Here is a 121,896-nt window from a genome sequence, read left to right as displayed (position 1 = left end):
GAATCAGGAAGTGTCCGGTTCGAATTTCACCTCTGCCGTGTACTCACAGCATAGTCTTGCCCCCTTTCAGCTTCAGCAGTTGTTGGGGGTCAGAACCTGCAACCTGGAGGATAGCAAGAGGATAGTAATACTGACTTTACCTCCCAGGGTTGTCGCCAGGATGCCAGTGAGATTACGCATGAGAGCAGCATGCAGATTCCGATTCTGGGCTTCCGGTTGATGGAGCTCCTTATAAAAGCATGTACATTTTGGTGCCGGTGGCTTTCCTGTGAAGTTTGCGCACACACCTGGCATTAAAATATTTCTCTCGCTGTGTCATTTTCTGAAACCTCCCTCGGAGGGAGTCCCTGGGCTGTGCCAGTTTCAGCTGTGTGGGGTGGCTGCTCTGGCATTTGTCGAGTCAAGTTTTCCACATCTCCAGCAAGCTTGAATCAGGGCCACTTCCTGCCTGGCTGCCCTCTTGCAACACCCCAGGCAGGCTGTTGCTAGGAGATGGGGCCTGGGAAGGAGTAAACAGCCACCCGCCCAGTTCCCTACACTCCAGCCTCCATGTGCGCAAGGGCTCTGACACCACCTGGAGGTGATCCTGCCTCTGTCCTGTGAATTAAGGACAACAGAGACAAATGCTTCTTTAATTGCCAGAAGGATTTGCTCAGGCAGCTGTCAATGGCCGGGCAATGAAAATAATGTGGTTTATGCAGCATGGCAGCCAAAGGCTGGGGGGTCTGCTTTTCTCCCACCTGTTGGGTTGTCAAAAAGAAGCAGCAGGGAGAAGAGTCAAGGAAATGGGCATATCCCTGGCGTAGGCAAGGAGGTAGGGCCTTCTCAGTGGTGGGGCCTCTGCTCTGCCCAAAGCAGGCCATCTGGTTGTGTTGCACTTTCAGCTCAGCTCAGCTCTTCCACCAGGCCCTGCCCCTCCAGGGGGGAGTGGGGTGTGTGTATATTTGCTGTGGTGCTGAAATGTTCCTGTTTTAGATGTTTAATCTTTGTAAATGTTTGGGTACTTAATTCCATCCATTCTTAGCAGCCTTTTCTAAGAAGGTAAGAGAAAGGGGAGGGGGAAGCAGAACAAAGTGGCACAGTGTCAGGGTGTGAGACAGCGAGGGAAACGGCCAGCCAGTCCCTTCTCCAGGATACTCCATTCTGTTCCCCCTCCAACTATCTGTCAAACTGAGCATCCTTAGACGTCATTTAGCTGTTTTACAGGGGGCGTGTTTTATGAATATCGGCTGCTCTGGGGCCAAGAAATGGGGTGGAGGAGCATCTCTCATCCCTTGAGAGCTTTTTTAGCACAGCCCAGGTGATGGAAGACCCACCAGAGCTTTCCAGTGTTATGCCCAAGGACAGATGCAATGCTGTGGCTATTGAGCATGCTCAGACTTTCTGAGCTGGGCTGAACTTTCTTGGCACAGGTGACACACTTATTTCTTGTCCTGCAAATGTCAGGGTGCCTGCTGGCACCTCTCGTGTTCAAAGGGGCTCTCTTCCCATCAGCCCTTACCTCTCCCCCCCCCCCGCCGCCAAAGCTCACTGCTGGCAGAGGTGGGCCCTGCCTTTGCAGCTGGGCAGGCTTGGCAGAGGGTGCCAGCCTTTGCTTGCCAGGACAAGAGAGCAGGGAGGAGCTGGCAGGTGGCAGCCCTGAGGGAGAAGTGTGGGGGTGTGTGAGGCTCGGGGCATCAGAGCTGGAGGAAGAGGCCAGTTCTGCAGCTGGCACCACCTCTAGAGGGCTCCAAGGGGCGGGGGGGGGGAGGCTCTTGTAAGAGGGTCTTCTCCCCCTGCCTCAGCCTGGGAGGTTAAGCTTCTTGCCCATTTCCTTCCCCCCTCCCCAGATGGGGAGAGAAGAGCCCCTGGAGTGACCTGGAAGGTTTCTGCAAGAAGAGGTTGGGGCAGAAGCAGCCTAAGAGAAAACTGCAGCCACTGCTTTTAAAATAATACAACCTCTCACTGCATGTTTGTGCTTGTGGGCTTACACTGGTGGTAGCCCCTTGCTCTTCAGGGTCAGAATCTCCCCTCAGTTAGCTCCAGTTTAACTCCCCACCCCACCCCAGTGATGAGCCCCACTCCCCCCCACCTCAATAATGGATCGCAGCAGACTCCCTCTGCTGCCGCCAGGGCTTCTCTTGGTTAAAGTTTTGCCTCTTCTCCCCTTCCCTGTCTGCATTTCAGAAACAAAGAGGGAGGGAGGGAGGGAGCAGGGTATCACCCCCACCCATCCTTCTAATAAAGGGGAGTGGGGGCGTTTCAACCCCAGGGAACGCAAGATGTGGAAGACCCACATCCCTGTCCTGCCCCACCTGAGCAGCTGCTAGTCAGAGCAGCCAACCCTTCCCTGCCCTAGAAAGAAGGTTGCTTTGATGAGAGATTTGTGAAAACAGCACTCAAACCATGTCTGGGTTTTCCTTTCTTTTTTTAAGAGACAAGACAGCAGGGGAGGAGGTTGTTCAGAACACACAAAACAGGCTGTGTCATCCTTGCCATTGTCACTACGTGTGAGTAAATGGCCCTCCCTGTGGAGTGACTGTCGGCCACCAGGGGGCGCAGCGGCTCCACCAGGCTGCCAGTGGAAGAGGATCAGGGTGAGCCCAAGTACCTTCCGGGGCAAAGACACCCGCCACCCTGACCCCCCCCCTTGGCCTGAGAGATCCCCAAAGAGCTACGGATGGAGAGGGGTGGGCAAGCTTGTGGCATCCCTTTCAAGAAAGGGATAGGGGAACATTCATCAAGCTTGCCTCCCTGGAGCTCAGTCTAGCCCCCCCCCCCCCCCCGCCAGCCTATTTATTGCTTTGCAAAGCAGGAGCTGCTCCCTCCCCAGGCAGAGAGGAGAGCAAGCTCCACACACACACACACACACACACACACACACACACACACACCCGGCTCCCAGCAACCCTGCAAAATTCAGTGCCAGCTTCACATCAGACCAGCCCTTCAGTGGGCAGCAAGGGGGAGGGCCCCAGCTCCTCCGCCACTAGATCCAGGCCAGCTGGATGTGCCCCCCAATCTTCCTTGCTCCTTCAGTGGCGCAGAGGCAGCCCTTGCCCTGCAGCAAGTAGCCATGAGGCACGTCCGGAGCAGAACGAAGAGGTCCGTGGCTGTTGCCCAGGTCAGTCTGCAGAGTCCCATTGGGCTCCCCTCCTCTCCTCGCCCCGTCAGGCTGGAGGACGGACTGGCGTCTGGAGGCAGGGGAAAGAGGCTTGCTTCTGGGTTCCAGGAATGGCAGAGGAGGGCGGCAGGAGAGCACCTGTGTCCTGCACTGGCGCAAGCTGCAGTTGGGGGCAGTGGAGGGGCTCTGCTTTTGCAGACCAGTCAGCGCCCCTGCAGCACCAGAGTCCCGTGAACAAGCAGTGAGGGAGCGGAAGAGGCGTGAGGCTGTGTGTGGCAGCCGTTGAGGACTCAGGTGAGGCCCATGCTGGCCCAGCCGCTGCTTCTGCCTGTCTCTCTGGAGGCTGCTGTGGGGCTGGGCAGAGGAGGACAAGGCAGGAGCTGCGAGGGGGGCACAAGCAGCACCACCAGTGAGTGGGAGGAGATGCTGCTGCCTTTGCCCATGGAGGCTCCCAGCCCAGTCCGGCTAAGAGAAGCCACCTCCTAGACGAAGGCCTCCTGGCTGGGTGTGCCATTGATCTTGAGGAAGAGCTTGGCATCTTCGCTCTTCTGCTGCTTCTCGCGCTCCAGCCGCCGGCGGAAAAAGATCAGGTAGAGCGGGAGGCAGAAACCCAGCATGCTCGCCCCCAGGAGCCCCACGTTGACCTGCAGGAGGACAGAAGAGGCCGGCAGTGTCAGCAGGAGGAGGAGGAGGAGGGCAGAGGAAAGGCTGAAGCTCAGCCCAAGATGGCCAGCAGACGCCCTGCAGCAGGCGGGGGGGGGTGAGGGGTTCCAGCTGTCCAGCACCCACCTTTGCCCCGAGATCCTTGAGGTGCCTTTGTACAGGGAGCAGGAGGAGGGTGTGGCGATGGCAGCAAAGGAGCTGCTCCAGGGCAGCAACAGAGTGTTGGTTCTCGCAGCTCAGCCTGCCTGGAGCCTGATCTGTTTGCACAGGGGCTTCGGAGGGGCTGTGGCTCAGTGGGAGAGCCCAGGGAGTGCTGGGAACAGGAATGGCCCCAAAGCCCTGCTGCCAGCCAGTGCTGGCAGTACTGAGCCAGAGGGCCAGCTTGGTTAGACTCTATGAGGCAGTAGCCCCCATGGTCGGATTACCCAACACTCAGTGGTGAGGATGATGAGGAATGTCACTTTGAAGCACCTGCCTCCCCCAGCTTGAACTGGAGGGGAGAGCCTGCTGCAAGCAAAGCGTACTCTCCAGCTTACTCTCCCTGCCCCCAGGATGGGGGGGAAGCAGCTGAGGGATGTGAGGCCCCCTCCCTGGGTGTTAATAAAATAATAATAATAATAATAATAATAAATTATTATTATTATTATTATTATTATTATTATTATTATTATTATTATTATTATTATTTTATACCCCAGCCACTCTGGGCGGCTTCTAACAGAACACTAAAATAAAAATAACCTATTTAACATTAAAAGCTTCCCTAAACAGGGCTGCCTTCAGATGCCTTCTAAAAGTTTGGTATTTAATTTTCTCTTTGACATCTGGTGGGAGGGCTTTCCACAGGGTGGGCGCCACCACCAAGAAGGCCCTCTGCCTGGTTCCCTGTAACTTGGCTTCTCGTAGCGAGGGAACCGCCAGAAGGCCCTCAGCGCTGGACCTCAGTGTCCGGGCAGAACGATGGAGCCGTTTACCTGTGCAACCTGGGTATGTTTACACAACAAGGCCAGGTGTTGGATGGAGGGCAGGATCTGACCTCCTGCTCAGATCTGGGCTGGGGTGGGGGGAAGAGCTGGAGGAGATTCCATGTGGCCAGGATTTTGCCCCCACCCCACTTGGGATTATCTGCTTGGGTATCATTCGCTGGCGAACAAGCCAAGATCTTCTTGGGGACAGAACACTGCCCCTGGCCCTGCAGCAGCCTAGGAGCGTGGGGGCTCTGCTCTCTTGAAAACCCTTTTTTTGGGGGGGTGGATTTTTTTAGGGCATTGTGTGGAAGTGGCTCCTCCCCAGGCTGGCTGGTTGCCACAAGAGCTCTGCAAACTCCTGCTGCTGGCCAGCAGCACCCACTGGGGTCTCCCCACAGTAGCTCCAGTTGTAAGGGAAGGAGGGAAGGGGTCTGTGCTAGCCCCAAACCCAGGAAAAAACAGAAGCTGGAAATGCCAAGCAGTTGCTGAACTGTTTCTTTCCCCGGGAAGACACAGCGCCCACAGGAAGGAGTCCTCTGCTTCTGCCAGCCTCCCTCCGGCAGCACTGCTCTGCTGCGCTCCGCAACCCATGTTCCCCCATCATGATTTGGAAACAGACCAGCGGCTGCCAGCCAGCCCTCAGCTGCTCCCAGGCAGGTGTCAGGTGCTCTGCTGTCTAAACAGAAAACAACGTGGCCTCTGGGAGCCCAGCCAGAGGATCCAAGCAGCCTCGTCCACTTCCCAAACAGGCCCTGGAACGCCTTCCAGAGTGGGAGCTGCAGCAAAGAGCCCAGGGTGCCATGGAAAAGCCTGCATGGCAGAAGCGGTAGACTTGGTCCCATGACCTTCTGCTCCAAAGGAGGAGGAGGAGGAGGCAGCCCCTGTCAAAGGCTCTGTCGTTCCTGCACTGCCAGAGGCAGTAAATGCTGGGTGCCGGCTGGGGTGAACCCCAAGAGGGGAGAGTTGCTGCTGCCCTCCGAACCCTGCCTGCTTGGGGGCTTTCTCTCTTATTGACACCTGGGTGCCAAGAATTACTGTGGCCACGGGTTTCCTGCTTTTACAAGAGCCCTGCCAACCAGAGGGAGACAGAGGCAGCCAGAATGGGCCACCACCGAAAAGGCTTCACCCACCCACCCACCCACCCGGTGCGGTTTTCTCCCAAACCAAAGGCAGCTTCTTGCTTGAAGTCTGTGCAGAGGAACGGCCAAGCGAGGGTCTCCTTTGCCTCCCCTCCAACTGCTTGTGCCCGCTTAAAGATCAGCCCCACCAGCCCTGGTGTGATTTTCCCACAGGAGAGGGTGAGGAGTGCCTGTGGCTGAGAAAAGCCCCTGGGTGGGGGCATCAGTGCTGAGCAGAGAAACAGCTGGAGGGGGGAAGAGCTATCCCAGCCCCTTGCCTGCTCAGGAAAGCCCCCCAAGGCTGCTTTTGGAATTAAAGGGTTGTCTCCAACTCAGCTCTACTCCGACTAAACTCATCAAAATGGAGAGTGCCACAGAGGCCAGGTCTATTGATTTAAATGGGTCTCCTGAGTAAGATGCAGCCGACTGATTGTCCCTTGCCATTTCCTCTGCACAAAAGCCAAACGCTGGGAGCTCTGCTGCGCCAGCCGCCCAACCACTTACCCAGAGAGGGTCTCCTTCCAAGGGCCCCATCATGGCCAGGAAGAGGGGCTGCTGCAGGAGGGCAAAGAGGGCGCTGACCAGAGACTGCAGCCCTGTCAAGCTGCCAAATTGCGTGGAGGGGTACCTGCAGGAGAGGAGGGAGAAAGGGGGCAGTCATGTTTCTACACTCACAGCCTGGCCACGTGGGGCTCCTCCCTGAGCCCAGCCCCACAGCCCATTACTCTCTGGGAGCAAAGGCCCTTGGAGACTTTTCTAACAGCCCATCAGAATCTGAGCAGGAGGCCATTCCAGTCCAGCGGCCAGCCAGGTGCTTCCAGCAAGCCCTGAAAGCAGGGTGTGGAGGCAGAAGCCCCCCTCCTGCCTTGTCATTTTCCTCCCCTGCTGGAGGCAGTGAATGCCCCTGGGTGCCAGTCACCAGGAGCCACACATGGGGAGGGGGCTGCTGCCCTCAGGCCCCGCCAGTGTGACCTTCCCTTTGGAGCATCTAGCTACAAAACAGGGTGCTGGACTGGATGAGCCCCTGTGGCCAGATTCAGCACCAGGGCTCTGCTGATGTTCTTCACCGCTGGCATTCAGGGGCACGGAGGCTCCAAGCAGAAAGGCCCCACGTGGCAGACACAGCAAGCAGCCATAAAGCAGGATCTCCCCAAAGCCCTGCCGCTCCCTGGCAATTCATGCTCCTGTCGTTCTTCATTCCAGACTCTCCAGCAGCAGCTTGGGCAATTCTGCCCTGTGCAGAGCACAGCTGGAGCAGCCACAGGGCAGGATGCAGAAGGGGAACTCTGCAGTTTCCCTCCTCTACCTTCAAAGTCTTCAGCAGAAGATTATTTTCCCCCTTGCCAAGGAAAAAGGAGGACTAGATGTTTGTGTTTCGAAGAAGGGAAAGCCTACAATCCTCAGGAGTCTGGTTTCCACATCATCAAATCCCACAAAAGGCTAAATGCACAAGCTTAACTGATCAAATTTAGCTGCCCCGAAGGGATGCTTCTGGGTAACGTGCTCCAAGCTTCCCTAAAGCGGGTGGGAGAGGAAGCTAAAATATATATGGCATTTGTGCCCTGAGTCCAGACCTTGGGCCAGATCACTTGCACCCCAGACTAGAGTGCCCTTGCCCAGAAACGACTGCTTTGGACCACAGGCCCCTGGATTTCAAGTCTCCACACACCCTGAGCTGGAATGTGGGGCACCTCTGAGCAAACAGAGTCCAGGTTGGGCTACAAGCCTTGGCTCCCTTCCCACCGCCTGCCTGGGCACGAAGGAGCCCTAGAGGAGCGGCCCAGCCAAGCCAGGCAGATCAGCATCATTGATTGGAAAGTGTTGAAGGCTGGAGGTTGCCAGGAGAAAACAGGAGCCTGGGAAAGCAGGCCAGCGGGCTTCTCTTCCTCCTCCTCCTCCTCCTCCAGTTGAGCAATGTTGAAAAGCCAAGAACTGGAGCTGGACCAACAACTCCCGCATTGATCATCACGTTCATATACTTCTTTGATTAAAAAACAAACCCAAGGACAAAAACACCCAAGTCAGGTCTAGCTGAGCTGCAGCAGCTGAAACCGGATCTGGTTATGGGTTGAGCATTGCATGCCTGATAGGCAAGACGTGGTTCAGAGGAGAGGACAGCATCCGTGGGCTCCCCCAGAGACTCTGGCCTAGATGGGGCTCTCCAAAGAAGGGGGTGTTGTGGTGGAGAGAATAATAATAATAATAATAATTTATTATTTGTACCCCGCCCATCTGGCTGGGTCTCCCCAGCCACTCTGGGCGGCTTCCATAAAAACCAAAAATACACTAAAATATCACAGATTAAAAACTTCCCTGAACAGGGCTGCCTTAAGAAGCAGAGGGCGGGATCCCTGGGCTGGGCCTGCGATTAGGAAACTGTTTTGCTCCCACCAGGAATGCTGCAACCAGAGCAGAGGGTGACATCAAATGGGTATCAGGTGCAGAGGAGAGGATGAAAGCATGTGCGTCATGTTCAGCACCCTCCTCTTGAGCAACACCCAGAGAAGCAGCCCACAGCCAGCAGCCACAGCTGCTCAGAAGCTAATCCAGGAAGGAGGAAAAACATGACCCAGAAACGGGCTGGAAGGTAGGGCAAGGTGGCCAGGGAAAAGGAGCACCCCCAGCCGGGAACTGGGTGCCTGTAAACAAAGTGGGCGGCAGCAAAGCCCAGGCGGGCGATTGGGCAAACACACATGGCCAGAGGTCGGCTGAGGACTAGACTTACACGGCTGCGTAGAGGCCGCCCACGGCAGAATGGATGAACCCTCTCACGATGGTGTGCAAGATGAAGGAGAGGATCTGGAAAAGGGGGAAAGACACGCAACCCTGAATTCTCACCCCAAGTCACCTTCTGAATGCCCAGCACACTCCTTGCCCATCCCTCCTCCCTCTGGGGAGCCTGCAGGGCTGCCCCCTCCCCTCCACAGGGACCCTCTTCCGTCCACAGAAGCACTGAAGAAGCATCAGGACACTCGAACCCAGAGATGTCCCACCAAGCTGTCAGAAGAGAAAGGACATTTGCACACAACGGGGGACTCCCCCCCCCCCTGGGCCTGACCCAACAGGTCCTTCTGATGGTCTTATGACCAAGCATCTTTCCACTCAGGACATGTGGTCTGCCTACTGGGAGCAGGTGGGGTTGGAGGAGCACCTTGTTCAAACAGGCTGGGAAGTGGGGATCCTGCTCACAGGAGACGCAAGGACCGCTAAGCCAGCAAACAGGTGAGGCCTGGACTGGCCCCCACAGCACCTCCCGGCCCAGTTCCTGCCTCTCCTGTGCTGAGCCTTTGACAACTGCTCTCCCTGCCAGCTACTCACTTGTAAAGGCAGGTTGGGAATGAGGCAGGTGATCCCAAAGCCCACCAGCAGCAGATTGGTAAAAGCGAAAGCACGGGTGGCGTTCTCCACCTTCTGGATCTGCCTGTCTCGGCGCTTCTTCTTGCTGCCCCTGCAGGGAGAGGGAGAGAGGAACGGAGGGGGTCAGAGGGGCTTGCAGGGGCCAGTGGGAGATCTGCAAGGGAGGAAGGAGGCCCAGGTCTCCAGCCTTCGCTGCACAACAAAAGATGGTGTGAGATTCCCAACACCTTGGGAGAGAAGGTGGTACAAAAAAGGGATCGAATAGATCAGCAAATTAGAGGAAGAGAAGCTGCTTTGCAGGCAGAAGGTCCCAGGCATCTGCAAGGAGGGGAATCCCTGGAGAGCCACTGCTGCCAGTTAGTGTAGGCAGTACTGGGGTAAATGGACTGGGGGTCTGGCTGAGTCCAAAGCAGTTTCCTGTGCTCCTGTGTCACGGTCACAGCAGTCGGGGTCTGGGCAGACCCCCAATGCCCCTCAATCCTGCTGCCTGGTGGGGGTCCCTGCTGTGGAGTCTCAATTGCTTGGCAAAGAAAGAGGGGCCACAGGAGCCTGCCCCTCTTTTCACCCACCATGCCACAAGTCCTCAGCCTTTCAGGCCTGAGACCCACCTGAGCGTTTGGGGCAGTTGCATCTAAGTTGTGTTACCAGATACTTGCAGGGTGTCTTGTGCTGCTGCAGACCCACCTCAGACCCTTTGGAGGGGCCCAAAGGCCAGTGTTCTACACACACACACACACACACACACACACAAGCCATGGGGTCATGCCAGCAGTGGGCAGCAGCTGAGCCCCTCCTCCTGGACTGCTGGGAGTCCAGTATCTGCTGGAGGAGTTCAGACGCTCCCCCCTCCTGGGATGCCCTTTTCCCCAGGAGGGCAGCTGGTTGGGTGGCAAGCTGGGCAGAGGAGGTCTAGCCACAAGCCAGCCGCTGGCTCCTGGCAAAAACGAAGGCGGAGGCATCTCTCCACATCAGCCTCCAGGCTCTTGGTCTTTCTAGGTCAGCCGAGGGCTGGGCAGTCTGTGCTTCCAGCCTTGGCCTAGTGACCTCAGACTCCTCCCGTCTGGTTAGACTCCCCTGGGGAGGAAGGAGCTGGGGGCCCCAGACGGAGGATCCACAGGGCAGCGAGTGCCCTTGCAGCCTGCCTTGGCGCTACTCACTGGCTGGGGGCGCTCCCCTCGTCCCCCTCGTCCGCAGCGCCGTCGTCACACTCCTTGAGCTTCCAGTCCATGATGTATCCGATGACGGGGGCCGTCATCAGGCAGAGGAGCTGCAGGACTCCGAAGATGGTGGTGTAAAGGTCCACTGGGAGGGAGAGAGGAAGGGCGGCGTCAGGGCAGGGCCAGGCGAAGGCCTGTGGGGTTTGGGTGGCTGGAAAGGGGAGACTGAGAGGGGAGGGCAGCTGGCCAACAAGCAAAGGAGGGGCACTGTGTGTGGTGCCATTTGGGGCAGGCAAGCAGCTGGGATGCAGCCCTTTAAAATGGAGGGGACACCTGTGGCCATCCAGGTGCGTGCTCCTCCAGCAGCCAGCACGGACAGGGGGATGATGGGAGTTGGAGTTCAGCAGCCTCTGCAGGGCCACAGACGGACCCTTCTCTCCTTTGTGTAACACTCCCAGTCCTGAGCCTGGGCGCCTCCTCGGTGGAGGGCTGGTGAACAGCAAGGCCCAGCCCCCTGAGGAGATGCAGCCACAGCCCCCCAGGCTGGGGGCAAAGGAGTTTGAGGACACCAGAGCAGAGTCAGGAGGGAAGTGGGGGTCTGGAAGTCCAGAGTGAAGGCCGAAAGGCTGCCCCCCCCCCCAGAAGAGCTTGCCAAGCAGCAAAGCCCCAAAAGAGAGGAGGGGTGGGAGGGGGTCAGCCTGGCAGCCGCTCAGCTTCAAGCCCCCCCCCCCGCCCGCCTGGCCACTTGCTCGCTCGGCTGCGCTTCCCTTCCCCTGAGCCTTCCCTGTTGTTTTCATGAAAGCGCCTCTTGATTTATCTGCCTCGCAGATTCCAGATTTAACAAGCCCAAACTGGATCTCGGTGCGCAAGACACAAATGGTTTCGTCCTGTTGTGCAAAAGACAAACAACCAGCTCATGGAAATGGCTCCCTTTCCTGGCTGGCTCCCTTCCAGCCGCTATAAATACGGGCCTTGAGTCAGCGGCGCTGAAGCTCACAACACCCCCTCTCCCCCAGTGACACCCTGTCAGCTGCTGGGCTTCTCCCTTCGCTCTGGGGAGGGCGAGGAAGGGAAGGAGAGCCAGGAAACCCGCCCCCCCAGCCAGCAGCAGCAGCAGCAGCACCACAAGCCGCAGCTGACCAATTTTTTTCTCCTGCAAACCAGAAAGAGTTCTCGGGGCATTCTGAGGAACTGAACTCAGGTACCCCTGAGCCGCAAGACACCCAAGGGTGTCACGGAAACAGGGCCGAAATTAGCCTGGCATTCAGCTGGTGGCTGCCCTCGTGGAGAGGGGCGTCTGCCAGCCTATGCTTGGAGGCACAACCAGGCCAGCTGGACCCAGCCGGCAGCAGCAGGTGCTGGCAACACCTGAAGACCCAGCACAAAGAGGGGTCTGCAAGGAGCACCTCACAGTGTGGCTTCCTGAGCCTCTCCCCCCCCGCCCCCCGCCACAAAACGCCCTAATTTCACCCTGTGCAGGAACCACCCAGTGGCAAAGCCGTCCTGGGTGGCCAAGATGACAAGCGCATGTGAGCGCCACACTCCTCAGTGGAATGGGTGCGATTCCTGACACTGAACTGAGAGTGCTGTGCCTTTGAATGATGGAGCTGTCCCCAAAGAACCCTAGGTTGGCAGAGCATGAATAATAATTATATTATTATTATATAGAATGTGTACTTTGTTGGCAGTGCTGGGAATCACAGTTTTGTGAGTAGCAAACTACAGTTCCCATGACTCTTTGGGGGAAGCCATGACTGTTAATGTGGCATAAATGTACTTTAAACGTATAGAAGGGAGGTGAAACTAGGAACTGTTGGCTTCCAATACTTCTAAAGCCCCAAGGACCTCTTGGGAGGCCACCGACGAGTCAGGCGCCTTTTTATTTGAGAAAGGGGCTTAGAGAATATTTCAAGGCACAGTTCCGTTGGCGTGAGGCTGGCCAGCGGCTGACTCTGTGCAGGCAGGGCAAGCGCTGCTCTTCCCTTGCAAGCTGCTGGGGGAGGGGGGGGAGCTGCACCCACCTGTCTGCAGATCCCCGTCCACCAGGAACTCCAGGATGTTGTTCATGGCGCCCATGTAGAAGATGAGCCTCAGCTGTGTGACGCACATGGTGACCAGGCTGAGCAGCAGGATGGGGCTGAAGACGCTGTGCATGAAGGACGGGGAGGCTGCGGGGGGAGGGGGAGGAAGGAAATAAGGAAGGGGGCTCCTTGGGAGATGCCAGTTGCCCCCTGGGCCACTTGGCCAGCACAAGGTCACCGAGGCAGCTCCTGCTAGCTGGGGCCGCCTGGCCATCCCAAATAACACTCTGCATTCATCCCGCAAATGCGTAGCCCCAGATCACTTGCTGGGGCTGGGAGGAAACAGTCTGTGCAGACATGGCTGGCCAAAGTGTGTGGCCCACACAAGTGGAGGAAGCAATTTCCCCCTGTGCTGTGCGTTTCGTGATACTGCTTTTCATGCTGCTATAAGCTTTAAATTTGGCACAGTTTTTACTAAGATTGTGCTTGTTTTACAGTGGTGCCTCGCAAGACGAAATTAATCCGTTCCGCCTTGTGGTTTTTTCGTCTTGCGAAGCACGGCTATTAGCGGCTTAGTGGCTATTAGCGGCTATTAACGGCTTAGCGGCTTAAAGAAAAAGAAAACAAACTCGCAAGACGGTTCGACTTGCGAAGCAAGCCCATAGGGAAATTCATCTTGCGGAACGACTCAAAAAACGGAAAACTCTTTCGTGTTGCGCATTTTTCGTCTTGTGAGGCATTCGTCTTGCGAGGTCCCACTGTATTTCTGGACACCTTGTTGGGGACCAAGTGAGGCTTGCTGAATATCTGCACAGACAAAGGAAGTGCTCCACCATCAGTAAAGGTGCAGACAACCCTCCCCGTGTCTTTCATGGTTTGGTCAACTCCTGCCAAACCTCTGGAAGAGAGAGAGGGGAACGGCCCTGGGGCTGGGCAGGGGGCCATTTGCTCCCTGGGGGAGGAGGAGGAGGAAGAGTAGACCGTGGCCCTTCCCAGGACGCTCCCAGGCCTTCCTCCGAGGGAGAGCTGAGGGGGCAGCTCACACTGGACTCTGCATCACCAGAAACACACAGCAGTAAGACAAAGTTGCATTTCCACATTGGGGGGGGGGGGGTGGCAGCCCTGGCAGCTCTCTCTCTCTCTCTCTCTCTCTCTCTCTCTCTCTCACACACACACACACACGTGGGGGTCCAGGAAGAGACAACCATAGGACCATCTTGCTGGTTGCCCCACCTGCGCTGTCCGCCTGGCACTTGACTTCCAGGTCGACGGTGGAGAGGCAGAGGTTTTTGCTCTCCTGCAGGGTGGCCTGCTCCTTTGGGTTCTTCATGGAGCCGCCCACACTCAGGCGTCGGCCCACCGTCGTCACCTGCTTGTAGAACTGCTTCCCGGTGATCTTGTGGTCGAATCCCAGCCAGCTGAACTTGATCTTCACCCTGTCCAGTGGGAAGAAAGAGGGCAGAGGAGGGTCGGGACGTCTGCCTGACCTGCTGCCCTACTTGCAGCATCTGGGCTGGGCTGCTGACGGGCACCGGGTTCAAGGGAGCATCTGCCCTGGACGGCCTGCAGGGAGGCGAGGCGTCAGCCACTCCGGGACCACAAACTTCTCATTTGCTGAATCTCACCCCAAAAGAGTGGTGGTTTGGAAATGCCCTGCCTGCGTCCCCAAACACCCACCCCCCCCTGGCTGGCATGAAGCTCTGGAGAGGCCTTGCTCATGTGCGCAACACAACACCCTCAGCATATTTTACTTGCCATGTTTTTCAGGTTGTATCATGGAAGTAATGTGGAAATGGCAAGCTCCTGTTTTGCAGGGGGTGAGCTAGATGGGTCCCTTGCAATGCAACAATTCTACGATTCAATGCACTGTGATGGACGAGGTGAAAAATTCCCAGGAAGGGCCACCACACATCCCAAGGAAAGCCTTGGGAGGGGAGGGTCTCAGAAGAGCAGCCAAGGGTCCCCCCAACACACACAAGAGGACTTACGTGTAGTCCATGTCTTCTGGGCCTGGGAAGGGCTCAAGGGGCCAGTTGAAGAAGCAGTTGAAGAAGACAAGGCCGGCACAGCAGGCCCAGACAACCAGGATGAGGATGAAGGAGACGCCAAAGTCATAGATCACCTGGAGGGGCAAAGGGAGGAAAGGCAGCCATCACCAGCCAGGCCCTTGGGGGGGTCACCAGATGTAGCGACAGCAGCAGGACCCCCTCCTTCCCCACGGGCTGGGGGGGCATCTCAGGTCGAAGGCATTTGCCATGGAAGAGTCAGAATGTCAGAGCAGAAGCACAGAAGATGCTCCATCTATTTTTCTGTCATATAACTCTGCATCTTCTTGCAATGAATTCCGTAAGTCATCACAGTCAACCTCAAAGGGAATGAGACAAATGTATGGGGGGGCTATCAAGAGGTGTTTGATAGTGAAACAGAGCAGCCCCACCAGCCGAGGGGCCCTTTCCCCAATGCCAGAGGTGGGGAACCAAGGGGAGAGTGCTGGGCCTGTTCCCCTGAACTCCTGCTTGGGGCTTTCCCACCCCATGTCAGGCCTTAAGGCCAATCGCACAGCTCGTCCGGCCAACAAAAAGCATCTTCCCACAGCTGGCATTGGGGAGTCTGGGGATTTGGAACGGGATTCTGCACCCGCTGCCCCAAATGTCTTATTTCCGTCCTGCTTCTTCTGTCCATCAGTTTGCAATAGGAGGCCCCTGGTACAATGCCCTCTTTCCTGCAGATTCCTCCGTGGAAAGACAAGCTGGGCATGGCTGCCTATTCTGTCAGCCACAAGTGGGTTAAAAATATGAACTCTGCTTATTCTCCTCCAGTTTATTTGCGTATTTTAAGCAAACCCTTGGTTAAGGGGACCTTCACATTCTCATCGTGGGGCCAGCAGAATTCTAGGAAAGCTCATCTCACTTCACGGTGGCATTGAGGTTTTGGGGGCTCAGTAGCAGGAAGCTGGCAGAATGACTGAAATGCCAAGGCCAGATACTGAGAATTCCCCCACTGCTCTCTCAACAGACGGCATCCCTTTTTTTTGGAGGGGGGGAACAGTCGCTGTAGAGAAGCTGGAGGACCTCCCCCAGAGAGCCCATCCCTGCATTTGGCAAGGGACCCCCCCCCCCCAGCAGCGCCGCTCGCCTGCATCACTGGAAAAGGACCCCACCCGCCTCCGGCAGCAACAAGCTGGAGCTCCCAGCCAACATACCTTGACTCCTGGGAAGGTCACGGCCGACGAGGCGTAAGAGCCAATCATGAGGGCAATGAAGGTGGAGCGAAGGTCGCCAAACATGTTGGGCAGCTGAGAAGGAAGGAAGGAAGGAAGGCAGGAAGAAGGGGAGGGTTAGGGCAGGTGGGCTGTGTGGGGAGGAAAGGAGCCTGTTTACTCGGGAGCAGAAACCAGGGGGGCAGGAGGGGGGGCAGTTGCTGCCAGGCTCATCAAGAGGCTTCCTAGGGTAGCTTTGGGAGGGAGGTCTCCATATCTTGTGGTATCCAATGCTGGAGGCAGATTTGCTTTCCCCCTTTTAAAGAGTTAAAAGCCGCCTGAGAGCCCCGCAACCCCCTGGCATCCCCACACAGTTTGCAGGCTTTCTGGTACCATTTCAAATGCCTGCAAGCCAAGACAGGTGTTCAACCAGCAAGAGGAAGCCTCTCACAAGCCCTTTACAGCCCCCCTCAGAGTTGGAAGAGGTTGCTTGCCAGGGAACAGGAAATTCATTCGTTTATTTAATTTGTACCCCGCATTTCACGTGGAGATCACAGGACGGTTCACAATGTGAAAATACAAAACGAGAGCACAGTGCCCCCAAAAGCAGCCAGCCCTGCAGGGTCTGTCAGAAGCCACACCACCTACAGCCAGCAAGCCTGACTACCATCTCCCACAACTGGGCCAGGAGGTGGCTCAGCGGACAAAGGGCTTTGCAAGGCTTGCTCTCTGCACGCACTCTGCTGCCCTCCACAACCCACCCTGGGGCATCCTCAGGGGCCAGGGCTGTCCCTTGACACGCAAGCTCAGAATATCCACTCAGCACCCTGGCAACATGTGGGGCAAAGACTCTTCCGGGACATCAGGCTTTCTGTTTCAAAGCCTTTTCCCTCCAGGATCCAAGTGAGAAAATGCCACAGCTTGTTTGCCTGCAGAAGGCACTGGGTTCAAAAAAGGCAGCTGCTGTCAGTCACAGCAGAGAGCCCAGAACGAATGGTGCAAATGCGCTGACTCAGCGCAAGGCAGTTTCCCAAGTGTCACAACAACTCTTGCTCTGGGCTCACCCTCGTGGGAAGAAGATTGCAAAGGCCGGGGCAAGTCTGTGTGGAGGCAGCCGAGGGCAGTGCTGACGAAGTCACCCTTCCAGGCTGCCTTGCCTGCCAACAAAACAAGACCTGGATGCGCACGTACGTCTCAGGTCTTGTCCTTCCCCAGCTGTGGCTGAATGTGCTCTGCTGGGTTAGGCTGCGTGCAAGAGGCCCAGCAAGAAGCTGGGGGGGGGAGCATTGTCCAGCCAGCTGCCCCCACTAAGGCTCTGAGGAAATGGCTGGCTGGCCTGGCACTTGACCTCTGGAAGCACACACCAGCCTTCACTCAGAAACACAGTCCAGCCAAATATTACGGTAAATGGGACTATTTTCCTCCATGAACTCCGGTGCCCATTTTGTGCCTCTCTCAGCCCCACCCTGGCCACCCTGCAGCTTCTGCACACCAAAGGCACCAGGCACACTTGCTCCCTCCAGCCCTGAGAGGCTGCAGTGGGAGAAGCATCCCTACGAGGGGCCAACAGGAGAAGGAAGCACCACTTTGGAAACAGAAAAACAGCTCCCGCCCTTGCCCTGTCTGGGCAAACAATGGCCAAGAGAGTAGATCTCTTAGCCTTGCACGGAAAAGAGAAACCAAGTTGTGAAAGGAACTGGCTGGGGGCAGGGGGGGGGGAGAGAGAGTAGTGGGAGACTCAGATCTTCCCTGCTCAGTCAGCCTTCCCCGGCTTCCAGATGTGTTGCACCATGGCTGCCACCTGCCCCCACCGGCTGAAGAGACATTTCACTGGCCGCCCATCTGAAGGGGACACAGGCAGGTGCCAGGGAAGGGGGCAGAGACTATGACATTCTCCATCCTCCCCCAGCTCAAGAGGGCCCCCCCCCAACATGCCCAGAGAGCTCTGGCTGCTTTTTCCAAAGGCTGCCCAGGCTCTTGTTGCAGCTGCCTGTTTACAGGGCTGAGGATATTCCTGCTGTGAGGATCTCTCTAGCAGGAAAGGGGGGGGGTTGGCAGTGATGGGGGGGGGAGCTTCCACCTGGCTCCGTCCCTCCCCCCCCCCCGCCTCTCTAGCTGCAGCGCTTTGGATGCAATGCAGCAGCCGGGTCCTTAAATAACCCCAGAGCAGAGGAGGCGAGCAGCTTACAGATTTGCTCTGCGTTCAGAGAGGGGAGGGGAAGAGGAAGCCGGCTGCAGCCGCATCCCGGACTGCACTGCAGTGCTGTACACCACCCATGGGGGGGGGGAGGCTGAGGTCCACCCCTGCAGGAGGAGAGGTGCTGGGGGGCTCAGGGCTGCCTGGAGGGAAAGCCCCCCAGGTAAAGCCTGCTTGAGCCCCTCCAGCTGCCAGAAGAAGGTCTCTGGGAGGCCATCCTGGGAACCGGAAAGCAGATGGTCTCCTGGGTTTAGGGACCCCCCCCCCAGGTCCCTTCCGCTCAGAGGAAGCCCTGGCTTGGAGGGAGCACACAGCCTGGGTCCAGGCAAAGCCCATTCAGGCTTGGAAAAACTGGCAACTCCCCCCTCAAAAAATACCCCAATATCTCCTCTCCAGACTGCTTCACAGCCAGAGTCAATGGGTGCTGTGGGGGACCAGGAGATTTGGGAACACAGAACCCCCCCCCCCGGCAGCCCGTTCCTGTTCTCAACCCAGTTTGGGGCAGGGGACCGCTTGGGGGTCTGTAACCACATCTTCATTTCCAAGAGACTTTGGTGCAACAAAACCACGGGTGGGAGGGGTGAAGGGAGCCTGAGAATGTGCAAGATTCGGGAGAAGGAAGCCTTCAAGACAAGCGGAAAAAACAGCCCTGGGCACCAGACGCCTCCACTTCCTCAATGAGGCCTCAGTCCTGGCAGATTCATCCGCTCTTCCCATTTTGAGGTCCCTGAAAGGGCTGGAGGGGTGAAGGGGAGGCCAGGCAGGGACTCTGGGGTGGGGGGCATCAGCTGCCAGGTACAGGGAGCCCCTCCTGTCCTCCCAGCGCACTCTCTCTGCACTCACCGTGAGCGAAGTAAAGGTCATGCACATCCCCCCAAAGCCGTTCAGTGCCAGGGACATGAAGATCAGCACCGACAGAGCTGAGGAGGGAAGGAGGGAGGGCAGAGGTCGTCAATGGGGCAGCAGGCCCACCAGCAAAAACCCCAATGGCCTTCTAACTCAGCCCCAGCTTTGGGAGAGGGCCAGATCTGCCAGCCCCCCAGCTCCATCCCACACAGAGTGCTGAGATTCCTTTTGCAATGGGACATTCTTCCAGGGACTGAGCTGGGGTCCTTCCCCCAAAGTGAAGCTTCTAGTAGTCCTTGTGGTTCTAAATGCCTTTTCCTGCAGGTCCATGTAGATGAGCATCTGCCCAGACCAGCAGCAGTTTCTCTGGGGTCTTCCTGATGCCAGCAGCTGCAGTGACCTGGTCCTTCTGTAACCGCAGAGGTGGCTGCCAGGGCTTGAACCAGGGACATTGTCTGCTGCAAAGCCCCCCAATTTGGGGAGGGCTCTCCCCACGGACCTATAGCTCCCTCCCCACAAAGTAGCTTTCAGGCAGGGGCCTACCTGCCCCTTTCACTGGAGATGCCCAGGACTGGACCGGGAAGTGCTGTACCCCTGGGTGGATGTGCCCTTTCTCACATAGCTGGAGAATAAAAACCCCTCACCCAGGACAGCCAATGCCCAGGGAAGATGGGAGCTGTCAGGAGAACTGCAGGCTGCTCGCCCTTGATTCAGGCAGTGCTTTTAACCAGCTTGGCTTCTCAAGTGCCCTGCCACCCAAAGACAGCCAAGGCCACAGAAGGTGGAGTCCAGGTTGGAGGCAGGACTGGGCACAAACCCCACTCGACAGCCCCTGGCCCACAACAACCTCCCCTTCTCCTAGAGACAGGGGTCCCGACCCCTGTCCCCCTCACAACCACCAGGCGACTTACAGTCCGGGTTGCTGGCTCCATAGGCAATCATGACGCAGGAAACAGAAAAACAGGCGCTGCAGTGGAGGAAAAGGCAACTGGTCACAGGCTGGCAGAGCTTATGAGAAGGATTGATGTCTGCCTTGCCATGTCTGTCTTAGCACAGGGACACCTGAAGCCAGAAGATATGGTTTCTCTGCCTTTGTCACTTTTTCTGATTTCCTCCCAATTAATGGAGGCTGAAACAGGAAGACAGGCTTCCCTCTTTGCCCCTCGTTCCCCCTCCCCTCTTCCTCTCCGGTCTACTTTCCAAGACATCCGCGCTGGGTTAGGGCAAATGCCAAACTTGCAGAGCAGGGGGAACCCCACAGGCCAAATGCAAGACAACGGGGGGTGGGGTGGGGAGGGAGTGGTGGTGCTGCCAGCTGAGTCCAGCAACACCTGGAGGACACAAGGTTGGGGGAGGCTGGCCTGTTTGCAGGTCCACCCCCAGGAGAGAAGGACGCTCCCCCTCTGCTGCTGCAGAGATGGGCCAGCTTTTTACCATTGGTTTGCTCCTGTGCTTTTAAGAGCAGTCTGACCTGCAGACATCAGCAGGTGGAGCTTCCCACAGCCTGGGGGTGAGCAGGGCTGCTTCCTCACCTCTGCAGACCAAGCTGCGATGGTGGATCTCCCCACCCCCACCCCAGGCCACTTAGGAATCTCAAGAGATCTGCTCTTTGCCTTTAATCCCACCCCTCAAAAATCTGGAGTCCCAGGTGCTAGGCCAGGCAGTCCTGTTTCCAAATACAGTGGTCCCTCGCAAGACGAATGCGCCTCGGAAGATGAAAAACTCGCAAAACGAAAGGGTTTTTCATTTTTTGAGTTGCTTCGCAAGACGGATTTCCCTATGGGCTTGCTTCACAAGACGAAAACGTCTTGCAAGTTTGTTTCCTTTGTCTTGCAAGTTTGTTTCCTTTTTCTTAAAACCGTGCATTCACTTCAAGGAGCAACTCATAGCACGCGGTGTGGTAGCCTTTTTTGAGGTTTTTGAAGACTTTGGTGATTTTTGAAGCTTTTCCAAAGTCCGTACTTTGCAAGACGAAAAAATCACAAGACGAAAAAACTCACGGAACAAATTACTTTCGTCTTGTGAGGCACCACTGTACCAATTGCTGGAAATCGCGGGAGGGGAGAAGACTCTGGTGCACAAAGGCTGTTTGTGGGACTCTTGCAGGGCAGTGGGTTGGCCCCTGAGAGAGCAAGATGCTGGGCTGGATGGGCCACGGGCCTGATCCTGCAGGCTGCTCTTTATGTTCTCTTTATGAATGTCAGAAGTAGCTGGAACAGGCCAAAGGGGACCCGCCTGGTCACATCCTGTCCTCACAGGGACCATCCAGGCGCCCCCAAGGGAAGCCCCATAACAGGGCTTGAGTGCAACAGAGTCTCCTAGCAACTGGTACTCAGAGGCAGACAGCCTCACCCAGCGAAAGGCAGCCCACAGCCACACTGGCCACTGGCTAGCAGACATTCCTGCCCACATTCCCCTTATCCTCTTCTAAAGCCATCCCAGCTGCTGGCTGTCACTTGCTCCTGCAGTTGGGGGCAAAGCAAAGGCTCAGGAAAGGGCAAACACACACACAAACACACACAAACACACACAAACACACACACACACACACACACAAACAAACAAACCACAAACACCCACAAACACCCACCATGCGCTAAGGACCAGTTCTGCTTTGATTCAGGAAACCTCCAGCTTGGACTCAGCAGGCATGGTCTGATGCCCGGGGGGGGGGGAACCCTCGCAAGACAGCCCCCAGCCTCACCTTCCCAGCAGCCGCAGCTTTCGGGGGCCATACTTGTCCATGACGATGCCCAGAGGCAGAGTGATGGCGCTGAGCAGGAAGGAGCCCACGGTGAAGGCGAGGTTCAGCATCTCATCCTGCTCCTTGCAGATCAGCCAGCCGTTCATGCGCACCTCGGGCTCTGGGGCCGCCAAGGCTGCTGCCACCGTCCGGTTGCCCATCGCCAGGGAGGAGTTGGCGGGGCTGGTGTGCGCCAAGCTGGTGGAGTTCTCTGGAGGGAGACGAGGGAGGTCAGCCCAGGCAGCAGCCGCTGTTGCAAAAGGAAGCTCAGCCTCTCAGGGCCCTTTGGGACTAACAGGGCGGCTGTAGCAGAAAACCTCCAGCGGCCAGAACTGGCTCCATTAGGAGCAGAAAGCCATCCAGTGACCCCCCTAGCTCAATATAGTCTGCACGGACTGGCAGCAAAGGCTCTCCAGGCATATATAGAGGGACCAGAGCTCAGTGGTAGAAAATCTGCTGGGAACAGGAACAAAGGGAGCTAGAGGCCTTATACAAAGTCAGACCCTTGGTCAGTCTAGTTCAGTGCTGCCTACTCTGGCTACAACAGCTCTCCAGGGTTTCAGGCAGGGAATCTTCCCCAACCCCACCTGGGGACTTCAGCGGGGATTGAACCCAGGATTGTCTGCTGCCCCTGAGCTACAGCCCTTCCCCAGGCAAGAGACCCTTCTCTGTCTGTAGCTGTGGGGAGCTGCTGCCGGCCAGTGTGGGAAATACTGAGCAATATGGACAGACTCTGTTCAATCACCCAATCTGGGAAGTGCTGCTGCTGCTGCAGCTGTGAGCTCAGAGAAGCACAACACCCACACACCCCTTGCTCAGAAGCATTTCAAACCCAACAGCTGGCTAATGCCCACCCACCCCTTTCCCCCACCCCAACGAGGGAGGCCTCTATTGCCAATGGCTCTGTGCAAATATTAACTAAACTCGCAGACACGCTCCCTCACCTGGGCACCCGCAGAGCAGCTCAAGCATGCAGGGCCTGGGGGGGGGGAGAAGCAGGAAACAGGTGGAGGGGGAAGGACAGACTCTGCCAAAGGGGGTGGGGTTCAGAGAAAACCACAGCAGCCACTGGCAAGGGAGGGGGGCTGCCAGTTAGAGGCTGCCTGTGACCTGAGCTCCCTCGGCTGCAGCTCAGTCACGCCAGTTACCAGTTGAGCGCAGGACTGGCTTTGCAGGAGCAGCTGCCTCACCACAAACAGGGGACTGTTTGTAGTGGAAACACAGATTCCGGCAGGGGACACTTTGCCATGCCCTTGAGAAGCCCCGGCTCAGGTGACAGGCACTCCTACCTGGCATGGACCTGAGGGCATCGAGGGCACGGAGGATGATCAGCCCAAGGACCTGCCGGCCAAACTGGGCTGGTGGGGACAGCTCTCTGGAGCCAAGGTGGGGGTCTGAACAGGAACACTCCCTACGCAGCAACATTTCGCTGCAGGCCCCATTTGTGGGTTGGCTGCCATTTTTAATCCCACCCAATCCAGTCTGGGCCCTTTGGTGGTCTTTCACTGGTAGTGCCACCTCCGTGCTCAGCCCTGGCTTGTTATCCCTCATTTGTTAGCCCCAGGCCCAACCAGGAATCTCCTTGGGGGTGTCTACTCCTCAGTCCTCTTCCCCTGCAACCCACTTATTTCATACTTTCTGCATAGAAACATAAGGAGAGCCCTGAGCAGCAGTTGGATCAGGCCCCAGGAGGCCCACAGCGCCCAGCCAAGTGCCCCAAACAGCCCCACTCATGGTTCCCAGCAACAGGCATTAGTGGGGTGCATTTACTGCTTCCAAGAGGGGAGGGAGTGCACAGCCATTGTGGCTTAACTGGTTCCCTGTCCCCCAGAGAGGGGTTCCCTCTGCCCCACGGCTGCTCAAGCTCTCCCAGGAGTCCTGGGTGGGTGTGACTCAGGCTACACGCAAGTACAAACCACCACAGACTTCTTTTACATAATGACAACAACAGGTGGAGAAGTTAAGAGCCAAGTTCCAGCGGGTGACTTCAATGAAAAATACACTGGTTGGGGGGGGGGAGGACACACCAGAGTGCCCCCCCATGAACAGCTCCCCACTCTGCATTCTGCAGGCCCCAGGATGTTCAGTCTCCATCATCCTGCAGCTAAGAGGAACTCAGGTAGCAGGTAATGCAGAGGGCTTAGCGCTGAGACTCTGGAAGCCGGGGAAGGCAATAAACCTGAGCTGGCTGGATCAACAAACAGCCTGCCGAGAGTTCGGAGGCAGCTTCCTACTTGCAACTCAAGCTTGTGCCGTTTTCCTCCCCACCCCACAAACAGAATGTCCCCCAGCCGCAATCCAGGCAGGCCAGGCTGCAGCCTCCAGGCAGCCTCTTTGACATTCATTAACCCAGGAAACTGAAGGAGAACAGGGTGATCTCAGCCGTCTGCCCAGGGAGGGAGGGAAGGGCGGAGCGAGAGCAGACACAGGATTTGCACAGAGCAAGACCCTTCTCTCTCCGCCCCCCCCCCCCCAGCCTTCAGCTCCACTCTGGAAGGAAAAGGCAGGCAGAAACAGCAGCAGCAGCAGCAGCAGCCCTAGACACCCAGATAAAAGCAGATAAGGGAAGCAGAGTCAGCAGGGAGAAGATGCTGGCTCAACAGGTTACTAGGGCAACGGGTTAGTGGGGCAACCGATTAAGACTGGGGCAGAGTAGAAGGAGCGGGTGGGCCAGGTTGGGGCGAGGGAGGGTCCCTTCTCTCTAGGTAGAAGCTCCCCTCTGGGGGTGAGGGTGAGAAGCCAGCACCCATTCTGGAGGGTCCAGAGTCCCTCCTGCCAGGGAGGAGGCTGAAGATCTCACAAGGAGCCATGTGCCTTGCAGAACAGCCCCACACCAGAGTCCCAGCCGAGGAATGGGGCTCCCTTTGGCTGTGACCCCACACCTTGACCCTTGCCCTCTGGACTCCACCCCTCCTGCCCTGTGCCTTGGCTGCCTTGACTCAGCAATCTCAGTTTCTCTTTTCTGGCAAAGGGAGCCTGTTTCCTGCCTCTGGGAGCCGAAGCAGAAGCAGCCACAGAGGGCAGGAAACCAGCCCGGAGCAGAGTCATCCCTTGAGGGATCGCCCTGGGCCTCTTGCTCTCCACCAAACCTCTGCCTGGCCCTGAATGGGGCATCTCTTCAGACCCAGTGAAAGATGGACTTGGCATCCAAAGGGCCGTCCTGACCAAGCCGGACGGAGCAACAAAGAGGACACACACACACACACACACAGTGCTGGGCACCTGCAAGAGCCCCAGGAGGCTGCCGGCTTCCAGCAGACTTCTTCAGATGCTGCTTCTGCCTCCTCTTACAACTGTTGCTCCCAAGGACGGAGACCAAGGACGGCCCTGAGATAGCAAAGGCCAGTCTGTTTTTCTGCCCATCAACTCAACTCCGGGTCCAAAAGGAGGCAGGATTGCCCCACTAGCCCAGGACTGGCCTGCCAAATTCATCATCAGAGGCCACCTGCAGGAGTCGTGGCACCACCAGGGGCAGGAGAGAGGCCAGGGCCCAAGCCCAGAAGGGGTGGGGAGGGGAGCAGGCACAGCAAGGTTGTCTTAGGCCTGATGTTCCCTAGACAGGGAGGGGCACAAGACCACTAACTCCAGAGTCCAAAACTACTGAACTCCACCACCCTAAACCGGAAATGTCTCCTCGGTCATTACTGAGCAATAAATGGCAGCACCTTTTTCCAATTGCAACACAAGGCATTTTTTCTGCAGATTAGCAGAAGTCTTCTGATAAGCTTTAAGGCTGTCAGCAAATATGTAAGCAGCCAAGGTGGGGAGGGGGAAGGAGAAGATGCTGTTTTAAACAAATCTCTCCTGGCCAGTAAGGTCTGCTCCAGGCCTTCACGGGAGGGGAGCAGCAACAGAGTCCACCTAGTTGCTCCAGTGTTTGCTTCATTCCCCCCCCCCCCCTCTGCTCGCAGCTGTTAATCTTTGGCAATCATCTAGATCCATTTACAAGCTAATCATTAGATGTTGCAAGGCAAGCGCCTAGAGCAGAGCTTGGGAAGCTAGGAAAAGGCAGCCAGCTGAGAGAGAGGAGATCCCGCTGTGCAACACTGGGGGCCACTCAGTCCTGGGGGTGGGGGTGTAGGGGGGGGCAATTTCCTGGCAGTGACTGGCCCAGTGGGCAAGGGGGCATCACAGCCTACGAGAAGCCCAGGCCCAGGGCGCCAAATCCCTCAAGGGCTTGAGAGGTGGGCTGTGGGAAACGCTAGTGAGTTGCAGCTCTCCTGGCCATTGGCCACGTTTGCTGGGGCTGATGGGAGTTGAAGTTCAGCAGCCTCTGGACTGTAAATCCCTTCAGGAAGGGGGGAAATATGTGGCATGTGGGGATGCTCAGGGGACACTCCTACTACTACTCTAAACCACCCACTCCTGCCTACCTGGGGTGAAAGGAAATCCTTCCAAACTCAGTTTAGAGAGAGGGTCTGCTTCTCCCACTGGTCAACCTGTGGCTCATTCTCCACCCTGCCCCCCCCCCGCCACATCCAGCACAGAGCATGGCACTTGGACACGCACAGACACACCCCTTTCCCAGGCCAGCTTCCAGCCTGGCCTGCAAACGCTGTGTCCAGTTGAGCTGGTTGAGAAGCAGCTCAAGCTGGCCAGGAATGGAAGTTTGTTCCCAAGGCCTGCCTGGCAAATGCAGAGGGAGGAAGCAAGGTCAGCTCTGGCCAGAATCCCAACCTGGTGGCATAAGCGCCTCCCCCAGCAGCACTCCCAGGAGAGCTGGGAAGCCATTTCTCCCTTTACCTGGCGGGGGGCACAAGTAGGAGTAGAAGCCCTCGGACTTGAGCATGATGAGGAGGGAGCCCCAGCCCAGGAGGACGGCAGAGAAGAAGAGGTTTTCCACCACGGCCGTGCAGGCCATCCACCAGCGACGCCGGTGGGCCGTGGCCAGAGTGGGAGCCATGACGACGGTGAAGAGGGCAAAGGCGAGGACGGCAGGAGGCAAGCGGGGCCTTCTTCACGTGGGCTCCTCCAAACTGCAAGAAACAGAAAGCGGTAAATGCTTTGGCCCTGGGAGAGCTCCCAAGGGGTCTGGAGCCACAGGAGCAGGTCCCAATCACACCTCTAAGTGGTGAGAGGAGGAAGACCAAGGAGACACAAGACCCTCAACACACACGCCTGCCCTGACACCATGAATAGTACTAGTAGCCGCTTACAGAGGATGAGGGAGAAGCACCACATTACAAAACATCACGGGGGGGGGGGGGACACAGCATTAAATTCTAGGTCAGGGAATGCAAAGTTCTGTCAAGTTTTAATTGGGCTTTGAAAATTAAGCAGAATCCAGATTCAGCAGAAGGAAGCAACTTTTTGTGTGGTGCGAAATAAACTGAGTTATCCTCCAGCCCCAGTAGCAGAGAAGGGAAGCAGGACCCTGAAAAGTCCTGATCAACCCCCACTTGACTAAGCCATTTCTCTGATGAAAACTCCTGGGGTGGTTTCCTATCCTTTCTTCCACTCTGTCTCCTCTGGTGCCCTTTTCTGCTTCTTTAATATTTGTTTAACTGGATTTATTTTCGATCTGTGTTTTGTTGTGCTGTTGTGAATTCCCCACCCACCCCCTCAGAATTTGGAAGCATTTTAAAAGCAGGGTATACATAGCCAAAATAAAGAGAATAAAAATTCAATCTCTCTCTTACTGGACCCACCCCCCTTGTAAAACCAGCCAGAAATGCTGCAAGAAGCAGCCCCTTGAAGCTCCCTGGGGGGCCCCTGGGAGCAGCCCCCCAGCTCAATTAAGCTCTCCATCCCTGAAGCCTTTTGGTGGAGAGGAGGGGGCACTTGGTGGCAGACACAGGTGCCCCCCCCCGCCCAGGACTGAGGACCAAGGATCTCCATGGGGCTCCATGTCAGGCGATCTGTGGGTGGCTCAGTCCAAGGCCATGATCCGTGTAAGTGACTCCTCACCCTGTACCTGTTGGCGTTTCTCCTTCTCTTGGCTCAGAGGAGGAGGCAACAGCCAAGGCAAGACAGAGGGGACAGAAAATTCCAGTGGCAAGTTATGAATTAAGAAGCCAGACCGTGGGGTCAAAGGGCGTTCGCCCGGGACGGGTGAACTTTTAGCAAAGATATGCAGCGTATTGGAAAAGTGGAAGGGAGCCAAGGAAACTTTAAAAGAACCAGGAATTGCAGGCCTGGAGAGCATTGCTGAAGCGTAGGAGGAGCAAGCCTCACCTGGCAGCTCCTGCAAAAGAGGCCAGGCGCTGCTGGATGTTCTCAAAGTGTCAACAAGCACATCGATAAGGGTCATCCAGCAAACATGATACCCCTGGACTTCCCAAAACATCTCCACAAAGTAAACTCTGCAGTGATAGGATTAAGAGGAAGGTTCCTTTTCCAGATAAACAACGGGAGGGAATAATAAATGGGGAGTTCTCACAATGGAAGGGGGAAGAAAGGGGGGGGGGTGTCCTCCAAGGATCACTGTTATTTAATTATAATTAAAAAGCCAGTTGACTTTTACATGCATTTCAAGACAGTTTACAAACACATCACAGAAACAGGTAAAAATAAGTTTTGAAAGCGGTGCTAAACCAACTTCTGAATACAGGGGTAAAAACAATGGAAAATGAGCCCCTGGAGGCAGGCAAAGATTTTCTTCCACCCAATATGGGGAGTTGTGCTTTTTAACATGCGACCAGGAGTTGGGGTGAACAGAGAGGTGGCCAAGTCTGCTGATGGTACCAAATTATCTAGGGTGGTTAAAAACGAAAGAGGGATTTCCAAGGATTTCCAGAAGGATCTCTCCAAAATGGACTTTCAAATACAAGTGTGGTTTTCTGTGGTGCACGTTTATTGGGTGGGGGGTGAAATTCTGATGGGCCACTATCTGAATGATAATCTTGGTCATTTTAATGCCCTTTTCATCCATTGTTTTTTTTTAATTGTATATATTGCTTGTTTTATGTTGCTATGGCCGTTGGCTAATGCGAATAAAGTTTATCTATCTATCTTCTGATGGGGTATGAACTGGCTGTGGTCATTTAAGAAATATCCAGAGCACCTCTCCACAGCTAATAGAAGCTTGCGGAGCAAAGGAGGTGGGTGGTTTAAAGTGTGGGAAGGGTTAATCAGTGGGGCACTGGGAACCCAAAGCCCAGTCAGCTGAATAGAGCCCCCATCCTAATTCTGAGTAAGTAATGCATGTTGCTTCCTAGATTGTGGGGGGCTCCCATAAGACCATGAAGTTAGGAGTCTAAAATTACCCAATTGTACAGCAAAATGGCCCCAATCCAAATTGCACCCGGAGACAACTATTTAGAAGCAGAGAAAAAGAGCCCTCAGCATGCAGCTGCAGTTAAAAACGGGAAATTATTAGGCAAGACAGAGAGAACTGCCCTTGACTCATGATGCCTTTGCATAAATCTGTGGTGCAGCCGCACAGATCTGGAAGAAAGAAAGAGAGAAAGAAAGAAAATAAATTGCAGAGTTGGAAAAGGTTCATAAGCGTGCCGCCAAATTGATCCAGGGAATGGACAGACTCCCCTATGAGGCAATGCTGCTTTTGGGTCTTTTTAATTTAGAGAAAAGATAAGAAGAGAGATCACAGAGGTGTGCAAGATTATTCCTGGTGTGGAGAGATAAAAGTTTCCCCCCCCGCAGGGGCCACACAATGAAGGCAGAAGAGCAGGAGATTAGGACAATCCAAGAGAAGGGACTTCTTCGCACACAGCACCCAAAAACTCTGGAACTCACCATCACAAGATGCGGCAATAGCTGCCAAGAGAAGATGAATTCGACAGAAACTAGATGTATCGAGCGCAATCAGCCAGGATAACGAAGTAAAGCCTCCATGTGCCAAGGCAGTGGACCTCTGAAGATCACATGCCTGATCAGGGGAAGGCTGCTGCCTTCGCGTCCTGCTTGGGGGGCGCCAGGAAAGGACCCCGATGCCCCCCCCCGCCCAAAGAGATGCTCGCTCGGCAAGGCTCCTCTCTCCTCCCCATTAGCAAACAAGGGGGCGCCCCCCTTCCACCAGGACACCCCCCAAGAGACGCTGCTTAAGGCAGGGCCTCCCCCCCACCGGCTCCCCAGCCTGGGAGTCGAGTCCGGGACGGGGGTCCCACCTCCTCCCTAGGCGAGATGGGGAGAGCGCGGCGAGGGGGCTCCGGGGTCCCGAGGAGGACGGACTCGCGCGGATCCCCCGGAGGAGAGCGACGCGGCGCCCGGCTCGGGGAGGGCCAGCTGGGGCAGCGCCCCTCCGCGTCCCCGGGCGCAGCCGGCCTCCCGCGGCTCGCTCACCTGCCCGCCGCGGCTCCTGCTGCTCCGCCGCTGCTTTCCTGGGCCGGGCAGGCAGCGGCTCCGCGCCTTTTATGCGGCCGGAGGAGCAAAACAAGGCGGGGCGCTGATTGGCGGCGGCGCAGCTAGAAACAGGCCGGGGACCAATCAGGCCGCGCCCGGCCGGCGATGGGGAGCTCGCTCCGCTACTCGCCGCGGGCAGCCCCGCCGGACAAGGGTGCCTCTGGCCATGCGCAGAGTGGCTCTCCCGGCGCGCCGCCCAGGCCCCGGAGGGGGCGCCGGGGGAAGCGGGCCTCGCCGCCAGGCGACCGGCCCTCCGCCCGCCCGCCCGCCCGAGACTCACCTGGCTGCCGGGCCGCGCTGCCGGCGCGGGGGCGCAGGGGCGGCGAGTCGGGGGGCGCGGGGTCCCCTCCCGCCTGCCGGGAGCTCGGGGAGGATGAGGCCGCGAGAGCCGCGCACTTCGCGGAGGAGGAAGAAACGGCGAAGCAGCGCAGCCGCGGCGGGCCGGGACTTGAGCTTGGTCGCCGGAGGCGGCGGCGGAGGGGCCTTTGCCCGGCCTGAGGCGGCTCCCTCCGGCCCTCCCTCGGTCCGAAGGAAAGGACGGCGGGGCTCCCGGGCAGCGTCTCCCTCTTGGCCGCCCTGCCTGGGGAGCCCTGGCCCTCTCCTGCGCTTGGGGGCAGCTGCCACGGCCCTCCCCCCACCCTCCCAGGCAGCACCAGGCCACCCAGGGCGGGATCGCTTTCCTGGTGGTTATTATTATTATTAGGAATGTTATTGCATTTATTACCCACCCTCATCAAAAGAGTGAAATCAGATTCCCACAACAGGAGTCGCAGGGGGCTGGACTGGATGACCCCTGGGGTCCCTTCCAAGCAATGGCGTAGCGTGGGGGGTGCAGGGGGGGCCGGCCGCACCGGGCGCAACATCTGGGGGTTAGGGTTAGGGGGCGCAAATCCACGGGTTAGGGGGTGCAAATTACTTGCCTTGCCCCGGGTGCTGACAACCCACGCTACGCCACTGCTTTCAAGTCTACACTTCTATGAATGCAGGGGGCTGAAAACGCACCGCAGAGGCCAGGGGAAAGAGGGACGCCTTCAGCTGTATGATGGGGTGGGGTCCACCACTTGGGGGCTGCCACAGAGAAGACCCCCTCCCCAACGTCTGAGCCAGCCCTGCCTGACGTCCAGCGTCGTGTGACTGGGTTGCTTTGCTCCCAGGATCAGTCAGCCTTTCTTGCGGGAATGGAAAGCAAAGAATTCCTGTGCCTGGAGGCCAAGAAACGATGCTCTTTGGGTGTCCCCTGGAAAGGCTGCAAAGGTGCGGTCCCTCCTTGCCCCCCCCCAGCCATAGTTTGTGCTTATGCAAGGAGTGGGGGTGGGCCTCTGGGTTTGGTGTCCTCCCTGCCCACCTCCATGCCAAGCTCTGGTTGGCATGAGCCTGAAGGGGCTGCCCTCCAAGCTGCTGGGGTGGCCATTGGAGCTCACGAGGCAGAAAGAGCAGCTCAGCCCACAGCCAAGGGGGCCTGCTTGCTGCAGAACTTCTGGTAGTTTTAGCAGAGATGGGCAACAACCAGGAGAAAAGTGGGAGGAAGTCTTTCAGAGTGGCTGGGACAAGCCAGTCAGATGGGTGGCATATAAATTATTGCCAGAGCCAGAGCCGCACACGGAAACGCCATTTACCTTCCCGCTGGTAAGCGGTCCCTATTTATCTACTTGCACCCGGAGGTGCTTTCGAACTGCTAGGTTGGCAGGCGCTGGGACCGAGCAGCGGGAGCGCACCCCGCCGCAGGGATTCGAACCGCCGACCTTTCGATCGGCAAGTCCTAGGCGTTGAGGCTTTAACCCACAGCGCCACCTGCGTCCCTAAAAAAAAAAAAAAAAAGTATAAACACCAACAATTGGGAAACACTGGCCTGCAAACACTCCAATTGGAGAACAGCCTCTACCAAAGGTGTCACGAGATTTGAAGACTCAAACTCAGGACACAAGGGAGAAACATGCTAAGAGGAAGGCACACTTGGCAAATCCACACCATGATCAACTCCCGCCCGGAAACCACTGTCCCCACTGTGTGGATCCAGAATTGGCCTCCACAGTCACTTACGGACTCATTGTTAAAACCGTGTTTATGGAAGACAATCTTATTTGGCTACGAGGGATTGCCAAAGAAGGCACAGAAGCCAAGGCAGTGGTGCTGTGGACAGGCGGTTCCTCTGGGATGGGAGGCGGTGTCCAGCGTGATCTGGGTGGTGTCACACTCCCTCAGATTAGCAGACTTTGTGGGAGTGGAGGGTGCTATTGGGTGCCTAATCTGAAGCACCCTGCGCCAGGTGAGGCTGGTCTGTTGCCAGTGGCAGCAGCACCCCCTTGTGGCCACAGCTATCCTTGCTCTGTAAATATTTTGGGAGAGTGCTTTACAATCAGAGCAAAATGCAGCAGTGTTTTGTAACTGGGACTGGGCATGATGGCATCTCTCTTACACAATTGTGCTGACTCTTGGACCAGTCATGAGTGCAACTCAAAGTGCCGCTTTTGCATTTCAAAGCACCATCGACATAGGTGGCCAGGATATTTAAATTGATATTGTTGTGCCTGAGGCTCTTTTTGAGACCCCACTTCCCATCCCCCAGGTTTAAGGCAGGCGGTGACTTAAGAAAGGGTCTTCTTATTCTTGCCCCCCACTCCACTTTGCTTTTGCTCTTGGAACCAGCTGAAAAAATGTCTGTTTGTTCACCTCAGTCTTTTAAAACTTGTTAGTTTTACATTTTTATGACTGAAATTTATCACTGCCCAGTTTTACAGTTGGGCTGTGTATTATACTATCCTGCTTTTACATTTGCTTTTGACTTCTTATATGCTGCTGTCAGGGTTCCAGCTGCAGAGCAGCTAATAAATCTCTTTAAGTGGAAATAATATAATACTAATCAATAATAGTAATAATCTGGTTTTGATTCCAGGTACCTCCCCTGCTCATCTTCCTTACAGTGGTTCCATCCAGGCCTGCGGAGCATCCACACCAAAACTGGCGTCATGACGCTCAGAATATTCTCTGTCAGGGAAGCGTAAACATTCCCCACCAGGGAAATCAGGAGAGATCCGGTATTCTCCGTGTATTAAGACATGAAGAAACTTGGCTCAGCTTCATAGAAGTCAGTTCTGGGAGAATTCAGAGTTCAGGAGAATAAAGGATGTCTGTGCAGGGGCTCTTCACAAAGGTAAGCATTTCCTGAGTGACTGAAGATACTGCAGGTGAGCCGGAGGGGCTTCCCAGCCACTTTAGGTGTGTGATAGTGGAGAGCAAGGTCCCAGGGGAGTTTCTAGCAGTTGTTAGCCTGTGAGGAACTCAGGATAAAAACCAGGGATTGGCGCAAAGGGATGTGCATGCACGTGCCACTCCTTTTATCTGTGTTATTTTAAATCGGCCTTTCACCAAATTGACTGCAAGGCTGCTTACCAAGAAAGAAAGTTCAATATTATAAAACCTCTCGGGACTTGGAAAATATTTAAGAGCCTCGGACAGAAGATCTCCAGGTTGATGAACTATATGGAATGGACAGAAATGATTGGCAGAATCCGAGACCAGGGAGAAGAGATGGTGGTAGAAGATTGGGAAAGTCTAAAGTTTGTACATAGAAATATTGTAAAATTAATGAGTGTTTGAAAATTGTTGGAATGAAACTTTATGGCTTTAGCAGAAATGCTATAAGGAGTTAAGTATAAATAAGTATTTTAGTATTAATGGAAATTAAGGTTAAAAATATGTTCAGACATTCATAATGATAAAAATAGAGAAAGATGGAAAGGATTTGCTGAAACAAGTAACAGAAGTGGAATGCAAAAAGGGAGGTGAGAGGAAGTCGATGAAATAAGGGAATGAAAGATAGACTAACGAAATGGTATGCTATATGTTTTTTTAAATTGTTGTTGTTTTGTTTTGTTTAATTTAGTGTTAAGGTTGTGTTTTGTATTGTTCATTGTATTGTTTCTTCTTTTGTTCTTTTTTCTTGTCTGTTGTAAGTTTGAAAAGTAATAAAGATTATTTAAAAAAAAAACAATATTATAAAACCTCACGGCAACCCAATACAACAAAGCCACACAAGGCCTGCAAATTAAAACAGACAAGTAGATATGCAGAAGTTCATTCGAAAGCCGGTACTTGAGAATCAGCTCTTTGGACTCTCCTGGCCCCTTGTTCAAGTTGCCATATGGCAGATTTCTGCCAGATGCAGGAAAGGAGCGTCCGGTGGAGCCACGGGCCCCCTTCCCGGCCCCAGCGATAGACATGGCCTTTTACATGGCTGGCTCTCCTCCAAGTGGCTTCCGTGAAGGTTCTTGGGGGTGGGGTAGGTTCTAGGTGCCTACGGAGAGCTAGACCACCCAGAGACATTCTCATACTTTGGCTCCTGCTCCTCCTTCTCCAGCAAGGGGCCTCCTCTACCTCCTCCAGCCTGGTTGTGGCTGCTGGGTGACTCACTGCTGCCGCTGACGCCACTCTCTCCACCAGCAGAAGCTCCTGGCCCCTTGGGAAAGCCCTGGGCCTCAGCCGCTTCCTCCGGGGTGCTGGCTTCAGCACAGAGCATGGTGGCAGCCTTCTGGCTGGTCCCACCTTGGGGCAGCAGCCTCCCGGCGTTCCCCTCGGAGTCCAGCAGCCCTCTCCTCCGTGGCGGCTTCTGGAGGAGGCCCTCCAGGCTCCTTCTCCTGGGCCGCTGCTGCGCCTCCTCCCTGGGCAGCTGCCTGGCCCTCTGCAGGCTTCCCAGCCGCTGCAGGACAGCTTGCACCGGCCCCTCGCCCCCCGCCTTGCCCACGGTCACGTAGATGGTGGTGACGCTGGGGCCCTTGGTCTGTGCTTTGGAGGCAGCCTCCAGGGCTTCCACTCTTTGGGCCACGTGCCGAGAGCTGTTCCCCCGCTTCCTGTGGCCCCTGGAGCTGCTCCTCTGCGTGGAGGAGGAAGAGGAGCAGGGTCTGTGGCTCCCTTCCTCCCGACCACCGGCCTCCACGTTCTCGTAGCATCCCCCCGGCGAATCGCCCATGGCAGGGAGGCCCTCCTGCCCTGCAGGGTCTGCTGCAGGCTGCTGCAAGGAGGTGGCTCGGGCTGAGCCCCAGGGGGCCTTGGCCTTCCAGGTGGGGTTCAGGGCCTCCGTGGAGCCTCTGGGGCTCTGAGAGATGAACCGGGTGCCTTCTGCGAAGGAGACGGAGGGGCACTTGGCCTTGGCAATGCTGGAGGTGCGGGGGATGGTGAAGGGCTCCGAGTTCAAGGCTGGCTCCTCCGGGGGGAATCCTGGCTGGTGCTCAGCACCGGCTGCTGAAAGAAAGGGGCATGGGCAGTTTATTTTTCTAGAAAAAGAGGTGCTGGAAATCACCGTGTTCTCTTAGAATGGCAATTGCCCCCAGTTGAGAGGAGCTGGGACTGAGTTCCGGTGAGTTTCAGCTGCAAAAAAGCCCTGAGTGTGGGGCTCAGGCAGAGGAGGGGGAGAAGGGCTCAGCTTTTATCCAGATCCCTTGTAAGATCAATGTTTACGTTTGTGTGTGTGCCTTTGCTTTCTGCATGGGAGGGGGGCCTGACCTGGGGGTCAGGGAGGCGATTTAGAGGGGTGGCCCCCTCCCTCAAAAATCCAAATGTCCCCATCTGGGCCAACAAAGGTTTCCCACCCACTGCTGGAGACCATATCACTGTGGCTGAGCGTGTGACTCAGTAGCCGAGGTCTTGGCAACTGAACTGTGCCACACTGTGCCACACTGTGCCCCCCCGCCCCCCCCCACCTCACCAGCCTTCTAGGGAGGCCAATGGGAAGAAGGGAGCAAGACCCACAGCCCTACCTTCCTGGGCAGGGGAGGCTGTGTCCTCCTGGTCGTCTGTGTCGAAGGAGGAGGAGAAGGAGCTGTCCGAAGGCCAGGCGGCTGATGGGGGCTCAATGAAGCTGGGGTTGAAGGGGATCTCGGCATCATGGTGGGAGACTGCCCAAAGCGGGGGGGGGGGGGAGGAGAGAGGGAGAGAGTTGTCAGCTTTGTGCATTGATAATTTTATTGTTTTATCCTTTTAGTAAACCGCTTTGAGGGTTTTCCCTTCTTACAGTCGAGCGGGGTATAAATTTTATGAAATAAATAATAAATTAACGAGAGTTTAGAGCAAGGCACAAACAGGAAGATTCCCAGATCCTGGATCTCTAAATCACAGGCCTTCACTCAGCACCCATCCCTTCTCCTTCCCAGGCTTTGTTGCCCCACAGATCTTGGGGGGTGGGGTACCATTGCTTTGCAGTAGCTCAGCTCAGGCGCACCTGCCCCAGCTCTTAGGACAGCAAGTGGGAGGGAGCTCTCCACTGTCAAGTTACGTGTAACCATAGATTGAAGCTGCCTTCTACTACGTATACACTTGGCTCAGTATTGCCTACACCAGTGCTGTTCACCTTTGGTCCTCCATTGGGACTACAACTCCCATCATCCACAGGTAGCTTAGCCAAGGATGATGTGTTTTGTAGTCCAGCAGCTTCTTGAGACTCCAGACTGAAGAATGCTGGCTGGCAGCTGCTCTCCAGAGTTCAGGCAGGGGATGTTCCCATCATCCTCACCTGGCTACACTGACAGGGATTGAACCTAGGACCTTCTGCATGCAAAGCAGCTGTCCTGTCCCTGAGCCGTGTGACCGTTTCTTACTTCCAAGGGGCACCAGGAGGCCAAGAAGCTGGACAAAGCCTTTCACAAGGCAGCAGCAGCCCCTGGCTACATCTCACCTGTCACGCGTGGGAGCTTGTAGCCCCCCAAGGAGAAGCAGGGCAAGGCGGGGCTGAGGTTGGCCAACGTCCCCAGAACGTGGTGCTTCACGCGGGAGATGGGATCTCCCTCCGCAGCTGCCGGCCTGGGGAGGGAGCAAAGAGATGCCAATTTCACACAAGGAGGGTGTTGGGCATTGTGCAAGTGACAAGCAGGGACAAAGGCCTTACACACACACACACACACACATTTCCTGTGCACAGGTGGGGCCCCCTCTCCTGGTGCTGTGGGACACGGAGCACAGCTGGGGAAAAGACACTCAGCAGCTCCTTTTCCAGCTCCAGGTGTGGTTTCTGACCCAGTTCTTAGTCTCTGAGGTGGTCAGCCTATTTGTGGGCTCTGGCTCACAGGACCCAGATGCTCCTCCAACAGTTTATGATGCGTGGAATACCACCAGCACTTCAGAAATCAGTATGGCAGATCTCGCTGGATCTCTAATGAGAGCAGCGGCTCTCCAGGGATCATACAAGGGCATCTCTCAGCCCTGCTTGGAGGGGCCATTGGAACTGAACCTTCTGCATGCACAGCAGGCACTCTGCACCACTGAACTGTGGGCCTTGTCTTAAAGCACAGGCAGCTGCCTTGTACTCCATCTTCTAGAAGACAAATATTGCCTGCTCTGACTGGCAGCTCTCCAGAATCCCTGGCAGAGAAGGGTCTTTTCGCCGGCCACCTGGACCTTCTAAGCTGGAGGTGCCACGGGGACCCTTTGCATAAGTGCTCTAGGCCTTCCTTTGAAAACAAAGCATGTTTCTAGTCCACATTATTCTAAGTCCAAGGCTGGCTTAACTGTTTCTCAAAACTGCCCCCCCCCCCATTCCACCCACCACCACCCCGGCAATTTCTGTTTCCAAACAGTGTCAGCGCCCCAGGCAGAGGTTGTGTACAGCAGCTGGCACGTGGCTGTTGCTAAACAAAGTGTCGGGGTTCTCCCCACGGCCTTGTATCAGTACCTGGCGTCCATTGAGGTGGACTCAGAGGAGCAGCAGCAGCAGCAGCAACAACAACACATACAGAGGAGGACGAGGAGAATCAAAGGGGTCAGGATTCCTGCTAAGAGGGCTGCCTGGTTCTGTCCTTTTGGGGAGACAGAGAAGTCAGAGAAAGCAAGGGAAGAAGCCCCCACCTCCGAGATGATCACAGAAGCAAGGCCTGGCTGTGCTGGAAAGCAGGGGTGGCATCTATAAAACACTCCACCTTTCCTGCAGGGAGCTCAAAGTGTCACACGTGGTTCTCCTCCACCCTCCCCCTTTTATTTTCACAACAACCCTGTGAGGTTGGCTGAGAGGGGTGGCAACTAGATTAAGGCCACCTCAGTGAGCGTCATGATGGCCGGGTGGGGATTTGAACCCTGGCCTCTCACAGGTCCTCGTCCAACACTCCAAGCCACCCCCACCCCCATCTCTGGCTGCCTTGCTCAGTGGGTGCAGCTGCAGTCCTGCTTTTCTCAAAGCAAGGACATCAGGGGCCATATCCTGGTGCACCATTTGCCAATCCTTTGCATGCAAAATAAATAAGCTAAGCGTGGTCCTGTATAGCTCAGTTGTTAAGAGTGTGGTGCTGAAAACACCAAGGTTACAGGTTGGATCCTGCGTTGCAGGGGGTCGGACAAGGCGATTCTCAGGCTCCCTTCCAACTACGGTTCTGTGATTCTATGTTCTATCTCCCCTATCAGAGGCCAGTTGCTTGTAACTGCAGGTGGGGAGAGTGTCTCTGCCACACTCCGTCCTGCCTTGGGGGTGTCTGATTGGCCCCTTTTGGCCTGGCCCACCAAGATCCTGGCTCTCCCCATGTTCAGTGGCAGAGAGACGTGACATTTTCATGCAAGGCAAAGTGTCAAATTGCCACTGAAAGAAATCCAGAAGTCCCTTTATTATTAAGAGCAACTAAAACATCACCAATTAGTGAGCAGGGTGTTGAACCCCCACCAGAACTCTTCCTCAAGCTGGATTATCAAGCGGGGTGACTTGGTACTGAGGCCGTAATGCCTGCATTGGTCTAAAGGTTGCTTTGGTTATACAGTCCTAGAAGGGGGGTGGTTTAGTAAGGAAGGACGTTCCCTTTTCTGCAAATTTAAACCATTTCCAGGCTTGAGGCATCAGGGTGGCCATTGTGAGAAGAGGGTGCTTATGTTCTTATGGGGCCTCCAGGTCCACTTAAATTCCTGGGTTCTTTAGGGTATTTGGGGACCAAGAAAGCAGGATACTGGTCTTTGATGGCCTGACTCAGCTGCTGCTGCTGCTTCTGTGCTGCCTTTGTGCCCTTAGTGACTTACTCCACTGGCAGTCCCCGGTGACAGGGTGGCACAGGCGCCCCCCACACTGGCAGGGCTCCGAGCAGTTGGAGCCGTGGGACCCTTCAGGGCAGGTCCAGTTGCAGCTGCAAAGGGAGAGAGAGGAGCAGGAAGTCTCCGAGCTGCAGCAGCCGAGGGGGAAGCCCACATCTCTTCCTCCACAAGCCTCCCCCCCCCCACTTTACCTGGTGCCCCAGAACCCAGCCTGGCACATGCAGGCCCCAGAGGCCGGGTCGCAGCTCCCGTTGAAGCAGTCTGGGCAGGCAAACCGGCATCCATCTCCAAATAAGCCCTCTGGGCAGGAGAGCTCACACCTGCAGGGGAGGGCAGCAGGACACCTGACGTGGTGTGCAGAAGGTCCCAGGTTGAGTTTCCAAGGGCATCTAAGGCACCCACCCACAAACTAGTGGTGGCTGATGCCCGTAGGGCGGGAGGCAGGGAGCCGAGCAGTAGGTGGCACCAGAGCCTGTGAAGAAGGAGGGGTGCCCCTCTGAGCAGCTTCCACCACTCTGGCTTGCCCTCCCCCCATGTCGTTGAGCAGGGCCTGCACCAGCCCCATGGAGCCCCTCTCCTTCCCCAGCTGCCCTCCCTACACTCCAGGCAGGTCAGGGCCGCTTCCCACACCCGACCGGCCCCCACCTGCTCCCACCTGGCACCTGTGAGGCCTGCTTCGCAGCTCCGGCATTCACCCGTCTCTGGGTGGCAGCTCTCTCCTCGCCGGCAGCCGGGAGGACAAAGCAGGGCACAGTTCTCCCCATGGTGCCCCGGTGGGCATGGCTGCTTGCAGTGGGTCCCGTTCCAGCCCGGGGCACAGGCCGGGCACGATCCGTCCACGGGAAAGCAGGCCTTGCGGTCCTGGCAGTGGCCGCAGCTGTGGGGAGAGGCAGGATGTGGAAGAGAGGAAGTGGGTGCCCAGGAGAAGGGCTTCCCCAATATAATAATAATAATAATAATAATAATAATAATAATAATAATAATAATAAATTCATTATTTATACCCCACCCATCTGGCTGGGTCTCCCCAGCCACCCTGGGCGGCTTCCAACAAAGTATTAAAATACCGTAATGCATCAAACATCAAAAGCTTCCCTAAATGGGGGTGCCTTCAGATGTCTTCTAAAAGTCTGGTAGTTGTTGTTCTCTTTGACATCTGACGGGAGGGTGTTCCACAGGGCGGGTGCCACCACCAAGAAGGCCCTCTGCCTGGTTCCCTGCAGCTTTGCTTCTCGCAATGAGGGAACAGCCAGAAGGCCCTCGGCGCTGGACCTCTGTGTCTGGGCAGAACAATGGGGGTGGAGATGCTCCTTCAGGTATACTGAACCCTGCCCCCCCCCGCCATGGCTAGTGTTGTGTGGGGCCAGGCTCAGCCCTAGCCACAAACCCCCAGCTTGCACGTATTCATAGAAATATTTATATACCACCGTCTCCCAGAAATATATCATGGCAGCTTTCAGCCAGCTTACCTTTGCATGCACTGAAGCCCGTATTTCCCAGCAGGGCAGGGGTCCTTGCAGCTGTCGCCCTGGTAGCCGGTGTGGCAGGTGCACCGCCCGTCCTGGGGGGCACAGGTCCCGTGCAGGCACTGGCAGCTGGCCTGGCAGGCCGCCCCCCAATGTCCTGAGCGGCATTCGCACCGGCCAGTCTCCTGGGCACAGGGGGAGCCGTGGCAGCTGCAGAGCGAGGAGCACCTCCTGCCCCACCAGCCCCGGTGGCAGAGGCAGCGGCCCGTCACGGGGTCGCAGCGGGAGCCGGAGAGGTTGCAAGGGCACTGGCGCCTGCAGTCGGGCGCCCACCAGCCTGGCTCGCAATGGCAGACCCCGGTGAGGGGGTCACAGCGGCCTCTGGGCCCACACGGGCACACGGACTGGCAGAGGGGGCCCCACCACCCAGGGTGGCAGCGGCACTCTCCGTTGGCCGGGTCGCACTTCCCGTTGGGGTGGCAAGCGCAGCTCTCTTTGCAGTCCGGACCCCAGTACTGGTCAGGGCAGCCTGGAAGGGAAGGGCAGGTGGTGAAGAAGCTGCCTCGCTCAGCATTCCCTGCACTGACTGGAAGCAGCAGCAGCCGCTCTCCAGGGTTTCAGGCCAGGACTCTTCCCTCTGCCATAGAGCTGTGTCTCTCCCCATTAAAATAAACGAGGGTTCTAGTCCTCATGCTTCTGAATCAAGGGTTGACATGGGAACTTGGAAGCTGCCATTGTTTTGTCTAGCTGTGGCTGGATGGTTTCGTGGGAGCCGATTGAAACTAAATCCTTTGAAGACAGAGGTCCTCTGGCTAGGTCGGGATGGCATGGGGATGAGGGACCAACTCCCTTCTCTTGCGGGGGCCCAATTAGTGCCATTGCCTTCTGTTAAGAGTTTGGGTGTAATCCTTGACACCTCCCTTTCCATGGAGGCGCAGGTTACAGCAACAGCCAAGGCGACATTTTTCCACCTTCGCCGCATCAGGCAGTTGGTCCCTTACCTTTCCCGCCCCGACCTGGCCACAGTGATCCATGTGACGGTCACCTCCTGGCTTGACTACTGTAATTTGCTCTACGTGGGGCTGCCCTTGAAGCTGTCAGAATGCTGCAGCGAGGCTCCTCACAGGGTCTCTGCCATGGGAGCATATTCACCCAGTGCTTTTCCAGCTGCACTGGCTCCCGGTGGAGTACAGGGTCAGATTTAAGGTGCTGGTTTTGACCTTTAAAGCCCTTCACGTCCTAGGACCCTCGTACCTACAGGACTGCCTCTCCTGGTATGCCCCACGGAGAGCCTCAAGGTCCATAAACAGCAACACCCTAGTGGTCCTGGGCCCTAAGGAAGTTACATTAGCTTCAACCAGAGCCAGGGCCTTTTCAACACTGGCTCCGGCCTGGTGGAACGCTCTGCCTCATGAGACCAGGGCCCTGCGGGATCTGTTTTCTTTCTGCAGGGCCTGTAAGACAGAGTTGTTCCGCCTGGCCTTTGGCTTGGAGCCAATTTGATTCCCTCCCTCCCCCTCTTTCTTTTTCCTTTTTCCTTTTCTCCTCCTGTAATGAGGCTGCATTTTAATATTTTAATGTTTCAATATTTTAATGTTGTATTTTAATCTTGTTTTTAAGTTGTATTCATTCAACTTGTTTTTATTATTGCTTGTTAGCCGCCCTGAACCCGGCCTTGGCTGGGGAGGGCGGGGTATAAATAAAAATTATTATTACAGCGTGGTACTGCCTGCGTAGTACTAAGGACGCGGGTGGCGCTGAAGGACGCGGGTGGCGCTGTGGGTAAAAGCCTCAGCGCCTAGGGCTTGCCGATCGAAAGGTCGGCGGTTCGAATCCCCGCGGCGGGGTGCGCTCCCGCTGCTCGGTCCCAGCGCCTGCCAACCTAGCAGTTCGAAAGCACCCCCGGGTGCAAGTAGATAAATAGGGACCGCTTACTGGCGGGAAGGTAAACGGCGTTTCCGTGTGCTGCGCTGGCTCGCCAGATGCAGCTTTGTCACGCTGGCCACGTGACCCGGAAGTGTCTCTGGACAGCGCTGGCCCCCGGCCTCTTAAGTGAGATGGGCACACCAACCCCAGAGTCTGTCAAGACTGGCCCGTACGGGCAGGGGTACCTTTACCTTTACCTTTTACTGCCTGCACTTGTCCACTGTGTGGGAGCCCCAGTGGGCAGAAGGCAGGGAGCCTAGCAGTAGGTGGCGCCAGAGAGCCAATGAGAAGCAGAGCCCACGCCTGGGTTGGTTGCCATTCAGAAGGCAGGCAGGTGGGGGTTGGCTGAGGTGGTTGGGGCAGAGCCCCATTTGCCCTCGCGGACCAGGTGGTCCGTCTGTCTGTCTCCCAGCCCCCTCCCACTCTGTCTGCCTGTGCCCCCCCCCACCTCACCCTGAAGCCAGTACTCACGTGCAATGCAGTTGGCCCCAAAGAATCCAGGCCGGCAGCGGCAAACCCCCGGGCGGACACAGACTTCCCCCTCCCGGCAGGCGTCTGCTCCTGTGCAGAGTGCTGGCCGCGGCACGAAGGAGACAGAAGGAGGCGTTCAGACAAGCCCTCATTCTTGGGCAATGAGAACCAAAAGAGAAAGGGAAAGGTGGGCATGCTCACCAGCTGTGCACTCCTGGCCCTCTTGTTTCCATCCTGGGCAGCAGGTGAAGACTGGCGGGTGGCTAGTGGTGGGACAGAAAAACAGACAAACAGCAAACAAAAAGGCACTCTGCTGGGCTGCAGTTGGGAGAGTCATAGCATCATAGAATTGTAGAGCTGGGAGGTGCCCAAAGGAGCATCTTGTCCAACCCCCTACAATGACGGGGGCTCCCACTCTCTGGTTACCCCCCCCCCAGCAGCACCACCCTCCGCTGGCAAAAGTACCCAGGAAGAGTCGCAGTTTGATGGCGCCATCTATTACGCGAAGGAGCGTCTCCACCCCCCTCGTTCAGCCTGGACACTGAGATTCAGCTCCGAGGGCTTCTCGGTGGTGGCACCCACCCTGTGGGACACCCTCCCTTCAGATGTCAAGGAGACTTTTGTAACTGTTAGAAGGCAGCCCTGCCTAGGGAAGCTTTTTAATGTGTGATGTTTTATTATGTTTTCATATAAACGGGAAGCCGCCCATAGTAGCTTGGGCAATCCAGGCAGATGGGCAGGGTACAAATATATTATTATTATTATTATTATTATTATTATTATTATTATTATTAACTCCCACAGCCATTAAGAACAGGCCTGCCTCTCCCCCCCCCAACTTTTTTTTAGAGGGGGTGTCTTTGAAGTTCACTTTTCAGCTTTCTCTGTTTCCAGACTGGTCACTTTGGCCTACTGAGCCCAGTAAGGAAACGGAGCCCGCCTTGAGCCCGTATTGCAGCGGGTGGGACTAGATGACCCTTGGGTGTCCCTCCCGTCTCTACAGTTCCATGATTCTTTATTACAGAGCATGTCACCCAAGGGGGCTCCACTCCCTCCACTTTGAGTTTAGCTATCGATCGGCAGGGGAAACTTTGCAAGAGGTCCCTTGCTGGCTCTGTGGGTGACCCTAAATGCAGGGAGGGGGGCAGCTGTTGTTGACTTCCAGCTCAGTCCCAGCAGGTCAGCAGGGTCAATGGTCAGGGATGAGGATGGGAGCAGAAGCCTCATCATCATCCAGGGAAGGGGGGGGGGCACACAGGCTCACGGCCCCTGAATGAATGTGCCCATAGAGAAGTGGTTTTGTTTCTTCCTCCTTTCGCTTTGAACAGAGCAGTCCCAAACTTAAATAGACTTCAGTATGAATGGCAGGAAACCGAAAACACAATAGTGGGGGTGGGGGAGAGATTCAGAAGTGGAAAATGCGCCTCAAGCAGAGGGCACGGCATGGGGCCCACACACTCTGCCCCCACCCCACAGCTCAGTGACACAGAACATCTTCTCCACATGCAGAACGCCCCAGGCTCAGTTCAGGAAAGGATGGGAGACCCTGTCTGAAACCCCAGAGAGCAGCTGCCAGTCAGTGCAGGCAATAGCAAGCTGGGTCAGCCCAAGGCCGCATCTTGTGTTCCTTTTTAAATCCAGTCCCAAAGAACCACGAGGAACAGAATCTCATATACAAGGGAAGGGTTGTAGCTCAGCCGCAGAGCAGGAGGACGCAGGTCTGAACCCTTAAGGCAGGGGTTGTCAACCTGGTCCCTACCGCCCACTAGTGGGCGTTTCAGGATTCTAGGTGGGCAGTAGGGGGTTCTACGGCACCAGCTGAATCCTCCTTCCATCGAGCACTGGTGGGCGGTAAGGAAATTTTACCATCAAGAAAGATGCATTAGTGGGTGGTAGGTATAAAAAAGGTTGACTACCCCTGCCTTAAGGCATCTAGGGGGCCAGTGATGGGGAAAAGCCAGCGAGTAGCCTGAGACCCTGAGTAGCTGCTGCCAGTCAGAGCTGCCAGTACCAGGCTAGATGGAGCAAAGGTGCAACTTGGTAGATGGCAACTCCCTATACTATGGAGGCAAGGATAGAACCCTTGTTTTGCATGCAGAAGGTCAGTCCCAGGTTCAGGCCCCTCCGTGGCACCTCAGTGCAGTTCAAAAGGATCCCAGGTGGGCAGTGATGGGGGGGGAAGGCCCGTCTCTGCCTGCATCCTGGAGAGCCACAGCCACACGGAGGTCGTGCTAAGCAAGATGGACTGGGACTTGCCTGACTTTCCCAGCCTGGAAGCGAGGGACCCTCCACCACCCTCCACTGGGGGGGGGTGCTCTCCTACCTGCTGGACCTGCAGACGTTTCTCCCACTGGGGTCCAGGTCAGGGTTGCTGCTCCCGTCCCCCAAGCCCAGCGCCTGGAGGCAGAGGAATAGCGGCAGGGCCCAGCGCTCCATCACCCTCCTTAGGGAGTCCCACTAGACTGACTCTCTGCCCAGTCGGTGGGCTGCTGTGGCCACCACTCCTGAGCCGCCTCCTTCCTGCTCTGCTTCTCCCGCCCATTTCCTCCTTGGGTTTTCCTGAGGAAGCAAAGTGGGAGGTGGGTGGAGGGGCGCAGAGGGCAAGGCCAACAGAGGGACAGACACACATGGGCCCCTGGCTATCTTTAGCCAAATGCAAGAGGAAGAGCAAGGGAAGCTGTGGTTGCAGAGGGCGCCTCTTGGGGTCGAGGGAAGGGAGTCATCTCCTTCCCCCAGTGTGTCTGGTGATCCAGAAACCTTCTCAATGATGGCTGCGATTTTTCAGTGGTGCCTCTTTGATAAAGGCCTTCAGAAGGTCCCAGACATCCTCCCAGCTCTCAGAACAGGCTCCAGGAGGGAGCCCCATGGAGGCAGCTAAGGAACTGGCACAACCCAAAGTCCCACAGTGAAGAGGGGAGTCAAGGGCCTTGTAGGGTCTTTCCTGTTCACTCCCTCGCCTTTAGCAGAGCTTTGTGTCAGCAGATTAACAGGAAACACCTTTTTCCTGCTCCGATGGATGCTTTGCACAGAGACAGTCCCCCTGCCGCCGCCACCTTTGCTGCTTGAGGACTCGTGTCCAGCCGGAGTCTGTGTCCCAGGCTTTTCTGCGTTGCAGAGCTAAATCCGGCCCACCCATCACCAACACCTCTTTCCAGGAAAATCTGTGAATTGTAGGTGTTTGGGTTTCTTTTATTTCATGCATTTCTTTATTAAATTTCTATACCACTCTTCACTCGAAGATCACGGGGCAGTTTACAATAGAAAAACTCAAAAATGCACCCCAACACACAGTTTCATAGGTTGTTTAATTAGTCAAAGGCCTGGGAAGAAGAGGAATGTTTTCACTGGGCACCTGACAATCTGTAATGAAGGCACCAGGTGAACCCCCCCTGGGGAGAACATCCCACAAGTGGGGAGCCCCCCCCCCCGGACCTCTTGCAGAGGTGGCACATGAAGGGCCTCAGATGGTGATAGCAGCGTCTGGATTGCTTCCTATGGGGAGAGGTGATCCTTGAGGTATTGTGGCCCTGAGTTGTTTAAGGCTTTATAGGTCAAAAGCAGTGCTTTGAATTGGGCCTGGAAACTGGTTGGCAGCCAATGCAGTCAGTCCAGGTTTGGCACTGTATGCTCAAACCCTCTTGCAACCTAGCCGTTGAATTCGGCACCAGCCAAAGTTTCCAAGCCATTTTCAGAGGCAGCCGCATGTATAATGAGGTGCAGCATTCTAACCTAGAGGATACCAGAGCACAGACCACAGAAGCTAGTCTGCCCCTGTCCAGATAGGGGCACAGTTGGGCCACCAGTCGAAGCTGATGGAAGGCATTCCTCACCACCAAGGCTACTTGAGCCTCAAGCAGCAGCAATGAATCTAAAAGGACCCGCAGGGACTTACGATGGCAGGGTTAAGTGTGCAAGAATGGCAGCCGGCTCCAAGACTCCGGATTCTGTGTGTTGTACTGCGCAAACTACCTGCGGGGTTTGGAGCCCCACTGTAGAACTCAGCTTAGAAAATTGACTTTCATCTTCTTTTAATATAAAGGATGTCTCTAGTCTTGGGGAAGTTTAGTTCTCTTTGGAAGTCCCGAATCCTTCTGAAGGGAGTTGGCGGTGGGAGAATGGTGTGCTGTGCTTATTCTATGAATGGTTGAAGCTGCTCTCAAATCCCAGCCTTTCTTAGGGGAACGGCCAGCTATAGCAATCCACGAATGCTGCTATGTTCTGCTCCACGCTCATTGATTCAACTAGCAGCAGCTGTCAAACTAAATTGGTTTTATTGTATGCACAAAGCCAAAAACACATGCATTTCACGGCTGGTTTCATAATCACTCGGCAACCTTACCCTGCTTTGGCTAAGGTGTGTTGTGCCACCATTGATAGGTAATATCAGATTGGTCAAGCACTCTGCTGCAGTTGACATTTTTGCTGTTTAAATTGACTTCTTGCAATTAGGAAATCAATAGAGAATCATGATGTGGGATGAACAAATGATTAGCAGACGATACCCGCCAGGCAGATCAGGAGGGAGGCTCACTGTCGAATCACCGCCCCACAAACAAATCAGAATTAATTAATAAGAATTCAGCTGCAATTCCTGCATTGCAGGGAGCGGGAATTGAGGAGGCTTTGGGTCCCTTCCAACTCTACAAGGAAATGATTCTAATGGTTAAATAGAGAGTAGGCAGAACGCGTTCTCCATATACGTATGGGGCAAGGAAATCAGAAAGGACACTCTCATCAATAAGTCATTTGGAGGGGCCCTAAATTTGGAGGGAATCCTGGTGACAGAGTGAGGACCCCCCCCCAAAAAAAAAAACCACACACACACTTTCTGTAATGCCCCCACCAGCCCTTCACTCATCTTCTGCATTTCACCAATGGTCTGATGTAGTCTAAGAAGGCAGCTTCCTATATGATATAATTAATTAATTCATTCATTAATTAATTAACCCACCCATCATCCTAAGGTCCCAAGGCAGGCTGCAACAATTAAAACACAATATATTTATATATTTAAAAATACAGTTTAAAACAACTTTTCATCACAGAAATAAGGTGGGTGCTAAAAATATACATTTCCAAAATGTCCAAAGAATCCAAGGGTGGCGAAATGCGCCTGCCGCCCTGTCCAGTGAAGGTGCCAAGCGCACCTCTGCTGGGAGGGAGCCCCACAGCTCAGGGGTCGCTACCCCTGACAGCCACCACCACCCCAAACCTCTGAGGGCCCCCCCTGCACCTGGAGGGAGGGCCCATTCCTAATGCATAGACCTGTTCCTTGACTAATCGAGAACCCAGGTCACCCCTTGTAAAAATATCTGCATGGACTTCCAGCCCACCTCCAGGTTATCACCCTTTGTACCTCCGTCCCCTTCATTCAGATTTGGGTCAGAGGGCAGGCTTTGGGTGGCAAATGGAGAGCAGGCCCTTTTTTCTGGGGGTGCAGGTGGCACCCCAGTTGGCCAATAATAAATCCCCCCCCCCGTTGGGGCTGGCACAAATTTAATAGTTTCTCAGTGCTGGAACGACACCATGGGATTCTCCTGACCTTTAACGGGACGATGTGGCCCCACTCCCCCTGCTGCATGTCTCAGTCTTTTACTGGCTCCTGCTTTATTCGCTTTCAAAGGTTGACATTTTAATTGCAATGTTTGTTAACTACCTTGGGGATCTTCTTGTGCAATATAAACACATCTCTCACAAAAACAAATCACATTCCCCAAACGCGTGCAAATTATACGGAGGGAAGTGCTTTAGGTTTCAAACTGTGCTTCACGGAGTCAGGAAGATTTTGAGGCATAGTTCTAAGGGCACTTTCCTACATGAGATTCCAGGTTAAAGTGTGTTCAAAGCAGCGCTTCCGCCTGCCTTTCATACATCAGTGGCGGGGGGGGGGGGGCAACGGGGAAGACACACTGAAAAGTCCTTGGAGCCCAGGCAAAATCAGCCCCCCAGCAAAGCTGACGCGAAAAGCAGGTTCACATTCCCCCAGCTCTACAAGTCAGCTATATCAGTGCACACACATCTCAAAACGGGGAGCTTGCTTCCCCGGCCAAGCAGAGCACGCTATGCAGGAATAAAAACCTCTGCGCCTCTCCCCTCAGCACCAGCAGACAACTGCCAGAGACACCTCCCAGCGGCTGTGCTGCAGGCCTGGGTTCAAGCAGGACTCTGCAGAGTCCCACGAGAGGAGCCTTCTGCAAGGCTGTCTCCCTCCCTCTCCCAGGCTGGAGCTGTTTCCGCAGGCCAGGCAGCGACCTCTGTGAGCCTGCCTTCTTTGTGGGGTCAGCCCGGACAGGGCGCTGTTGTGGGTTCAGCCAGCAGCGTCTGGCTCAAGGGAAGGGCGAGGGTCCACTTGGGGGGCTGAAGCTGCAGGAGGCCTCCCTCCCTCCCTGCTCCTGCTCCTCCTCCTCCTCCTCAGGACCCACATCTTGAGGGTCAACTATCTCCCAGGCTCCAGGGCAGTCTTCTGGCGAGCTGCTTTTGCTCCTCCCTCGGTACCAGAGGCCAAAACTGCAGGCAGAGAGAGAGAAGAATGAGAATGAGAAACAGAAAGAGAAAGAAAAGTGGAGTTTGGCAGAGGTCGAGAAATGCCCCACAGAAGAACCAGAACATTCGCTTTTGAGTGGAGTTTTTGCATCTTCGATTTGATTTCACTGCTACCATTTACTGGATTATTAGAGTTTGCGATTGCTGGCTGAAATTTTGTGTTTTGTTTTTGTGTGGTTTGTTGTACATGTTAATTTCTATTTTGATGCTGTGAAACCACTCCAAGTTCTCATGCAGAACAAAAAGAAACATGATCTAAATAATAGACTGGTTGGTTGGGTGAGAGTTTGGAGGCAGAAATGGCGGGTGTCCAGCCCATTCCCCCAGCTGAGGTCATACGGGAAGGAGGACGCCGCTCACCCCCCCTAAGAACCATCCCAGGAGCCCCACAGCAGCTGGGTGAGGCCAGAGGGCACCCATCTAGTCCAGTCTCCTCTGCTTGCAAGCTGGACCTGAAGGCAGCAGCTACTCTCCCTGCTTGCAATTCCCAGATTCAGAGGCATTGACTGCTTGTGCATTACAACTAGCAGCCACTGAGAGCCTCACCCTCCAGGGTTACTGTGAGAATCAAAGGGGAGCGGAGAACCATGCATTCCTCATTGTGCTCCTGGAAGCATATATAGGAGGATAAATGTGGGATGTAAAAATAATCTTTGTTTTGTTTTTTTTTTTAAAAAGCAGGTATAAAACTGCTAAGGTTGTAGAAGAAGAAGAGTTTGGATTTGATATCCCGCCTTTCACTCCCTTTAAGGAGTCTCAAAGCGGCTAACATTCTCCTTTCCCTTCCTCCCCCACAACAAACACTCTGTGAGGTGAGTGGGGCTGAGAGACTTCAGGGAAGTGTGACTGGCCCAAGGTCACCCAGCAGCTGCATGTGGAGGAGCAGGGAAGCAAACCCGGTTCACCAGATTACGAGACTACCGCTCTTAACCACTACACCACACTGGCTCTCATGATTAAGCATGATTAAGCCATCCCTAAGCCATGTAGCATGATTAAGCCATCCCTAAGAAGTCAGAACAGCTTTCCCTAACCAGATTCCCTCCAGATGTTTTGGGCTGCATCTACCAGGCAGCATAGCCCCACAGCTGGGGGGTCCAAAACATCTGGAAAGCACCAGGCTTGAAAGGTTTGTAAATGCAAAACCATCCTTTGCAGACTCCTGCCTCTTCTCCAGCCACTGTGATCCTGCTTCACTCAGGCTGATTAAACTGGAGGCTGCCTTCAAATTAAACCTGTTTAATTCTGAATTTAAGACCGCCATCTGCCGCCCAGCGGCTCTCCTCCTCGTCCTTCTCTTGAAGACTCTGCAGGCTTGGACTGGATGGGGCCAGTTTGGTCTCTCTGTGCAAGCTGCCCTGCTGCCCGGCTGCTCTTCCGGAGACGGGTGCCCCTGCCTCTCACTCCAGCCAAAGCAGCCACCCCTCTGCCAACGGGGCTCCACTTACAAGCTCCGGATCTTGGACTCAGGGAGGCGGCCGTCCACACAGTCCGAGCCCGTGGGGGGCGCCGGCCACACACCCTCCTCCTCTTCGTCGCTGGGAAGAGAAAGGTCAGGCCGTCAGGTCTTTTGCCAGTGGGGTCCGAGCACAAACTGGAACTGGAGGTTTGCACAGCCAAAGCAGGTTGAAGAAGCGCTCTGTCGCCCGAGCACAACCGATTCCTGCACTGCAGGGGGTTGGGCTAGATGACCCCTGGGGTCCCCTCCCAACTCTGCATTTCAGTGAAACCAGCAGAAGGACCTCCAGCGCGCACAGAGTGACCCAGGCGCCTCCTGCTTTCAGCCAGGGCAACGGGGTTGTTTTTTAAAGAAGGATGGGATATAAATTTAATTGACGACAATAATAATGTGTACCAATTTGATTCCCTTCCCCTCTTTATTTTTTCCTTTCTCCTTCTGTGTTGGAACTCCTATTTGGGGACTTCCCTGGCTTTTTTCTGGCCCACGTAGGACCAGTCTGGATGGTTAGCCTTGGGGAAGACTTGACGTTTTTATCCCCAAAGAAGTTTTTGACTGAGTTTCCACTGAAATGAGGCTGCATTTTAATGTATTAAAGTTGTATTTTAATCTTGTTTTTGAAGCTGTATTTCAATCAATTGTTTTTATATTTGGTGTTAGCCTCCCTGAGCCCGGTCTTGGCTGGGGAGGGTGGGATATAAATAAATTATTATTATTATTATTATTATTATTATTATTATTATTATTATTATTATTACCACAGAGGCTGGGAGCTTGTGTTACTCTGGTTGATGCTGGACTACAACTCCCATCATCCCTGACCACTGAGCTGCTGGGAGTTGGAGTTCAACAGAAACCGGAGGACCACAGGTGAGCCATCTGTGAGGAAGTGTAGGATAGACTGTCCTGCTCAGCAAGATATTCTCAGTCCCCAAAAGTCAGTCCCAGCCAGGCCTGTCCCAGTGCATCTACAGCGACCCAGGGCCAGGAGCTTCCTCAGCCACTGGCTCTTCCTGCCAGAGTCCCAGGTGGGCCAGACACACGCCGGCCCTGCAGGTATTGCTCAGGCAGAGGCAGCAGGAGACTCACCTGCTCAGGGGCTCCTCTGCTGTGCCCAGCATCTTGGCCCGGATCTTCCTGCGCTGCTTCTTGATGGTGGATTTCACGGCATCCAGGAGGAGGCTGGGAATCCGCTCATCATTCAGCAACTCCCTGCGGGGGTGAAGAGAGGCAGGAGAGTCTCAGGAGAGACTTGGAAGGAAGGAAATGGACTCTTCCCACCAAAGGGAGACAGAAGGGCCTGCACCTCCCTCCCACCCAGGAATCTCCAGGGCTCGGGAGCACAGACGTCGGAAGAGGGAGGATTCGGAACAAGGAAAAGGAAGGACTGCTTTGCATGGCTCATTGTGAAACTGTGGAACTCCCTTCTGCAGGAGGCAGCGATGGCCACCAACCTAGATGACTTTCAAAGGGGATTAGACAAGTTCACAGAGTCTCAGGCCATCCATGGCTACTATCTGCAATGACTGACATTATTGATTGTATTGATTTAACATTCCTGTTGAATTTGTAAGTTGCTTTGAGTCATTTTTACTGCATCTAACAACGTTCCAAACACCTGTGACCTTCCAGATCAGCCTCTCTCAACCTGTAGGTCCCCAGATGTTGTTGAACTACAACTCCCATCACCCCTAGCTAGCAATGCCAGAGCTTAGGGATGATGGGAGTTGTAGTCCAACAACATCTGAGGACTCACAGGTTGAGAACAGCTGTTCCATATGATCTTGAGCTCCCACAGCCAGCAGTCAGGGTTGGTGGGAGTCAAGAAGAGCCCGGCAGCTGGATCAGGCCAAAGAGAGTCCATCTAGCCCAGCCTCCTCTCCTCACAGTGACCAGCCAGATGCCCCCATGGGGAGCCAGCAGCCAGCAGGACCCGAGGGCAACAACACTCTCTCCACTTTGGGTTCCCAGCCACTGGCACCCCATAGACATTTACTGCCTCTGCCCCTGGAAGGAGAACAGAGCCCTGGTGTTTAGAAGCCTTCGATAGCCCTCTCCTGCTCCTCCTCTTTTAAAGGCACCCAAGTCAGTGTCCATCCTTACATCTTTGAAGCCACTTAACTCAGGAGGAAGTTGTGGTTGCACAAGACCTGGTCGGCCACAGCTTCCCCACTTCTTAATTTAAGGTAAAGGTAAAGGGACCCCTGACCATTAGGTCCAGTCGTGGCCGACTCTGGGGTTGCGGTGCTCATCTCGCTTTATTGGCTGAGGGAGCCGGTGTACAGATTCCGGGTCATGTGGCGAACCAGAGCAGTGCACGGAAACGCCGTTTACCTTCCCGCCGGAGCAGTAGCCATTTATCTACTTGCACTTTGATGTGCTTTTGAACTGCTAGGTTGGCAGGAGCAGGGACTGAGCAACGGCAGCTCACCCCGTCGTGGAGATTCGAACCACCGACCTTCAGCAAGTCCTAGGCTCTGTGGTTTAACCCACAGTGCCACCTGCGTCCCTTACTTCTTAACTTACAGGAACCCAACTCTTGGATAAAACTGCACATCCCTCTGCTTAGGGATTCGATCCTCTAAGAGCAACTGGCCAGTAGGACTACTTGGCTTCCCCCTCCCTACACCCAACATAGGATCATAGAAATGGAGAGTTAGGAGGGACCCAAGGGGTCATCCAGTCCAACCCCCTGCAAAGGCAGGAATAAACTGACCGCTGGTAATAGGCCAACTCCTCTTGCACCAGGAACAGGCTGGTCTTGAGCTCATTGCGCTCCTGCAGGATCTGCTGCAGCTCTTCCTTCGAGTAGGACCTCCTGCCCTGGCCGCTGCCAGGAAGCTCAAGGCCAGGCACCGCCTCCTGGTCCTACAAGAAGGTGGGGAGAGGTCAGGACCCCCATCCCACTAGCCCAGCCTCCTGCCTCCCGCAGACCACCCTCTCTGGAGCCCATCGAGGGGGGTCCGCAGAGGGCAGCCATCACCAACTTAGTGCCACCCAGATATTTGGACATCTGGGCTGATGGAGAGCACCAGGTTGCCACAGACTGGCAGAATGCAAGGCTATTACTGTAAACCGCGGTCTGCCAGTATTTTTACAAGTCGATACGTAGTTCTAGGTTACATCCTCTCACCGTGGCGCTAGTCCTCAAGGCCTCTTTTGCTGCCCCCGCAGCCTTGCTCAGCCTCTCCACTTCTTGGCGGGCCTCCAGCAGGGCGCTCTCCAGCTCCTCCTTCCTCTGGAGGGCGCTCTGCAGCTGGGCCTGGACGATGGCCAGCTTGCGGCGAATCTCCTCGTTGACCGTCATGAAGCGGTTCAGCTGCTCCTGCAGCTGAGGACACAGGCACTGTGTTGCCGGGGGTTGGGCTGGATGACCTCAGGGTACCTTCCAACTCTAGGGTGCTATGGCCCATAGTGCCAGCCCCACACTGGGGAGGGGGAAAGGGGCCCTCACATGCAGGACACAGCGCTGCTCTCACGTGCCGCAGGAATGGTGCTGAGCGCCTGCCGGTCCCCTCCAGGCCAGCCCCTGTGCCTGCCCACCCTCACGTCCCCTTACCGCCTCAGTGTCCCGGGCCTTGCAGAGGATCTCGTGGGCCTGGGCACGGATCTCATCCCGCTGCTTGTCCACCACCTCCTTGAGGCGCAGCATCACCTCCTTCTCTCTGCGCTGGGTGCTCTCTGGACAAGGACGAGAGAGCTGAGTGGCGCCCCTGGGCGGACGGTCACAGCACCCACCACCCCCAGCTCTGGCAGGGTCCTTGGTTGCCTTCACTAGCCTCAGACACTCTTCCTGACCTGGCATTTGCCCATGGTATTATTATTATTATTATTATTACTATCATCATCATTATTATTATTGTATGTCCCACCTCTTCCCCAGACTCAAGGCGGCTTCCACAAATGGAAACAACTACACAGATAAAATCCAAAAAGCTAAAATCACACAAAGGATATCCGTTAAAATCAATCAGGCCTTTTGTAAAATTAATATCAGGGAGAATTTTGGCCGATGCAAGTTCTCCCTGCGCTCAGATAACTAGATCTCCAAGAGCAGCCACCACCAAGAAGGTCCCCTCCCCCGTCCCCCCCAAGCACCCCTGTGAAGGTGGTGGGACTGAGACAAGGGCCTCCCCCAAAGATCTCAGAACCCAGGTAGGTTCATATGAGGGAAGAGAGGCTTTCAGGTGTCCCTGCCATCATCCTAGGAAGCTGCCTTAGACCAAGTCAGGCCATCAAGGGAGGCAGCTCCACCAACCTCAGCTGGCCCGTCCATCCATCCCCCACCCAGCCCAGGGCCTGGTCTTGCCTGTCAGCTCCCTCCCCTCCATCCTCAGTCTCCGTGTCCGGAAGGACTCCACAAGGAGGATGGGGACAAAACTGGAAGGACTTGGCTCGGCCTCTCTTTGGGCTTGATAAGGACATCAGAAAATCCTCCTGCATCAGGCCAAAGGGGGCCATAAAAGTCCAGCTTCCTGTGCTCACAGTGGCTGACCAGGTGCTTCCAGTGGGAAACCTGCAATCAGGATTGGAGCACAAGAGCCCTTTTCTGTGGCTTCCAGCAACTCTCTCGGACTGCAGAGGCAGAGTAGAGCCATAGTAGCTGTCAATAGCCCTTTCCTCCTCCTCCTCCATGGATTTTTCTAATCCTCTTTCAAACCATTCAGGTTGGTGGTTGGTCCTCACTGCCTCCTGAAGCAAGGAGTTCCACAGTGTAACTGCACTGTCCTTTCATCCTGTCCTGAATGTTCCCTGAATCTCCCTTCTCCTCGGTCTCGGGGGGGGGGCAGGGACAAAACTGGAATGAGTTGCTTGATAAGAATATTGTGGGGTGGGGGGGTGCCTGCCTCTCCCCAGAGATGCAATGCAGGGCAGTGGATTTAGCTGCAGGCCGGAGTGTTGAGACTGTGCCTCCATCACTACAAAACCTGCCCTGTTTGTAGATCCATCCAGCTGTTACAAAACACCCTAAGCCTCCGTTGACCTCCTTCCAGAGGAAACTGAATCTGGGGAAACGCTGCTCCTGTTGAACTCCGCACTGCTTGGGGGACTGGGGGTGACCGTGGACAGTAAATGGTTGAACAAGTGCGCAACCCTCCCTGCTGCGCTGACACACAGTCCAAGTTGCTGCTTAAAGCACACAGTCCAGCAGCAGCCAAGCCAACGCCTTTAGTGGACCAGCTGAATGTCAAGGGTTTTCTCTTTTTCAAAAACAAGGCAAGGAGAGAGGGAGGGGGGAGGGAGAAAGTGCAGGCTGCAAAGGAGAAGACAGAAGCGCCACTGTGTGAAGAGGGGCAGCCTGTTGCTGTTCCTCTCCTCTGCACCCACCCACTCATCTGGGCCTTGGCTTCAAGTTTCCTGCAGGGACTTCCAGGCTCATTTACCCGGAGGGGAGAGAGCGCCCAGCCTCGGAGTCTAAAGGAAGCCTTTTCAGCCTGGGGGCCACATTCCTTCACAGACAACCTTCCAGGGTCCACAGGCCAGTGGCAGGCAGAGCCAGGGGCAAAAGTGGGCAGAGCAACCCAGATGCAACTCCCACTTCTTGTGAGACACAAGAGTCAGAAGTCTTGTTCCTCCTTAGCAACGTCACAGGCACTAGCCAATAGCCACCCACACCCAGAGATGTAGAGGTCCAGAGTTGCAAATTATAAGATTATTGCATCATAGAAGGGGGCATGGCTATGATTATAATGACAGGATCCTGCACTTCTGAATTTGCCACTACACTACTGCCCACAACTGGCCGGCTAAAGCAGGTGAGGGAAGCCAGCGGGTCTCAAACCTCCATCGTGTCTCAAGACAGACAGATGCCAGCCAGACTGCCCACAACATTCAGACAACTGCATTTCACACATTAAGTAAAGCAGGCCAGATTATGGGAGGGAGGGAGGAAATCGTCATGTAAGAAATGCAACTGAATGCTGAAGAAATGCCTCCCTTTGTCACAGAAAAGTGTGGCATTCCTAGAATCACAGGATCATAAAGGTGGAAAGCACCCCAGGGGTCATCTAGTCCAACCTCCTGCAGTGCAGGAGAGGAAAAACCAGATCTCTCCATCGTCTGCAACCTGTGAATGTGCCCTGCCCAGTTATTTGCACTATAGTCGCTTGCTCTTGCTCTGGGAGGCCCCTCCAGCCTGTCTCCTCGCTCTGGTTTCCTCCACGCCCTGGCAAGCCAAGGGAGGAGAAAGCAAAAGAGAAACAAGGGGCACACGAGGAAGCCCTTAAAGAGGACAAGGTCTTGGGCGGTCCCGGGCAGGCAGCACGCAGCAAGTCATTAACCAGCTGGCAGCACGTCTCCCACAGCCACGTGGGTTACATTTACACCAGTCACGAGGCAGGCGAGTTTCTGCCCCACCCTGGGAGATTCCCCCAGACCAGGCACAACAACCCCACATGCCAGTCCAAGGCACCTGAGCGTGGCTGGTGCAGTCCGTCCCCCCAATCCCGCCTCCCTTGCAACTCACCTTCCTGGGACTGGGTGCCTGCCAGCTGAGCCAAGAGGCGCTGGTTCTCTGCTTCAGCTTGGGCCAGACGGCTCTGCAGGAGGCACACTCTCTCCTGGGCCTCAGCCAGCCGCAGCTCCAGAGCCTGAGGGAGAGGAGGGAGAGGAAGCTGGACCAGGGAAAGCATGTGTGAAAGCATGTGTGGAGAGATGGAGGCAAAGCGCTCTGTGGGCAGCTCACAGCAGCTCATCCTGGGGGCTGTTTGAGAGCAGCCCTCTAGACATTGTGAACTGCACCTCCCATCAGGCACTGCCAGCCGGCAGGTTGGCAAAAGTTGTCCTATTAGCAGTGGCGTAGCGTGGGTTGTCAGCACCCGGGGCAAGGCAAGTAATTTGCGCCCCCTAACCCGCACGCCTGGCACCCCCCCCCACAGTGGGTGGCGACCCGGTGGCTCGGATCGGATTCGCACAGCAGTGAGAGAGAGTGAGTGAGCCAGGTAGGGGCAGAGAGCTGCGAGTGCGAGCCCGCCCCCCCCAGATGTTGCGCCCGGTGCGGCCGGCCCCCCCTGCACCCCCCACGCTACGCCACTGCCTATTAGGAAACCTCTTGGCAACTGGACTCAGGCAGAGCCACTTCAGGCAGAGGACAAGGAGGCAGCTGGGACCCAGCAATCGCCCCCCCCCCCTTCTTCCCAGGGGCACAAAACCAGCCTTGGCCTTCTGAGGATCTAAAACTGGGCGCACACAGAGAGGCCCACGTGGAAAGTCCTGCACACAGCTGCTGAACCGACCTCGGAAGGGAGCAGGCGCCCCCAAGGAACACCCAAAGGTGCCTTTTTAGACGGAGTCTGCCCGCTGGTGCATCCAGCGCAGTAGGGTCTAGGGAAGGTTTGCTATTCCCAGCCGGCGCCCCCCCCCCTCCCCAAGGGGCGCTTTGGCGCCCAGCTACGCTCCCTCCCTCCCTCCCGTTTCCACTCGGACAGTGCCAGGATTGAGCCCTCGAGCGCATCCGGCGCCCGCCGGGCCTCTGAGCGCGTGCAGAGAGCCACCCTCCCACCGCCGAGCTCGGCCTCGCCGCCCACCTGCGCCAAGTCCCGCGTCGGGCCCGCCGACGGCTCGCCGGCCTCCTGCAGCTGGCGGGCCCGGCCCGGCCCCTCGTCCCGCTCCGGCCCGCGGCAAGCCAGCGCTTCGAGGAGCTCCAGCAGACGCACCACCTGCGGCACCAGCCCGGCCACGGCGCCCGGCCCGAAGAGGCCCGAGAGCCGCTGCAGCTCCGAGCCCAGCGCCCCCGCCAACCGGTACACGGGCTCGGCGGCCGCCGGCCCAGGCGCCCTCCGCTCCGGCGGAGACTCCATGGAGCCAGCGAGCCGCGCGGGGCGCCGTCCCCGGAGTCCCAGCCGCCTCGTCTCCTCTCCGGGGCAGCCGCGGCCAACGGGGAGCCGCCGCGCCGCGCCGCTCCGCCTCCTGCCCGCCTCTCCGCCGGGGCGACTGGGGAGCGCAGAGAGCGGCGGGCCAAGGCGGCCTGGCTGGCCCGGGACCTGCCAGCGGACTTTGGGCTACTGTGACGCAGCTCGCCCCCCCCCCCCGGGACTCCCTGCTGAGCCGAGGGAGGGAGGAGCACCCAGGGGGGCTGCTTCGGGGGGGCTTTTTCCTTCGAGGGAAAAGCAGCGCGTGGAGGATTTTTCAGGTGGTGCCAAAATAACGCCGTCCGTTTGTGCCCCTTGAAAGGGAGGCGCAGGCGGCAGAAGTGCCACAGGCTGCTTCCCTAGTTGATTGTTCTTGCGTCAGTCCGCAAACTTTCCCTCCGAGGAGCTGAAGGGGGATCCCCTTTATCCTCACGACAAGCGAGGGAGCCTGAGAAGCGGCGACCTGCTCAAGGTTACCCCGTGAACTTGACGGCTCAGCAGGGGTTTCCAATGCCCTTCGCCCAGGCCCTGCCTGACACTCTAACCATTGCACTGCACTGCTGGGGATTTCCTGGCAAGCTTGTCCTAGCCCAACCGGTGGCAGTTAAGGGTAGGAGGCCAGTGTTTCAGAAGGCAAAAAGCCTGGTTGAGGCCCACCTCCCTGTTTCCCACAGCTGCCAGACTCCCCAAAGGGAAGCTGGCAAGCAGGACTCAGCGAAACAGACACATTATTCCTGATTGCAGCTTCCAGAAACTTGTGGCAGCGGCTGCCTTCAAGTCTTGGCTTGCGGCCAGTTTCATTGCCCAGGGGAGGGTCCGGGCAGCAGGTGGCTTATTGGCAGCCCTGAGCAGAGGACCTACAAGAAGTTTCTGTGTGGCAGCAGCACTCTTCGACCATCTAACCCTGTTCAACATGCTCCGACTGGCAGCAGCTCCTTAGAGGAGTCTTTCGTATCAGCAGGAGGCTTTTAAGTGGAGTTGCTGTTGGGGATTGAACCTTCTGCCTACCAGAGCCCCAATGCTGAGCCTGGGCCACTCCGTATCTGAGCCTAGGAAGCTGCCTTATAAGGAACCAGTCATTGAGCGACTTAGCTCAGTACTGCCAACACAGGCTGGCAGTGGCTCTTGAGGGTTTCAGGTGGGCCAGAGGGACAGTCTCTCAAAGCACTATTGGGAGATACCACTGGGAGACTGACTTTGGGGCCTCCTGCATGTAACACCATCACAGAAATTAGGGCTTCCCCGGCTTGGAGGGCAAAATTTAACCTCCTTGGAGGGCAAAAATTAACCTCCTTGAAAACTTTTCTGGCAATGGGATGTGACTTACATTTCTGCCAACCGCCTTGTGGAAGCAGGGAGGCTATTGAGCGGTCTTTGTTTTTATTATGTATTTGTGTTTTTATATTGTAATTTGTATGTTGTGAACTGTTCTGAGGTCTATGTGTATAGGGCAGAATGCAAATGTAATTAACAACATCCTCTGCTGTTCCCCACCTGCTGAGAGAGACCACACAAAGCTCCCATTTATACAAAATTTTTATTAAACAACTGTAGAACTACACTCCGAAGCAGGCACTATACACACACATACCAACCAATACACACACTTTACACAAGTGTTGTAAAGTGACTTGACTCAGAAACCTTAAAAGGGGCGGGGGAGGGAGATGCTGAACATTAACTGGGCAGGTGAGAAAGGGGGGAAGGTAAAACATGGCAGGCACTGTTGAATGTCAACAGTTCTCAGTCTTGGCCAGCGAGCGTCTGGTTCCCTCGGCCACCCTGGGCCTAGGAGTAGAGGTCCTCTCGGTCAGCAGAGTACACCTCCCCTTCCTGCAGGAGGGCAAAGTTCAGGAAGTGAGAGGGGCGGTGGACCTCATGGTAGAACTCTTTGGGGTTTGCCAACTGCAGCTCGTACTTCATGTTGGGATCGTGACGGACACCTGCAAGGGGGGGGGGGACACAAACACCGCCATCAGTCCCATCTGGTCAGGCCTCCTCTTCTCGCAGGGGCCACCCAGATGCCCCTGTTGGAAGCCAGCAAACAGGATTCGAAAACAAGAGCAACTCTCCCCTCCTGGGGTTTCTAGCAACTGGTGTCTGGAGGCAGAGCACAGACACTGTGGCTTCGTAGCCATCGAAAGCCCCTACCCCCCCACTTCCTTGATTCCCTCTAATCCTCTTTTAAAGCCATCCAAGTGGGTGGCTATCCCTGCCTCCTGGGGGGTGAGTTCCACAGTCTGCGCTGCATGAAGAAGTCCTTCCTTCTGCCCTGAATCTTCTGACATTTAGCTTCAATAGTTCCTGCTTTGGTGCCAGGAATGGATGGTGAGAAAACATCAAGGCGGGCTGAGGCTAGGCCAACATGTGATGGGGAGTTCTGTGGCGCCTCCAGATGCTTTATGGACTCCCAGCAGCCAGGGCTGGCGAGAGCGGGGAGTCCAACAACATATCAAGTGCCACCAATCTCTTGCCCCTGCCCCCAATCCTGGCCTAGGCTGATTCTGCTGCTCAGCAGGAAGGTCAGAAGTAAGGCTGCCCTCCTCCCCTCCGTTTCCTTTCCGAGCAGAACGGCTACATCCTGCTTGGCAGGAAGCGAAGGCGCAGGTGGGGTGGTGGGCACAGCTGGCTGGTTTTCTCAGCAGCCTCATCTCTGACACCAGAACAAGCTGCGGGCGACACAAAAGCTCAGAGCTTAAGGGGACTGGATCAGTCGGGGGGGGGGAGATCCTGGGGAGGGAAGGAGGCGGGTCTTGACCGGAGAGAAGGCTAACCAGGTAGAGCTGCTTCTAGGTCACAGGCCCATCAGCCTGGAGAGAAGAGGAAGAGGCTCATTATGGGATGGGCCATCGCAGCAGAAACCCCTCCGCCTCAACTCACCCATGAAGTTGTAGTTCCAAGAGCCTTGCGCTGGCACCATGAAGAAGCCCAAGAAGCGGTCGGAGAGCAGCATCTGCACCCTCTCGTAGTGAGAGGGCAGGTAGCCCTTGGGGTTGTTCCCTTTGTCGGTGTTCTGCCTGCCCCACTCGTAGCCGCTGGGGGTCAGCTTATAGGCCGTCAAGGTGCAGGAGCCGGGGGTGAAGCTGGGCAGGGGAGAAACCCGGGGTGAAGACAAGGAACAGGGCAAGTTTTGTTCCGCCCTCCTCCTCAGCAGAGCTCAGTTCCCACCCGTGCCCTCCAAGGGGATCCAAGACACACAGCGCCCAAGCACACTGCCCAGGTGCGATAGTGATTGCTCCAGCCTCCAAGCAGGGCCCACAGCCTCTCCTGCCTCTGGGACTCACCTGCAGGTGATGATGATGGTCTTTTCGCCATCCCAAGAGGGGTTCTCGGCCATGACTTTGGCATGGGTTGTGACGTCCTGTGGGGAGAGCTGGGGCGACTCATTTGGCTGCGTGTGGATCCACCCCAGGGGCTCCATCTCCTGAAAAATTGAGAGAAAGTCATCGCTGACTCCTTCCAGGGCTGGCGGCAGGGGGAGGCTTCCCAAAGGGGGTGGGGTGGGGCGCCATTGGCTAACGGACAGAGCGAGCCAGACATCTCCGCAAGGAACGCAGGCAGGCCCAAGCCGCTGTGCCCTGCCATGGGGCTCAGTTGTTCCTCTGCCCCCTCCAGCCCACTGGTGGGTGACCAGAAGCAGCACAAAGATGGTGGCAAAAAGGAGCAGCAAATCCCTGCTGGGATGCGACTAACACCCAAGGTCTGTGTTTTCTATAAAAGACCACAGACCTTATTATTTCAAGCAGCTTTCCTAGCTGGGCAAAAAGGTCTCTGGTTTCAGGATTAAAAATAAACAGATGTTCCCACCTGGGGTTTTTTGGAACTGTTTTCATGGGATGTTCCTAAATCACCTTGGAATGATTCAAAAATTCAATGATAGAACTGTGTTGCTGCTGCATTAATCACTCATGACTTCCTCCCCCAGAGGCACAAGATAAAGGCCCATCACCAAGACACCCAGAGCCGCCTCCCCTGCCGTGTTTGGGGTGCCCAGGCCAGACGCACCTTGAGATACTCGTGTTGGGGCAGCTGGCCAGGAAGGTGGACGGTCTGGTGAGTGCCCCACTGAGGCACCATCACGATGCACCGGATCTCCTTCACCTGGGGGTTGTCTGGAGGGCTCACCCCATACAGGTATCCAGCAATCTGGGAGGAGGAAAAAAGAAAAGGCACACCAGCCTCAGTGAGAGGCTTTGGCAAAGCAGCCCCCAGGAGGCAAAAGGCCCAGGAAGCCCCAGAAAACCAAGTTGGATGAAATAGGTCAGTGGACAGGAAGGGAACGAGGGTTCAAGGCACACGCAGGAAAAAATCAGATCCAGTGATACAGGCGGGGGAATGACTGGCCCTCCAGTGGTTGCTGACCTACAACTCCCATCATCATCATCATCACCCCTGGTCCCTGGCCCTGCTGGCTGCTGGGAGTTGGAGTCCGGCATCATCCGGAGGCCTGCAGATGATCCACACAATGACAGCAAGAAGACCCAAGGGGTAGAGAAGGCTGAGCTGGAATTCAGGGGGCAGCAAAGCTTCACAGTATATGACAAAAATCAGAGCCGTGCCGTCTACGTTGCACTGACATTGTACACAAAACACAACAGGAAGAACAGTTGTGATGTTCTGGAGTGTTAGTTTTCATGAGGAAAAGAGACAACTGAAAGTTGTGTCAATTTTATGACCAACTTCTGGCCTAGTTATAAAGCCTCCCTCCCTCTCTAATTAACTATTTGTCTTTGTCACACACAATTTTGCTGGCTGACACTGTGTTATTCTGGACTCCTCCCTATCCCCAAAGAGAAAATTCCTAGCATTTAAAACATTTTTGCTGAGGTATAATACTGGCAGTGGGTATCAGTGAGATCAGGAGGGGAACAGAACGTGGGCAACAACGCAGTCAGCCGGTTAGTTGGGAGGAGAGGAAAAGAGCCATGGGGCACAGAGAGAGAGCAAAGACCCCCCCAGGGCCCAAGTCCATTACTCCCTCAACTGCCACCACCCCCGCCTTCACCACCACCAGCCAGGGCACCTGAGCACGCAGGTCCGATATGCAGATGAACTTTTTCAGGACATTCTTGGGAAGGATGTAAGTGTAGCCTGTCTCCTTGATGTCATCCGACGAGACGTAGATGTGGTTTGTCCGCAGGTGGAGGTTGGCAGCGGAGATGGCCCTGTTTGGGGGGAGATGAGGAGGAAGAGGAAGGGGGTTACTGGAGGACCCAGACACGCCCCCGCCTCACCCAAGGCCACAGCTGCTGCTGCTGCCACTGCCAGCCCCTTGGCTGCCCACCTGACGCGCCACTCTGTCTTGGAGGAGAAGGTCTGGGTCTCGTAGTTGCTGGTGGTGGAGGTGATGATCTCATCGCCGTGCTTGTTCACGGTCCGTGTCTGGGTGGCCGTCAGCTGCGACTGCTCCTTGGTCTGCTTCTCGATCTCGGCGATCTGCTGGCGCTGCTGCGAAGGGGCAGAGATCTCCATGCCCAGGATGATGTCCCGGATCTCAGACTGCGTCAGGGAGGCCACATTCACGCTGGCAAGAGAGGAGCCAGGAAAGGTGAGATCGGGCAGCCAGAGGCCTGGAGACACTCTCCTACCATGGCACCTGCTAAGGCAGCAGGACAAACCTCCCTCCCTCTGCTTCTTAAAAACTGCGGCTGGTGCGAAGATGGGGGAGAAGGGGGTCAGCTCAGGGAGGTCCAAAGAGGGCAACACCTCAAGGACTGCATCTCTCCACAAGAACTGACATGGACCCTGCGCACATCTTCTGCAGCCATTCCTCGTATGCCCCTGCCCCTCCACGAGAGGCATGTGCTTGTCCCCGCCCCAAAGAAGGAATGCGTCCCTCTGGCTGAAAAGGCCAGGGAGCCTCTTACTTGTTCTTCTTCCCATAGTCGGCCAAGATCAAGTCCTTCAGCTGCACCTCCACTTTGATCCACTCCTCGTCTGTCAGGGTGGGCCAGATGTGGTGAGGCTCCGTGATGGTGGTCTTGTCTGGCTTCAGGATGACCTTGGCCCGGTCGTTGTTCACGTGCAGAGCCCGGAGGATGAGGATCAGGCGGGAGAAGGCCTGCAGGTGAGAGAGAGGGAGACAGGTGAACAGGGATGCCAGTGCGTCTCAAAGGGTGGGCATCTCCGGCTGGATCTTGCTGGGGAGGGATTCCTTCTCTGGGAAGCCTCCAGAGCTTGGCCAGAGGGGGTGCCACCATACTCCAAGCCCCTGGCAGGTGCCAGTTTCTGCTGGAGGGGCTTTCCCACCCAAGCCTCACCGTGTAGGAGGAAATGGTCTTCAGCCAGTCGTCGTAGAGGTTGAAGAGCACCATCTGGGGCTCTGTAGCCTTCAGGATGAGGTCCCCAAACTTCTCCACTTTCAGGCAGGCCTGGAAGGGCAACTGGAGCTCCGAGCCTTTGATGACGATGTTGGGGAAATCCAGCAAGTGCACCTGGGAGGAGGGAGAGAGAAGAGAGGCGGGTCAGGAGAGCAGGGTGGGGCCAGAGGACTCCAGCGCCACCTGGAGGAGAGCAGGTGCCAAGGGAGTCACCCACGTCCCAAGACAAAGACCCCAACCCACCTCCAGAGGGTCCAACATGCCCTTCCGAGTGACGATGATCTGCTTCGGCTGCTCCTCAACGGGCAGGGAGCGGATCAGGGCTGCCACTTCCTCAGCCGTCTTCCACTTGGCCAGCTGGAAAAGGGATGGGGAGGGAGAAAAGGAAGAGAAGGCGCTGAGTAAAGAACCAGCCCTGCCATTGGCTCAATGGCTCCTTTTAAAACTCTGGCGCCAAAGCAGCCAAGCCACAGGCGCATGCACAGGTGGCCGCGGAGCTGGCCCAGGCCCCAACTCCTCACCTGGCCCAACCGTTTCTGCCCCGCCCACACGGAGGTGTGGATGATCTTCAGGAAGAGCTGCCCCGTCCGGGGGTTGAAGATGAAGATGGCCCCATTGATGGGCTTGGTCGTCAGGTTCCCTTCAAAGGTCTGGAAGGGGAAAGAACAAGCCCTTGAGTGTCTAGACCCTCCGTTGCCCTCGCCCCCACCCCGGTTCAAAGCAGGTTACAGCAGCACTGGGAGATCTCTCAGGCCGCGGATAGGCTGCCTCCTCCCCACCCCGCAGGGTCGGTGGTGGCTCTCACTTTGTGGATGGTGACCCTGTAGACGTTGGTGTCGTCGACAAACCAGATGATCTGGTTAGAGAAGAGCTCCCCGTAGTTCTGGGAGGACAGGTAGGGCTCGGTGGGCTCGGAGGAGTAGAGCTGCAGCCCCTTCCGGATCCGCTCTCGCAGGACGTACAGAGCCGGGTTCGCCTTCATGATCTTAGCCATGGCCTGCTGGATCAGGGGCTTGCTCCCGGGGAACCAGTTCCCGTAGGCGCTGGGGAAGCCAAGCAGGGGGAAGGTCAGGGTCACAGGTCAGGGCCAGCCCCTCCCCTCCCTTCCACACAGCTGGCTGCACAGACATTCCCGTTCCTCCAGGGTGGTCGCAGTCACCTATATGGGGACCCATTCTGCGGACCAAAGAAAGCTCGGGGTCTGGTATGGTTGGCTTGCTTATCTACTTTTTGGTAGTCACAGGAGAAGCTTACGGGTGGGGTGCAGGCAACTATAGCTATGCTCGACCTCTGAGTAACAGCAGCTGAAGGGAATCGCAAGAAGGGAGCGTGCTGTTGCCCCTGGTCCTGCTCATGGGCTTCCAATGATAGCATCTGGCTGGCTATTGTGCAAAGATGGAGGAGATGGGCCCCTCTGGGCCTGATCCAGCAGCCAGGCTCTTCTTCTAAAGGATTGCTCAAATTCACGGAAGGGGACAAGGCTACCACTGATTGCTGGAGGCAGCAGACTCCCTCTGCTGCTGCGAGAGGTCTGCTTCTGAATCCCGGTCGCGGGAGCACAAGGTGCAGACTGCGGAGATGCTCAGACCTTGTTTGCGAGCTTCTCCCTAGGGCATCAAGGTGCTGGGCTGTTTATTTTTGCTTTATCTAAACTTCTACCCTGCCCTTTCTCTCAAAGGGGCATATATGAAGCTGAATGTCAGTTTAGTTTTGTAATCTTTAGCGAAAATGAATCCGCCTCCTTTGTCTTTTAGCACTGTTGTGGCTTTTAGTGTTTGATATTTTACTATGTTTTATATATGCTGTAAGCCACCTAGAGTGTCTGGGGAAACCCAGCCAGATGGGTGGGGTATAAATAAAATAATAATTAAAAATTCAAGTCTCTGAGTATTATGGCTACTCCATGAGTTTTTCCTGATCTGAGTTCTGTCCACTGTTGACTGAAGCAGGGTTTGCTCAGGAGTTTGATTCATTTGGGTGAGTTGTGAACTTCTTGTAAGAAGGCTGTGTGGGGTTTCATGGTGTTTATGTACGAGGTGATGCGTTTTCTTTTGACAGGATTTCCCAGCCCCCTCGCCTTTAGCATAATTGCTTTTAAGCCAGGCATTCTGCATGTCTACTTTACAGGGCAACTCCCTGCCAACCCACCTGGGCTACCCTGTGTTTCTCCCTTTCTCCCAAAGGAGATTAGACGGGACCAGTCTGATCCAGCAGGCAGGCTCTTCTTAGGTCCCTATTAAGAGGCGAGCCCCCAAACCCTGCTGGGACCCCAACCTACTTTGCATCCCCTGGAAAACACCCTCCCACCCCCTCACCTGTGCAGGTTGTAGGCCAGGTCGATGGCGATGAGGACGCCGGTGGGAGATGGGTAGATGCTCATGTTGTCCGTGGTGTAGTCCAGGAACTTTGCCCGGGCGTAACGCTCAATGTCGTGGGAGTCGTAGTCGCCCCAGCGCAATTGGATGTCGATCCAGTACTTCTGGGTGGTGGTGCTGTCCATCACGTCCCTGCGCAGGAAGCAGGCATCCGTTGGCATGGCACTCGGCAAGCCCAGGAGCCTTGCCACCACCCCAAGGGGGGTCCCCCTCCCCCTCCTCCGTCCCCTCTGGCCCTCAGTGGGAAGAAGCAGACGGACTCACTTGGAGTCTGCCAACAGGGAGGGGCGGGAGACGTTCCACTTGTAGGAAGCAAAGAGGAGGATGTCTGCGCAGGAGGAGTTCATCTTGTAGGACTTCCTGGGGTGGATCGTCTCCTTCTGCACCGTCTCAATCTCCAGGGCGTCCAGCTCTTGGTCAAACACCTGGGGAGAAGTGGACCACTCAGAACAGCCCTGTGGGCCCAGAAGTCACCACCACTCCCCCAAGAAGGCAGCAGCAACAGAGGGATCCCCCTGAGTCCTGTCTCACCCAGAGGTTTAAGAGGTTTCTGCAAAGCCTACAGACTCATTCACGGTGCCGGAAGGTTCGCTAAACAAACCCTCTTACAGCCTCTGCCCCCCCCCCAATTTGGTGCCTTCCCATTTTCCTTTTGGGGGGCAGAACAGGAGCCAGAGAACCCCCTTAAGAGCAACTTGGAACTGGCTGGAGCAGAGGAGGTGATTTTCCCTCCGCTTGAGGCTCAGAATGTCCCAGCTTCACCCCGACAGCATCTCCAAGGAGGGCAGTGGTGGGGGAGAAAACCCAGTAGCCTGCCACCCCGGAGAGTCTCTGAGTATTATGGCTACTCCATAATACTCACCCCGACAGCATCTCCAAGGAGGGCAGTGGTGGGGGAGAAAACCCACTAGCCTGCCACCCCGGAGAGACGCTGCTGCCAGTCAGAGGGGGCAGCCTGAGCTAGACTGACCAAGGCCAGAGACCAAGCATAGGGCTGCTGCTCCTTCTGCCCCACTTGGCCGCCTCCTCACCTGGCACAAGTCCATGACGATGCTCTCATGGATCTTCTGCCACAGATGGGCCCGGAAGATCTGGATGAGGGAGATCTTCAGCGTGGGGATCTTGCCGTGCATGAAGATGCCTGTCAGGTCCAGCTGCACCTGGAAGCCCACGTATACCTGCAAGGAGAAGGGCAGATGCTCAGAAAAAGGGGGGAAGCGCCACAAAACCTCAGAAGTGGAAAGCTGGGAGGTGCGGAGGAGAGACGGAGTTGATGTCCTCACCAGCTGCCCCTCAAGAGATGACTCAGGAGTAGCCCCCCCCCCAAGCCAGTAGGAGACTCACGTTGGCCCTGTTGATGGTGGGAGACCACCAGAGGGTGAACCTTCTGTTGGGGATCTGGTTGAGACCTGAGCGCTGGGCGTTGGTCAGCTTCTTCCACTTCATGGACTCCTCAAACCCGGAAGCCTTTTCCCTAGAAGCAAAACGCAGGCATGGTGAGGCCTGAGCTCAGGCCTGGAGTCGCGCAAGGGTCTTCTTGACCTCTCTCTTCCACACTCCCGATCCTCCTTACCAAAAGAGACCCTCCCAGGTTGGGAAGTAGGTGCCCTTGAAGAGGGTGTGCTCCAGGATGCCCTCCACCCCGCCCAGCGCCTGGATCATGTCCGTACGGTAGTTGTTCAGGTTCCAGAGCTTCCCGTCGTGGCGCTGGTGGGTCCACCAGAAAGGGTTCTGCTTCAGGACCTGGAAGGGGAAGGGGGAGAACGTTAGAGAAGGAGAAGCATCAGGTGGAGAGGAACAAGAGAAGAGGGCTCAGCACCCCTGGGCAGTTTAGGGAGGGAAGGTTTTGTCGCTTGCCAAGCCACCAGCCCTTCTAGGAGAAAGAGGGAAGGGTTGGTCATGGGCCCCCAGTCCCCACCCAGCCCAGTGGGGCAGGGGAGTTCCCTACTGGAGGTGAAAATAATTGCCAGACTCTGAAAAGCTGGGCTCACCAGATGACATTTATCAGTTTTGTTGAATTAATTAAGCTTAGTAATTTCAATTTCATTTTGAACAAATGTACAATTAATTGTTACTGAATTTTGATGTGTTACCACGGTCCTTGGTTGGGTTGTGCAGACCGCTCTTCTGAACGATGCTTTTTACAGGGCAGGGTGAGAGGGCGCTGGGGACAGGTTTATGGAAGCCAGGGACCCTCCTACCTGGTACTGCTTGAAATCCGTCCTGACCCTCCAGCCCTTGTCGTAGGCCAGGGTGTGGCGGTCCTTCTGGAAGAGGGTGTTGATGCGAGGGATGCCCCTGTCCCACGAGTCCTCCAAATCCTCCAGAGTCAGGCGCCTGGGAGGGAGAGGGGGAGAGACAAGGCTGCAGTTGGCTCCTCACTCTTCTTCTCCTGCCCCACCAGGGAGGGAGGGAGGGAGACAGAGGCACTCTCCTGCCTCTCAAGCGCACCTGTTCTGAGCGATGGCCTCCTGCCTCTTGAGGGCATACTCGGCCCACACCCGCTGGGAGTCAATGAACTCGCTCTCCCATGGCTGGATGTAGCGGTACAAGTTGGGGATCAGCTGGTCCTCCTCATGGCTCATTCCCGAGCGGAAGTGGGTGATGCCCACGTCCGTCTGCTTGGACCACCTGCAGGGAAGAGGGCAGAAGGTGTGGGTGGAGAGAAGTCCCTCCCGGAAGGTCTTTCCGCTCCCACCCCACCCGGCCTCCCAACTCACCTGAGGTCAGACTGGGGGATGAGGACGTGCCCCATGGACAGCATCCCCAAGCCCCCCAGCTCCTTGGGGGTGTAGAAGACGACCGGCGGAAAGCGGCTGGGCATCTTGGAGTTCAGGCCAATCTTGATCCGAGTCTGGATCTTGTTCTCGCACTTCACCAGCAGGTCCAGCAGCTCCTGGGTGTTCACCACGGCCTCCCGGAAGTAGGTCATCAGCCCAATCAGGGCCGTGTTCCACTTGTTCACGATCTGAAAAGCAGAGAGCGGAGAGCCAGGCCTCAGAGACTCTGCAGTGAGACCACACAAACACACCCCAGGCCCAAAGACATGCCCCTCTCCTGACCTTGGTGAAGGTGGTGGAGCCGGAGGCCATCAGGATCTGCCTGACCCGGTTGTGGAACCTCTGCATGGATTCATCGTCCACCCGCAGGAAGCACTGAGCCGTCCGTTCCTTGGTCACCTGAAAGAGTAGCCAGAGCAAGGACTTCAGGAGGGCCCTGCAGTGCTGGATCAGGCCAAAGGACTAAACCTCAGGAAGAACTTTCTGACAGTGGAACTTTCCTTCTTTGGAAGTTTGGGGCCACCAGCCAGGGATTCTTTAGCCGTGCCAGCATCACAGGGGTCAGATTAGGGGGTCCTTTCCAACTCTATAATTCTTTGATTCTACCTAGCACAGCATTCTGTTCTCACACAGACCAACTAGGCACCCTCAAAGGAAAGCCCACAAGCAGCATTCCCTGCACTGGTGATTCACTTCTGTCTCCAACAGTGGAGGGAGAACACAGCCCTGTCTGTGAACTTGTCTAATTCTCTTTGAAAGTAACCAGAAGAGGCCTGCAGCAGGTGGATTAGGCCAAGGGGCCCCCATCATTGCCCAAACTTCCACACAGTGGTGAACCAGATGCCTCAAAGTGAAGCCCAAAAGGGGAACCTAAGCACAATGGCAGCAACTTTCCCCTGCTGTGATTTCCATCAACCAGCATGCAAAAGTAAGCACCACCTCCCATGGACTGACTTGGCCGTGGCCTCTTTGAACCCAAAGGGAACTGCTCCCCGTCCCCAAACACAGCCCGCCCTCTCCCCCCACCTCGTTCTGCAGATTCCAGACGCCGTCCTTGTGTGTGAACTCCTCATAGCTCGTGCGGCACTTGGGCAGGATGCGGCACTCGAACCCGCACATGTTGAAGAGCAGGTTGGGGTTGTCCTTGCTGTAGACGGAGACGAAGCTGTTCTCCCACTGCACCGTGGTGACCGAGCGCGGCAGGCGGTTCTTGATGTCCCAGAAGACGGCCCGGCCCCTGGCAGGAGGGAAGAGGGGTCAATCCCCTGGCCCAGGCAGGCCCCACAACCCACCCACTTTCTGGCCACAGAGCCAGGAGGGCAACCGGCCCCTCCACTTGACCCCGGAGCCAGCCACTCACAGGTTGACGTCGTGCTTCATCAGCCGCATCCGGGCATCTCGGGGCCAACACTTCTTGTTGTTGTAGCCGACGATGTTCTCATTGTTGGGGTCCGGGTGCTCCGTCAGGTAGCGCTGAATCAGGTCCCTTGCCTCATCAGCGGTGAACCTGAGGAAGCAGCAGAGGGCAAAGTCAGGAGGGTCAGAACTCCACACCACCAGGACACATTACCCTTCGGGGCAAAGCTGGACATGGGCAGGCTGTGTGCGGAGGGGGGTCTTTCCAGTTCAGCAATGGGATCGTAGGAAGCTGCCTTGCCCCACCCCATCAGTCCATCCAGATCAGTGTTGCCAACACTGGCTGGTAGCATCTCTACAGGGTTTTAGGCAGGGAGGTTTTCCCAGCCCTTCCTGGAGGCGCCACTAGGAACTGGACCCAGTGTCTTCTGAAAGCCAAGCAGGGGCTCTGTGCCACTCAGCTACGAGGGCCCCTCCTCATCTCATGAGCGTTCCTCCTGGAGCCCCCTATCTGCAGGAGCACCCCCCCCCCTTCTCCTGCTCCCTCCACGGCCCCCAGTACCTGAAGAAGATGTGGATGCGGTCAATGTATCTGCAGAAGAGGCGGATGGGGTGGGCCACCTCGGTGGCAATGTCCTGGAAGCTGAGGAAGTCATTGGGCATCTGCGGGGGGCCGGCCATCTCACTGGCGCGATGCAGGCCAAGCACCAGCAGGTCCATCACCAGGCCGTAGTACTGGACGATGAAGGAGGCAAACTGCAGGCCGCGGATGATGCCGTAGGAGTTGGTGTGGTTCATGTCCTGGGGGAGGAAAGAGAGAGGTCAGCCAGAGGGCTCAGCCGGGGGCACAAGCCCCAGCTAGCCAAGATCAGACTCCACCTGCGTGAAGGGGGCCCTGGGCCCTCAGAGGAAGACGCCCCCAGGCCCCACCTTGTAGTTGATGACCACGTTGTTCTTGGCTGTCATGTAGTCGGCGATGTTGTGGTCAACAATGAGGCGCAGGAGCCTGTTGAGGAGCGTCAGGTCGATCTTTTCGTACATCTTCTCAAAGCGAGACTCCAGCATGACGTTGCACTCGCCCTCGCTGGTCTCCCACACGTCCTGCAGGTTGTTGATGCCTGGAAGGGAAGGGAGGGTGGGAAGAGAAGGAGCCCAGCTGAATCCAGTTCCATCCTGCTAAGGAAGGAAGGGGAGGAAGGAACCCCTGAGGCCAGCTGTGCCCTGCTCAACCCCCCCCCCCTGGAGGAACTGGAGTCAAGGAATAGGCTCAGGGGCTGACAGTTCAACAGCCAAGGCCTTCCTCAGCCCTCTTCCCAATCAGGAAACACCCAACCCTCTCTCAAAGCAGACAGAGGCTGCTCGGAGGGCTGGATCCATGGATGCTTCCCACGGACAAGAGCACCTGCGATGGCATCTACAGGTATGACTGGGAAAGGCAACCCCCCCCCCACTTGAACCCCTGGAGAGCCTCTGCCAGTCACTGCAGACAAAGCTGAGCTAGATGGACCCACAGCCTGATTTAGTACCAGGCAACTTCCTACACAGGACAACCAAGAAGCCCCCCGGCCCAGGCCCCCTCTCCCCACAGGGCTCACCCTGGCACCACTTATAGACGAGCAGCGGAGGGGGCTCCGTGTCTGCTGGCTTGATCCAGGGCGGGAAGAGGCGCCTCTTGTCGGCCTCGTACCACAGGTACTGGTCCAGGTAGGCATCTGTGATCTTCTCCAGGGGCTCCACATCATAGACTGGGACGAGGTGGCTGTAGAGGTCCATGAACTCAATGCCCACCTGGCCAAAGAGGATGAAGAGGAGTCAGCCAGCAGGGGGCGAGGGAAGGGCACCCAAGGACACCACAGCTGGGAACACGTCACTCTGGGGATGCTGAGGCCCCGTAGGCGCTCCCCCCTCCAACAGCCTCACCTCCTTGAAGGCTCGCTGGGTCAGCAAGTGTCGCTTGATACGGGACAAGGCCTCGTGGGGGTTGTCGTAAGCCTGCTCAATGAGGCCCAGCTCCTCCCGCTGGGACTGGTTCAGCCGAGACTTCACACTGCATGGGAGGGAAGTTACATTTCATGGAAGGGTAGGCATTCCTCAATGGCCGCAATTCCTCAGAAAACAGGGTTCCCCAAGGCCACCATAAGAACCTGAGAAGAGCCTGGCTGCTGGATCAGGCTCAACATCCCATTCTGACAGCAGCCACCCAGGTGCCCCAAAGGGAAGCCCCCAAGCAGGACCAAAAGAGCCCCTCTCTCCCCCCTCCTGCAGCTTCCACCAGCAGCTATTCAGCAGTGATGCATAGCCGTTGTGGCTGGTAACCACCAGCATTGGACCAGAGCGCTGTTTGGGCCCCGCAATGTGGCCTGTGCCCTCCCGCCTTCCGGCGGCTCACCTGTAGGCCTCCTTGAGCCTCTCCAGGGCCAGGATGAGCAGCTTGGTGTCGTGCTTGTAGGAGAGAGGGGGGAAGGGGATGGGCGAGAAGCGCCGGCTCTCCAGCCAGTGGACGGTGGTGGTGTAGACGGCCACGGCCTCCTCCGCCGTGATGTAGGGGCCATCCTGTGGGGGAGGCACAGCAGGCACACAGTCAGGCAGGGGTCTCTCCGCCGCGCCGCCCCACAGCCCCCCGCTCCACTCCACCCGGCCCCACCTTCAGGTAGTTGTGCTGCCGCTCCTGCTCTGCCTTCAGGTACAGCCGCGTCAGGCGGCCCAAGTTCTTCTTGCAGACTGTCTTGTCCACGGTGGCTCCGCGCCGGATGCGCTCGCGGTTGTAGTGTGCCGTGTTGGTCCACCAGTCGGCCTTGGCCTTCACGTAGCGCAGGATCATGTTCTCAATGGGGGTGGGCAGCCCTGGCACCTGGCGGGGGGAGGGAGGGAGGGAGAGGTCACTGGGTGGGACAGAACCTTTACTATGCTGCATAAGGTCAAAGATACATGTTCTCCAAGTTCTGGTTTTGTCTATGCTTTTTATTATTCTGTGAAGTTCAAGAAAATACAGATTTCTAAGACAGGAAGGACAGCGGGAAGGCTGCCTGGAGGAGTTGGCATCAGGTGGAAGGAGGGCAGGATCATTGGTCCTGGGTTCAATCCGCAGCAAGTCCTGATACAACCTGGGGAGTTGGGGATGTTTAGCCTGGAGAAGGGGCGACTGAGAGCCCAATATCTCAAGGGCCGTCGCAGGGAAGGTGGAGCAAGCTTATTCTCTGCTGCTCTGGAGCGCAGGACCCAAACCAATGGATTCAAGTTCTGAGAATGGCACACACTCCCTGGAAAGGTGGAGGACTCTCCTTTCTTAAGTTTTTAAAGAGAGGTAAAGAGAGCCACCTGCTGAGGGATTCGCTAGCTGAGATTTCTGCCTTGCAGGGTGTGGGATCCCTTCCAACTCTTTCATTCTCTAACTGGAGGAGAGGCCTGCCTGAAACCCTGGGGAGCCTCTGCCAGTCAGTGTGGACAACAGTGGGCCAGGCAGACCAAGGGTCAGACTCCATTATGCAGCTCCCAATGTCATATATTGGTATTTGGTTGGGGGGCAGCCATGGGTCACAAGGGACTTGCCTTCCAGGGGATGTTGGCTTTCCAGCACCGCCAGGCTTCGCTCAGGTGCTGCAAGATGGTCCTGGCCTTGTTCTGCTTGATCCCCTCGGGCATCATGTCCAGGATGTCGTGCATGACGGCTGCGCGCAGCTCCAGGTCAAAGTGGGACTCCACACGCTGCTTGGTGACAGTCTTGGCCACCCCCTTGGAGTGACGCCCTAAGAAGGGAGGAAGGAAAGGTTGGTCAGGGAAGGAAAGACGAGGCCAGAGAAACAGCTATACAGCAAGGAGGGGTGGGGAACTCTGGAAACGGCCCCCAAAGACTCCCACCCAGATGGCTCAGGAAACCCCAGACAAACCAAGAACCTTGTAAGGCAGAGATGCTACTCAATGTCTCTTAACATTTTTGCAGGGAATGCTCTTTTTCTAGCACAAACACAGGTGTGTTTGGATTTCAATATTGTTGGTATGCTTTCAATTTCTGTCATTTGTAGTTGCATTATTTGGCATCTTCTTAATCTTGGGAGCCTCCTTGGCTGAAAGGCGGCACAAAATCGACAGCAACATAACCCCCCCCCTTCCCTCCCCATCTGCTCACCTTCGAACTGCCTGGCCAGGAGGTTGCCCAGCCAGCGCTCCAGCAGGGGAGTGATGCCTCGCATGAAGAAGAGCCAGACGCGCCAGCCGGGCGCCCAGAAGCCGCAGCCAGGACCCTTCCCCACCGGCCCCTAGGAGAAGGGGGCAGGAAAAGCATATTAAAAAACTGGGGTGGGGGAACCCAGCAGATCAGCATTCCTCCCCCCACTTCCACCTTCCACTCCCAGCTCAGCTGCAACCCGCCATCCGGGCTCCCCGCTGGACTCACCGTGTTGAAGCGGTAATAGATGAGGTGCTTCAGGTCTTTGCACATCCGGATCTGCCTCATCAGCTTGTACTTGTACCTGTACATCCCCGTCAGCTGCCCCACGTGGGCAAAGATGTACTGGAGGCCGTCTGAAAGCTGCGGGCAGAGGGGGGCAGTTGGGGATTAGAGAGAGAGGAGGCCAATGTTACAATGGGGGGGGGGGGCACTTGCACAGCCTCTCTGCAAGTGACATGCATCTCTCTTCAGAACTGAAGAGTCACACTGGGGGGCATATCTAGTTGAGCATCCTCTAATACAGTGGTGCCCCGCAAGACAAACGCCTCGCAAGACGGAAAACCCACTAGACGAAAGGGTTTTCCGTTTTGGAGGCGCTTCGCAAAACGAATTTCCCTATGGGCTTGCTTCGCAAGACGAAAATGTCTTGGGAGTTCCTGCGGGTTTTTTCCCCTCCCCCCCCCCTTTCTAAGCCACTAAGCCACTTATCAGCTGATCCGCTAAGCCGCTAAAAGCCGCTAATAGCGCTAATCCGCTAAGCCGTCAATGGGCTTGCTTTGCAAGACGAAAAAACCGCTAGACAAAGAGAATCGCGGAACGGATTCTTTTCGTCTTGCGAGGCACCACTGTACGCCGAAGGGGAGGGCCCATGAGGGCAACCCTGAACCCAGCTGTGATGGCTGCTAACCTAGATAGGCTGTCAAAGACGACCGGAAAAATTCATGGGGGATAATGGCAATCAATGGCTCCTAGCCAGCATGGCCATGCTCTGCCCCCCCCCCCCGGTCAGAGGCAGCAATGCTTCCGAATGCTGGAAAACGCAGAAGGGGAGGGGACTCTGGTGCTAGGATCCTGATTGTGGATTAAGGGGCGGGCTCCTACAAAGACAGGAAGCTGGACTATTACAGGGCCCCTTTGAACTGATCTTGAAGGCTCTCCTTGAGTTGTTCTGCTACATTCCTTCTTGGCAGCAGAAAAGGGGCTGGGCTGGCAATGACCTACCTGGAAGGCGTCCACGTTGCCCAGCCTGTACTGGACGTGGCTGTCCACCACCAGCTTGGTCAGGCGCAGCACCTCCCGGCAAAGGTGGAAAGCATTGCCAAAGCGGGACTTCTTCCTCTCCTGCAGACAAAGAGGAGGGAGAGGTGTGCTGTGCAGAACCCCCCAACAGCAACTGCACCAAAGAAGCTGCCCAAGGCTCCAGCAGCAGCTGCCAAGCCCCCCTCCCCAAATCAGGCTAGGAGCAGGAGCTGTCTGACAGGGAAGGCCAGCTCCATCTTCCCACGACTCTGACTGGCAGCAGCTACCCACAATCCCTTTCACAGAAGAATGGGACTTGGGAAGGGGCTGTGTTGTGGCCCCTCACTGACTGGAGAAGGTTGTCAGCCCCTGTTGGGGAACAGAGCCGGCACCTTGGTGGTGAGGGTCTTGACAGGCTTCAGGTTGAAGTTGTAGTCAAGGTGGAGATAATTGAGGTTCTTGCGGTGGATCAAGAGGTTGAGCATGTTGTAGCCCTGGCGGCAGACCTGCAGCCCCACCTCCACCCAGTCCAGCTTGGTCGACTGGAAGAACTTGGTGGCCTTGAAGGAGCGGAAGAGATATCTGGAGGGGAGAGAGGGGAAGGCAGGCTGTGTGTCACATCAAGGTGCAGGAAGCTGCCTGGTCCACTAGGCCCAGTTCCCATCACCTCCTGCCCGACACCCTTCCCTCCTCCCCAGGACGCCAGTGGGGCTTCAACAAGGACCCCTAGGCCTGCAAAGCAGATCCTCTGTCACTGAGCTCCAGGGAGGGCCGCTCACCTCTTCTTCTGGGCCTTAGGGGGTCGGTGCTTGAGAGCATTCAGGACGTAGTACTTGAGCAGCTTCTGGTAAGAGACACGGACTTTGACGGGCTGCCCAGCGGGGCAATGCTCTCGGTACCTGGGAGTCAAAGGCAAAAAGTTTTGGAACTCCCTGCCTATTGATATCAGGCCGGCACCTTCTAAAAACATTTCTATTTAAAGAAATCTACCCAGATATTTAGAAGGATGTTATCCTAACTTTTCGAATGTCTATTGCTGTTAATTTTTCTTAATGATTATTTCATTGTTTACCTTTTCTGTAAATCACTTTGAGTGTGGTTTTTTAAGTCAAGCAGTGTATAAATCTTACAAAGTAAAATAAAGTGCAGTAACATGTTATACTTCTCCAGCGAGAGCGCCAGGAAGTTTACAACCACTAAGTTAGCACTTCAAGCATTTACAACTGAAAAAACACCCTCAGTTGTATCTCACCAAGTTCTGCTCAAAAGGATGTTGAATATAAGGGACCCAAGTTAGTCATGTTCACTCTGGGCAGGACTAAAAGAAACACAGGAAGCTGCATTATATTGAGTCAGACCCTTGGTCCACCTAGCTCAGTACTGTCTACACTGACTGGTAGCAGCTCCGCTGGATTTCAGGCAGGAGTCTCTCCCAGTTCCACCTAGAAATGCCATTGGGAAATGTGTTTTTAAGAGCCCCCTTACCAGTTCTTGACAAGGGGGATGTCGAGGGCCCTGCGGGTCCTGCCAGAGCGCAGGTTGAAGGGCCGAGGGGCCCAGAGGAGGGCGATGCCATTGGCTGTGTTGTCGGTGTAGAGGGGTGTCTCCTTCAGGAAGGGCTCCACAAACTCCGGGAGCTCAAACTCCTCATCGTCATCAGGGAGAGGCTCCTGGCTCTGGAAGGAGAAACCGGAGCACACAAAAACCCTCCAGAAACTGCCAGCAAGTGAGCCTCCCTGCCTGCCTCCCTTTGTAAGTGCGGTGGGGAAGCTCAGGCCCTTCTGCCCTTCTGATGCCTCTTCCTTGCTGGACGGAGGGTAGATGGGTGGACAGGTGTGTAGGAAATTTCCATTCTTTGCTCTACCCACTTTCAAGGCAGAAAGGCAGGGTGGACTCACCCCCCCCACTAATGAATAAATGTCCCCCTCCTCACTAGATCCATGAGCCTACCTTAACAGAGTGCCTGTGAGAAATGGGGTTGATGAGGGGGTCGAAGTAGAAAGCTGGCAGATCCGGATCCTCCGTCTTGATGAAGACGACGTTCGGGGTGTGATACCTGCGTGGAACAGGTGACGTCAGGCAGAGCTATGCCCTCCACCACTTCCTCCTTCCCTCCCGTCCCCACCCCGCAACTGGCCCAGCCCCACCCACCCTCAAAATCTCACCAGGTGAGGTGGACGTGGTGGGGAAGGTTGTTGTACAGGTAGGGGAAGGCGATTTTATACTCTGTCCGGATGGGCTGCCGGATGATGATCTTGTTGATGTCGTTGAACTCGTTCCAGTCCTCATCCCTGTTTGGACCAGAAGGGAAACGGGTGGTCAGCCCCAGGGCTCTATGGGGCAAGGGAACAAACCTGGCAGCTCCCTCCTTCCCTGCCTCAAGCTGGCCTTGGAGAGATCTCCCTGGAAACAGCAGCCTGCTACAGCTGCCCCCCTCAAAGCCTGCTTTCACTGCCACACAGGTCAAGCGACTGTCCCCCAGTGGTTCTTAGCACCCCACCTCTGGGTCCTGTCAAAATACACCTGAAATGGTCCAAGGGCAGTGAACCCCAGATCGGCTTCCTCCAAAAGCAGCCTGGGTCCTAAAACACCAAATCTCCCTCCCACCCCCAGAGAAAAAGGCTCCCACTTACTGCAGGTTAATGTCTCGGACCAGGGGCTCAAACTTGGGCCCCCCTGGGATGGCCATGTTGAGGGCCTTGGAGGTGAAAAAGGCCTTCAGGTCAAACAGGTAGAAGTAGTTGTCGTCCACAAGGTCCGTGAGGAGCTGGTTGGCCAGGCGGTAAAGGGTGGACATCATGGGGAGGGTGAACTGCCAGCGCTGGTAAGTGGAACCATTGACGTATCTGCAGGCCCAGAGCAGAAAGCCAACTTTCAAACCCATTCTCCTTCCTATCCCCACAGCAGAAACCAGGCCTTGCACATAGAAACTGGCATGGTATTTTTGCAGGTCAAACTGGCAGTGCTTAGCAAATAGAGACAAGGAACGCTTCAGTCACCAAAAGCAGGATATTCTCAGGGGCCCCAGCTGGAACTGATGGGGAGCCTACATCTGGGGAAGGCACAGATCTAGTCCTGAGTTCCACAGCTTCCCAAAGGAGGGCTCTGAAGGTACCTACTGGGCCCAGCTGAAAGCCAACCCATGTGCACCTTCAGAGCTCTCCCTTCTCCAGCTGGAGACACAAAGGAACGGCCTTGGAGAAAGGGGCTGTTGAGAGTGCAGGCTGTTTTCCCAAGCCAAAAAAGCAAGTGCATCACCTCTCAGCCACCCTGACTGACACTTTCCAAAGCTCTCCAGCAGCACCTTTTCCCCCAGTAATTTCATTTTTAACAAACACGATGGAACAAAAAGCATAATTCAACAAACACAATCCTGGTACGTTTCTGCAGAAAAATCAAAGAAGGGATTTTAAAAAATGTTTTGATGAATTGGAAGAGCTGCAAAAAGATTCCATTGAGCACATGGATTGATAATATGGCCAGATTAACTACATATTAACGAATTGCATGTTGACGCAAAATAAGAATGGATAAATATGAAGAATCTGGAACGAATATTTAAGTGATAAGGCGGATAATGGTGGGAAGTAGAAGGAGGAGAGAGAGGTGGGAAAATATTGTTTAAAAAGGTGTAGTGACAGGTATATCAGTGTATCCAAATCTGAATTGTCAAATTGTGTTATTACTATTATTATGGTTTTTGTTGTATGTGTCTTTTGCGGTTGATATTTGTATCGATAAATTGGTTGAACAATTTTTTTTAAAAGGAGATTAGGATCCAGAATCCAGGGTAGGGAGGAGAGTGGAGGGTTACCAGAAGGAGATAGTACGTATTGACACATTCAGTCTTTAGGTAGATTTTTAGGATCCAGGTTATTTGGAAAACTCATGCTGAGGGCTCAAAGTGTTTACGAATAATGGACGACCACAAAGGATGACGAGAATCGGGAGAGAGGCTCCTTGCTGCCATGATACAAATTCCATAAATGGAAACTGATACCGAAATTAGCAACTTGCCTTTAAGCCCCCTAATTTGTCTTCTGCCTATTCTGCAGGTTTCTTAATCACTGCCAGTCGCCATGCCTTGTTTGGGGTAGCAGAATTTGATGCCCATAAAGACCCCCTTCTGGTTGACTCCCTCTCTACCTGGTCCCACTCTCTCCGTCCCTGCCTTCTGTACAGAGCCTGACATAGAGGATTTTCTGCTTTAGCCATGAGCCCAGGCAAGATGGTACCCACTTGCGGTTGTCCTTCAGAGGCTGGTGGTCGTAGAACCAGTCCAGGACTGGGGCGTCCTCCTCGGGATCCAGCTCCAGCTGGATGGCCTCCAGGGGCTCCACGTCCAGGATGTTGTCAGCATAGTCAAGGGGCGGCTCCTCATCATCAAAGGGCGGGAAGCGCATGCGCTTGAAATGCCGCCGGTCCCTCTTCTCCCGCCTCATCATGATCCACATGGACCTGGAGCAGATCGAGAGGGTCAGGGGCTGAGATGCACATGGCAAGACCAAGCCCCCGGAGCCGGATGGGAGACCTCACTTACCCCCACTGGGCAATGTAGACGGGTTCGATCACCCACGGGATCTCGTTGACAAAGGAGATGGCCCCCGTGATGTGGTACAGGACAGGGACGTCACGAATCTGCTCCCAGGGCATCGGCATGTTCTCCAGAAGCTTCAGGACTGCATGGGGCATATATTTGAGGGCACTGGGAGGGAGGAAAAGCAAAGCTAAAACAGGCTCTAAAGGTTGGCCCAATCCTTACAAATGTCATACAAAAATCAGAAAAGGCCTGCCATGCTGGATCAAACCAAAGGGGGCCTGTCTAGTCCAGCACCCTGTCCTCACAGTGATCAACCAGACGCCCCAAAGGGAAGAAGACCACAAGCAGCCCAGAGTGGCTGAGGAAACCTAGCCAGATGGGTGGGGTACAAATAATATATTATTATTATTATTATTATTATTATTATTATTATTATTATTAAGCAGGAAGTGAGCACAAAAGCAAATCTCCCTTCCTGCCATTTCCAGCAACTGGTAGTCAGAAGCTTTATTATCATCAGGGTTAGCTGACTTGCTGTTAGCAGCCAACACACAACCACAAAGCTCTGCAGGTACATTTTCCAGAAAAAAATTTGCAGTACTTTTAATTTTCTGTGGGTTTGTTTCATGAATGGGTAACAGTGAATGGATGTCAATCGCATGTACTGCATCTGGCAAGCTTGACGGTTTCAATGCCTTAAGCTTTGCTTGCTAAATAAGCAAAATATAAGTCTTTGGGGAGGGGCAATTGGATCAAGTTAAGAGGGCCAGATCCAGGAGTGGCCAACCCTCTGCTGGCCACTTCTGACAGATGGATGATGCTGCCCACCTGTCAATCAGCTGACATCAGGTCACTGAAAGTTCAAGGCAGAGCTGTAAATAACTTGCAGTGAACAGGCAGCCACTGAATAGGGTGAAATAAATAAAGCTATCAATGGCTGCCAGTCCTAATGGCTAAATTAAATCTCCACATTCAGAGGCAGTCTGCCTCTTAGGACCAGTTTTTGAGAAGCCAAAGAAGGTCAGTGCCTCCACATGGGGGAAAACAGGTTGCTGGGCCTTCTGTCCAATTCAGTTCAGGGCTTCTTTGAAGTTCTTAACTTGGAGATCCTCCCAGTAAAAAGCATAAAGGATTCTGCCCAAAGCTCCCAGAATCAACTCAGCCTCCCACCCCTTGAAAGGCCTGGCTGTTCCCCAGCATAAGCAACGCCAGAAACACCCCATACCCCCAAACTGCCCGAGGTCACCATCTCCCCCTTCTCACCCCAAATAGACCCGCTTGTCATGCCGGAACTTCCTGTTGGTCATGTCCCCATGGTCCCGGATGATCTTCCGCACATGCTCTGGCGGCATGTCCTCCTTCTGCGCATCCACAAAACCAAACTTCCGCTTCTCAGCATAGCGCTTGGCCTGCAGCTGCTGCCACTTGCGAGCTGGAAGGGGAGCAGGCAAAGTCCCAGCATCAATCAATCCTTGCCCTCTCCAAGGAGAGTTGGGGAAGGTGCTCTTACTGAAACCCTGGAGAACTATTTGCAACGAATGCCTTTCCGTCCAAGAGGGCAACCCCCCAGGGTCTAAGCAGAAGAAAGCCAGGCCTCCCTCTCAAACAGGCACACAGATCCTGCCACAGCCATACCTTTTTCTTGCAGCTTTTCTTCAGACATGTAGTCAGGCAGTGGGGTCAAGGGAGCAGGCATTGGGGGGCAGGGCCCCCGGAAAGGGAACACGCCTGCCATGTTGAGGAGTTAGGGCTGGGAAGAGAAAGCAAATCAGGGAGAGAGAAGTGGGTGCTCCTCCTTCCAAGGGGTGTGAATTCTACTGCACTGCACTTCCCACGCTCCAACCTCCACCCCGCCAAACACACCACCTCTGCGGAGAGAGAGAAAAGCATTTAAAAAATCCCAGAAATCCTTCATGAGGGAGCAGAATATCTCACAAAGCTGTGGAATATGTTCTGCAGGAAGATTTACACTACAAGAAAATCAGTGTTTCCCATGTTTTACTTTTCATATGAGGAGGCCTGGCAAAGCCTCAGGCTAAGAGGCCAAGGCAGTATCACACCCCAGGTCCGTCCATCTGATGAGGTTGATCAGCGGGAGCCATCTGGGTGCCCTCCAGAGGCTGCAGGACTACAGCTCCCTCACAAGTTCATTTAACTATAAATATCAAAGCACATCCAAAACACGCCCACAAAAATGGTACATGCAAACAAATGAGGGCACATTTCAACATTTAGAAATGTATGTGTGTGTGTGAGTTGCGCCAAGGTCAGCCCTACTCAGAGAAGACCCCCTGAAAGACCCAAAGGGCGTGACTCACTGGGGGTTTCCTCCAAGTAAAGCTTAGTTGCATGCAGACTCTGTGCTGGAATGTGGGTGCCTTACAAACAGAATTACATCAGCCGTACGAATACATATACGTATATGTGTGTGTGTATGTACATAAAAGTGACGTGTGTGTGTGTGTGTGTGTACACACACACACGTGTACATATATATACACATACACACACGCATACTTATACATAATGTACATATATACAAACACACATATATATACACACACACGCTCCACGCATAAATTAGTCGTGCCGTATTTTGCACGCACATTTAAAACAACCCTTAGGGCGCTTCTTCCGGGGAGGTGCGGCCCTTAATCCGGATTGGCGCATGTGGAGCCGTTAATCCGAATCGGCCACTCCAGTTTCCCCCAAGGCCCGACTCTCTTTGCATACCTGTCCCCTCCGCGAGGGCGGCTGCCCGGCTCTTCCTCTCCGCCCGCCTCCGCTCCGGGTCCCGCTTTCTCTCTCGCTGCTGCCGCTTCTCTCCGAGCTCCTCGGAAAACTCTAATGGCCGCCACCAACGCCACCCTCGGGACGCAGATCGCAGTCACTGCGCAGGCGCGGCGCCGCGGAACCGGATGTGGCGGAGCGCGGTGTGCGCAAACGGCCGTTGAAGCCAATCAACTGTCGGCAGCGGGAGACGGACGCGGAATGGGCCCAATCGGCGGCGCCGAGTGGAAAGGTCTTCTCCACCGTCGCTCCGGAAGGCACGAGCAGAACTTCCGGTTAGTGAGAGCGGGAGAGAGAAAGGGCGCGCGCGAGGGTGTCGGTTACGCGCCCCAGTTATTATTATTATTTCACTTACGTAGAAACCACAATCTTCCCCACCCCCTCGAAAATAGGTGAGGGGAGGCGGGGAGAAAGAAATGCGTCCCGCAGGGCCGGGGGAGGCGAAGACAGGCGCCCCAGGAAAGTCCTGAGAGGAATCTTCCCTCACCGTCAAAGGAGCAACTGATTCGCTCTCGCGACAAGAAACATTTGCGTTGCCTGGAGGTTCTCAATGGCTGCCGGCCTGTACTTGTGTAACATACACAGCCATTAAGAACCTTAATAGCAAGAATTCACCCGTGTAATAATAATAGTAAGTTGAAATAGGTAGTAACATTCTTATATATTTTTATATATCAGCCATTATTAACCTTAACAGTAGTAATGACTCATCCCTTGAAACGTTTAAAATTAAAAATTATAAAAACAATAAAAAAGGTAAAGGGACCCCTGACCGTTGGGTGCAGTCATGTCCAACTCTGGGGTTGCGGCACTTATCTCACTTTATTGGCCCAGGGAGCCGGCGTACAGCTTCCAGGCGCTTATTAACCTAAACAGTATGGTAATAATTATAACAGCAGTTTGAAAGCGCACCAAAGTGCAAGTAGATAAATAGGTACCGCTCCGGCGGAAAGGTAAACGGCGTTTCCGTGCGCTGCTCTGGTTCGCCAGAAGCAGCTGTTGTAAATAAAAATATGCCCTTTTCCCTTATGGGGTATCCAAGAGCCCATATAGAGTCCTTACATAGGTTCCCTATTGGTAGGAGAAAATAACAGAGGCCAACCAGAGAATATTGAGAAGCAAAGCAGCTAGTAAGCTTGATCTTTATTGATCTGTTGCAACAGGGTGCTCCCCTCATACGCAGGAGAGGAAGAGGACCCAGAACAATGGCGTGCAAGGCTTTATAAAGACTTTTGAAATTCCCATCCTCTAGATCAAGACCACCCCCAGAAACATTATGCATTCATCACAGAAGGGGTGTAACCTAAGACCACCCCTCAGATACATCCCACCTACATCACAGAAATTTAAATGTTTTTCTCTTGTCCTTGTTTATCTCCTGTCTGGCAGGTTAAAGGTAAAGGTACCCCTGCCCGTACGGGCCAGTCTTGACAGACTCTGGGGTTGTGCGCCCATCTCACTTAAGAGGCCAGGGGCCAGCGCTGTCCGGAGACACTTCCGGGTCACGTGGCCAGCGTGACATCGCTGCTCTGGCGAGCCAGAGCCGCACACGGAAACGCCGTTTACCTTCCCGCTGGTAAGCGGTCCCTATTTATCTACTTGCACCTGGAGGTGCTTTCGAACTGCTAGGTTGGCAGGCGCTGGGACCGAGCAGCGGGAGCGCACCCTGCCGCAGGGATTCGAACCGCCGACCTTTCGATCGGCAAGTCCTGGGCGCTGAGGCTTTAACCCATAGCGCCACCTGCGTCTGGCAGGTTACTTGATTGGATTTCCTGGGGAGCCTGGCCATTCTTTTGTAGTGGTAAAATACTTATTTCCTGGGCCAGGTCACAGGCTCACGCCTTTATTCAAACACAGATTAAGACAGGATTTGTGAAGGAAGAGACAATGGGGAAGCTTTTCCATTTTGACCATGCAGAGAAACATTTGCTCAGTTTAGGAATCAAAATGGTTCCAGGTTGGCTTTCCTGTGCTGATCTATGTACATGTGGTTGTGAACGTTGCCATATATCTAAGACCATAAAATTCCTATCACACAGCTTAGTCCTGCTGGCTTCATGACCCAGAAGCTGTATGCCGGCTCCCTCGGCCAATAAAGCGAGATGAGCACCACAACCCCAGAGTCCACCACAACTGGACCTAATGGTCAGGGGTCCCTTTACCTTTACCTTTTTAAAAATACGGCAGCTACTATTAGCCTATAGTAATGATTCTCCCTCATAATAACAATTTCAATTTAAGATATTTCAAATGTATCTATGTATGGGGAGCCACTATGGCTTCTCTATCCTGTGAGCCCTGGGTGTCTCCTACAATTGCTGAGGCTGGTCTGCCTGAGGCTGCCACCCTGTTTCCCAGGGGCTACAGGAACGTGTGTGTTGGTGGTGGCCTTCCAGGTGCTGCAGGGCCCCTCCTGCTCTCACCCCCCCCCCGGTCTGGCTACTGGCCATACATGAGGGGGAGGGGTGCCCATTTTTAGCCCATTTCCCCCTCCCCCAAGAATCCTAGGAACTGTAGTTCAAGGGTGCTGGGAATTGTAGCTGTGAGAGGTAAATGGTTTCCAGGATTCTTGAAAGGGTCAAATAATGTGCCTTACATGTTTGGCGTGTAAGTGGCTGATGTATTAAGTATGTCCTGCCTGTCCAAAATCTACTGCCCTTCAGTTTTACTGGATATCCTCTAGCAGGAGAATGGGGAGCCTGTGGCCCTTCAGATGCAGCTGGACTCCAGTCCCTATAATCCCTAGCCGTGGTTCTTACTGGGTGATGCTGATGGGATGTGGGAGTCCTGCACCACTTGGAAGGCCACCAGTTCCCTAGCCCTGTTGTAGACACACTTGCCTGGGGCTAAGCTCCATCGAAACCTGTTCAGGAGACGCACACAAGGTTGTCTCCAGAGGAAAGGCCCCAACACTTAGTGCAGAGGACCAGCTTTACCTGCAGAAGGTGCCTCCTGTGTTCCATTTCAATAATTGTTACAAATTTCTGGGGCAACTTCATTATGCTCTACTTTTGGGGAACAGGGGGGCCTTTCTGAATCCTCCATCCCAGCCCAATGAAGGGTTCAGAAACACTCAAAAGCTTGCTCTTCTGTGACATTTCATGGGTCTTCCTACAGCTCTTGCCGTGTTGGAAGGCCTCTGAATTCAGAAAGCTATCTTTCGGAGTGTGACTACTTCGTGGGGTCTGCCATCTTGTCCATCTGTAAACCTGATCAAACTCCTGAGGACAGTGGCATACCCATCCTGTAAGGTCAGTGTTACAGGACAACCATGACGCTGGCCTGAGCAGCAACACAGCTTTGGGTTCCCCCAGCCCCACCTTCAGGGCCACTTGGAGCCTCCTTCCCCACTGGATGCCAAGGAACCTCCCTCCTGCCAGGTAAGACCGAGCACCAGCATTCACTTTATCCTTTTATTTCTGTTACTTTTGTGCAAACATATCCATACACCTTGTTAGAATAAGATTCTTGTAAGTGCATTCTCCCTTATTGTCTACACCAGTGATGGCGATCTTTTTAGACACCGAGTGCCCAAACTGCAACCCAAAACCCGCTTATTTATCGCAAAGTGCCAACACGGCAATTTAACCTGAATACTGAGGTTTTAGTTTAGAAAAAACAACTCATACATTAACATCTTTTGTCTTAAAAAACCCCCACAATAACAGTGCTTTCAATGATACAAACAACTTTTTTTTTTTGAAAGGTAAAAGTTTGCATTTGGCATGCTTTTGAACAATTAATGTAATTTTTGCTGTTGTACACATGCTGATAATTTGTCTAACCTTGCTGAACTCAAGGCGGCTTACTCCCAAGTAGGAACAACAATCTGGCGGGAGGCCCTGACGCATCAAAAATCGAGGCCTGGACAGACCGGCAGTTTCCCAGCACGAGCCCTCCTCTCCTCCTCCCCTCAGCGCGGCCCCGAGGGTGAAAATGGTGCCCTAGCAGTGCTGGGACCATGCTGGAAGCGGTCAGGAGTCCCCTGCAGTGCTGGAGCACCAGTTTCACCCCCTAGCTACGGCCCTGCTGGGACAATGGCGCACATACCCACAGAGAGGGCTCTGAGTGCGCCCTCTGGCACGCATGCCATAGGTTCGCCACCACTGGTCTACACAATATTGAGGCCTCAGAGGAAGCTGTTTGGCTCTTAGCAGGGTTAAAAGATCCTGGCCCTCAGCATCCAGTACAACCAGGTGGTGCTGTCCTCTGGCACAGGGGTGCCTTGGATTAATCTAGGTGGCCAGCAGGGTCAGAACTTGGCCATGGCAGCATCCCTGGCTTAGCCTGGAGAGAGGTGAGGAGAGTGGGATTTGCTTGCAACTCTTCAAAAGAGAGAATAGTAAAAGGACAATTGTCAATGGGCACTCCCCCATGCCGGCCTGCAGAGAATGCACCTACAGACTGTTAGTTACCGAGAAGCTCAGCTGAGCACGGAATGGAAGGGCAGATCACATACAGGCTCTTCAAGGAGATAAATATTCTGCAGAGAAAAAGAGAGGCCAGGGCAATCCTGCTTTCATGTGCAGGCAGAGAAGGGCCAGGAGGCAACATGACAGAGGGGTGAGGGAGAAGGGAGGGGTCCTGGCATCCTGCCACTTGCTCTGGCCTGGATCTCAGGTGCTGGTGTTCGGAAAGGGGTCTTGCCTTCTGGAGCTCTGATGCAGTGAAACTCCCACCCTGCAAGGGGGGGCAGGCAGGTGCCAAAAACAACGGTCAGAGCACAGACAGTTGTGAGGGCCAAGTCATTTCAACCAGCTCCCTCCCTGCAGGGAGACGTTACATCCTTGGCTACTTCTCCCGGTAGCCCACATTCCTTGACCACTGCCAAGACCCCTCCCCAGCTAATCAGAGCCCCCCCAAACACTGTCCCAAGAGACTCTCCAGGAGCAGCTTCTTCCTGCCATGCGGCTGCAGCTGTGGCTGCGGTGGCCTTTCCATGATCCAGCTGGAGGGGCAGTTGCAACCTGGAAAACAGATGTTGAAGACCACCCTCTGGCTCTCCTCTCCTGTCCTGCTGACTTGCTCTCCTCCTCCCTGTGGCCTGTACAGCCAGCTGTTGGGGAGGGAGGAGCCAGGGGTGGTCACTTCTCCTTCTCACGCCGGCTGGAGGTGAGGAAGTCGTTGCGGAGCAGGCGGTAGAAAAGGATGATGTTCATGGGAGTCATGACGGCCATGCCCACCGTGCTGAGGGTGTAGGTGTTGGGCGGTATGTTCTCCCGGTTGAGCACCAGCCAGCGGGTCATCCAAGCCAGGGTGGTGATGCGGAAGACCACGTAAGTGCCCAGGTTGAGCAGGCTGGTCAAGCGGTAGGAGGTGGTGTGGGCCAAGCCAGCCATCAACAGGATCGTCCGCAGGTGCAGGAAGATGGAGTTGATCTCCACCAGCAGGGCCACCATGGCAAAGCCCACAAAGCGGTGGACCAGGAAGGCAAAGCCGAAGCAGAGGATCACCTGGGAGAGAGGCAAGAAGGGAGCAGTGGCTGTTAAGAAGCCAGCACCATCTCTGAAGGGTCTCTGGCTGAGGAAAAGGTCTCTCCCACTCCAGCTGTTAACTGGAGAGACTGCCATTGGAGAGTGCATCCTCCGTGCAAAGCAGACAGTCTACGCCCTTTCCTTCACACTCTCTGTCCACCTAGCCCAGGATTGCCTGCTCAGACTGGCAGCGGGTCACCAGACTCTCAGGCAGAGAGCCTGTTTGCCAGCTTCCTGACCCTTGTAAACTGCAGAGGCTGCCATTGGGGATTGAACCTGGGGCCTTCTGCATGCAAGACAGGTGTCCACGCAGTTATGCCCCTTCCTCTCCATCTGCAGCAACTGGAGAGCCTGAGAGCGGATCAGCCCCAGCCAATTTCATGTCACATCATTTTCCTACAACGAAGACTTTGGGGAGCAGCTTTGGGGTTGAGGCTGAATCCACCAGGTGAGGAAGGAAGGCAGGGAGGGCACTTCTGGCTGGGGGAGAGGGTGAGTGCCTGTGACTGGGTCAATGCCAGTCAAGGGTGCTGTGGTGGATTTATTTAATTTACAGGATTTGTATCAGGCAAAAGGGCACCCACAGCAGCTTACCTACAGTCAATTAAAGCAAGACAGTCTCTGCCCATAGGCTTCCAATCTGAAAAGTATGACACATGAGGCCAAAGGGACAGGGAGTGGGGAGAGCAAAGCCAGGCACCAGCTAAAACAGTCTGAATCTTCAGGTTTTTTATAAGGAGGTTTTAACAGCTGCAAGCAAAGCAAAGCAAAAACATGGCTTTCCCCTTGCATGGAGATGTGGCCGTGGTGCCTACATCACCTGTTGAATTTCTACCTGTCTTGCAGCTGTTAAAAGCAGTGGGGCCTTGTCCAAAAAAATTCTAGTGGCCAGCAAGAGGAGAAGCAGCCAGACAGCTCAGCACCTGAGGGAGGCAGGGAGAGGGAGGAGGATCTTGGGATCACACAGCAGACAGACTCCTCCTCTGTAAACCTCAGTGGATAGGGTAGGAGTGCAGAGGAAGGAAGGGGGAGCTGCCAAGATCCCCCTCTCTTAATGGGGGTGTGTGTAGGAGATCCATTCTTTGGGGGGGGGGGTCCTCTAGCTCTTCCCAGCAATGCTGTCCTCAGCACAGGCCCTAATGGGATTAGCTGCCCCCTGGGGATTAAGCTTTGTCTCTGCCTGAATTAGATGTATTATTTAAATGGCCTTTTGACCCATCTGGCAGCAGCTTCTAATGGGCTGGAAAGCCACCAGAAGGATGGAAGCCCGGTGAGGAGAGGTGCCTGCCTGGAGGGTGTGCACACTGCCCCCCAACATACTCCAGACAGGCAGCTTAATCAGCGTAGGTCGAAAGGTTGTCTGCATGTGAAGAGACACTCCTGCCTTCACCACCACCTTACCTGCTGAGAGGCTGAACTGCCTTGGGACTGAAAACTGGGGCAAAGCCTTACGAAGGCTCCTTTCCTTGCCTTCTCTACCCCCTGCCCCCCCAGCTGCTCCTAGATTACTTACCATGCGCTCATCCCACCCCCCCACTTCAAACTTTGCCCACTTGCAAAGGGACCGGGAGGAGCAGGAAGCACGTTTTCCTAGTAACAGGGTCTGAATGGGGAATGAGACCACCCAGCACATGCAGTCAAGCCCTGCGCGTATCAGCTTGCCTGACCCCACAGCCCCTGGCCCTTGTCGAGTGGCCTGAGCCAAGGGCTGCGCCAAGAAGCTGAGCTGCCAGAGACCATTGTTGGAGAGCAGCCAAGCATGGCACGCCCTGCCCTGCCCAGCTCCAAGGAGGCACAGGTCAGCTTCTCTTTATGTAAGCTGCACAGACATCATTATAAAACACGCTCAGGGACGGGGCGGTTGCTGACAATCCTCGCCTAGCATCAGAACCAAAGTGCCTGCTGGATCAGGTGCCCCACGAGGATGCCTGCTAGCAGCACTCAAGCACAAGAGCAACTCGCCCTTCCTGTGCTTTCCAGCAACTGGCATTCAGGAACACTCTGAAGGTGGAAGACAGAGCACAGCCATCGACAGCCCTCTCCCCTTTTATGAATTTCTCTAATCTTTTAAAGCCATCCAAGTTGGCCATCCCTGCCTGCTGCAGGAGTGAGTGTGGTTCGTGAGGAAGGCTTTTCGTTATCCTTTCTGAATCTTTCAACATTCAGCTTCACGGGATGGCCAGGAGTTCTAGTGTTATGAGACAGGGGAGGGAGGAAACTCCTCTTATCTACTTTTCTACAGGCCATGCATAATTTTTTAAACTTCTGCCATCTGGGGATTTGCCTGCCTGAAATCCCGGAGAGCCCTATCCCTGAACTAATTTGAGGCACCTTCGTTTCTCCTAGCCAGTCGGCTGATGCCTGGGAAGTGTGGTGCAGGGGTGAGAGAATTGCACTGGGACCCAGGAGAGACCACTGGGTGTCCTCTCTGCCAGCCTCACAGGGTTGCTGTGCAGATAAAGCGAGGAGGAAGAATCCCTTCCCACTGCATGTGGAGGAGAGGTGCTGCCAGAACTCACCACAGAGTGATGGAAGAGCAGTTCCCAGCACTGCTGGATCTTCTGGTGATACATCATGTCGACGAAGTCCTGCACGAAATAGCCTGAGGGAGGAACAGAAAAGAAAGCGTTAGCAGCCAGGCCCCTTCACACACACACACACACACACACACACACACCCCAGACCAAAGAGGAGGGGAATGTGCAGAGCTTGGCCTCGTGCTCCTCCGAGGACTGGCGTGTGTTAAACTTTCCACAGATTAAATTATGAAGATGCTGAAGAGGCTGGAAAAAAGTCTCCAAATTCCTGGCTCCAGACTCCTTCCACCCTACCCCACCTCTGACTGCTTAGTTTGCAGCGGTCAGATTCAGCCCATGCTAAGAACATGCATACAGGGAGGGGAAGATGGCCCAGCCTGTCTCTTCAGCTCCCCAGGCAAGCAGATGCCTGGGCATTTCCCCCTCTAACCCGACAGATAAAGATTCCCCACCCCCTCCCAGCTCTAGCGTCTCCATTCAGGGCCAGTGGCAGGGAACGAGGCTGGCAAGGGTTGTTTGCCCACGTTTCCCTGACAATGCTGTTTCCTCAAAAGCTCCCGGCCTTGCCCTTTGCCCCCCTTGTAAAAAAAACAACAGGGCCTCTTCGGGACAAGCCTAGAGAAGGCCTCTCGCTTCTCCTCTCCAAGGTGACAGCCTCTGATCCCAGCAGCCTGTCCCAGGGGCTGGCAGCTCAAGGCCACTTTCCTCAAGCAGACTTCACCAACCTGGTGCCCTCCAGATGTCTTAACATTCATCAGCCCCAGCCAGGCTGGCAAACGCCGTCCTGATGAGCATGGTCAACTGGCAGTTGCACCATGCCACCTGAATACTGCCTCAGCACTTGCACAGGTTCAGAGGCGCTCTTGCCTGTATTCTGTGACTGAGTCCTGGGATTTAAGCTCGTGATCCAGTTTGAAGCCATAGCTGCCCCAGCCCTCTCACAGCTCAAGGACAAACCCCACCAGCAGAGCCTGCAGGATCACTCACACAAGGGATCCACTCTGATAGATTGGACTTGCCTGCTCTCACGGCCTTTAGTTATAATTTACGAAAACTGAGTCTCTGGTTGCGGCATAATTTTAACTGCCGGCTGCTGTGCTTATATGTTGCTTTAAAGGTGATCTTCCTAAGCTGCTTTGGGCATGTTTTGAGACAGAATCCCATGCATCAAATAAATGATCTATGGAAACACAGGATTCTCCACCCACTTCTGTCAAATGCTAAGAAGATGAAACCCCTCCAGGCCCCCAGATTGTTCACCGGGACGTCCTCCTCCCCGTCGACATGGGCACGAGTGCCAAGAGCCCAGTCCTGAGTGCCCCCAGAGGGATAAAGGCAGGTGAAGACACACAGCCAAAAAATAAAATGAGTTTTTTTGCCAATAGGGGAAGGCAGCAGTCTCAGCAAGGCTGGCAACCGCAAGGCATTTCCATGTCCCTTTGGCTAGGACTCTGGGACTTGGAATAACAACACCCCCCCCCCCCCGCCGACTATTTTAAAAGTCACATGAGAAGCATTCCTGTTCCTCCTCGTGGCATCCCCTGCCTCAAGAGTATCTTGCAAAAAGATCTCATAGTGCTGGGTGGGGCATCTCCACTTCCAGGAATCTAATTCCCCCAGGCGGGTGCCCTGCTCTCTCCTGATCCGGAAGAATGTCTGTTGGAGCAAAAGACTGGAGTGTGGGGAGAGAAAGAGCCCATGTGGCCCAGCTCTGGAAGGCCTCCCCCCCAAGCCCCTTGGGCCACTCGCATCTCTCCCAGGCCCCATCCTCAGGGACCTGCAGTCAGGTACAGTTCTGGAGCCTGGTTTGAAAAGGAGGAGTGAGAAGTCACTCACTGGCTATGTGCTCAAGAGTGTTGCGTGGAACCTCCAGGGTCAGAGGCAGTCTACCACTGAACTGCTGGGGAGAAACAGCAGGCGAGGCTTGCCACCTCTCTGTGCCTTGCTTTGCAGGCTTCTGTTGTGGGAAGTAAACCAAAGCAAGTGTCCCAGTGACTTTCCCCGTTTCCCTGCTATCTAGAGGAAGCTTACCATGCTATATCCTGTCAGTGGTGGGGAGACATAGCCAGGCATAGCCCTGAAACGGATCTGCTGCATGGGGTGAGGCTGGTGAGTGGCCCAAAGAGGGCTTTGCATGCGCTTCAATGACTCTCTGTCTCTTGGGGGTGGGCAGCGAGGCTGAACTCTGCGGAGAGGAATTTGCTGTGGCGGCAGCAGCAAGGGATGAGAATGGGCTCGTTTGTTTGTCCCCAGGTCACGTGCCTGCCAGAGGGAAGTGGCGAGAGGCGCACCCAGGAGATAGCCTGGCACCAGCCGCTTCCCGCCCCGTGGGTCAGCTGCTGAGGTTCCAGCCCCAGGGGACAAAGGCAGGCAAGCAGAGCAGCCATTGAAAGGGAAGGCTCTGGGGCACCAAGGCAATCTTTCACACACAGGTCCTTCTGTGGCTTCCTTGGGTCCAGAGCGCTGTGTTCAGCTTCCAGGGCCCATTTTCAATCCCACATCAGCTCTGGGACCGGGGAATCGTGGGCAAAGTGCCTCTGGGTGCGCACAGAGTGCCAACCACTGTGCCCACCGGGTGCGGCTTCACACACTCCCGCCCGCCCGTCTTTTATGGTCAGCGCTTAGGAGGAGCGGGGGTCGGCTGCAGGCGGGGACCCCTCCTCCTGCTGCTGCCCCTTCTGGCGGCCACTCACCCACGGAGATCCCGAGCAGGTGGTGCGCGGCGGGCAAGTGGGTGTCGATGAGGTCCTCCGCCATCTGCGGGTGGAAGTAGAAGCTGGAAAAGGAGAGGGAGAGCCGTGAGACCCCTGAGCGCGCGGTGTTCCGTTTTCCCCCAACTCCGCCCAGTTTCTCTCGGCCCCCCGACTCACCCGAGCAGCGCCCACGAGCCGCTAAGCAGACTGTGCGCCAGGGAGGTCCAAATGTTCCGCCACTTCCAGCGGTTGCGCTGCGCCGAGGGCGGCGGCGGCACGAGGCGCTCCAGGCCGCCGTTGAGCAGCCGGAAGGCGACCACCGACCCCCCCAGGACCAGCAGATCCATCGAGGGGCTGCCCGCGGGCCGCGAGCCCCGCCGATCTCGCCCGGCCGCGCCCCAGAGAACTGCCCCCGACGGCGGCGCCTCCAGCTCCTTTTGCGCCCGGGCGCAGCAGCAGGAGCAGGAGCCGCCGGACGAAGCGGGCCCCCGGGCGCGCCTCCCATTGGCTCCTCGGCCAGCCCGTCTCCATGGCGACGGGCACGCCCCGACGGGACGGGAGGGGGCGCTGCGGGCGGGATCAGCGGCGGCAGAAGTGACGCGGCCGGAGCGACTTGGTCCTGTAGGGTCCGGTTCCCGGCAGAGCAACGGGAGAGCTGCGCGGGGCTCGCCGCCCACAAGAAGCAAAGCGCAGCCGGGCAGCGGCAGGACTACACGGGGATCCCTTTCCAGCGGGGAAACTGGGGCAGGGAGGCACGCCCTGGAGCCGCAGCGCCAGCCGCGTTGGATGCCGTGGTGGGGTACTCCGACGTCCCCTTCCTCGCCAGCAAGGACCCAACCGGTTAGGAATGGGCAGGGTCAGCGAGGGGGAAAGTGGACCCGGGGAGGGGAGGGGTCTGCCCACCTAGTCATTTTGAAAATGCTTGAGAACCTACCAACATAATAATATTCATCTCTAATTTGTAGATATGGCTCGTTCTCTCCATCTAAGAGTGTTGTTGTTTAGTCGTTTAGTCGTGTCCGACTCCTCATGACCCCCTGGACCAGAGCACACCAGGCACTCCTGTCTTCCACTGCCTCCCGCAGTTTGGTCAAACTCATGCTGGTAGCTTCGAGAACACTGTCCCACCATCTCGTCCTCTGTCGTCCCCTTCTCCTTGTGCCCTCCATCTTTCCCAACATCAGGGTCTTTTCCAGGGAGTCTTCTCTTCTCATGAGGTGGCCAAAGTATTGGAGTCTCAGCTTCACAATCTGTCCTTGGTGAGCACTCAGGGCTGATTTTCTTCAGAATGGAGAGGTTTGATCTTCTTGCAGTCCATGGGACTCTCAAGTGTCTCCTCCAGCACCAGAATTCAAAAGCATCCATTCTTCGGCAACCAACCTTCTTTGTGGTCTAGCTCTCACTTCCATACATCACTACTGGGAAAACCATAGCTTTAACTAAAAGGGCCTTTGTTGGCTAGGTGATGTCTCTGCTTTTTAAGATGCTGTCTAGGTTTGTCATTGCTTTCCTCCCAAGAAGCACGCGTCTTTTAATTTCGTGACTGCAGTCACCATCTGCAGTGATCATGGAGCCCAAGAAAGTAAAATCTCTCACTCCCATCTAAGAGTACATACCTTGAAATTAACGGACCTCAGGACATAATGCCCATTCATTACTTTGCCACTGAGTACAGCCTGTAACAGATTGAGAAAAATCTGTGTTGTTTTGACGGAGCAAAGGCACATGTAAATTCCCTCAGGCACCAAACTGCGTGGGAAGCGTTGCTAAAGCGGACACCATGCCAGCCTGTGCCAATCTGGTGCCAATCCGCCACATGCTTTGGACCACAATCCCCATCACTCCCAGCCAGCGCAGAACGCTCTGTTTGGGGGCAAAAGGGAGGGGGAAACAGGCAAATTTGTCTGCCCTCTCCCAGACTTAGACAATGTTGGTGGCAGAAGAAAAGGTGAAAAAGAAGAAATAAAATCAGCACTAAGCTTGGGGTGGGAGAGCCCAGTGCTCTTAAGGGCATTCAGATCTACCTTTCTCCAGTCATCAAATAGTGGGGATGCTACCAGCCTGTGTGTGCATATGAGAAAGTGGGAGGGCACACTTTGAGTATGCGCTCTTCCCCACAGAAGAAGAGAAGAGTTTGGATTTGATATCCCGCCTTTCACTCCCTTTCAGAAGTCTCAAAGCGGCTAACATTCGCCTTTCCCTTCCTCCCCCACAACAAACACTCTGTGAGGTGAGTGGGGCTGAGAGACTTCAGAGAAGTGTGACTGGTCCAAGGTCACTCAGCAGCTGCATGTGGAGGAGCGGAGACACGAACCCGGTTCCCCAGATTACGTGTCTACCGCTCTTAACCACTACACCACACTGGCTCTCTGCCTGCCACAGGCTTGGCCAAGGGTCAGAGGGCCAGAACTTAGTGACAGAGCATCTGCTTTGCATGCAGAAGTTCCCCAGATCACTCTCAGAGAGCATGTCCAGGAAGGGCTGGGGAAGGAATCCCTGTCTGAGGCCCTGATCAATGAGGTAGAAAGCAACTTCCTACGTTCCTAAAGCTAACAGCCCTGCAGAGAATGCCTGCCTAATCTTTGTCCACTGACACAGCAAACTCATTCCGTAGTCTTGGGTGCCATCCTTTGCTATTGCTTTGCCCCATGGCCAGTCTTTCCCTTGGCCCCCCGCCAATCGCTTTCTCTGCAACTTGTAGGAGAGGCCGTGCCAGAAATTTTCTGCCAATGTTTATTAAGCTATGCCTTTCTTTCTAAATTGACACCCAACCCCTGGCAATGCTAATTTTATGCACACTCTCGTGCTTCTCCAAGCGATACCAGAGCCAGTCAAGTCACTCTCAGGTCCCTGTTGCAACATCAGACTATCGGACTTGCAGACTTGGCTCTGCACTCTTTCTGAGTCCTAATAAAGGACTCATAATTCATTAGAGGACCAACCTGTTGCATCTTTGCTCCTCTGCCCAGGACTTGCCTCTCCCTTTTTCCTGCTGACTCAGGGGCTGTTCTCACCAGAGAGCAGGATCTTGCCCATCTTCCTATCTGCCTGCTGGGTCCCCTCCGCATCCTCCATCAGACAGGCCTGTCCACCTTCTTCACATCTGCTTGTCTATACAAATGAAAGTTTTGCTGGTTGTTTCATAAAATTTATCCGCCACTTGATCATTATTTTAAAAAACCAAAACACCTCAAAGCTGGTTTACAGAAGAGATAAAACAATGAAATTATTACTAAGAAAATATAGCAGCAATGAGTTAAGCAATTTGAAAAGCTAAAATAACAAGGGATTAAAAATGGATCAAAAGTCACATAAACTTTCCAAACATCTGCGTAGGCTTGTCAAAGCAAAAGCACTTCTAGCGGTGCCGAAAAGAGTGCAGCGAAGGCACCTGCCCGGTGTCAATAGGCAGGGAGTTCCAAAGATTGTAGGGGCAGCAGAGAGATGGTTTGCAGTTAGGCCCCAACAGCCTGGGCTCGAGTATTACTGTTCGCCTTCCCCAAGTTGGAGAGGAAGAGGATTGAGGCTGCAAGTCCAAGAAGAAGTGTCCTTGGCTGGGCTGGTTTTGGGAAGGGTCCTTGTAGCTCAGGAGCAGAGCACCTGCTTGGCATGCAGAAGGCCTGGGCTCAGTCCCCAGTGGCATATCTCCTGGGAAGGCTAGGAATGGCTCTCTTTCTGTCAGCGTAGACAGTCCTGAAATGGATGGAGCAACTCCTGCCTCATTGCATGTGACGTAGGAGTTGCCAAGCCTCTGCCACACCCAGGCCCAGCTGCTCATTACCCCATGGGCAGTCTGCACACTCCCTTTCTGACACCTTGATTAAGGAGATCCAGAAGCTCCTCTCCAGGTCTCAGCCCTCCGGAGCAACAGGGGTGCTCCTGGGGGCCCCAGTTTCCAGCAGAGCAACAGCCGTGGAGGAGCTGTGCATTGGAGGCAGGAGCTGAGAGGAGGAACTGGTTGAAGCAGGCCGGCTGCCTCTCTTCACGCCCACCTTCTCTCCCAGGAGAAGCCGGGAAGGAAGCAGCCACAGGCAGATCAGCTGAGCTCCAGGGAAACCGAATCCAAGGCTGTGAGTACTTGCTTTTGCCTCGCTGGCACTACCACAGGCCACCTCCCTGGCAGCACAGGCTGAAGGAGGTACAAGGGATGGGGCTTCCCTCCAAGTCTGAAGGGTGGCCAGCATCTGATTTCCCCCCTGGGGACAGAGAACCCGTCTTGCCTTTGGGAGGCGGCTGCTGCTTCCTCCCTGGCCTTGCCTGTTGGGCTCTCCGCAGCCAGCCTGGGCTCATAGCTAGGGGTGAGGAGGAGGATGCTGAGGGGATCTGGAGGGCAGCCACCGATGTTTCCCTGTGCTCTGTTGGAAGGGTCTCTGGCAATGAGGAAGACCGTTCCCTGCCTGCCACAATCCTAGCTTAGGTGATCAGGCCGGTTGTTAGAAGGCAGCATCCCAAGTACTCAGGGGTAGAATGTCGCCTTGCAAACGGAAGGTCCCAGGTTCAATCCCCAATGGCATTTCCAGGTGGGGCTGGGAGAGACCCCCTGCCTGAAGCCCTGGAGAGCTGCTGCCAGTTATTGGAGACACTACTGAGCAAGATGGGCCAAGGGTCTGACTTGGTATAAGGCAGCTTCCTATGTTCCTATGCACTGTCTCTCTGTCTTGTAACAGCAGCCACTGAACCCTCACAACGCTCCTTTGAGGTAGGCTGAGAGAGAGAGAGAGAGAGAGAGAGAGAGGCTGGCTGGCTGAAGGTTCTCCAATCAACAGATAGACATTTGAACCCAGATCCCTCCAATCCAAGCCCAATTGTTAGCCTATCCAGTGGTGATGACCTAGGGGCTGATGGGAGTTGTAGTCCAAAACATGCATTGGGCGCCAGGCTAGCAAACTCTGTCATGGTGCCATTTGTTTCTGTGTCAGGGAAAGGGTCCCTTGATAAAAAGTTGATAAAAAGATAAAAAGCCCAGTGGCTTCCCTCCCCCCAGGCACATCCTCCTGCCTTCCCACACGCAAGCAGCACACCAGAAGGTGCCTGAGCTGTAGAAGGACACTGGCCACTCCAGCTGCGGCTGGGTAAGAGCACTGAGGGAGGTGACACTGGGAAAGACACACCCCAGGAGCCGGGAGGAGAGAAGCTGGGGTGAGGGGCTCCCAAGTGCCCTGCAATAAAATGAAACAGGGGAACAGCATTGGGCTCCTGAATTGGGAGGGGGGAGATGCTGATCAGGAGTGGGGCTTTGTTCCTACATCATGCTTATTTCATGAAAAATATACTGCTTGAATTTAAGAAGCAGCCAACCTCAAAGCGGATTTATGGGAGAGGGCTGTGAGGTCACATCATATTCTGTTTGTTAACTGTTCTGAGGTTTGTTTGTTTTTTACAAAGTCGTGTATACATTTTATAAAATTAAACGGTTCTGCCACTGAGCTCAGAAGGTGCTTGGAGGCTCCCCTGCCCTCTCTGTCTCTCCCATGCCATAGCTGCCTGTCTCTTGCACCTGACTCTGACTGGTAGAGCTTGGGGGTCCTAATCAGAGGGCACAAAGTAGGTCCCACAAGAGTGAGGTCTGCCCAACCCTCATCTCTACTTGGCCTGCCTCCCTCTGCCAGGCAGCCTCTCTCTCTGTCTCTGGTCCCAGGCAAAGGAGGACTGGGCCTGCCTCGCCATCACCAGCTGCTGGGTCATTTCTCAGCAGGAGACACTTCCCGGGGCTGGCCTGGGGTCTTCTGCATGCAGAACAGTGAGCTCTGCCACGGAGCTGAGCCCCCGCTCTCAACTCAGGGCTGTCAGCTGGGTGTTATCAGAAACTGCTGAGGGCTGAGCCACCACAAGGTGCTTGGCAGCTGAAAGGATAGTGTGTTCTAATAAAGAAGAGAGTGCCTCTGAGAGTGTGTGGAGTGCTTTCTCTGCATTGCCAGCCGACTTCTAGGAAGGAATTAGGCGTTGATTTGCCCTGGGCTCTCTTCTTTTACAAACGCAACATGAGGGAATCTGGTGTCATCATCGTCAGAGATAATGTTTCATGTAATGTCTTTGATGTCAGAAAAAAGCAAGCTTCACTCCCTTTCCTTCTGACTGAGTCCTGCCTTGTGGAACTCACTGCCTGGAGTCTGCAGTTGTGCAATGTTAATGCAGACTTAATGAACTGGGGTGTGGCCCGGGTGGATTTGGGTGCTTCTACTCACTCATCTCACCGCTTATTCTGCTGAGACAGGTCCCAGGGTGGGGGGCAGACAAGAGAGGCTGCTCAGGGAGGGAGGGTCTGCCCTTGTGTTCTCTGTCTGACCTTGTTTCTTCTGGGCCTCCAGCAGGAGCCATGGAAGGGGGAGACACGGTGGTCACACAGCAGGTCTGCCAGGAGGACGACATGTATGACGGAGAGTGAGTATAGATAGCAGGGAAGCGGTAAAAGCATTGCTGCGTTTGTTTTGGCTGTATGAACAGAAGCAGTGCCACCATGGAAGACCACCAAGCAAGAGACAGAGGGAACAGCCCTTTCCTGCCGCTTCTCCCCAGCTGCTCAGGGATAGACTGCCTCTGTCCCTGGAGGTTCCACATGAAGTTCTTGAGGCTAATAACCAATGATTGACTTCTCTTTCCTGCATGGATCTGTCTAGTCTTTGAAAGCTGTGGGCTGATCCAGATATATATAGATACAGATATAGATACACACACAGGGAAGCGTTCTCTCTCTCTCTCTCTCTCTCTCCCCTCCCTCCCTCTCACGAAGGAAGACTTCCTTCCTTCCTTCCCCGCTCCCCCCACCCAGCCCTCCTGCTACTAACTTCTGCCTCCTCTTCCTCCGGTTTCTGCTTGGCTACCCAGCCCCTCCCAGTTCTGCCCTTTTATAGACCTGCAGAGTATCTGGATTGGGGGGGGGGGGAGAGGACACATTTTTAAGGCTGCCAAGTTCCCCTCCTCCCTTCCCACTTTTACAATATATGTATCCTGGCCTTGTGCATGGGGTGCTTTCTTTTCCATTACGGTTTCTTAAGCCATTGGGCTGCCCAGAACAGGAGCTGAGCCAGGCGGCATGTTATGAGCCTGCATGTTATGCAAAGGCCTTTGCATAATTCCTGCTCGGGTCTTATACAAGCCTCCCCACCCATCTGCACATGTCTCCAAGGCCTTGCAGAGTTGTCTGGCAGCTCAGGTTCAGCAAAGGCTTCTTTTCCTGCTTTCACATTAGCTCGTTTCACAGCAAGCTAGACATGCTGTCATTTGCAAACGGTGCAGAATCGCCCACCCTGCAGACCTGGTGCATTTGGAGCTCTGAGTCAACAAAGAGATTGGAGCATCTGTCCTGGTCCTCTGGCCTTCGCTGTTGTGGAGGCAGGAGATTGGACAAGGGGGAGGGCAACTGGCAGTAGGACAATCCCTGCCTGCCTGCCTGCAGGACTCCTTTGGACCCTAAACCCTAGAGTCCCTGGCTCCCTTGGATATGTGGGCTGGGGGAGTCCAGTTCCTAGGAAACTCCTCTGGAGAGCATCACCGAACTCTCCCAAAAATAGGCTTCTGGAGGGAGAAGGAGCCTCTGCTTCTCAAGGGCCACCTGTCTCGCTTCTACTTGCAGGATGCGAGAGGTGGAGGTGGCTGGGCACCCGGTGTTGCTCGTGAGGGACCATCTGCAGTTCAGTGCTCTAGGGAGCAGGTGCACCCATGCCGGAGCCCCCCTCAGCAAAGGTAAGGGAGTGCCTCTCTCCCATCTCTCTTCCTCCCTGCCTGTTTCTCTCTCCTGCTCAGCTGGTCTCTCCTTCTGAATTCTAGGCTACTTGGGACGGGGACGGATCCGCTGCCCCTGGCACGGGGCTTGCTTCAGCCTCAAGACAGGGGACATTGAGGAATACCCCACCCTGGACTGCCTCACATCCTTCAAGGTGCGCTCTGATTCTGACTGCCCCATCTGCTGGGGCTTCCTTGCAGGTCAAAGTAGAGGATACTGAGCTTAGTAGACCAAGGGTCTGACTCAGTTGTGCCATGTGAATTACCGTATTGTGGCTATAAGCTGCCTTTGGTGGCCGCAACCAAAGTCAGCCTCAACTGAGTCAGCTGTGAAGGCGCCAAAATGAGCATATAAATCAGTGTGTGTTTTAATGCCTGTGGCAGCTGGAATCCTGGCCTTTGGTCAGCCTCAGTAGAGGGAGGCCAGTCCACAAATGCTGCAGTGGGAATGAGGATGGCTCCACGTGGCCCCACTTACTTCCCTTGGGGGTGAGAAGTCCCACAAACGCAGGACTCGCCTGGGCTTTGATTTCCTCTGGAAGGAAAAGTCACAGGAGACTTACGAGCATTTTGTGGCAATTGCATTCACTTACCAGTATACAGGTGAGCACAGGTGGAGTCGGCAGGCACAGCTTCACACACCCAAAAAGCACAGCTCCCCATCAGATCCCCGGAGGGAGGTGGCTCCCCAGAGACCCAGAAACCTCGTCTCTCTCTGGGTCTTCCTTGAAAAGTTCCTGCTCTCCCCCTGGCTTCCTGCCCCAGAGACACCCCACGCCCTCAGTTACCTCATATTTTCCTCGGTGGAGGGTGTGGGGAGTTAGAGAGCCACCATAAGATGTCTGTGCCCACTTCCTACAGAGCATCAAGGGATATTTGCAGCCCCATTAACCCTCTGCTGTCCAAGCTCCAGTCAGTATCCTTTGGGTCTCCGCAGGTGACTGTGGACGGTGGGCATGTGTACGTCACGGCCAAGATTAAGGTAAGGAACTCTGACTCCCCTCCCCTTCTCAAGGCTGGATGTCAGGGATGCCATGGTGTTGGCTACCTGTCCTTCCTCCTGCCCAGCCACATCCCAGGCTCACACCCTTCTTCTCCCCACCTGCCCCCCACTTTCTGGCAGGACCTGGAGAGCAGCCACAGGGTGAAGCCCATGAGCAAACGGAACCCACTCAATAGCCAGACGGCGCTGCTCCTGGGGGCAGGTGAGTCCAGGAGGGCCAAGGCTGGGGGGGGGCGTCACCCAGAGTGCCAAAGTGTCATCACTGCTCACCTGGCTGCCCTCTCCTTCCTAGGCCCCGCAGCCCTGACCTGCGCTGAGATCCTTCGCCAGGAGGGCTTTACTGGCAGAATCGTCATGGTGACTCGGGAGAACCACCTGCCCTATGACAAGACGAAGCTGAGCAAGGTGTCTGGGGGGCCTGGGGCATGAGCAGTGGGGCTCACAATACCTGAAAACGCTGAGGATGGGAAGTCTCTTTGCCCCTCATTCATTACACCAGGGATCACCCAAGGTTTTCAGGGGGCCCAGACTTTCAGCTTTTGTTTTTTACAATGAGGATGTCTCTAGCTTCTGTAGAAGGAAAGTTACAGGGCAAGAGGTGGAGGCACCTTTGAAGTGATTTCTGAGATCTGAGAGGGTGGTGTGGCTGCCTTGCCCATTTTTCCTGGCACAGAGGATCAGTATGGTGGGATCTGCCCACCCAGGACCAGCAGGAAGCACTGGCCTTCTCTGGTCAGGCATAAGGTTGCCTGGGTGCAGGGTAGGCAGGACAGTCGTTTAATGGTGTACGATGCCACATTCTGCATGGCAGCCGTTTTGTGGCTGGTGCCCAAGGCACTACCTGTGCCCACTTGCCCAAAAGGGTGGGCACCCCCTGTGCCACATGATGGCATTTTTATACTGCCCTTTAGCAGGAACCCCACCCAGTCAACCCCACCACTTTTTAAATCCCCTGCTTTAGAAGACTGCTGGGCTGGGGAGAGATGAGCTGGGTGCTCCCAGTCTTCAAAGGTGTCTTCTCCCAGGCAGCTTTGGAACTCCCTGCCTATTGAAGCCAGACAGGCTCCCTCTTTGCTGTCTTTCCACCAGCAGCTGAAGTCCTTTGGTTGCTTTTTAATGAAAGGGCTGGTGCTGTGAAGTTTTTATTGCAGTAATTTGTATCTTTTAATAGATTATATAGATCCATCGAAAGGTATAGTTTTAATTCTATAGTTTAGAATTAATTAAATGAAAAAAACTAAAATTAAGAGTTTTAAAATTATTGTTTCCCCCCAGTGTTTTTAGCTGTAAGCTGCCTTGATTCCACGTCAGGGGGAAAGACAGAGTATAAATTAATGTTGTTTAGTCATTTAGTCGTGTCCTCCTCTTCGTGACCCCCTGGACCAGAGCACGCCAGGCACTCCTGTCTTCCACTGCCTCCCGCAGTTTGGTCAAACTCATGCTGGTAGCTTCGAGAACACTGTCCAACCATCTCGCCCTCTGCCGTCCCCTTCTCCTTGTGCCCTCCATCTTTCCCAGCATCAGGGTCTTTTCCAGGGAGTCTTCTCTTCTCATGAGGTGGCCAAAGTCTTGGAGCCTCAGCTTCAGGATCTGTCCTTCCAGTGAGCACTCAGGGCTGATTTCCTTCAGAATGGAGAGGTTGGATCTTCTTGCAGTCCATGGGACTCTCAAGAGTCTCCTCCAGCACCAGAATTCAAAAGCACCCATTCTTCGGCGATCAGCCTTCTTGATGGTCCAGCTCTCACTTCCATACATCACTACTGGGAAAACCATGGCTTTAACTATACGGACCTTTGTTGGCTAGGTGATGTCTCTGCTTTTATAAATATAAAACAACAAAAATAACACTGGTATAAAGCAGGTCTCCTTCCTTTGCTGTTCATAGGCATTGGGTGCCAAAGCAACAGACATCTACCTGCGGTCTCAGAGCTTCCTGGATGCTCACAGCATCGAAGTCTGGATGGAGAAAGAGGTGAGTGGTGTTGCCGCCTGTGAGGGGAGGGGGGAGATTAGGACATTGAAAGGAGACCCCCCCCACAAACCCCTGCACCTTTGCATAAGGAGGGGGTCTCATGCCATGCAAAATGGGGTGCCCCCATTTCAGAACAATGGAAAGGACAAACAGAAAGGCAGGATGAGGAGGAGCTAGCAGTGTTGACCCTTGAGGCTTTTCTTCAGTGTTGCAGGATGAGGCTTTTCTCAAAGCCCAAGCTCTTCCCCAGGCCATTTAAGGACTGTGGTCAAAGGCTGAACGGAGGATGATGTTAAGGGCAGATTTAGTTCATGGGGGTGGACTAGATGACTCTTGGGGTCCCTTCCAACTCTACTGCTCTAGGACTCTGTCTATTCCCCATCCCTCCATCACAGTCCCACTTCGGGTCCTCTCTTTGGCCTGGCTGCAGGTGGCGTCTCTGGACCTGGATGGCAAAAGGGCAGAGTTCAGTGATGGGACCTGGCAGACCTACGACCACCTGCTGATTGCCACGGGCAGCAGGTAGGCACTGCCCCCTCCCAGTCACAAGGGTCCAGTATTGCGCCCAGAGCTCAGAAACTGCTCGTGCTACTGAAATTCCCTGTCGCAAAACGTGCCTAGAACAATGGGAGCTTTGAACGCTGCCCCTACCATAAGCCAAGCCATCCTGCTCAGCCCCCTCTCCTCTTGCCCCCGTTTCAGCCCCAGGCGTCTCCAGTGCCCAGGCGCCAACCTCCAGAACGTCTGCGTCCTCCTCACCCCTGAAGATTCCAGCCGGATCCTGCGCTTGGCAACGGGCAAGAGGGTGGCGATTGTGGGAGCGTCCTTCATCGGTATGGAAACCAGGCGCGCTCAGTTTGGGTGGGCCCGGCAAGCGGCAGGGGGGAAGGCAGGGACAGAGCAGCTGCATCAGCCTGGCTCCAAGGAACCTTCTGCGAAGCAGGTGCCTAGGAGCAAAGAGACGCAGCTGGCCTCTCCCCCCTGCACCCCCCTCCCCAAAAAGGCCCCCCCGAGTGAGGCACCTCCTCTCCTTCTTGCAGGCATGGAAGTGGCCGCCAGCCTCGTGGGCAAAGCCGCTTGCATCGAGGTGATTGAGAGGGCAGAGTGCCCATACCAAGCAGCCCTGGGCTGCCAGGTGGGCCACGTGGCCATGAAGGTGAGCAGCCCAGGCATGGAGCCGGAGGGATCTCTAGAGAGGGAAGAGGGGGGAGCTCAGGGCCAGAGTGCCTGCTTGGCATGCTCTGATGGTGGATTGGACCTTCCTCCCCCCACCCCCCTGAGGCTGGGCTAGGAGGTGGTCTTGGAACAGCTCCAGGCTGGGTTATGGGGCGACCTCTTGGAAAGAGAAGTAGAAGGTGGGGGGGGGGGTAATTTCTTGTGGGCACTTTCTGGCACCTGTGACGCCCACCCCAGACCCTCCCAGTGTAGTAGCTGCATCCCAGGAGAAGGTGCAGGCTGCCTGCCCTCCCTGGGTGCTCCAAGGCCAACACCTGTATCTCCTTCCACCTCTGCAGATGCTTCAGGTGCAGGGAGTGAAGTTCCACCTGCAGGCAGAGGTGACAGAGCTGCAAGGCGAAGGAGGAAAGGTCTGTTGGGGGGGGGCAGGGGCTGAGCTCAGCGACCACAAAAGCGGGAGGCTGAGGGCTTGGCAGGTCCTCAAATCACAGCTGCCTTCCTCCTCTTCCTTCCCTACCCCCAGGTCACGCAGGTCCTTCTGAGCAGCGGGCAGGTGATCCTCACAGATGTGGTGGTGGTGGGAATAGGTGAGTTGAAGGGTCAGGCTGTATGGAGGGAGTGCTGTCCCCCATGAGCAGCAGGGCAGGAAGCCCCGGCTCTGTACCCCACGTACGGGGATGCTGGTGTTTTCTCCTCCCCCCACATCCAAAAAAGCTGGAAGCCCTTTGCACACTCTGGCTACAAGGTACGGTGCTCTTGCCACCCACCCATTGCAGAACTGGAATGATTTTTCTTTCTCTGTATGTTTCTATTTATTTTTCAAGAATAATATCTCGGCACAGAATAATAAAAATGTCTTCAGTGGTACAGCAGATGTCAAGGCAATAAGCAACTATTTTACTTTTAAAAGACAACTGAAGGCGGCCCTGTTTAGGGAAGTTTTTAATGTCTGATGCTGTGTTGTTTTTAATGTTTGGTTGGAAGCCGCCCAGAGTAGCTGGTGAAACCCAGCTAGATGGGCGGGGTATAAATAATAAATTATTATTATTATTACATATCCTTTGCTATTTTAGCTACAATGATTTCTAGCATGTCATGCCAGTTGTTCAGAGCCCAGCAGGGTCACAATCTTGCTCTGAAAGGGGGAGCTTAGTGTTCCCCTCAAACAAGCAAATAAATAAGCACACACACACACAGAGAAAATAATTTGTAAGTCACATGGCTTGGCAAGGAGGGATCAGGCCAGGGCTTCAGCAATGCCAGGCTAGAGGCCAGGGCAAAGCACTTTGGTGCCAGCTGGGCATGGCCACCACCTCACTCCCCCCTCTCACCCCCCAGGAGTGACCCCCAATTCCAGCTTCCTTCAGGACAGCTCCATTGTGCTGGACCGCAGAGGTGCTGTCGTCGTGGATTTGGTAGGTGGAAGATGCAGAGGACCCCCCCTCCCTCTGTCCCCTCCCCATCTCTGACCACCATCTCCTTTGCCCCCTCAGTTCATGCAGACCAGCGCCCCCTCTGTCTTCGCTGCTGGGGACGTGGCCTCCTTCCCCGTGGCTCTGCTCGGAGGGAAAAACATCGACATCTGCCACTGGCAAATCGCCCAAGCCCACGGTAGGCACTGCAGGAGTGGGGAAGGAATGTGCGCACCCCTCAGCCCAAATAAAGCGTTTGCAGAATTAATTGCCCAGCGCCTAGAGCTTGCATGTGTTTCTTCTTAAAGAAACATCAGGTTTCTAGTCCTTATTGACCACAGAGAACAGAGGATTGCTTTCTTGAGGAAGGGGCAGGCAAGCGGAGCATAAGAAAAGCCAGAAAGGGGTGGGGGCACTGTCCCTGCTCAGTCGCTGTGTCCTCAGAGTGATCCCTAGTGGACTGACCACAGCCCCCCCCCTCCATCCTTCCTCTGAGGGCTGTTCCCCACTTCTCCTTCTCCCCCCACAGGCCGCGTGGCTGCCCTCAACATGCTGCAGAGGCAGGAGAAGCTGCACACGGTGCCTTTCTTCTGGACCAAGCTGCAGGCCAAGAGCATCCGTTACGCAGGTAGGCGAGGCACACACCAGCCTCCTGCCCCAAAGCCGCCAGGAGGCAGAGGAGCCAACCAACTGGCGGTGCCCCATAATCCCAGCCCTACATCTGTAAGAACCCAGTCATTTAGTGTGGCAGCGCCTACACTTTGGAACTCCCTGCCTATTGATATCAAGCGGGAACTTTCGCTGTACTCATTTTGGCACCTGCTAAAAGCATTCTTGTTTAGACAAGCTTGTCCAGGTGCTTAGAGAGTAGAGGTGATTTTTAACCTGTTTTAACATTTTAACTTTTGTATGTTTTAAAGCACTGCCGCTTTTTTTTCTTCATTTTCTCGTTTTTATCTTTTAGTAAATCCACTTGGCAGTTTGTGTCTGGGTTTTTTTAGTCTAGCGCTGTATGAATTTTATGAAATATAATAGTAGTTTTCTTATTTATACCCCACCCATCTGGCTGGGTTTTCCCAGCCACTCTGGGCGGATTCCAGCAAAATATAAAAACATAATATCTGCATAAACCACCTAGAGAATGCCACCCTAGAGCTTTGAGCCTCGTGTCCAGGAGGGCTCTCAGCCCTCTGCCAGCTCCCTGCCAACTATCCTGTCGGATCCCAAAACTTTGCTGCCCTCTTGCCTGACAGGCTGCGGGATCGGCTACACCGAGACGGTGCTCAAGGGAGATCTGAGCCAGGAGAAGTTCCTCATCTTCTACATCAGGCGAGTCAAGAGGGGAGCAGGGGCCCCAGTTGCCAGTGCGGACGCCCCCATGCCCAGCGCTGCAGAGAAGCTTTGGATTGGATTGGATTGGTTGCATTTCTGTGCTGCTTTCCATTCAGATGAAACCCAAAGTGGCTCACAAAACAATGAACAACAATAACAGAACAAAACAAGTACAGCACAAACCATTTAATTAATAATCAGTAAAACAACTGCAATTTATGAAATTCGGTCAGCAAAACGGAACTTAAAAAATAAGCTGAACATCAGAATTATAGCATAAGGCATATCATATTATTTCTAAATCAACAATATAGCATTTTCTGATCGATGAAACAGCATTTTCTTTGGGTGGGGGTTAAGGATAGAGCGTTAATGCTGGTGACGCTCCAAACTGTCTCAAGGCAGGGGCAGATAGATCCCTTTTCTCCCCAACCCCCACCTCTAAGGCTGATGCGCATTCTAACGCCTATTGCATGGAAGGGGAGACAGCAAGGGGGAGTCCCCTAAATGCTGTTGGTCAGGGATGATGTGAATCCATTGCCACCTTGCGGGGGAGGGGTGTTCTCCAATCCTGCCCTCTTACATTGGGCCTGACAGTTTCAGAAAGAGCACCTCTGCCGATAGAAACCTAGAACTGGAAATATCCCAAGAGACATCTCGGCCAACCCCCTGCGATGCAGGAATCATGCAGGACTCATTCTGCTCTGGGTGGGGCTGGGCAGAGGCTTGTCAGAGTGGCACCCGTCATTGGGGGCGGGGGGACATTGCTGCTGGCAAGTCCCAGGTTCATTCCTCAGAATCTCTCCTTAAAGACAGGACAGGCAGCAGGGGCTGATGGGAAAGATCCTGAGGGGGGTGGGAACCATCCTGACCCAGCCCTCTCTCTTCCTTGCGCAGGGATGGCATTGTGACTGCAGTGGCCAGCCTGAACTTTGACCCCATGGTGGCCATGGTGGCTGAGGTCCTGTACTCGGGGAAGATCATCACCAAGGATGAGGCAGAGTAAGTTGCGTCAGGGGTCCCCCCCCCAACACAGGTGCTGACCCCCACCAGGGCCACGCTTCCTCTCTTTGGGTGACCCCAACCATCTTGTTTCCTTTCAGGGCAATGAATGAAGAAGCCCCGCCAGAGAAGGCCTAACCTTTTTCCCCACCCCATGCCAGGATCGGGGCCAGGGAGAGGCCATGAGGCTCCTACCCCTGCTGAGAAAAAAGAGGCTGGATTTGATCCTAACAGGCACTGAAGCTTCTAATTTTTGCCTAGGTTTCTCACAAACTTTTGAAATTCCAATCTAAGCTGCCCTCTCTGCTAGTGTTGAAGGCCAAGAAAAAGTGCCTGAGCTGTGGTGCCTCCAGATGTCCCACCCTCCTTCCAAGCAGGGTCCCCATACCATGTTTTTTTTTTGGGGGGGGAGAAGGGGCTGCAGCAGCTCACGGGTGGAGCATCAGCATCATCTCCAGGGAGGGGCTCTGCTCAGACCCCTGCAGAACATCTGCCGGCCTGTGCGGACAACACTAGATTCTGTGGAGAGGAGGCAGCTGCCTAGTAGGTCTTGCAAAATGTATTATTTGTTCTGATATGATGAAGGGCTTTGCCACTTTTGTTCTGAATTAACTGTAGCAGTGTTCATAAACAGTTTGTCCAAAAGAACTCCAGGTGAGAGCCTTTAATGTAATAGGACTTTTGCATGTGGATCCCCCTTAAGGAGATTTGACAGACAGACGCCCCCACTAAGCCCACACCTCCTCAGATGGCGAGAGGCAGGGAGTTCCACTCTTGGCCAGCAGAGGGTGCTCTTGCCCCAGCTCTGGTTGCACTCTGGCCGGCTCACTTCCTCATTGACTGGAGGTTCCCTGGGACCAGGGCAGAGGGAAAGCGCCCCCCCCCCCCGCCCTCGGCTCCCCAGTTTCTCAGCTGCATCACCAGTCAGGCAAGTGTCAAGCAGGGTTGGGCCATTCCAGGCAGAAGGACATGTGGGAAGGTGAGATTTTGTTGCATTGCAGGGGATTGGACTAGATGACCCTCGGGGATCCCTTCCAACTCTATGATTCTACGACCAGTTTGGGGGTGGGGAAGCCTCTGCTACAGAACCATCTTAAGGAGGGAGGAGAGGAAAGACACCTCGCAAAGAGCAGCTCGGCATCTGTATTGCACAGGCGGGGTGCCCCCATGTACCCTGGAAGGAGCTGGGGGGGGCACTCTGGTGGGGCAAAGGCTGAATCCCTGCCAGGCAGCTTCCAAGGAGAGAACCCTGAGCTCAGAACATCTGCTTTGCATGCAATGAAGGTCCCAGGTATAAACTCCAGGGAGTTCTTCCTAGGACAGACCTTTGAGGGCCAGGCAGGAGGGAGGGGTGTTCCCCTGCTTCTGCAGCAAGAGAGAGAGTCTCTCTTTTAGCTGTAGGAAGGACCCTGCCCCCCCCCCAATAACCATTTCTAAAAACACCAACCAAGTTCATTTAGCTAAAGCAGACAAGAGATCCCCTTAGAAGAGGCTCCCAGCAGGAAAGCAGAACTGGACCAAATAAGCTGACACAGGATCCTGGCTGAGAAGAGGGGGGGGGAGGCTAGCCTGTCCTGTCACCTGTTTCCCTGCCAGAGACACCCCTCACGCCAAATATTCCCCCCCTCCCCTTATGTCTCAGCTGCTAAGGGTAGCCATGGGAGATACACTGGGCCCCTTAACTAGACAGTGGAAAGGCCAGGCCCCCTACCCCCCGCCAAGCTGTGGTGGTGGGGCTCCCATTCTGCATTCCGCTACTGCTGGGCCCCCGGGGCCCCCACCCCACACAACTGCACTTGCGGGCGAAAGTATCTGTGAGGGTCGGAGGTGGCTGGATGCCCACCTATCCTCGCTTGCCAACCCTCTGTGGCCCTCTGCTCCCAGGGGAATTCCCCCAACAGACTAGAGGCCCCAACCAGGGTCTCCTTTCCTGGGGAGGGAGAGGAGTGGAGCTCCTCCCTTAACCCCCCTGGAGCTGCCATTTTTCTCTCTCACAAGAACACACCCTTTCATCCTGTGGCTGTCTGTCTCTACGGTGGTGGGAGCACCAGCAAGGCTGGAACCGGAGTGGGTGGGGAAAACAGCTATGCTGAGCTGCTGAGAAAGTCCCCTGTCTGGCTGCCCACCAACACCAGCTCCCAGCTGGGGCTGCCACGTTGCCCGCGGACCCCCAGCCAAGGCCAGAGCCCGCGGAAGAGACGTCCGACTTACCCGGAGGCCGCAGCGAGGCACGTCCACACCCATCCGGAGGCGCCGTCGGGGCAGGAGAGGAGCAGCCACGGCCAACAGTTCTTCAACTGGCAGCTTTAGTTGTGAGAGGGGAGACGTAAAGCATGCCACTGAAGAACTGCTGCGCGGTAGCCAGGCGGGCCCACCAGGCGCAGAGCCTGCGGAGCGAGCGGGGACACGTTAGACGGCGCGCACGGACCCCGGGCGGGCAGACACGGGCGCGCAGCCGCCGCCGCCGCCGCCCTGGCCCGGCGAAGGAAAGCCCTGCGCAGCCTCCCCGCCTGCCTTCTCCCCAGGCAGCGGCGGCGGCGGCGCCCTCTGGCCTCCGGCTGGATGCCGAAGGAACCAGCAGCTTCCGCCCGAGCAGCTCTGACTCATCCCCGCTGGAGCGCCGCTCGGCCAAAGGGCTCCGCTCGCCCCCTCGGGGCCCCGGCGCGGCACGCCCCCTCGGCCCGGCCAAAGGCAGCACCTCCACCGCGGGGACCCTCGCCGACGCCGGGCAGCAGCAAGCCCGGCTCCGGGGCCGCCACTTACCCCGCCAAGGGGCGCGACGCGCATTCCACGCGCGTTTTGCTCCGGATGCTCCGCATTCCAGCCCGTCGGCCGCGCTGAACTTCGGCCCGAGGGCGGCCCGGCCGGACTCCACCCCCTCCTGGCGGGGGTTTCGAGGCATGAATCAGCAGCCGGCCCGGGCCAAGGCTGTGGCCCGGGCGCGCTCCGACGGCGCGGCGGAGGAAGGGGCTCCGTGCCGTCCATGGGGTGTTGTCCGGACGCCTCCCCGGCAGGGCGCGCCAAACTTTCGCGGAGTGGGAAGCGGAGTTGGCCGCCCGGGGAAGAAGGCGGCTGGTCTCGGGACTCCCCCTCGGGGTCGGGGGACAGCCACACGAGACACCCCCAGCCGGGTCTCCGCACAGGTCGGGCGCGGGGCAGCGAGACGCCCCTCCCCGGCCGGGCAAAAGGGAAGGTGACCTCCGGCGGGGGCGGCGGCGGCGGGGCGGGTGCCACCCACTGGAAACCCTATAACCGGCCTCTGGTTGCATAAGCGGCGCCGGCCGCAGCCCAGTCTCAGCAACCCCGTCGAGTAACCCTTTCGCCCCCACCCCGAAGGAGGGCAGGGACCCCGCTTGGCCCGGAGGGGGAGGGAGCAGCAGGGGGGCGAGGGGGAGTCAGCGGGACCCCTGGACGGCCACCTCCGTCGAGGGAGGAACCCCCCCGCCACCTCTGTCATTCCGGGGTAGGAACCCCGCAGCTGGCCGAAGGGACCCCGGCTCAAGGGGCGGGGCCGGGCTCGCGACTGGGCGCCCCTTCCCTTCTCCCTCTCCGCCCGCCCGCCGGCCGGCCGCCTGCCTGCCCGCCCGCCCGCCCCGCCGCACTCACCGGCTCCCGCTGCCTCTGATCAGCTGGCGGCCTCGCCTGCCGCCCAGTCGCCGCCCAGCCGTCGCCGCCCCCCGATTGGCAAGCGAGCCCAGCCAATTAGCGCCGTCGGCGGCCTCCCTGGGCCCCGTCCCGCTGCAACGTGCGAGCCAAGCCGGCCGTGATTGACAGGAGCTGAGCCGGGGAGGGGAGGGGAGGGGAGAGGGGGCCCGGCTGGCTGGCCCAGGGAGACCCCGCGGCCGCGCCAGGGGCTGCCGGGAAATGTAGTTTGGGGAGCACCGGCTCCGGCACCCTCCCGGCATGCCCGGCGCCGCCGCCGCCGCCGCTGTGAGTTGGCATTTTCGAGGGGAGTAAAAGCTGCGGCGGGGCGAGCCCGTCTGGGGGGCCGGGAAAGAGGCTCTCTGGACTCGGAGGGGGCCCTCCAATGAATGCAATAGGGGAAAGCGGCGGGGGGGGGGTCATCCCTGGCAACTGATGCCATTAATGCTGATTGCAAGACTTTCTGTCTGGCTCGCTTTGCAAGCCAGCTCCCTCCCCCTCGCCCGCCCCCTTTTTTTGCTCCCGGGGTCGCGCGCACTGCAGCTTTAACGAGAGTTCCAGCTCAATGACGCAGGCAAAGATTCCGAGATGTTGCAAACTGCGGGAGCCAATCGGAAGCGCCTCTCTCGTCCTTCGCCGCCGCCCGCCAATCGGAGCCCGCCGAGGGGGCGTGGCCCAGGGAACTCAGTTGAACCCGGTGACTTGGCAATCCGGGCAGGGCGGACGATGACTGCGCAAATTGTTTAAAGGGACAGACGCCCGATGTGCCCTGCTGCGCCTCCCGCCGTGGGAAGGCGCGGGTGGGGGTGGGGAGCTCCGCGGGAGAACTCGGGAGAGAAGTGCCGGGGATCGGGGCGGGGGAAGAAGGGCGAAACAAGAGCGCCCCGGAGCATGTGCAGAGGACTCTAGCGCAGGCCCCGTTTCCTCGCATCCACGGCTCGGGCTCGGGCGGGGCGGGGTGCGCTGGCCTGGGCGAGGGTGGGGCGCCTCTGGGTGTCTGGGGGGATGCGTCATTGGCGGGAGGACGAAGAGGCTTCTGGACACAGGCGCCGTGTGAACGCACCACGTTTGACGGCTCTTGCCTTTAAGGGCTACCGATCGCTGCCAATGTGAGGATGAGTCAGGGGGATTCACCTGCTCCCCACCTGCCCAGATGCGCTCGCCTTACACGTGCGAACCAATTCTCCCTGGCAAAACCGTTCTAGCTGCTCAGCTGGTGGGGGTGGGGGAATTGTGGTTCGCGCTAAACGGGAGGCAGTCTCTGAGCACATGCTCGCCCATTCCCCATAGCCGCAGAGGCCCGTCTCTGCCCTCCGGAGGAGAGTTTTCCAGAACGAAGGCGGAGCCCTCGCGAGAACCCTGACCTCCAGGACCTATTCCAACTGCCGCCCCACTTCCCGGCCAGAAGCCCCCTTTTGAAGCCTATGAACCAATGCATTGCATTCACACGAACACCCTCAGTGAAGCTTCTGCCGCTTTAAGAAAGTTTGGCCGCCCTTCGCCCCAGTCACAGCTGATGGATGCAAAGCAGCAACCGGGACCTCAGGGGGCCAATCAGCTGTTTCCACATCCCGCCCACGTGATTACCACGCGCCTGAGGAGCCGCAGCGGCGGCCGTGCAATCAACCGGAGGGGGGGCAGCCCACGTGCGCCACTTCCCCGAAACTGGATCTTAAAGGGGCCGCCGCCCGCATACTCCCGCCCCCCACTCCGGAAGAAGCCCCCTTGCTCTCAGCGGTGGAAAAGCGCGAAGCACCGCGTTGCGAGTTACGATTTTTTTGCACGTGTAGACGGCATTGGCGAAGTTTCCTCCTTTGGAGCAAGGGCTCATCATAAGGACAAGGCGAGCCCTGCTGGCTCAGGCCACAGCTAGCTCACAATAGTCCAGGGAGTGCCCTGTTCTCCCAGTGGCTGAACAGTGAGAAAGCAGCAAGCAGGATCCAGGGTGGAAATCAAAGCACTGCTGCCTGTCGGTGTGGAAACAGAGCATGGCCACAGTGGCTGGGAGCCATCCAGAGCCCTCCCCTCCATGACCAAAGAGCCACATGCAGAAGGTCCAGGCAGAGCTGGGAGGAGAGACTTTGCCCCAAACCTGGAGAACTGTTGCTGCCAGTCCATGCTGAGCCCCCTGGCTAGCTGCTCCTGTTGGGAGTGGGGCACAGAGGCCGCCCTGGTGCAGCCTGGGCCTTCCCCTCCTGCTCTTTTGCTCCTCTGACGCTGGCCAGGCGCAAATGGACACATCGTGCCCAAAGAGGACTGCAGCCTAACTGAGAGGCTGGGGAGGGAGAGGGAAGAGGCTCCTTGCCAAATCCTGGCCACGGAATCGGCCACGAGGCTGAGCAGAAGCCCAGCCAGCATGGAGGAAGCAGGCTGATGTTGGAGGGTGGAAGGATGGTGGGGGAGGCAAATGAGAACTCTAGATGTGATAGGTGCATATTGCGAAGGCTTCTGAGAAGGAGGAGGAGGAGTCCGAGTGGCTGGAGGGAGACTTTGTTAAGCCCTAATTAGCCTAAGCGGCTTTTGGAGGTGGCTTCCTAGTCGTCAGCCTCTAGCAAGGAGGCCAAAAGGGCCCATAGGGAGGCAGAGGGTTTTTGAGCAAGGCCACCTGTCTGGGATTCTCTAGCCATGATTTCTGCATTGCAGCGGGTTGGAATAGATGGCGCTTGGGGGTCCCTTCCACCACTACAATTCTATGCTTTTATTATTCTCTCATTCTGCCTCTTTGGTCAGGTTCAAGGGGGGGCACTTTGGGAGGGCTGTGGGGGCTGCTGCCTATGAGGGTGAGGATCTAAGGCACAGGAGGCTTGGAAGGGTCTCAGGAGGCGAAGAGGCCAAGTGCATGGGCACAGAGGCCCTGCTTGGCATGCAGGTGGCTCTGTCCCCACTGGCGGCATCTCCAGGTAGGCCTGAAGCCCTGGGAGAGCCACTGCTGCTGGTCCGTGTGGAGCACAAGAATATTCTGATGGTAAAGGTCAAGGGACCCCTGACCATTAGGTCCAGTCATGGCCGACTCTGGGGTTGTGGCGCTCATCTCGCTTTATTGGCCGAGGGAGCCGACGTACAGCTTCCAGGTCATGTGGCCAGCATGACTGAGCCGCTTCTGGCGAACCAGAGCAGCACACGGAAACACCGTTTACCTTCCCGCTGGAGCGGTACCTAGTTATCTACTTGCACTTTGATGTGCTTTCGAACTGCTAGGTTGGCAGGAGCAGGGACCAAGCAACAGGAGCTCACCCTGTCGCGGGGATTCAAGCCACTGGCCTTCTGATCGGCAAGTCCTAGGCTCTGTGGCCCACAGTGCCACCTGCGTCCTCTTCTGATGGAGGTGGCCACTAACTACAACGACTCTGCTCTGCAGAGTTGGGAGGCAGTAAATGCTTCTGAATCCTGGTTGCTAGAAACTGCAGGTTGCTAGAAATGCACTCAGGTCCCACTTGCGGGTTCCCCATTTAGGCACCTGGTTGGTGACAGGATGCTGGAGCAGATGGACCACTGGCCTGATCCAGCCTGCGCTTCGCATGTTCTTATGACTCAGCAGAAGGCAGCTTCTCTTGTCCCTGTGAGGAAGCAGGCCAAGAAGCCTCAGGAGGGCTGTTGAGAGAGAACTGAGGCAATATGTTTATTCCTCACAAGCTTGACACAGCAGCTTCTGTTTCACCCAAACACACTGACCTCTTCCTCGGGCCTGCCTTGGCAACTTAGTCCCTGGAGGTGACCTGTTACATAGGGACCAGATGCCCCAGGAGAGACAGGAGACAGCGGGATGGGGTCCACCAACTCACTCCAGGCGGCTGCAACTCCTTTCCCTCCCTCTGGAGTCTGCCAAACCCTGAAAGTTGCTTCCCCCTGCTTGCCCCCTCCTCCTCTGGGGCAGTCCCTGCTCTCCCCTCCCCAGTCCTGGCTTGCCTCTCCTGTCCTTGCAGAACTCCTGGCCAGCCAAGGCCCCTCCAGACCCTGCCAGAAGCTGCAGAGCAAATCAGGCTTCTGCACATGAGCCCATGCCCCAGCAATGTCAGCTATGTGCCTCCGCCCTTCCTGCAGCATGTGGGCCTGGCGGAGCCCTGGAGGCAGCTCAGGGTGGCAGGGGCTCCCTTTCCAGCCAGAGAGACAGAGGTGCCCAGGAGTGGTGCCACACGGTGGGTGGCAGGAGAGGCAGAGGACTCAGGAGTCTGGCAGGCAGCCCCCCTGGAAGGGGGAAGGTACCCAGGGAGGGCTTTTCTAACCAGGAAATGCCACGCCCTTCCCTTTGGTGCTGGAGGGGCAGGGCAAACCCACCTGGGCAGCAAAGGCCCCCACAAGCAGCTCCTGGTTCCCCTGCCAGACCTTGCCTGCATGTGTGAACACAGGTGTAAAGGGCACCATCCTGGGGGATGCCACGTGGGAGGGGGAAAGGCAGCCTCTGCCGGGGCCCCTCCGCCCTCAGCAGCCCTGGGGTGTAGAGGGAGGGAGCCTAGCTTGTCTCACTCTCCAGACATTCCTGGATGAGTCATGGGAGGAGGCGGCAGAGGAATGCTCTGTGGCCACAGGGGCAGCAGCAGAAATCCAGCAGTCGTGGCCTTCGCCCTTCCCATGTCACCTGAAACAGCCCCCCCCCCATTGGCCTGGAGGGTGTGGGGAGGCCAGAGAGCAGCTGACCCAAGGCTGGAGGCCTGGAGCAAGGGAATTGGCAGCAGAGATGGGGTGAGGAAGATGGACCTAGGCCCAGGCAGCTGCTTTTGCTGCTGGGGTTCCAGGCCCATCTCACGACTCCCGGTGCCAACTAGGAGGGCTGTGGCAGAATCATAGAATTATACAGCTGGAAGGGGCCCTCCAGGGTCATCTAGTCCAACCCCCTGTGATTCAGGAATGGCAGCTAGAGAGGAAGAAGAGTTTGGATTTGATATCCCACTTTATCACTACCCTAAGGAGTCTCAAAGCGGCTAACATTCTCCTTTCCCTTCCTCCCCCACAACAAATACTCTGTGAGGTGAGTGGGGCTGGGAGACTTCAGAGAAGTGTGACTGGTCCAAGGTCACCCAGCAGCTGCATGTGGAGGAACAGAGACACAAACCCGGTTCCCCAGATTACGAGACTACTGCTCTTAACCACTAAACCACACTGGCTCTCAATAATAATAATAATAATAATAATAATAATTTATTTATACCCCACCCATCTGACTGGGCTTCCCCAGCCACTCTTGGCAGCTTCCAACAAAATATTAAAATAGGCAACGCGTGTTTGGAAATCTCCAGTGAAGAAGGCAGGAGGCTTTCCTTGGGGCAAATGGTTTCTGAGCCATCTCAGCCAGAAACCTGGCTCTTCCCCTGGGGGTTTCTAAAAGGAAAAAAGAATCAACTCCTCTCCTAGGGAAGGCGGCTGCAGCCGCGGCCACCTCCGCTTCTGCGTTAGACGGAGGACACGAGGAAGAGGCTCCCACTCCCCGGCTCCCCCGTCGGCCCTGCCCGACGCCCCCCATCGCCAGCCCCGTTAGGCGCCCTGCGGCCCTTCGGCTGCCCGAGCCTTTACGAGCCGCCGCCTCGCCAGCGCCACTTTCCCGACTGCGGCCTCGGGGCGCCTTTGCGCCGCTCTGACCTCCGCAGAACCTCCTCCTGGCCGCCCGGGACTGAAATAGCCGCCGCCGCCGCCGCCGCCGCCGCCGGGCTATGTATAGGCCGCTGCCTCGGGCACCCAGCGGGGACTTGCGTAACTCCCCTTGGCCGCCCCTGGGGAGGGCAGCGCAGCATCTCCGGCGCCCCTGTGCCAAGGTGAGGGGCGCCCATCACCGGGGCCGCGCGCGCGCACCCGTCCGGGCGCCGACCCGTTTCCCTCGAGTCCACCTTGGACAGGGGAGAACTCGGGCAAGGCTCACCCCTCCGCGAAGGGAAGGAGGTTTCTTTTATTCCCATTTCCCGGAGGGGAGACTGAGGCTGAGAGGCGCGCAGCAAATCCCAGGAAGGCGACAGCCACGCACATCTCCCCCCCTGGTGCTTGGCCGTCCCCTCGCAGCCCTCGCCCCCCTCAGGCGCCCCTTGCTCAGACCCCTGGCCCGTCTCCCGAGGAAGGAGGGTCATCAGCCGGGCGAATGCCTGCGGACCCAGCTAAGGAGTTAGCTCAGAAGCAGGCAAGCCTCGCCTCTCCCTCCATTGACCATTTTTACTCCCCCCCCCCCCTGCTGTGAGAGGAGAAGCTCCTCGGGGGCAGGCAGGAGGGGGCGACTCTTTGCAGCGGCGCAGTGGCGTAGCGTGGGGGGTGCAGGGGGGCCCGGCCGCACCGGGCGCAACATCTGGGGGTTAGGGTTAGGGGGCGCAAATCCACGGGTTAGGGGGCGCAAATCCATGGGTTAGGGGGCGCAAATTACTTGCCTTGCCCCGGGTGCTGACAACCCACGCTACGCCACTGCAGCGGCGAGAGTGCCGGGCTGGGACCCCGGAGAGACCCCAACTACAGTTCCTGCTCAGTGTGACCCTGGGCCACGCACGGTCTCTTTCTTAGCCTACCCCCCCCCCCGCGCAGGGCTGGTTGGGAGGATAAAATCGGAAGGTGGGATAGAAATAGGAAGAGGATGGGTCAAAACTGACCCCTTTCCTGAACCAATTAAAGGTATTTTTCAGTTTTTAGAAGGCAAACAACTATCCCAAGCGGCGAAAATACATTTTATCCACTGCGCTGTGCGCTGTCGGTGGGGAGGCAGGAGAGACTAGAAGAAGAATCAAGGGATCATAAGAGACCCCCGACTTGCTCTCCTTCAGGGCTCACCCAAAAGTTCCCCGAAGGAAAACCCCTTTCTCTAAAACCTGGCTGGGGCGCCATCTGCTGGCCACAGGGAGATGGTTTTGCTTATTTATCTTTCAGGTAACTATTTAGGCATTCCTTCCCAGCACATAGGGTTGTATTGCTTATCTCTTGCGTTGGCTTTGACCTTTCAAAGCCTCAAACTGCATGGGATAAGAATTTCTCAACAGCTGCTCATCCCACAAAATGATGCTCCTTTTCTGCCCCCACCCACCAATTACTGGATGGTGGCTGGTGAGTTATGGAAACAGAGTCTTTCCAGTTGTGGTACCCAAAGTCTGGAATAGCTTTGCAAGAGATATCCTCCTATCCTTGTCTCTGCAGATACTATTTTGCCTAGCTATGAACTAGCCGCTGAATGCCTATAGCCACTGCCAGAGGCCTCTGAGTGCCTATTGCTGGGAAACTAAATTGGGGGGAGCTTGCATGCTTCCCTTTGGGGGCACCTGGTTGGCCAATGTGAAAGCAGGAGGCTAGGCTAGATGGGTCTCCTTTGGCCTGGTCCAGCAGCCAGGCTCTTATTATGGTCCTATGGAACCTCCAGGTCCACAGGCAGTCTACCTAGACTCCTGTGAGGCCGGGATGCCAGACTAGATAGCCCTGCTTTGGCCAGATCCAGCTGCTGCTCTTAGGAAGGATGAGATAGGTGAACCGAGGAGAGTTAGGCTTAGTGTGTCTCCTAGTCACAATGGCAAGGTTCTTCCTCCCCTGTGAGAGGCAGCTCTGAATACCAGTTGCTGGGAATAGCAAACTGGGAGAGCAGCAGTTTGGGGGTCCTGCTGGGGGGCTTCCCAGGAGAGGCATCTGCTTGGTCACCCAAAAATGGTGGAGTGGAAAGTTACCAGGAGGAAGCAGCACCTCAGAATATTGGGAGGGAGCTGGTGTGGTGCAGGGGTGAGAGCAGCCATGGGGCCCCACAGATGAGGGGTGGGAGTCCATCCACTTCTTCAGTCTGTCAGGGTTGGTGTCTCAGACTAGGCCTGAGGAGACCCGAGATCAGGTGTGATGCGTTCTGCCCAACACAATGGGAGGAGGCCCAATGGGGCTCAGCTGGCTGAGGAATATTGACCTGTCAGTGAAAATTGTTAGGGGGGGGCTTGGCCCCTACGGTCCCCCAATAGATAGCGCAGCTGCCCAAGATAATAAAACTCAGCAACCAGCCCAACTTGGGCCCATTGCTACCCCTAAATCTAGTCTACCTCTCAGG

At 55.7% G+C, this 121,896-nt stretch overlaps 6 protein-coding genes across 18 annotated transcripts; 1 reads left to right on the top strand and 5 right to left on the bottom strand.

Annotated features, from left to right (window-relative positions):
- Positions 1–2,857: 2,857 nt before the first annotated feature.
- On the bottom strand, positions 2,858–29,710 carry SLC43A2 (solute carrier family 43 member 2). 2 transcript variants are annotated; one of them, XM_079956103.1, is made up of 14 exons: positions 29,614–29,710; positions 26,116–26,348; positions 21,334–21,583; positions 19,541–19,596; positions 18,627–18,703; positions 15,590–15,682; positions 14,376–14,509; positions 13,621–13,823; positions 12,388–12,534; positions 10,367–10,511; positions 9,171–9,300; positions 8,578–8,651; positions 6,357–6,480; positions 2,858–3,747 (listed from the first exon to the last, which is right to left on the bottom strand). In XM_079956103.1, the coding sequence occupies exons 2-14, from the start codon at positions 26,273–26,275 to the stop codon at positions 3,586–3,588; spliced, it is 1,755 nt and encodes a 584-aa protein (XP_079812229.1). In that variant the 5' UTR covers positions 26,276–26,348; positions 29,614–29,710; the 3' UTR covers positions 2,858–3,585. The 2 variants fall into 2 exon arrangements, with proteins under 2 accessions (XP_079812229.1, XP_079812230.1); XM_079956104.1 differs by lacking the exon at positions 29,614–29,710 and adding an exon at positions 29,068–29,090.
- A 1,779-nt stretch (positions 29,711–31,489) lies between these two features.
- Positions 31,490–46,653, bottom strand: SCARF1 (scavenger receptor class F member 1). Of its 3 annotated transcripts, none has more exons than XR_013833717.1 (12): positions 44,854–46,653; positions 42,732–42,793; positions 42,531–42,632; positions 40,137–40,662; positions 39,323–39,544; positions 38,859–38,987; positions 38,656–38,759; positions 37,334–37,457; positions 36,341–36,465; positions 35,427–35,564; positions 33,676–34,911; positions 31,490–33,091 (listed from the first exon to the last, which is right to left on the bottom strand). XR_013833717.1 is itself a non-coding variant. In XM_079956079.1 (11 exons), the coding sequence occupies exons 1-11, from the start codon at positions 44,964–44,966 to the stop codon at positions 33,968–33,970; spliced, it is 2,589 nt and encodes an 862-aa protein (XP_079812205.1). In that variant the 5' UTR covers positions 44,967–46,653; the 3' UTR covers positions 33,659–33,967. The 3 variants fall into 3 exon arrangements, 1 of the variants encoding a protein (XP_079812205.1); XR_013833718.1 differs by having other exon boundaries at positions 32,962–33,091; positions 33,676–34,908; XM_079956079.1 differs by lacking the exon at positions 31,490–33,091 and having other exon boundaries at positions 33,659–34,911.
- Positions 46,654–46,784: 131 nt separating this feature from the next.
- On the bottom strand, positions 46,785–58,364 carry RILP (Rab interacting lysosomal protein). 2 transcript variants are annotated; one of them, XM_079956081.1, is made up of 8 exons: positions 58,059–58,364; positions 56,999–57,122; positions 54,092–54,213; positions 53,666–53,857; positions 53,249–53,400; positions 51,622–51,744; positions 50,522–50,611; positions 46,785–49,037 (listed from the first exon to the last, which is right to left on the bottom strand). In XM_079956081.1, the coding sequence occupies exons 1-8, from the start codon at positions 58,329–58,331 to the stop codon at positions 48,857–48,859; spliced, it is 1,257 nt and encodes a 418-aa protein (XP_079812207.1). In that variant the 5' UTR covers positions 58,332–58,364; the 3' UTR covers positions 46,785–48,856. The 2 variants fall into 2 exon arrangements, with proteins under 2 accessions (XP_079812207.1, XP_079812206.1); XM_079956080.1 differs by having other exon boundaries at positions 53,666–53,863; positions 58,059–58,350.
- A 1,536-nt stretch (positions 58,365–59,900) lies between these two features.
- On the bottom strand, positions 59,901–84,058 carry PRPF8 (pre-mRNA processing factor 8). Its single transcript, XM_079956078.1, has 43 exons — positions 83,894–84,058; positions 82,796–82,910; positions 82,424–82,592; positions 81,161–81,325; positions 80,860–81,078; positions 79,254–79,466; positions 78,786–78,911; positions 78,571–78,676; positions 78,106–78,296; positions 77,400–77,519; positions 77,013–77,202; positions 76,603–76,722; positions 75,607–75,741; positions 75,340–75,469; positions 74,763–74,959; positions 73,858–74,064; positions 73,603–73,766; positions 73,134–73,260; positions 72,809–73,001; positions 72,144–72,331; positions 71,776–72,014; positions 71,218–71,364; positions 70,884–71,094; positions 70,140–70,256; positions 69,798–70,045; positions 69,529–69,708; positions 69,279–69,414; positions 68,651–68,820; positions 68,422–68,551; positions 68,109–68,255; positions 67,342–67,502; positions 67,018–67,209; positions 65,508–65,745; positions 65,224–65,352; positions 64,946–65,059; positions 64,643–64,816; positions 64,250–64,443; positions 63,667–63,906; positions 63,406–63,547; positions 62,388–62,528; positions 61,667–61,806; positions 61,263–61,465; positions 59,901–60,325 (listed from the first exon to the last, which is right to left on the bottom strand). Exons 2-43 carry the CDS (start codon positions 82,893–82,895, stop codon positions 60,171–60,173), a joined length of 7,008 nt encoding a protein of 2,335 aa, XP_079812204.1. The 5' UTR covers positions 82,896–82,910; positions 83,894–84,058; the 3' UTR covers positions 59,901–60,170.
- A 142-nt stretch (positions 84,059–84,200) lies between these two features.
- LOC307204151 (apoptosis-inducing factor 3-like) lies at positions 84,201–110,921 on the top strand. 9 transcript variants are annotated; one of them, XM_079955641.1, is made up of 20 exons: positions 84,201–84,225; positions 87,068–87,330; positions 100,966–101,035; positions 102,228–102,337; positions 102,422–102,531; positions 103,314–103,358; positions 103,500–103,581; positions 103,672–103,784; positions 105,265–105,351; positions 105,782–105,873; positions 106,054–106,184; positions 106,392–106,507; positions 106,866–106,937; positions 107,051–107,114; positions 107,866–107,942; positions 108,021–108,138; positions 108,469–108,567; positions 109,193–109,268; positions 110,169–110,273; positions 110,375–110,921. In XM_079955641.1, the coding sequence occupies exons 3-20, from the start codon at positions 100,971–100,973 to the stop codon at positions 110,409–110,411; spliced, it is 1,599 nt and encodes a 532-aa protein (XP_079811767.1). In that variant the 5' UTR covers positions 84,201–84,225; positions 87,068–87,330; positions 100,966–100,970; the 3' UTR covers positions 110,412–110,921. The 9 variants fall into 9 exon arrangements, with proteins under 9 accessions (XP_079811767.1, XP_079811768.1, XP_079811762.1 ...); XM_079955642.1 differs by having other exon boundaries at positions 100,963–101,035; XM_079955636.1 differs by lacking the exons at positions 84,201–84,225; positions 87,068–87,330 and adding an exon at positions 89,446–89,872.
- TLCD2 (TLC domain containing 2) lies at positions 87,350–95,079 on the bottom strand. The gene is made up of 4 exons (XM_079955881.1): positions 94,832–95,079; positions 94,655–94,737; positions 91,944–92,026; positions 87,350–89,403 (listed from the first exon to the last, which is right to left on the bottom strand). The coding sequence occupies exons 1-4, from the start codon at positions 94,999–95,001 to the stop codon at positions 89,035–89,037; spliced, it is 705 nt and encodes a 234-aa protein (XP_079812007.1). The 5' UTR covers positions 95,002–95,079; the 3' UTR covers positions 87,350–89,034.
- Positions 110,922–121,896: the final 10,975 nt, after the last annotated feature.

The sequence above is a fragment of the Podarcis cretensis genome (assembly GCF_951804945.1).
Source record: "Podarcis cretensis genome assembly, chromosome: 15".
Lineage (NCBI taxonomy): Eukaryota > Metazoa > Chordata > Lepidosauria > Squamata > Lacertidae > Podarcis > Podarcis cretensis.
This window is presented reverse-complemented; position numbering and strand designations above follow the sequence as displayed.

What these genes read in the sequence shown, in the direction of transcription:
- TLCD2 (XM_079955881.1), bottom strand. Translation starts at nt 95,001, where the DNA reads ATGGATCTGCTGGTCCTGGGGGGGTCGGTGGTCGCCTTCCGGCTGCTC. An exon ending in CCTGCTCGGGATCTCCGTGG is followed by an intron (nt 92,027 to 94,654) that starts GTGAGTGGCCGC and finishes TTCCTCCCTCAG; the next exon opens with GCTATTTCGTGCAGGACTTC. An exon ending in TGCTCTTCCATCACTCTGTG is followed by an intron (nt 89,404 to 91,943) that starts GTGAGTTCTGGC and finishes CCTCTCTCCCAG; the next exon opens with GTGATCCTCTGCTTCGGCTT.
- PRPF8 (XM_079956078.1), bottom strand. Translation starts at nt 82,895, where the DNA reads ATGGCAGGCGTGTTCCCTTTCCGGGGGCCCTGCCCCCCAATGCCTGCT. An exon ending in CCTGGCCAGGCAGTTCGAAG is followed by an intron (nt 74,960 to 75,339) that starts GTGAGCAGATGG and finishes CTCCCTTCTTAG; the next exon opens with GGCGTCACTCCAAGGGGGTG. An exon ending in AGACCATTTCCTCCTACACG is followed by an intron (nt 64,444 to 64,642) that starts GTGAGGCTTGGG and finishes TCTCACCTGCAG; the next exon opens with GCCTTCTCCCGCCTGATCCT.
- SLC43A2 (XM_079956103.1), bottom strand. Translation starts at nt 26,275, where the DNA reads ATGGCTCCCACTCTGGCCACGGCCCACCGGCGTCGCTGGTGGATGGCC. An exon ending in CCAGAAGACATGGACTACAC is followed by an intron (nt 13,824 to 14,375) that starts GTAAGTCCTCTT and finishes CCCACTGGACAG; the next exon opens with GGTGAAGATCAAGTTCAGCT. An exon ending in GGCGGCCTCTACGCAGCCGT is followed by an intron (nt 6,481 to 8,577) that starts GTAAGTCTAGTC and finishes CCTCTCCTGCAG; the next exon opens with GTACCCCTCCACGCAATTTG.
- RILP (XM_079956080.1), bottom strand. Translation starts at nt 58,331, where the DNA reads ATGGAGTCTCCGCCGGAGCGGAGGGCGCCTGGGCCGGCGGCCGCCGAG. An exon ending in CGACGCGGGACTTGGCGCAG is followed by an intron (nt 57,123 to 58,058) that starts GTGGGCGGCGAG and finishes CCTCTCCCTCAG; the next exon opens with GCTCTGGAGCTGCGGCTGGC. An exon ending in AGGCACCCAGTCCCAGGAAG is followed by an intron (nt 54,214 to 56,998) that starts GTGAGTTGCAAG and finishes GTCCTTGTCCAG; the next exon opens with AGAGCACCCAGCGCAGAGAG.
- LOC307204151 (XM_079955635.1), top strand. Translation starts at nt 89,740, where the DNA reads ATGCCCCTTCCTCTCCATCTGCAGCAACTGGAGAGCCTGAGAGCGGAT. An exon ending in GTTGAGGCTGAATCCACCAG is followed by an intron (nt 89,873 to 100,962) that starts GTGAGGAAGGAA and finishes CTGGGCCTCCAG; the next exon opens with CAGGAGCCATGGAAGGGGGA. An exon ending in AAGTCTGGATGGAGAAAGAG is followed by an intron (nt 105,352 to 105,781) that starts GTGAGTGGTGTT and finishes GCCTGGCTGCAG; the next exon opens with GTGGCGTCTCTGGACCTGGA.
- SCARF1 (XM_079956079.1), bottom strand. Translation starts at nt 44,966, where the DNA reads ATGGAGCGCTGGGCCCTGCCGCTATTCCTCTGCCTCCAGGCGCTGGGC. An exon ending in GGGCTTCAGTGCATGCAAAG is followed by an intron (nt 39,545 to 40,136) that starts GTAAGCTGGCTG and finishes CTCTCCCCACAG; the next exon opens with CTGCGGCCACTGCCAGGACC. An exon ending in GCAGGCCTCACAGGTGCCAG is followed by an intron (nt 38,988 to 39,322) that starts GTGGGAGCAGGT and finishes CCTCCCCTGCAG; the next exon opens with GTGTGAGCTCTCCTGCCCAG.